The following is a 143,710-nucleotide window of genomic DNA, read 5'->3' as shown; positions in this document are numbered from 1 at the left end:
GCAAGAAGACAAGCTTTTAAACGCTTATGTCTCATGCCTTGTGGCTCAGACCATTCCCTACTCTGCCTGTAGGGTACCACAAAGTGTTATTTTTATAGATCCCACAATTATCTCATACATAATGCAATTATATCACATTATAACTTGAGTGTTAAGAGAATGGCTTTGTTGCATGTGGAGGAGAGGAGAGACTTTTCCTCTACCCTTTTAGGTTCTGTATCTGGGGCCTGAGAATTAAAATGACAATGACAGATGAATAAGAAAGACATGAACATTTTTATCTGATGTTACTATTTTTTTAAAGATTTTATTCATTTATTTGAGGGGGGCGCAAACACAGGGGGTGTAGAGGGAGAGGGAAAAGCAGGTTGTCTGCTGAGCAGGGAGCCTGATGCAGGATTTGATCCTAGGACCCTGCAGTCATGACCTGAGCCGAAGGCAGAAGCTTAACCAACTGAGCCACTCAGGCATCCCTAATGTTACTATTTGGCGTTACTAAATGGAGACTGAAAGAAACAGAAAAGCCTCAGGACTTAGTGTACTATTTTAACAAGGAGCAATAAATTGTAGAGACGTGATGAGACAAAGGAAAAGCGGTTTGGGGTAGAGGCAGAAATACATGGAGAAGCTAATGAAAGATAAAAGCTATCCGAGTAGGTTTGTTTGTACAGATTGATCTCAGTGTTGATTCCCCATCTCTGGTGATAAGAACCCTCTCCTCCTCCAGGAACAAGGAACGTATCTTTTCTGTAGGAGACCCGCAGCCCGATCTTAGGTGGAAAGGAGGAAGTCGGAGAGCTCTTCCTGCACCTTTTCATTCTCAACTGCCTTCAGCTCAAAAGAGTCAACATGCCAGAAAGGCGTATTCTGGGGCAACATGTTCTAATCCCTTTAAATTGTGAACATCAAAAATATGCCACAGTTTTTGTTATCATATTTCTTTTTTTAAAAAGATTTTATTTATTATGTGTTTTAGAGAGAGCATGAGGCAGGGAGGGGAAAGGAGCCGAGGGGAGGGGAAGGCTGGGGGACAGAATCTCACGCAGCCTCCCTGCTGAGCGGGGAGCCGGACGCAGGGCTCCATCTCATGACCCTGAGACCATGACCTGAGCTAAAACCAGGAGTCAGATATTTAACTGACTGAGACACTCAGATGCCCCTGTTATCATATTTCTGAATATACTGGAAGCCTCAGAAAATGAATGAGATCTGGTCCATCTCTGCCTCTGAGAAGTCTCTGAGAGTCCTGGAACCCCAGAAAGATTCTGAGGGCATGTACATTTCAGGGAGAGGGTCTGGCTCCTGTGGGATTCTCAGAGGTCCTGTCTAGTCCTGTCCCTGTGACTTCACCTGCCCAAGGTCATGGGCTGTCAGTGGTGGGTCTGGCTGTACAACCCAGATCCTGCTTCCTTACCCTCGGAGTCATCATGGGAATGGCCAAGGGGGCCAGGCTAGCTTCACATATGTCCACAACCTTGGTGGTTTAAAGCAACAGGAATGGATTATCTTATTTCCTGGGTGTTGGAAGTCCAGAACAGGTCTCATAAGACTACAGTCCAAGTGTCCCCAGGGATGCGCTCCCTCTGGAGTCTCCAGGAGAGAACGGCTTTGCTTGCCTTTTCTGGCCTCCGGAGCTCTGTTGCTTGGTTCATGGTCCCTTGGTCCATCTTCAAGCCAGCAAGGCACCCTCTTGCTTCCGGGTCAAACTGCCTTCTGCGTCATCAGACCCCTCCGCTCTTCTCCAGTAGGGACATTTGTGATTGCATAGAGGCCTATGGGGTTAACTCAGGATAACACCCTCTTCTCAAGATCTTTAAGTCAATTACCTCTGCAACGTTCCTTCTGCTCCATAAGGTCTTAGGGATTTGGGAGCCATTACTCAGCCAGCCACATTGACACCCACAGGCGTGTCTGCCACAGGCTGAATGCTCCCTTGAGGAGAGTTCGGAAAGGGTGACTGTAGCAGTGGGTGTCTCTTGTCTCCTAGAGAAGGCAGTGCACCCTCCTCGAGAACCAAGCCAATAGCTTCAAAATCTCTCCAGCAAGACTGGGTGAACCACACTTGCAGGTTTGAAAGCTCCAGGGGAAAGGTTGATTTTGCTCCAGCCGCCCCCTCTGCCATCAGCCCCGGCACAGGGAGGAACCTTCCAGTCCTCCCCTCTGTTAAGAGGCTGGGGAGGACCAGAGACTGGTAGGCTGTGGAGGTGGGCCTCTGGAGATGACAACAGCCAGTACTAAACTCAGTGAATCCAGCTGGGTGCGGGGTGGTCTTACCACCCCAATCCTTAGTTATCTGCTCTGTAAAATGGGAACAATCACATGCCAGCCACAGACAATTGCTGCTCAGAGGCCTAAGCCACATAGAAAACACCGGGCAGAGTGGCTGGTATGTGATGAACTTGTGGCAAGCCTTCCCCCGTCAATGAACTGGCAGCTCCATGACCCAGTGGTTGGAGACACAGTCCTTGTGTCCAGCTCTTACGCATGCTCCCGCCTCACATCCAACCCACTGGAAACCGCATGGGCTCTGCCCTGAACGAATGCCTTTCACAGATACTCTCCTTGTCCGAACAGCCATTGCCTCCCTGCTGGATTCTTGCCAGAGCCCTTTACCAGTCTTGCTGTGTCCCCTGCCCTCTTGTCACTCCTTGCGCATAGGACAGCAGACGGATTCCTTTTTAAGACTCAAATCTGGGGCGCCTGGGTGGCTCAGTGGGGTAAGCCTCTGCCTTCAGCTCAGGTCATGATCTCAAGGTCCTGGGATTGAGTCCCACGTAGGGCTCTCTGCTCAGCAGGGAGCCTGTTTCCTCCTCTCTCTCTCTGCCTGCCTCTCTGCCTATTTGTGATCTCTCTCTGTCAAATAAATAAATAAAATCTTAAAAAAAAAAAAAAAAGACTCAAATCTGATCATGCCCTTTCTTTGCTCAGAGCCTTCCAGTGGTCCCCTAGTTTCAAAATGAATTAAGTCAGCACTGTTACCATGGCCTACAGGACCCGTGGGATCCAGCCTCCAGAATGTTCTCTGACCTCCCCCACAATCCTCTCTCCATCTTCCTCTGTGCTGTAGCCACGCTGGCCTCCCGGCCACTTCTCCCACACACTCAGCGTGTTCTTGCCCCAGGGCGTTTGCACTGCCCCTTCGCTCTGCCTTAAGTGCCCTTCCTTCCGATGACCACGTACCCAGTAATCGGGCCTCCCTCATGTCTCCATGCCTTAGGTGTCACCTTTGCGGGAGGTCTTCCCTGGTCCAACTACATAGAAGAACAAAACCGTTATATTTGTATCAACACCTGATACTGATACATGATTTTTTTGTTTTTTTAAATGTCTGTCGTCCCAGGCTGTCTTCACGTCCCAGCTCTGTGAAGACAGGGACTGTATCTGTTTTGCCTCGGGCTGTGTTCCTAACATCTAGACCCAGAGTCCAGGCTCCCTAAATATTTGCTGGATCTGCAGAATTTACTGACGACTGGATGAGAAGGGTGCCAGGCAGCGTTCCGAGGACGGCTCGCCGAACCTCGGCTTTCGCTGGCCCTGTGCTTTCCACCACCCCCTTCCTGTCCACACACATTTAGCAGATGAGGAAACCGAGTCTCAGAAACCCCAAGCAGCTTTGCTCAGTACGTGAGCGGTTGAGCCAGGGCTGAACCCCAGGCAGTGAGGTCGCTGCGCTCAGTCCCTCACTCCCTTGCAGGGCACTGTCCACTCGGGCAGCCGCGGTGCTGGCCCCATGTGGCTCTTGAGCCCATGAAACAGGGCCCGTCCTAATTGAGATGTTCTGTGAGTGTAAAACTGATTTCAAAGGCTTGGTACCAAAAAGGGAATGTAAAATATACCATTAATAAGTTTTTATATTGGGGACATGTTGAAATGATAATATTTTGGATATATTGGATTAAATAAAGTACATTATTCAAATTAATTTCACCTGGCTCTTTTTGCTTTTTTTAATGTGGCTATGAGAAAAATTTAAAGTCGCACATATGGCTCCCATTTGGGGCTCACGTTGCGCCCCTATGGGACGGCACTGTTCTGCAATAGGGGCGGCACTGTTCTGCAGTGTCTCCCAGGCTTGAACTTGAACATCTTTCTCCTGGGAGTGAGCAGGTGAGAGGCTCCCGAGACTCTGCTCAGCTCTGGAGCACCTCGGCGAAAACCTGTTCTCCGAAGACCCTGTCTGGGGATTTGGAGGGCTAAATATTTACCGTTCCGAGGCTGCATTTTTAACCACTCCAATATGCCTGCGCACTTGGTCTAAACCTAATCACAGCAACGCACACGGTTTCCATCTCAACTGCCTTTAACCCTCGATCCTCTGATAAAGGAGATGTGACGACACCTCCTCGAAGCGCCGGGCGGGCCAAGTCGGCCTGTGTAACGGCCACACCGATCTGCAAGAGAACAGGGCTGAGCTGGGACCTCCCCTGGGGTTTTATTTTTGGAAGTAACAGGGGTGTTTTTTAATGGTTGAAACTGATTCATCTCTTCACCTGGTTGTGGAATGAGAAGTTAGGAATTCTAGAGTCCGAGCTCTTGTCATGCCTCCGCTTCCCCTGGAAGTGGGATTCCGTGCAGGACGTGGAGTCGCTGCTAACAAAAACTTGATTGGGTGCCAAAGGACAAGAAGACTCATTCTCTGTTGCCGGTTGTAATGGTGAAGGCAGAATGGGGGTGTGTGCGTGTTTGTGTGTGAGGGTTGTGTATGGTTGTGTGTCTATGTGGTTATGCGTGTGTGTGTGTGTGTGTGTGTGTGTGTGTGTATTTGTGTGTGTATGCTTTAAAGTTAACTAATGCTGGGGCGCCTGGGTGGCTCAGTTGGTTGATTGCCGGAGTCTTGGCTTCGGCCCAGGTCATCATCTCATGGGTCATGGGTTTGGGTCCCAGGATGGGCTCTGTGGTCCGTGGGAAGTCTGCTTGAGGATTCTCTCTTTCTGTCCCTCACTCTGGTGCGCGCGGGTGCGCGCGCGCGCGCACACACACACACACACACACACACACACACTCCCCCTCTCTCAAATAAATAAATAAATCTTAAAAAAAAAAAATTTAAATTTATTTAACGTCATTCACTTGGTCTGTGGCCATTGTTCTCTGTTTTAGCAATCCCTGAGAGAGACATCCTCACATGGGGGGACGCAGGATGACATTCTGCATCCCTGTTTGAAGTGACTGTAAATGGAGACCTAGGTCACCAGGGAGAAACTTCTGGAAAAATCAGGAGCGCTTCAAGATGGACTTAAAGGCCACTGATACTTGAAGTCATCTGTAATGTGGCAGCTTGAAAAATCTCAGATTGTGTAATGAGATGAGGACTCTGAATAATTCATAGGACTTAAACCAAATCTGAATTAGAAGGTTAAAAATTTTGTGTGGCTACCAAGCGAGAGAGAGAGAATTTCCTATTAGAACGCAAGAGTCCTGTTAATGGAGACATCATCTGAAGCTGTTTTTTAAAATTCTTTGGTGGGGTTGGGGGGGAGGGGTTCTTTAATGAAAAGTCTCCTATTTCTTATTCCTTTACTTTTCACTTCCTGCAATCATGGGGGCTGATTTTTAACAATTGGAATTTGTGGTCCACGACTTTTAGAGCGTACTTTACATTCTCCTGAGTGAATTGTCTTCCCGAAAGTTAATTATCTTTTACTCAGGGCCAAGAGTGTTTTGACACAGGACGATACCCCTGGAGTCATGATACAATTTCATATGAAAGCAAAGGTTTTCCGATCATAGATGCCTAGTTACTTTCAAAAAAGGAAATTCCTTTTTCTTCCAAATTCTGGTGCCTATTTGCAATGAAATGATGCCATTTTCTCTAAGTTCTGGCCTCTCCATAAATGGTTATTTTAACTGACACTCAAGTCAAAGGCTCGTTTGTAATGCCTTTCATTTCAGTTTTATGGCAAATTAAATTATGGTTGTGGTTAAACAAAATTACATTAAAACCCATATGTGCTGAAGAAGTTTTGGGAGAGAGTATCAAGTTTAGACTTTAAAAAGCCGGAGCTGCTCTGGTTGAAGTGGATCTTTCATAAACTCCGAGTCAAGAAGCAACAATAATGTCGTTCAGTGAGTCCAACAGTTTGGAGAGAAACGGACACTGAAAATAGACACCGAACTGAAAGACGCTAAGTCGAGCTTTTCTGTCAAACCACGTTTGGAAGTAAGGAATTCGTGTAAATTGCCATCTTTTGCATCAGAAGGAAGAAGGGCACACGGTTCCCCTGCTATATGGAGTTGTTGTGACATAAGAAAACAGAATCTTTTTAAACCTCCAGTTTAATTAATTCTTAAAAAAATAATTTAGCAGCAGCACGTTAAAAGGACGGAGGGGGGAAAAACCCCCGATTAGTTCCAAATAAGCGTCTCTTAATCACCCCTGTGAAGGCGTAATTTGCAAAACACTACGAGGAAGTAACATCTTTTTAATTTTAGGGGAAAAAGTGCATTGATAAAAATAAGTAGAACATTTTAATTAAAACTCATAAAGTGCGCACATCTGCTCGGGATTGTTTGGCGTGGCGGCGATTAGCGGGTCCCTGCACCTAGATAATGAGTCCCCGGTTGTCGTCGCGGGCATAATGGCCCGGCCCTTGTGAGAACGCTGGCGGCGCATTTTGTGGTGCGGGGCATATGCCCATTAGATCCCAATAAGTCCAGCCCCGAGCGGAGGGGTGCGCTGGGGGGGCCGGAGTTAAACACAGGAAACAAGCGTTGAGTGTGTGCCAATAAAAATGATCACAGATCAGGGCTGCTGATGTCATAACCCTGGGGGTCGGGGGTCAGGGCGCTGAATGCGCCTGAAAGGGGCCGCCTGTCTGCGGCCCGGCCGGCGGCGGGCGAGGGGGCGCGGCGCGCACAAAGGCCCGCAGCGCCTCATTAGAGACGCGTTTGATGGGCTCCCGGCCCCCACGGGGGCCCCGGGCGATGTCAATGGGATAATTACGATGATCTAATGGCCGGCTCTTTTGCATGCAGGCCCGCCTGAATGGGCGCCTGGAGGCTGCATTGAGCCGGGCTGTGTAAACTGTAGGGTGCCTCGCCGACTTGGAGCCGCGGAGACTGGCGGCGGGTCAACTTGGACCACTTTGCATTCACGCTCTCAATAGGCCGAGCGGGGGGCGCGCTTTTCCGCGGCCGCCTTTCAGCCGGGAGAGTGACAGATTGCAGGTCAGGGGCTGGCGGGACCCCGGCCCTCGCCGGGCAGATGGACCGCGCGGCCACTCGGGGGACCCCCGCCCTGCGCCCGCGCGCGTCCACGCCGAGCGGGCGGCCGCGCGCCGGGGCTGGAGTGGTGGCCGCGAGTCTCCCCGGGCGGCGGCGGGGGAGGGGGAGGGTGTCGGCCGGGGGTGGGGGTGGGGACGGGGAGGGGGCAGGGTGGTTTTTCATTTTCCCCTAAATCGGCTCTCTTAATTACGAGAGTAATCATCCAACAAGTCCCACAGCCCAGCGCTTGGCTCGGCTCCCACGCCTGTGCGTTCCCCATAAGCAGATGCGGCTCCTGCCAGGAGCCCCGGCGAAGCAGCCCCACCCCGACCCGAGTATTTTGTAGGAGGGGTGGGGAGAGGAGAGAAGAAGGGGGTATTTGCGATTTCAAAAGAACGCTCGCTCAATGGCTTGTGTTCAACCACATGACTGTGCGGGTATCCGACCACTTTCCACCTAGGAAGCTGCCAGTTTACAGGCCCCCCACCCCCCACCCGACGCCGCCCCGCTTCCCCTGGGCCTGGCTGTAACTGTGCTCCTGGTGAATTAGTTTGCATACGTGGGAATCCTGATCTTCGCAGCGTCTAGGATTTATACAGAACTTCATCTGGGTCTTTCCCGCACGTAATAGACACTCAGTAACTATTGCTAGAACGAATGAATGAAGAACGGAATTCACACAGACCCGCGTCCAGAAAAAGTTCCAAGTTCCTTTTGAGCCCTCCTCCTAGCCGGGACCCCGCCTCCTCCTGGCAAGCAATTCCAACAGCCTGGCATATTGCTTTTTCCTCCTTTCTCTTGCACTTAAAAAGAAAAATCACTCTTTCTAGAAAACTTAAATCGTACTGACAGGGTAGAAAAAAGTATTAATCCTTGCCTCCTCATTCCAAACCCGTGTGTCTGTTCCCTCTGTAGGACCATTTAAGTTACATCGCAGAGTATGTGTCCCCACTTTTATATCAGAGGGATCACAGGCCATGTGTTGTTTCACAACTGGATTAAACCTAACATCACTGCCATTATCGTAAATATTGATGTACATTCTCCTATAAATGGCTGTCTACCACTCCCAGCGTGAACTTGGCCTTAACTGCACACACGGTCCCCCGCTGATGAACATCTAGGCTGTTTCCACTCTTCCTCTTTGAAACAGTATTATCGTGAAGATATTTGTACATTCCACTTGGTACACTCTTCCAATTATCTCTTTAAGATAAATAATTATCTTTTCAAGGGTAAAAGATGTCAGTTCTCTTATATATTCTATATTTAGAATCTTGGGCAATCATCTGTCTTCATCATGTATTAAAATCCATTAATGAACCTCGCTCTTCCAATCCTTGTTCTTACAGCAAACATGTAAACTTTCTCATCCTTTCTAACCCAGAAACTGCCTTTTTCTTAGCAAAAATTTGGGGGGCCACTCTAGGGAAGGGGGTGTCCCTGATCCTACTTTATTTGCACTGTTCTTCACTCAGAAAAGCCCTTTTTAGGGGCACCTGGGTGACCCAGTAGGTTAAAGCCTCTGCCTTCAGCTTGGGTCTTGATCTCAGGGTCCTGGGATAGAGCCCCGCATCGGGCTCTCCGCTCAGAGGGAGCCTGCTTCCTCCTCTCCCTCTCTCTCTGCCTGCCTCTCTGCCTGCTTGTGATCTCTGTCTGTCAAACAAATAAATAAAATCTTTAAAAAAGAAAAGCCCTTTTTACATAGCCAACAATTAGAAATGATTTCATCTTTGATGACTTCCCCGAAGTCAGAATGCTTTCACAGTGGAGCTGAACACCAGATTACCTGGAGGTCCCAAAGCCAGACTTAGAAACAACACGAGGCACAGCAAATGACGTTGTGTAACTGATGAGATGGAATTGCCAAGCGTAATAAAATGCAGCCCCCCTGCTCTGGCCCTCGCTGCTCCCCACGTGATGTCCAAGTTGCATCTGGTCTACAGGATCAGGTCATCATCAGACTGGAGACGAAAATGGATTAAGTGGTATGAAGCTTTCTAAAATTCAATTCAGTTCTAGTAAAACACTCTATGTACATAGTAAACATTTTTTCCAAACACAACAGTGAAAGTCTTCTCTCCTGCCTCATCTCCTCTCCTCCCCCGCCGCCTATTTTCTAGATTTCTCTCCCTAGAGGCCAGGCTCCTACCACTTCCTGCATCTCATTCCAAAGATGTTCTTTGCATACACGCCTGCATATGTGCATCTCCCCCTTTGCACGGGAAATTAACACACCATATACTTTATTTCAGTTTGTTCTTTTCACTTACAGTATCTGTATTCCTTGTGTGAGCAAACTAGTTTAACCAATCCCCTGCTCAGGGACACGTAGGTTAGGCTCAGTCTTTTGTCACTATGGGCAGTAGGACAGTTTTCTTGTCACGGAGGGAAACTAGATCTGTAGCTAAATTCCTAGCAATGGAGATGCTGCACTAGAAAATATATGCCTTCAAAGACTTGAGAGCTTTTGTGAAATTGCCCTCCAAAAACAATCCTTCTAATTGGCACTCCCCAAAATCAGGTCTGAGAGGACCCGTTTCGCCATGCCTTTGCCCCCTTAGTGTCTTGTCACCTTGTTTGATTTCTGTCAGTTGGATGCATGACAATGTCTGAATGATATTTTTAATAGCTAAATAGCCTGCGCATATCAGAATCCATTCTCAAAGAGAGGAGGAAGTGATGGGCTGTCATCCCCCAGGGAGCCAGGGGTCAGAAATTCCAGGGAATGTTGGCTCCAAGGAATATCTCCCTCTTGAGGGGAAAGGAGAAGCTGTCTGTGGGTTGTGTTTACCTTGCACGAATGGGGGAGGGCCTGTGCCCTTGTTTTGGGTGTGGCCCATCCTCCCTGCTGGCTGTCACCCTGTCTCCACGGGTCTCTCTACCCTCTGGCCAAGGGTTCCCTGGGACCCCAGCAGCAGGAGCACCCCATGTCTGCATTGGGAGGACAAGCCTGGGACAGGACCGAAGCACCGGCAGTGGTGCTCCCGCGCAGGCGTATTTGCTCACAGGTGGATTCCGTGCTCCCTGACTTGACCGGGTGCTCCTCCAAAGCCTCCAGGAGATCCCGGTCCCCTCACACCCCCAGCATGCCCAACTGACTGGGCACTGGGAAAGGAACAAACCTGCATACCCTTTGATAAGCAGAGAGTTTGGGGGCAGGGCTCTTGTCTGCGGACCCAGGACTCTCCCACAGCAGCTTGTGAACCCACCCCCTCCCCCGGATAGATCCTGTACGATGCATCCATTTTCAGCGCGATCTCAGCGCTTGCACCTGCGCAAAGACCACAGGACCTTTTCATTCCCTACAGGCCTCCCAGCATTTTGGTTCCTTTTAAATGCGCGCCGCAGGACGGGGGCCCTTGGAGCCCGGGGCGCCTCGCCTTCCCAAGTTACACTCTTTCCAATTTTGTGTGCCCGGACCGAGCAGCAGCACTTTCCTTGAAAACACAGTTTTCCACTTAGTTTTCCTTCTCAGGAGCGACAGCTCCTCTCACCACCACCCCGCCCCCCCAAAACGATCCTCAGCCCTGGTTTCAGAGAGCGACAGAAATACGGAAGATGATTCGTGTTAGGAGTTTGGTCAAGGCTCTCAGGCAGGAAAAACATTTCTGAGTGTTGACTCTGCTCAGCGGCCTCCTCATCGCAATCCACTGTTTTCAAAAACTACCCCTCCTGCTGGTTTCCAAAAAACGTCCACGCCGTCAGTACCCTCGTGTTCTCTTCGTCCTTGACCGTAAGGAGCTAGAAATAAATAATCTGAAAGCAGCCTGGGGGAAAGGGGTTCCGGCGTTCAGGGCTGGGGGCTTGCTTTTTATTTTTTATGTTTATTATTATTATTATTATTATTATTATTATTATTATCTTTTTCCCTGTCTCCTAAAAGAAAGCTCTGTGTTAGCTCTGTGACGGAGCTCTTAGGTGTTTATGCCCGCAGCGGGCTGGGGTGGGTTTGAGCATCTCCCCGCAGCTACACATCAAAGAGTTAAATGCAAATAGCTCCTCTTTGCAGGAGCTTGGCTCCTGCCGTAAGTAGGTGGAGTTTGGAATCTGGGGTCCCACAGACCCCTTGCATTTTTGGTTGATTGTCTTTAATTACTTTTGAGGGCTGAGCAAGGTTGCTGGTGCCTCAGGGCACTCGTGACAGACAAGGAATGTTCCTTAATGCTATTTAGAAGGAGCACATCATAGAGCATCAAACGGAGCAAAAATGACAAGAATAGCAAGTGTATCATTATAGCCTCCATTTAAGTAAAAGATGCAGTAAACAGAAAGGGAAACGAACCACACAGGGGGCGGATTTATTTGTTTTGATTGCCTATTATTCGAAAAGGCATTTATATCCTGAGTTGAACAGTATTTGCTGAAGCCCTAATTTCGCTACCTGAAGGATGGCAGAACAAAGGGGAGGGTCGGGGCCCAGCAAGGAGGGGCTGCTCCACCCTGAGGAGACCCAGTAGAAGCCAGTTCAGGGTCTAAAAGATGAAAAAAAAAAGTTCTTGCTCATTATTTATTTTTTTTAGAATTTCTTTCTGGGGAGAAGAACAAATAGAAGATGTTCCGTGTTGACAGAATTAAGCTCATCGGATTTATCAAATCAAAATATAGGACAGCCGGCTCAGTTTGGCTTTCAGATAAACAACAAAAAATTTTTTTAATAAATAATTTTCTTGGTATAAGTGTTTTCTGTGCCTGTCTGGGACAGACTTATACTAAAAAAAAAAAAGTATTGCAGTTTATCTGAAATTCACTTAACTGGATGTCCTGTATTTAATTTGACAGCCCTGGATAAACCCTGGTTCCTTCTAATTCCACCACCCCTGCGTGTGGATCACAGGCGAGGGAGGTGCTCCTTCCGTAAACAGAGAAATGGGCGCGGCAGGGAGGGGTGAGCCAGTGTTAGTCCTCGGTGGGATGTACGTACCCCCAGCGGCAGCCGTTGGCATTAGTAGCTATGGAAGCACATGGAACTGAGTTATGGACCCATAGCAGCTGCCCCTGGCAGCAGAAGGGTGGGCACGGGGCCCAAAGCTCTGACTTCTAATGCTTGGTATGAAATAAAGCTTTAAGTAACTTGCACTTTGTCTCAGTCTCGTTCCTTTGATAATGGACCTAACAGTCATCCCCGGCTCAAATATCTGAAGTGGCTCCCTATCACACGTGAAATAAAATCCAGGCCTTTAACAGGACCTCCCCGACCCTCCATGACTCCCCAGCTACCTGAGCTGGCTGAGAGCTCTCTCACCAGCCTCTCGCCGCTCCGACCTCCGGCAGCACCAGGAGCCGAGGGAGGCACGAGAGGGCCCCGGGAGCAGGAGCTCCTGCCGGTCTGTGACAGACCCTCCAAAGGTATACTCTGTGCTTTATGAGCAGTTCTGACCTGGACAAAACCTCCATGCTCCTGAGGTTGAGGCTAGTGCAGAAAATTCAAAGAAACCCACAGAACTTTCCACTCATCGACATAGGGACATTCCTCTAGCAACAGGATTGAACACCTTCCGCACGCTTGCCACTGTGCTGAGATCCTAATTAGCCACCTCATAAGATCCCATTTTTAAAAGGTAGGATTTCCACGGCAGGCACTTTGTAGAGTCCAGTCATTGGATCAGAGCCTAATAAAAGATTTCTTGAGTTTTTGCTGAATAGGTACACTTTGCGCTCGGCAGATAATAAAAGCGCAGTTGAGATACCTCCATTGCCCCGTGGGGACACGGAGTCCCAGAGACGGGAAGGAGCGGTTTCACGGTTGACCAGCTAGGAAGTGACGGTGCTGAGGTTTGAATCCATGGTGAACAGCTTTCAAAGAAGGTCCTTCATCGTCCTTATGCTGCTCCCTCACAGACCAGAGCACACAGTCTGAACTTTGGATGGCCGGTGTGAAACCATCTGAAGCAGTGGTTTGACTGGAGAAGCTGAGATCAGCTGACCAAATTAGTCATGAGTGATTAGTTCTGCTCACCAGATATGGTTTAAAGGAGTAACAAAAATCGGGGAACCTGGGTGGCTCAGTCGGTTAAGTGTCTGCCTTTGGCTAGGGTCATGATCTTGGGGTCATGAGATCCAGCCCCACATTGGGCTCCCGGCTCAGCACTCAGCTTCTCCCTCTCCCTCTGTCTGCTTCCCCCGCCACTTGTGTTCTCAGTCTCTCAAATAAATAATAAAATAAAATAAAGTGACAAAAACCAACAACAACCTTTTGGCTATGAGTATTTTCCCCCGTTGACTATCTGGCAATAAGAGAGCTAGCCAGTGGTAAAACAAAAATGGTGCTTTCGACCACCATTGAATTGAATTGAAATGTCTGTTCACGGCCCTTCACTTTCGGATTGATTTCCTTGTATGTTAGTGCTGGAGTTGGGAAACTTCCAGAAAGGGCCAGAGAGAAAATATTTTCAGCTTTCCAGTGATACTGTCTGGGCTACAACTACATGACCTCGCCACTGTAGCAAGAGGATAGCCACAGAGCCTACGTGCACAGATAGATGTGGCCATATTCAATAACACTTGATACAAACTTGCCACTACTCCCATTCTGCGCAGCAATGTTCTATAACGTTGGTAGCAAACACTGAATTAGCAAATCCTGAACCATTGCTCCCAAGGGAAACACTGGGTGAGGTTCCTTGGGCCATGACATTATTGTCCCCGGATCAATAATCCATGACCTTGTTTTATATGTGTGTCTAGTAAAGACACCTTTTGGAATACATGTTGTTGATCCCCTAGCGTTGAACCCACAGCCACCAGAGGCTCGTGCTGGAACAAAGCTCACCTCACATGCATCACTTCCCCAATTCCCTTCTTACCATCTTACACTCAGCAACAGTAGATAGACCAAGATAGCTTGGGCGCCATTTTGGATAGCACGATCTCCCACAGACAGCACCAAATGGGGTGGGGGCGGGACATGGCACTAAGTGGACATAAGAAGGACATTTGTCTACAGAAGAGGCAGGGAAGCTTGGCTTGACTACTGTAGGGTGACTCAGATTGTTTGCTTCCTGGCAGATGTCTGAAAATGACTGCCCCAAGAATTGATTTGGGGTTATAAATAAGTTTTAGCAAGTAAGCAGACTTGCAAAATATGAATAATGGGGATTGACTATATAGAGACACTGAAATTGGAGTTTCAGATCATTCTCACATGTCACAGATATTCCTCTTCTTTCGATTTTTTTTTCCAGCCATTTGAAAGTGGGAAAACCATTTTAGATTGTACCCAAACAAGCAGTGGGCCTGATTTAGCCCCAGAGCTGTGGGTGGCCAGCCCCTCCCATGGGCTCGTTGTTGAGATTTTTCTGAAGAAGAGTGACTGGGGATGTTCTGGTCAGGATGGGTCTCTCCATCCCGGGACTCGCCTCACTTAGGTAAGAAAATACGTCCATCTGATATCCACTGTCTACCCCTAAAATAGCGAAGCAGTAATGTTCCTAAAACACCGTGAGAGTTTGGTTTGCTTTCTGCAGACCAACAGGCAAGCAATGAATTGTTTTCTGAGAGCGCCCAGCCCACTGAGTGACGCCTGGTCAGCTCCTCCATCACAGTGACGTCAGAAAGAGCGGAAAAAATCCGCACATTATTTGAAGCCCAGCTTTCCCCCCTTCCTAAAATTCCCTCCATCGTTAGAGCGTCTATAAATAGGAGCTACAAATAAAAAGAAGGAAAGAAAGAAAAAGAAATGCCGGCCTTGTTTCTCTCAGAGACATGTCCCTTCTGCACCCAGCACAATGCAGGTCATTATTCCAAATGCCCATGACGCAAACACAGACCAAGGCAGACATTTTAGAATTTGCTGAAATGCCTTTTTCTCCCAATCATGAGTTTATCCCTCGGCTCCTGCTGCAGAATTCTTAAGAAAAGCCCAGACAAGTCGGAGGAGGTTGCTTCTAAAAACGCTTCCCAAAATAGATATGGGACCAGAGTGAAGAATGAAACTGGCATTTTCCAATAATTTAAGAGTCAGTGCTTCTAATTAAGGATTGTTCATACCTTTTTCTGTCCTGAGGCCAAAAGCTAGCCTGAGCCCTTGGAAGGAGAATTTCGGTGTGGGACATCGTTTCTTTCATCCTGTTGATCTTGCCGGAGCTCCTACCAGCTCCGAGGGTCTTTGCCTGACTCTGAGGATGAAGGAGTGAACCCGACAAATGTTTTCTGGGTTTTTCATTCCCAGAATGTCAGGGAAGAGTCCCAGACCAATCGACATATCTAGAATTCTCTCAAAAGTGTTTTCTGAAAATCCCACTGCTTTTCCACTCAAAAGAATTCAGGGACAGTCAAAGGACATATGCCCCAATCAACAGGAAACGTCTGGAACTGTTCCGTTTTTTGGCACTGGATCTTTCAAAAATAAAAACCGAGACTTTGGTCAGTCAGTCAAATCAACAGGAGATTATATTAGTCTGGCAATTTTTCTCATTAGAGAAAGAGCCACTCTAAATTTTGTGTTTGTGAGCCGAGAAGTTCGTTCTCACTCTGCTCTTTCCGAAATCTCGTCACTTTCGTTGACGATGGTTTTGTATCTGCACTTCTCTGTGAAATTTGCCTGCGGCCAACAGCAAGAATCAGTCGGTCACCTCTCACCTAAAATCAGCTGATTTTAACAGCTTCATAGCAGATCTTTGAAAGGTGGAGGAGGTGGTTTTAAGCACGATAGGATCTGTTGTTGTCCAAAAACCAGCCAACCCCCTGCTTTCTAGCAGGTGACTGGGATCCATGGGCTGAGAGGCCAACCCAGTGGCCGGCCCCATCGGCAGATCTTCTCTTTAGAGAGTGTGCTGTGTACGGAGGGACTCAGAGAGCCGTGGATCATTTTGTAAAACCCAGGAGAGCCAGGTCTCTCTTACCAACATCTACTCCTCTGCCTCCACCACACAGTTCCTCCGAGAAAAGGTTTCTAAGTAATATGCTGCAGGACGGAGATGCCCTCATTCCCGCGGGTTTGGCTAGAGCAATGGGTAGGCATGGCAGCACCCCAATCAACTGTGGTCCGTTAGCAGATTCTAAAGACTTCCTACACAATCACTAATATTCACAGTGGAGGGAAAGCTTAAGACCAGCGTTGCTGGCACCCAGCACCTAGAATCTCACAGAAGCAGTTGGAATGCACATCCTATCACTTGGCACATTCATGGACAATACCTCAAGTGGGCGAGAACTGAAAGAAAAGGGTCATTCTCTGAGATTGTGCGAATAAAACTGGGTTTGCTTTAGGCAAAAGAGGCAGCCTTCTTGGAGGGAGTTTTTACAAGGTGGTTCCAAGGGTAAAGAGGCACGCGGTCTGGACCAGGGCGCTCTCCTCAGAACAGGGGTCCGCAGTTGACAGTTGGTATCCTAGTCTCCAGCCACTCACAAGCTGAGAACGGTATTTACATTTTTACACGACTGGGGGGAAAAATGAAAAGAAGGACAATACTTCATGACACAAGAAAATGATAGGAAATTCACAAGTTAGTGCCCATAAGTGAGGTTTTACTGGCACACAGCAGTGCTGATTTTTTGCATATTGCTGGCAGGGCAAACACTTGTGACAGGGACCATATGGTCCACAAAAATATTTACTCCCAGGCCTTTTGCTGAAAGTTTGCTCACCGCTGTTTTCAAGGGATGTGTTCTAAGGAAACTACAGGAAGGCAGGGCACGTCATAAGGGGACCAGTTTAATAATGCAGTTCGGGGCATCCTATAGAGCGATGAAGACGGTGATTCAGATAGAGGTCACACATAGGCATTTTATTCTCCTGGACATGCTCCCGATCATATTGCTGTGTTTTATCTTATTTATTTTAAGATTATTTATTTATTTGAGAGAAAGAGTGAAAGCACAAGCAAGGGGAGGGACAGAGGGAGAAGCAGACTCTACGCTGAGCAGAGAGCCCGATGTGAGGCTCGATCCCAGGACCCTGGGATCATGACCTGAACCAAAGGCAGACACTTAACCAACTGAGTCACCCAGGCATGCTGTTTTGTTTTATTTATTTATTTAATTATTTATTTATTAGATTTTATTTCTTTATTTGACAGACAGAGATCACAAGTAGGCAGAGAGACAGGCAGAGAGAGAGAGAGGAGGAAGCAGGCTCCCTGCGGAGCAGAGAGCCCGATGCGGGACTCGATCCCAGGACCCTGGGATCATGACCTGAGCCGAAGGCAGAGGCTTTAACCCACTGAGCCACTCAGGCACCCCCATGCTGTTCTATTTTAAAGGCAGAAAATTATATCCTAAAAACGGCCTGAAGAAAGTAAATATCCTTTTTTTTTTTTTTTTTAAATAAAATGATGCACCTGTGGGAAGGGGATTAGAGAAAGTACGAAACATTTTGATTTTCATTTCATTCATTTTTCTGTGTTTCCTGTTTTGTCTGAGTCACTTCATAAACGTGGCTTTTCTCCCCGTGCCCTCCTGCCATGCCCCCACGAGGAGCTGTCCTGAAAGATCTCGGGCCGATGTTAGCAGGCTTTCTCGCGGGGATCTCTGGCTCATGGACGAAGCCGTCTCCGCCTTGTCGTTCTACTCTCCACCGCCGCCGTGCCGTCCACCTAACCCCTGCCACACCGAAACTTGAGTGGAGAACGCACAGCTCTGAGCCTTGTCAAGGAATTCGCTAAACCCCCAGTTATTCTGCCAGTCAGGTAACCTGAGAGTGCCAGCCCCCGGTCTCTGACCCACACCAGGTTAATGCCGTTCAGGTTTCCTGTGAGAATGTTCCAGAACCAGGGGGCAATTTTCTCGTTTGCGGTAATACCCCGGAAGTTGCTTCCTCTACCTTGTCTTTGTTTTTTTTTTCTTTTTAAATCATGAATACACTTAATATTCCATTGTATTACAGTTCTGTCTGATGAATCATTCTCAGCATGGGAAAAAAAACCAAGGTGGGCACGGGAGAGAAGACAGATGACCACCGAGACCGTTTTTACTTTTCTGGACTGGCTAAAACGCCACCTGCTTTGCTTGGTGTCTCTGATGATGACAGTGTGTGTTCGCTGCGCCATTGAGGAACTCAGTACTGGTGTTGAGAATAACACTACGTGGTTGGAAGAAACTCCCGAGGTGTGTTAAGATGTTAAGATGTGCACTAGTTACCCACTTGCGAGGTGCACTGAAACCACAGACAGAGCAAGAAATAAAGGTGGAGGGTGTTACTGGTCGAGAGGAAGGGACAGAAGTCCTAAGGAAACCTCGAAGACTCAAGGACGCTGACCATGTCACCTTGAGACTGTCATCCCCAAAGCTCTGGTCCTGTGCGTCTTGGATCCAAGACTCAATTGGTGGCTGTCCAGTTACAGCTGTGCACAGATGTTCTGCTTCCGCCTCTGTCCATAGTCAAGGGTGTGTTGGCTCCAGGCCCCTCCTGGGTGCCGCGTCCCTTTGCTCACCGTCAGCACTGCTCCTTGCGAACACATGGTCGTCGGGGAAGGTGATGATGGAGGGGGAGGGAAAGGGAGGCGGTTGGAGTCAGGGACGCCTCATGACACCCGTGACCCTTCAGTGCAAGCAGCTCAGACTCTCAATACAAGTATTGGAAGGAAAGACCGGACGGGGTGACCACGAAGGTTTTCCCGGGGCTACTCCTGTCTTACAGATCTAGCCCTGTTGTCCCCATGAGGGCCGATCTGGGCTTTGAACAGGGCAGCACCAAGCTCTCTGTGGGCAATTCTGGCCCCACCACTAACTAGCTGTTGGGTGTGGGCAAACGAGTTAGCCTCTACCTCTCACGGGTGAAATGGTGGGACGACTTGTCCCTCACGGAGCTGCTTTGGGGGGTGGGGCTTGTCGTCCCATGCGGGGGTGATGCTGCGTGGGGTCAGTCTTGAGCCTCATAGGTGGACCGGCCATACTGTCCTGTGCCCCGAAATTATGATCAGATCAGAATACGAAGACCTACGAAGACCTATGCTTGTGAGAAGTGACACCATACGTGGTTATGTCATTTTTTTCTTTTTCTTTATTTTTAAGGTTTATTTATTTGAGAAAGAGCGAGGGGGAGGGGCAGAGGCAGAGAGAGAGTCTCAAGCAGACTCCCTGCTGAGCGTTGCACCTGACACGGGGCTCGATCCCCAAACCCTGCGATCATGACCTGAGCTGAAACCAAGAGTCAGACACTTAATGGACTGAGCCACCTGGGTGGCCTGGTGATGTCTTTTTCTATACGTGTAGAGGAGTGTCCATTCCTGCTGGTGAATGGATGAGAGAAAAAAACTTTGAGTTTTTAAACTTAGGATTTCTTGTACCCTGCATCGTAACTTTTGTGATCATATTTTCTTTTAAAGAGGCATTGTCTTAGGGGTGGCTGGCTCAGTCAGTTAAGCCTCTGACTCTTGGTTTTGGCTCAGGTCATGATCTCAGAGTCATGAGACTGAGGCCCACATTGGGCTCTGCATGGGACAGGGAGCCTGCTTGGGTTTCTCTCTCCTTCTCCCTCTGCCCCTAAACTCCACCCCTAAAAAAGAAAAAATAAATACAATAAAGAGACATTGTCTTAAAATGGAATATGTCCCAATTGAGGCACAGTCTACAAACTATCTGGACAATACTCCGCATTATTGTCAAGGCCATCACAGCTGCGGGAGTCTCAGGTGTCCTGGGTGGGACCCTGGAACAGAATGAGGACATCAGGGAGGAACTAAGGAAATAGGAATCAGGTGTGAACTGCAGTTAATAATTACGTATTTGTCGTGGCCCCTGATGGGGACCCGTGTGCCATGATTGGCTAATGCGATGTAAGATATTAGCAAGGGGGAAAGGGGGGTGGGACACCCAGGAGCTTTCCGCACCGTCTGCACCTTCTCTATAAATCCTAACCTCTTCTAAGATAAGAAAGTTTCTGTAAAAAATGGAAAATAAGATTTCTGTTGTCGCCTATTGGAAAGGTAAATCCATCAGCCCGGCAACGTTGTAGAGGAAATCCGGAGGACACACGAGGTCAGGAAATGACAGCAGAAGGCGCGTCTCCAGAATCTGAGGATGACATGTGTGTTTACAGGGATGCAGCGGGGAAGGCTGGCCTTGGTTTCCTAGTGCTGCTGGAGCGAATGACCACACACTCCGTGCTTTTATCACACGCAGCGCTGTAGGTTAGAAGTCCACACCGCCCCTCTAGGCTAAGACCAAGATGTCGGCCAGCAGCATCCCTGCAGCAGGCTCTCGGGAGAATCTTGTTCTCAGCTTTTGCAGCTTCCACTCGCCAAGGGGTTCCTCCGCTGGTGGTTGCCCCCATGATGCAGGATAAGCTCCCATCTCAGGATCCTTAATCCCCTTCCATTTTTTACTATGTCACCCTATAAGGTGACATAGTCACAGCTTCCAGGGACAAAGTTCTGGGTGCCTTTTGGGGGAGCCATTATGCTGCTGATCTCAGCTGGCAAACAAGGTCTTTCCTATACCCTGGGACTTCATGCAGAGATCAGTGTGGCATTGGGAAAATGCCTTCCCCGTCTGGACCTCCATTTACTCTTCTGTAAAACACGTGTCCCAGAAATCTGGGATTTCTTCCGTGGAGATGCTGGCTTGTAGCAGTATTTGAAGGGGCACCCCGCAGCCCCTGAGGTCAGGAAGGCGGGCTTGTTTTACCTGCCGGCCTTTGTGAATGATGCCTTATTCATAATCTCACCAGAGGGACCGAACTGCTGTTCCTTTCGTGTTTTTCATTTTTGTAGTTGCTTTTTTGTACGTGAGTCCTTTTGAACAGGAATTTGGTTACAGCAATGAAAACAAATGAAATATTTTAGAAATTTCCTGACAGTGCCTTCTAGTGCTCTCTTCTAGGGCTGGCGCTAGAATTGGCCTTTGGTTTAGAAAATCCAGAGGTCTGGGTCCAAACCCAGCTCCAGATGTCAGTGGCCAGGAGAGGTTGGGCTAGTCTCAGAACTTCTGTGAGGCTCAGTGTCCCACTCTGTAAAATGGGAACAGCAAGCAGTGTACCTACTTCATAGGGTTTTCGTGAAGAATCAACAAAAGGAGGCAGTAAAAGTGTCAGCATGATGCACAGTGAACCCACAGAATTTCTCCTGGATGTGTGTTCACTGCTCACATGCTTTTTTCTTTTTTTTCAGATTTTATTTATTTATTTATTTGAGAGAGAGAGAATGAGAGAGAAGGAGCATGAGAGGGGAGAGGTCAGAGGTCAGAGGGAGAAACAGACACCCCCCCCTGCTGATCAGGGACACCCCCCCACATGCAGGACTCGATCCCAGGACTCCAGGATCATGACCTGAGCCAAAGGCAGTCACTTAACCAACTGAGCCACCAAGGCGCCCCTCACGTGCTTTTTAAAAGAAAACTCTCCCCTGTTGCCCAGCTTCAATAGTTCTTACTGATAAATCAATATTTGCCTTAACATCTGGGACCCCCTTCCCTGCAAAGTAACACCAGAGCTTCTCACCTGGGCCATCATGCTCAGAACCGTGGTTTAAAAAACAAGACAAAAGTCAAAAACAACAACAATGTAACAAGACAAAACAAAGCAAAATCCCCCACGGAAAAGGATCTGTGAGATGCTGAGGGTTACGAGTAGTGCCACCAACAAGGAGCCCCGCAGATCGCAGCAGCAACATCCACGAGCAGGGGGCTGTGAGTCCTCAATAGCTGAAGGAGGTATTCATTTACACAGAAGGAGAGAGAAGCTCTTCTCTCCTGGTGTTGCTTCTGGTGTCTTAGAGTTCCCTTTCAGCACTGCTCTAGCCTAGCCACGGTTTTCGATGTGTTGTATTTTCATTTTGATTCAATTCAAACATTTTTTTTTTTAAAGTAAACTGTACACCCAACTGCCCAACATGTGGCTCGAGCTCACAACCCTGAGATGGAGAGTTGCATGTTCTACCAACTGAGCCACTAAATAGTGCTTTTCACGTGTTAGCTGTTGGCTGATGTTCTTCCTTTTATGGGACAGTTGGCTTTGCGCACTGGGCTTCCTCATCTCTAAGACAGATGCTTGTTTAAATAAAAGGCGGGGGGGGGCGGTGCACGGGGAGGAGTGGGAGGGAGGAGTTACAGGTTATGAGCAGGTAATTCACCAAGAAGAAAATGCAAAGAGTGAAAACACTATATAGAAAGATGCCCGTGCCCCTAGATGTCCCTGAAATGCTCCCTGAACACCCCCAACCCCAACATGTCAGTTTTGCCCCTCAGAATGGCAACATCGGAACATACTGGTAACATTTTGTGTCAGGGAGGGTACAAGGAAGCGGACAGGCTCATACGTTGTGGGTACAGCTACTGGACAAGCAGAACAGTGGGGAGGACCCTGCCGGACCACAGGCCCCTGCTCACTTTGGGGAGCCAGCCCACAGAAATACGAGCGTCCGGGAGTAAGCACAACCTGGCAAGTGAGTTCCCCGCAGCGTTGTCAGAGCGGAACCCAGGAAGAGCCTGGTCATCGAGCAACAGGTTAGATGAACGGTGGGATCTGAATCGTCTGGAATGCGACGTAGCTATTTAAAGGGATCGTCAGAGTGGCTCCTGGGGGGCTCAGTCGGTTAAGCAGCTGCCTCTTGATTTCAGCTCAGGTCTGGGTCTCAGGGGTGTGAGTTCAAGCTCTGCATTGAGCTGGGCATGGAGTCTACTCAAAAAAAGAAAGAAAGAAAGAAAAAAGAAAGGGACCATTAGATCTGTAGGTATTAGTAATAACAGGTGGTATTGAAGGACTGTACCAAACACAGCAAAGAAAGCTCCCTTTGTCCTGGTTACTCATGTTTGCTCGTGAAATGGATTTAGTTATTAGTCCAGTTTTACAGGTGAGAAAATGAAGGTGCTTTGAGGGTAAGCAGGCTGCCCGGGATCTTGAGCTCATGCATGGCAACTTGGATTTGAATCCATCGTCTGGCTCCAGAAACTAGCTCTAACGCAACCTCTTCACCCTGAAAAATACGGGGTACTGAACAAAGCAAGAGGTGAGAAAGGGGCTATTATAACCCCGTTAAGTGACAAACACAAAATGAGGAGGACTGACCCCTCTCCACGCCCGAAACTCTTTCCTCTCCTTCATTTTCATCACACCCACCCCGCTGTGTGCGTGCACACACACGTGCACACCCAATTTTTGACGGCTTATCCTTTCTTCCTCCTTCGTCCCTGGAATGCAAGCTTCAGGGGAGGAGCTCTGTGCTCATCCGTGTTTCTAGCACAGAAGGATGCTGGCGACTAGGAGACCCTGGAGAAGTGTACTAAAAGAATGAATCACCTTCACCCTAAACCTGAAAGCCTTCAGCCACGAACGGGGCTGTTGCGAGGGGGGTGAGAGCCCCACAGCCTGGTGTTGGTGACCGATGTGGTGGACGAGGTGGGCTGGAAATTCCTCTGGACCGCATGAGCCTAGAAAACCCTCCATCTGGGAAGATGACATGCCTGCAACCGACCCATCGCCTCTCTTAGTATCAACCCAGCACTTGCAATGAACTAGACAGCGATTTAATAGATCTGGAAGCTAAATTTCTTTCGGCGGCAGCGTGGAGAACTGTTGGCAGCTCCTAGCTGCCTAAATTAAAACAATAAGCTGTTTTTAAGAATAACATTTTTAAAACATGCATACACTTGAATTAACATCCAGCTCGGAACCCCACAGAATACAGAGAAGCTGGCTGTGTGCTCCGTAAACACTCCTCACTCCTCTGCTGTGGTGACAGCCACCACCGCCCTTTCCAAGGTGTTCTAGAAAGAGCAGTGTTTTGGGGGGCTTGAACTCAGGACCCGAGAGCAAAACTCACACGCTCCACTGACAGAGCCAGCCAGGCGCCCCAGGAAAGAGTGGCCTTACAAGGCAAGGGTCTGCCTCTAGCACCTTATCTTAATCTGGACTGACACGGCAAGTCACCCCCACAGCCCATGCAGTGAGGACTCACAGAACAATCACCAAAAACTGTTTTCTGTTAAATATACAAAATGTTGGACACAGCTGCAGTTAATTTACTTCTGATGAGTCTACCCTTCCCTTCTCTGAGGAAGTTGTTTAGCAGGAGGGGAAAATGCGGTCACAATATTGTTTTATGACTGTTTATCTTTAGAGCCCAAGCGATACTGATTGCAAATATTTATGCGCATTTTTAAAAATCGCAGCTAATGTTTGGAATGCATTTTTTTTTCTTCTAAAGAGTGAAATCAGATTTCAGGTGGATTTAGCAATTTTGGAGGATCTCAAAGTCATAACCAAGCTTCCTTGACTGGCCCACTGGTCCATTAATCACCTGAATATAGCAATTAGGCAAACATGATCAAAATGCAGAACATTACCATTCTGCTTGGCTTTGGAAAGCTTGTCTTGGTTTTAAATGTCCATTATTAATGACTAGTCTAGAAATCTAAGTCTCAGCTTTTATTACATTTGAAGAAAAGACCTCCGGATGAGAAAAATTTGCATTTCTCTTATAAATGCTGCTTTCCTCTTAGAGAAATGATTGGCTAAGTGTCAGAGGCAAAGCACTAGATGTAATTTCTCCAGTGACCAAGTAGCCACCAAGGTGGGATCTGCCACCCTGGACCAAAAGAGCTATAATGTGTCTTCTAATTGTTTCCTTCTCTCCAAAGGTAAGTGCTTGTGGATCTGTTATATAGTTAAATTCCTTGGCCTCTGAAGAAGACATTGGGAAGGGCAAGGGGTCTCATATCAGGGGGGTCTCTTTGGCTTTACGGTCAAAAAGATCTGGGATTAAATCTCAGTTTTGCTAGTTGTACTATGGCCATAAGTAAAGTGATTTAACTTCTCAAACTCTGTATACTCCTTTGTAAAATAGGAAAAATGATACTTAGTACTCTGTTGGTGGCAAAGTGGCTTAATGAAAGAAGAGGATATTTATTGACTCAAGGAAATGGGAAGCTCAAGGACAGCTTCAGGCTAGGCTGCATCGAGGGGCGTCTGTGCTGTCCTCAGGCAGGCATGCTTTCCTTCTCCCTCATTTTCCATCTCTGACAATTTGTTTCTCACTGGGCACTGGCCTCTGTTAGAGCAGAGACACTTTTCTTCCACCCTCTTAGTTTCTGTGATGGGAGCCCTTGAACTGAGCTGACAAAGGACAGATTCATAAGAGATAACGCATACTAATTTTATTTGATATTAATATTTTTACAAGGCATGGGGGGCTTCATAGCAAGAAATGAAAACCCCCTAAAGGGCAATTAGGTCTGAGAGCTTGCATACCATTTTAACAAAGAACGTTAAATTGTGGCCATGTGTCAAGACAAAGGAAAGAGGGGGGTGGTGTAGGGGGCAGGAAATTGTGGGAAAGTGACAAGGAAACAGGTAGGGGAAACTAATGGAAGACTGGGTTACTTAGTAGGTTTGTTTGTGTGGATTCATCTCTGGGTTGACTCCTCATCTCCAGTGACAAGGATGTTCTCCTCTTCCTGGAACAGGGAGGGCATCCTCGTGCACGTGTAAGGCTTGCTCTTGGATAGAAAGGACGTGGTCAGAGGGCCCTTCTTTATCTGCTGTTTTCCAGTTGCCTTCAGCTCAAAGTAATATCCATGTGCCAAAGAGACCCATTTTGGGGTGGCACGCTCTGATGCATTTCACCTCCTCCCCCTCCACTGTGGGCAGGCTTGTCCGTACATGAGGGATGTGTCTCTAAGGGGTCCTCGTTTTACTTCCTTCCAGTGCCATGATGCCCAAAGCAAAGATACCTTCTCCTTTTCCTTCAGGTCCAAAGGGAAGGGTCAAGGAAACGAGGAAACCATTGATGGGCTGGCTCACACAATGGGCTCTTCTTGGCCTGCATCCGAGTCATGGAGGGCCACCACTGGTCAGATATGAGTACTGGGACTTGGTATCAGCTTGTGTAGACTGACTGACAGCCCCACCAGCATCCCATATCTGCAGGAGGCTGAGGGAGAATCATTCTCAAAGAACCTGCCCTGCGGTATTGATTCAAACAATGTTGACCAAACTCTTGCTGTGTGCTGGGCACAGAGGGTACAGGGGTGAGCATCATGGACCAGGTCTCTGTCCTTGTTGAGCCTTCATGGGGGGCAGGACTGTGGTGGGAGAGGCGACAGGTGCCTAAGGTCATTTCAGATGGTGATGGTTGTAACCGTGCTGATGCGGCAGGACTGGGGGCAGCGTCGGGGGAACTGTGGCTGCTGCAGGTACCACAGATGGGATAGAAGCCAATATTGGACCCCATATCTACCCGCTGAAGAGAAAGGGAGAAAGAGTCCTCTGCAAAGCTTGGAAGAAAGAGTTCCTGCGGGAGACAGAATGACAAGTTCAGAAAACCTGGGGGGCTTTGATGGCTTCGGGCCATTAGGGGCACAGAAAGAGGGCTCGGGGGAATCAAGGGGGGAGAAGGGACTGGTAAAGGAGGAACGAGGCCACAACGTACCCTTTGGCCACGAGAAGGAATTTGGAGTCTGCGTCCAGTGCACTGAGAAGCAGATGTGGGGGTGGGATGTGATCTTACTGATCCGTTGAGTGGCCGATGGAGTGTGGTCTGTGGGACCGTGTGGTGGTGATTTCTTTCAGAGGGGTTACGTCTTCTCATGAGGAAGCAAACACTGAGGTTTGCCGTCTGCCGTCAGGACCACATTTCCCAAACCCCAGCTCTGCATTCTGGCCAATGAGATGTGAATAGCAGCATGGCGTGGCTTCTAAGAACCGTCCTTCAAGAGAGGTCATGCCCTTTACCCTCCTTCTTGCTCCCTGCTGCCGACGACTGGAGTTCAAGCAACACCTTGGGGCCAAGAGGTGTTGAGTCACGAGCGGAGGATGGCTGACCAGTTAGAAAGAAGAGATGTGGACTCCTGGTGACTACCCCCAAACTGCCCTGTTTGCCCAGATTGCTTTCCTCTGGAAAGGCACAACTTACCTTGTAAACGGTTCAGGTCTCTATCCTTTGGAGATTTCTATGACTTGTGGCCACACCCATTTGCCCCTAATTGAAGAGATGAGAGTGGAAGCAGAGAGACCAGTTTGGAGGTGAGCATTACCGCAGGCAGGAGGCGATCTGGTGGGAACTAGGCATAGAAGCAGGGGAAGTGGGGGGAGGGGGCGGATTGGAGAAATGTCCTTTTTTAGGAGAACATTTGAAGGGCTTGCTGCTAGATGGGATATGACAGCTGAGGGAAAATACTGAGACACATTGACTCACTCATCAGAGATGTGTTGAGCACGTACTGTGCGCCCACCACTGCTCTGTACCGGGGGTGGGGGGGTGGGGGGGCGGTGGACAAAGCAGACGTGCCCCTGCCTCATGGAAATTAGCACTGGGACATCTCCTACCAGGACTTGGGCCCTGGGGGCACTTCTGAAATTGCATGTGACACAAGGCCAGTCTCTTCACCTCAACAAATCTCAATTTCCCTTTTCGGAATGTGCTTTTGTAATGAGGGCATCTGGTTCCCAGGACAGCAAAAGAGGTGCTTAAAATGGCAAGCGGTGGGATTACCAGCCTATCAGCCAGGTGTGAAGAAAATAGAATTTCAGAGACTTTGCAAGTGGCGGGGACTCGCAGGACAGGGCATTTGAAATCTGGAAGGTTCCAGTCCAGGCTTGGGGCGGCCCGCAGTGGAGTCCGGGGTCAGGGTCCAGCCTGCCCCGGGCATGCCCTCTGGACTGGGGTCCAGCCAGGTCCCCTGCGGCCCTATTTCTGAGGCGAGCACCTGACTGGACGCATTTGATTGGTCCAGAGGCGGGGACCCCACCCAAGCTGAGCCAATCAGAATCTCTCTGTTGGGACTCAGAGGGAGAGAGAGGGTCCACTTGGAGGCTCCAAGCGGGCCATTCGTCAGCTATCAGCGGAGAGAAAGTGTCTTTACAGCCAAGCGACAGCTAACTGGTGGAGCCAGGGTCAAAGCCTGCATAACCTCTCATTCTGGGGCCGTGGGGTTGGCCCCCCGCATTCGCGTCCGCTGTCTGGGGTACCCGGTCCAGATTCTTCTTTCCCCAGAGGGAGAGGGTCCCACCTGCCCTGGATCACGTGCTTCAGCTTCCGGGGGTGGATTGCTAGGTCAGACGGGGGGAGAGGGGTGACCTTCCTTGCAGGACGCTGCCATCTAGATTCATCTGTGTTTGAATGGACTGCGGAGGCAGAGGTGGTCAAGGTGGTCGAAGTGACTTCGGGTTATACAGGTTGAGAAGAAACGCAGTGAATGAAACCAAATCTCTTCCCCGCAGCCCCCAGCTCCTCCGTCGGAGTCCGCCAGTCTCCTGGATTCCGCAGCCTGATGAATTCTCATCACTTTCTAAATCACAGAGTGTGGTTTGCGAAATGGTCTGCATAAATGGCAAAAACCTAACGGATGTGCACTTGACATCTAAGTAAATCGGGCTGTTGAGAAAGAAAAAGGACAATATTCTCTAGATTTAAACGTAAACCCCTAAAATCTAGAGAATGTTAATGAGAATGTCAATAAAAGTTACGGCTGACTGCTGGCCATGGACAGAGCTCTTCAGGCACACCATCTGATTTAATGTTCCTAAAGACCCTGGAGGCAGGGACCATTTATTGTCCCCATTTTACAGAAAAGAAGAGTGAGGCCTCCAGAGGCGTGGCTTGCAGAGTCCGGCGTTGAACTAGGTCTCGCTGACTCCACATCCAGGCTCTCAAGCCTCTCACTGTGCCTCTTCTTCCCCTTAAGGCATCACGTACGCTTTAAAAGATGTCCCCAAGTACCTGATCATTTCCTTTTTAAACGTTGCAAGTGACCAGACGGGTGGTGTTTCATCCCCCACACAATCAAGAAGGGAGCGATGGCCTCACGAACGTGGCCTTCCAGCCGGCAATCCCACCTTCAGAGCGCTCCCCTTCGGCTCAGAGTCGACTTCCCGCTCGGTTCTCCTGGAGGTGGGTTCGGTGCCGCGTGGGAGGGGGGCCGGGTGCGGAGAGAAGTCGGCATCTTTCCCTTCAACCAGCCTGCGCTCCCACAAAGGGCAGTTTTTATTTCCAAAAAATGACTTCAAATCAACCAAAAAGAAAAAAGACAGAAGAAAGAAGAAGGGGGAGGGGTGGGGAGGAAGTGGTGGGGAGGAGGGGGGGGCGGGGTGAGGGGGGAGCAAGAGCTGGTAAGTCCGCAATGAAAACACTCTCTCCACACTGAAAGGCATTCTGAGTCGTTTTGAAGAACATTCTTTGAAATAAAAGAATCGACTCGTCTGCTTAATGCAGCTTTTTGTTGATTTCTCTTGATGACACTGGTGGCAAATGGTCTTGTTCAAAAATTATAGCCTGTCTGAAACCGATACAGACCAGCCGTGGCGGTTGGACTGTCCACCGATAATTGGAAACAGCAGCTCCCCGAGTCTCGTTCTGCTGAGACCAAGAAAGCAAAGGCAAACCCGTTCGTGCGGGGCTTGTGACAGCCGGGCGGGTTGGGTCTGCTTTTCCGGCCAGCGACCGTGCTCAGGCATTCCATCCCTCTCTTCCTTAAAAGAGCAGGCGTTAGTGGCTATCGGATGCCCGGCCTCACTGTCCGCTGCCAAGGACACGCCGTTCGCTGACCTCTTCTCGGTTGTGCGGCGGGTCCGAGGGCCAGCACCGTGGGGAGAGAACGCACAGATGAGGGGACACCAGCTGGGTCCTGTCTCACCTGCAAGCTCCCTGGCTGTGGGCCGGGGGCCCACGTGCGTGTTTCCCGTTCTCAGGTTCCTCGGCTCCAAAGTGAGATTGTATCACTCCCATGTCAAGGTGTGGCAGGCTAGGGCATGACACCCGCATGGGGGACACGCTCAGTATTTGACAGTCACTGCTATCATTTCTCTGACTTGTGATTGATGTGTCTCCATAACTACAGAAGAAAGTAAACTATAGAAATCTTTTTGGTGATGATGTGTGGTCCTTTGTTCGCATCTAATTGGGGGATGTATTAGATCCAGGTTATTTAAAATAGGAGGTGGTGGGCAGAATACCGTCCCTCCCTCCAGAGATGCCCAGGTCCCGTTCCCCACAGCCTATGAGTACGTCACTTCACACGGCAAAGGGAGATTAAAGTTGCAGATGGGAAGAAGGTGGTGAATGAGCTGAGCTGAAAATAGAGAGATGCTCCTGGATTCCCTGGGTGGGCCTGGGGTTGACACAAGGGTCCTGAGAAGCAAGAGAGAGAGGCAGACAGCGTGTTACATCATTTGATTATGAAATAATGATCAGGAAGATGCAGGCTGTTGGCTTTGATGTTGGAGGAAGAAGCCACCATCCAAGGAAAGTAGGAGGCCTATAGGAGCTGAAAAGGCAACGAAATGGATTCTTTTCCAGAGTCTCTGGAAGGAACACAGCTCTGCCAACACCTAAATGATATACAGCCCAATGAGACATGCTTTGGACTTCCAGCTTCCAGAACTGTAACAGAATAAATCTGTATTGTTTTAAGCCACTAAACTTCTGGGGAATTGTCAGGGCAGCCACGGTCATCAAATACAGTGGTTTGGGGGTACTGGGCCAGTTGATTATTTTCCAGATTCCCTTCTCTTTCCATCTGTGAACTAGTATATTCGAAGGGAACTGAGCGTACCTACTTACAGCTCTTGAAACATGATGTGACAGCTAGCTGCTGCCCTTTTGACACCAACACTGAACCAAAATCCAAACCAAAAAATCCCCGCCATCCTTTTGTAAAGTGGGAACTTGGTTCCTTGGGAAAAGAAAATGAATTCAAACATAGAAAATCCGAGCTTCATTCAGAATTGTAAAAGCGTGCTAGGCCAGCACGCTGCCTCCCTGGCCTTCTGTGAGATCGTGTGCCGTACAGAAGGAAGGACACACAGTCGCTTGTTTTGTATGTCGCATGCAAGCCCAGGCCGTCACAGGTAGTCACCCCTCCCATCCACTGGCGCTCTTCAAAAGATCAGTTACGCACTGACATCTCCCCGCAGACGAGCGGGATGGTTTACAAGCGCGGCGCGAGTTTGCAACGTGGTGAGAATCTGGCCGTGAGCGCAATGCGGAAGTTCAGATTCAGACGGCTGAGACAGGAAGGCAGCTCTGGGAGCTCTCCGGGCCGGGAGGGCGTCTGTCATCGGCTTCCCGCGTCGCACAGCGGCCAGTGGCACAGGGAGCATCCCGGACCTGGGAGGTGCCCTTCGCGGCCCTGACGGTAGCTTTCCAGGAGCTACCCTTGGGCAGCCTCCCTCTGGGGCTGAAAGGGCCTTCCCAACAGTCAACCCCAGCATCTGTCAGGAGGGATGCGTCTCATCAACAACGGAGTCCACGTGATGGCGTAGAAACAGGCTGTGCTGGCTTATGACACGCGAGACATAAATTAAATCACAACAGAGTGCTTGGCTGACAGCGTGTGATGACAGGTGTTGTGAATAAGTTGGCACGGGGGCCACTGCCCTACATCGTGATTGTCAGTCACGGCCACCGCCCCGCTCCCACCCATGGGGACCGTGCGTCTAGAAGGAGGAGAGCCCGATTCACCTTGTCCGGGCTAGGAATCAGCTCCCACAGGTCTCGTGCTCACAGATGACGTCGCAGCCCCGTGGGGTCATCTCCTGTCCCACCTGTGGCTGGGCTGGAGTGCCTCTCAGGTGTGAAGCCAGCGCCCGTGTGCCCACAGGTAGGGACCCTCGCTGCGCCCCTAGCAGGGGCCCCTTCATTGCACGTGCGTTGAAGGCGACACGAAAGCAGGGACATCCAAAAACTGAGCAAAAATCCTGGAGGGAATACAATATAAGTGACATTTTTAAAACAAAATGTACCCCGGTGGCCATCCTGGGAACTATCAGAGCTTGGTGGGAATTCTTTGTATTCGTGTCACAGCTTATTAGGTAAGCAAGGGAATCGCATAGAGCGGACGCACCCTCATCCTTAGGGCTTCCTGGAACGTGTTCTGGGGCTGAGAACCCCCCACCCCACCCCTGTAACGCCTCCATCTTGATGCCGGGACGCTCTCTCCCTGGCAGACGCTGGGCACTACAGTCCTTCTTGCAAGCTTCGGGGCTGGCTTTCGCTCGGTTGCTTCCTGATCCCAGGCTTCGGGGCCACCTGAAGAGCTCCCTCTTCTTCGAGGCCTGGGAGAACATCCCAGTTAAAATCAGCCTGCCTCACGGCCTGCCCCAGCTCTGTCCTGCGTGTTTCCTCCAGAACACTTGTCACAATCCGAAATGATCTCCGTCGAGTCTGCACGTTCGCGGTGTCCCACGGCAGGAACGTACACGCCTGGAGGGCAGGGAGCCCATCCGGCTTGCTCCCCACGACAGTCCCTGAAGCCCCTGCTGGCACCTGGTGCTCTGTGGGGGCACTGAAGGAGTGAAACGAACGGATGCCGAAATCAAGCATGCCCGTGTGCCCTCGGCATCTTCGGTTCCCATCCCTGGCGGACGCCCCGTGCTCGGAGTCTTCACAGCGCAATGACACAGGAACAGCTGTGACAGCTGTCACAGTGTGTTACTGTCACCGGGGATTGGGCTTCACCCCGGGCCGCACAGAACACGGGTAGTGCAGGCCTCGACGTGTCTTGTGGCAGGGTGGGGCCCTGTCCCGCTGCCAGGAGTGCTCGGGAGTTTGCTAGACAGCCGGTCAAGACGGCTGTCGGAGGCCACCTCTGTCACCGGCGCTCCTGCTTTTTCCCCCAGCCGACTCTTGACTTGGGAGAGCTGGAACAGAGTGAGGGGGACGAGCGCGGGCAGTTTCTGGGGCAAGGGCAGTTGGCCACTGTGGCTCGACAAATACTCGGTCTTGTCCGCGACGACCGCAGGACCTGGCAGGCCCCGCCCCCACCCCAGGTAGCTGGCAGACCAGGCTTCCGACCCACGCTGCTGTCCAGGGGCTGGGGTTGCTCAAACGCTGTATCTTTTCCTTCGCAGCCCTTTGAATTAGTTCTTCTTCTTGCCCCCATTTTACAGATGAAGAATTGAGCCTTGGAGAGATCAAGAGGCTGGAGGAGGGTCACATAGGGTAGAAGCAGCAGGGACAGGAGGGAAAGGTATAAATCCAGCTCTGGAAATCTGTAAAGCCCAGGATCAAAACTACTTCCCTGGATCCTGCCGCTCTGTTCACTGAGACCTGGAAAGTTCTGAAGAAGGGGGAATTAACCAGCCCCCTTTCAGGTATCCGTAGATGGCTTTGCAAAAGGCATCTGGGGACGGAGAATTTTCTCATCTCAAGCTGGAGCTCCGTATTTTAGTTACCGGTTCAGTGTGGAGGAGGAAGGAGCAGTGATTTGTGGGGGGGGGGGCACCCCCAGACTCGGGGCTGCTGGGGAAAAGCCTAGTGTTAGTAAGCAGGTAGGCGACCATCAGGCAGGTGGTGTGCACTGCGCCTGAACCCGCAGCCACGCTGTCCTGTCTCCAGATGGCCCTCCCCCAGATCAGGAAGCAGAAAGGTCTGGTTCTGAAATACTTCCTTGGCTCTTGTTGTGGAAAGCCTGTTGGTAGGAGTCATTTTACCTCTTGCTCCTACCTAGGTGGGAGGAGGGTCTTTCAGGGGAGGGATGTGGTCTGCAGCCCTTCCTGGTGGGACTGTCCCCAGGTTAAAGGAGATAGTGTATGCGCAGCGCCATCCAACAACGTAATTCGAGCCACAGATGTCATTTCACATTTTCTAGTAAAAAGTAAAAAGAAAATTTTTTAGTAACAAGTAAAAAAAAAAAGGTAAAAATAAAAAAGAATTAGTAGTAAAAAGTAAAAGAAATTTTTTTTCCTGTGATAAAGCGGTCATGACATTAAATTTACAATCTTTACTATTTGAGTGTTTAGTCACTTAAGTGTGTAAGTAGCATTAAGTATATTGACGTTGTTACAGAGATAATATAAAATTCTATAGATGTTTTTCTTTTTTCTAACTAAGTCTAAAATCTGCTGTGTCTTTTTGCACTTAGAGCACATCTCCATTCAGGCACTAAATTTTCAATAAAAATACCTAATCACAATTTAGATTTTAAAAATTTACTGTTGAGAAAGCAGATTCACACAACTAAGTAGTTCTAAGCATACTTAAAACCTTCCAATAAATTGGTAGTTTTTAGATTTAAGTTAATCAAAATTAAGTCAAATCAGAAATTCCGTTCTGCCGTCACACAAGCCCCATGTCAAGGACTCCTTGGCCACGGGGGACTGGTGGCTACTGGGTTGGACAGTGAGCAGCAAGAATTTCTAGAAAGTGCTTGGTAAGCAGTAGCATCAGTGTCCTTTGGAATAGCACAAAAGGAGGAACTGGGAAGCTTTTCCCCCTTGACGACCGCACTCATCCGCCGATCTGGATGGCTCCCTTCCGACGCGTCCCGCGGAAAGCCCAGGGCTGCCCCGTCCCTTTCCAGACAGGACAAACCCTCTCAGCTTGAGTTTCTCCCCACTTTGGCACTTACGGAGAGAGCTCTCTGCACGGCGCTGCCAGCCCAAGTTAATTAGGAGGTGGGACTGGAAGGGGAAAAAGACTTCAGACTAAAAATTACGAATCACCCCACTTACTTTATCACTGGAAGATCATTTCAACAACTTCCTCCAGGAAATTGCAAAGGGAAGTCATTATCCAAAAAAGAGGGGGAGACCCAAGTCCACGTGAAGCCCAGATGCGGCCCCCCGCGCAGGGCAGGCTGGGGGTTGGGGTGGGCAGGGCTGGGTGTTTACTGGGTCATTTAACCGGGGTCCTATTTGCTGAAGTTTCCTTTTCCACGATTATTTGTTGACCTTAATTGTTGCCATGCCCATGAGATGCGGCCCTGAACTTCCTCTTTGCAGCCCGGCTCTGGGGTCAGGGCGGGCTCCCTCTAATTGCCTGTGTCCTGCCTTTCCCCTCGGGTCTCCAGGGCAGGCCCATTCCCACATATGCTTCCAGAACCATCTTAATAGAGGGGCAGCAGCGCCCAGCTGACGACATATGTTTAGCTCCTCGCCGGGGTCGGCCAAGCGTGCAATATCACGTTACATGAATGGGAAGGTCAGTCCCAAACAAGCTGCTTTTTACAAGCGCTGGCTTAAGGATTTGCTGCTAAATAGGGCTTACATGTAGGGGGGGAGTGGGTAATGGGCTTCTTGTGGAGCCCTGTTCTCTGTCTGCGTTTTGCATTGATTAGAAAGTTTTCCGTCTCCCAGGACAACGCTGCTCCGTTAAAAAACGCCTTTTCAGCCACGGGGGTTCCTGGACCTAGGTCAGCATCTGCGCTCGGAGCGGGGAAAATGCGGGTTTGGGTCTCCTGACGTCCAGGCCTGGAGTGTGCTTGGGGTGGGGGGAGGCACAGTCCTCTGCTCGCTTCGCAAATACATTTATGCTCCATTAACCCCGTGCAGGCCCGAGGGGCAGATGGGCAAGGCAGAACCAGAGAAAGAGGGGGCTTGTGGCTTCTCTCACCTGGCCCTGCTCCAGGAGAGAAGATGGACAGGCCCATGAAAGGCCGCCACTCAGCCGCTCGGGTCCTACAGCTCCCCTGGCCCACAAAATACACCTGGGCAAATTCCCCTCCTGGAGTCATCACAGGAGACACCCAAGGCCCACCCTGAACTTGAGCGACCAGTCAAGGGCCTGGAGAATATTCTGGAAAAAAAAAAATCAAAATGGCATTCAGCGTTCCTTTTCAATAATGGTGAAGACAAAGGCATTTACTGAATACCTTCTCCATCCTGTCCACCGGGCATTACACAGAGGACTGGTTTAATCCTATCAACCGTCTAGAGAGCCCGCACCCTGACTAGGCCTGGCCCACCACAGAGCCAAGAAACAGGGCAGAACAGCAGACGTACCTCTTATTCCTCTCTCCTTCCCTCGCTCCCTGCCTCTGTACCTTCCTTCCCTTTTTTTCTTCTTTCCTTTCTTTTTCATTATAAAAGTGGCTTTTTAAAAAAGCTAATGATACAAAAGAGAATAAGACATTAAAGTATCCCACACTTATAAGACATTAAAGTATCCCACACTTATTCCTTATTTCTCTCTTCACACTGCTCACCATTTGGTGTCATGTGGACACACACAGGTTTTAGTAATAAATCATTCATTCAACAAATGATTACTGAGAATTCAGGACATGTCAGGGATTGCACGTTACTGACATTTGGGGCCAAACATTTATCTGTACTGTGGGGTGTCCTGTACATCGTGGGGTGTTTAACAGGATTCCTGACCTCTGCCCACAAGATTCCAGTAGCATCCACCCTCTAGATGCAATAACTAAAAAAGTCTGCTGAGATGGTCCCAGGTCCCCCGGGAGCTATAACCACCCTGCTAAGAGACACTGGACAGGATGGGTGTGGCCGTGTGGGATTCTCGGGTTGTTCCTTCCCTTACAGTGCCACAGGGCATCCTGACACGTGTTCCACACTCTGCTTCCCTCTCGTGCATTGGATTCGAGTATGGAGGTGTCAGGACTTCCTTACCAAGCCTCCCATTAAGAGATATCTGGGGCTGTTTCCAATTTTTACCCCATCACAGTCAATGCCAGCGTGACCCTCCTGGTTCATACCTATGTTTGTATCCACACATCCAAGTTTTGCTACAGAACAGATGCTTTCAAGCAAAATTGCTGGATCAAAGGTGGAGGCATTGGAATATTTGCTACAAAATACCGACGTCCACACCACTGCAGTGGTTGGCCCCCACACCGTGTGTCCTGCTTGTTGACCGGGATGGAAGCCGTCAGGAAGAGCATTCTGATGAGAGTATGTCGAACACGTTAGGAGAAAGAGGTTGTGTCGTGTTTCATTCAGAGAACGCCCTTGGATCTTTTGTTTACACTCTGCTATTGACATTCATTTTAAACTAAGTAAATGTAAGTAAATGTAACTACTCAGAGTGGCAATTTCGAATTTTCCAGCATGGATGTGTAGAAGTTTAGTGTTTGCACTTTCGAAAAATTAGGTATTTAATATACTAAAAGGCATTTGTATTAGTGAGTCCGTTACAAGCTGGGGCTGCCTGACTGGTGCAAACCCAGGGATCCTCTGCCATCTCCAAGTAGACACGAGTTCTGAGCCCCAGAGACACATGGACGCATCCTGAGACCTGCACTCCCCAGGGGCTGCGGGGTCCTGAAGAGGACAGCTCCCCTAGGCTACCCCCACTCACCTGCTGAGAGTCTGGGGCTCCACCCATGCCGAGGTACACCTGTCAGGGTCAGGTGCACTTGAACAAGGACCTTGACGTTCCCACCCCATTTGGAGTATTTTTTAAGAGGCTTACTTCCCACGCTTCTCCAGCCTTCAGGTTCCTCTTCCAGTTACAAAGCTCTGCTCAGTTTGATCCCACCCCCCTTAATTAACGTAATTTGAGACGATAAGTTATTTTTCCTCTTTGAATAAAAATAGGCAAGAGAATATTGCCTTTATAGAATTGCAGGATAATGTTGCTGCTGCCTACTTGATAAAAATGGGAAGTCCCAATCTTTAGAAGCAGTTAATTCAATAATACACTCTGATGGTCTATTTTAAAATAAATGCTACAAAAATTACATAGAGCATGGTACAAAATTCCAAAGGTGCAGAAAAGTTACACTGATATTTCCCCCATCTCTGGTCTTCAGTCACCCAGCGGCCCTCCCCAGAAGCAATCACTGTTACTGTGGTGTTAGCCCATATGAAATTGTTCACGGTTAACTACTTGTTTTGCCAACAAAAACTGATAGTTTCTTATGATTCAATATGTACTTCCAGGTTTCTTATTTAGGCACTATGACTGCATAAACATGCACAAAAGGAGAATATTCTTATTTTCTTTTCTCATATGAATGAATGAATTTTCTTTTCTCAAATGATGAGCGCTGCTTCCATCTTGCTTATTTCACTTAATGTATCTTGAAGATTCTCCAACTCGGTATACAAAAATGAGCCTATTCTCCTTTTAACAGCGATGGAGTATTCTGTTGGGTGGATGTTTTGTTATCCACGTAACTAGCTCCGGTCAATGCACAATTCAATTGTTTCCAGTCTCTTGCTACTGGCAACAGTGCTGCCCTCTCTCTCCTGGTCAACACATTCTGTCTCACAAGTTGGGGTATGTTTGTAGGATGATTATTTGAGGTGGGAATGCTGGTTCAGAGGATGTGTGTCTTTTTAAGGAAGAAATCCATTGCCTAATTGTCCTCCAGAAAAGTTGCATCAGTTCCTCCCTCGAGCAGCTTGAAAGGGTCCAGCTTGACACTGGCCTGATTTTTAAGGTCCACAGAGCAGTGCATGTTCACTGTGGCTCAGGCAGGAGTTGCAATGCCAGGAGCAGCCTGGGAAATGTGGGCTCTTTGGATGAAGAGCCAGGTCCAGTTCTGTCTCCTCCAAAAGACAGAGGAGGACAGAAAGAAGTCTGAGAAGTCTGTCAGAGAAGTCTTTGGCTTCTCTGCAGAGCCACCTCCCAGGCTGGAGTGTCATGGGTGGGGAGGGGAGGAGGGGGAGCTCCATTGGTCGATGAAGAGCTTCCTTCTCTCGCAGCTGTCTCCTGGTCCCGACCTAAAGGAGAATAGCCCAGAAGGTGTTCAACCTCAGGTCCCACTTCACAAGCATTGGTAGAAGGCACTGTTGACACAATATGTATCTTCAGTTGTGACAAAAGGGAGCGTCACAGATTGAGGTCACGGGGAGGCACCCAGGAAAGAGCGCCTGGTTTACCAATATGAGGGGTAACCAGCTGACCATCACTAGGCTAGGAATGGACAGGCCAATGGCTGATCTTGGAAATCTCTGACTCTCCCTGCAGAGGAGGGACTGGTGCCCTCCCCTTGAGTGTGGGTCACACTCACAGGTGAAATGATGGGCATGTGACTTCCAGGCCTAACTGACACAAGACAGTGTGGTTTCCACCGGCTCTCTCCTCTTGGATTGCCAGCTCTGCAAGAAGCCAGCTGCCATGCTGTGAGGACACGCACCAGCCCGTAAAGGAGCCCACATGGGGAAGACCTGAGACCTCACATCTAGAACAGGTGCCAACTTGTCAGCCACGGGCATGGGCTAGCTTGCGACTGGACCCCACAGCTTACCAATGCGAGTAACCGGGATGCTCAGCTCTCTGGAGAGCTTTTTTTTATCTGCTCTTTGCCTTGGCTTCGTATCTCATCCCTGTGAGGAGGTAGAGCTCCTTTTCCAGCCATGGGGAGTGGGATGGAGAGATTTTAAATCTTTCTTGAGGCTAACACGGAGGCAAGGGGCCCACCACAAGTCAGCAGCGTTTGGTATGCTGTATCGTTAACATTTACCACTCCCCCAGCCCTGCGGGCCATGGGGGCATTCTGTAACCTCATTAACCCTCAGTTCTCTGAGGTGCAAAATGGGTTGATAACCAAAGGCATAGTGTGGGACAAGGTAAGCTTGTGAAGTCCCTTCGCTGAGCAGCGAGCTTCTCTAAGTCTTAATTCACTTGTCTACCATGCCCGCATGGACCCATCCACTCAGCAGACTTGTGCTAAACACCTGCCAAGTCTCAGGTCCCCTGCAAGGTGCTGGGGATACAAATGAGAACAAATAAACATTCTTATTACCAAAGGAATCCCAGCCCAGTGGGAGACAGACGGGGAGACCCAGAGGTACCGTATGACAGAATGTGGTTGTGACATGGTTGCATGTACATGGTGGGGAGAGAGGCTTCCTCCAGGGGCAGGGAGGGCAGAGACAAGCAGAAGTAACTCTTGAGTGGGCCACATGACACCTGCTGCTCAGGGTTCATCAAATCATACAGAGTGTGTAAGGGTTGAAATTGGAATCAGAGAAGCTCAGGGTGTTAGAAAAGATGTCCTGACAACCTAGCTGGACATATGCACTAAGTAAGGCCTGACACCATTCACTTATTGAACTTGCCGAGATCCTTCCTTGCCCCAGGACTTTTGCACATGTTGTTCCCCCTCTGTAGAGATCACTCCCTTCCTAACCTCTCCTCCTATATCAGGGAGTGGTAAGCTTCTTGTCACTCTCTAGGTCTCTGTTTAAACGCACCCCTCCCCCGCCCAGAGAATGTACATCTTTGCTCCAAGACTGGTCTGTATCATTCAGCACTGTTTGTTACCTCCATGTACTTTTCACAATTGTAATTGTGCTATTTATCCTATTATTTTCCTTTTCCCCCACATCTTCCCCCATTAGAATGTAAGCCCCACCCACAAGAGTAGGGAGAGTGTCCTAGGTACCATCGTAACCCCAACCTCAAGGGCCAAGGGAATCTTGTACTGAAACAAAATGTTGGATGAAATAATGGATGAATGTATTAGTTACTATATATTCTTTATGTCATTTAATCTTCACACCAGACCTTCAAGGAATTGTTGCCCTTATGATTGTGCCTCCTTTCTCACCACCCCACACCGTACCCACACGCCCACACACAGCTCTTCCTTCCTGGGGAGCCAGGTCTACCCTTTTGTGCTCAGGACAGAGGGTGTCTCTCCAGCCCAGCCCAGCCCAGCCCAGGATGTGAATGATGATGGTTCTAAATCAGTTATGGTAATTCCATCCCTCTTCTCAATGGCTAACACAGGCATTTGCATATGATGCAGCCGTGACCATTAAGATTTCAGAGGAAGCCTCCTAGGGCAGCGCTGCCCCAGCTGGAATGCGCCCGGGAATTACCTGGCATCCCGTGAAGATGTGTAAAAGTCTGACTCAGCCCATCTGGGGTTGGACACAAGATCCTGCACATCTGACGAGCCAAGGAGATGCTGGTGCTGCCGGCAGGTGGACAACACCTTGAGTTACGAGGTCCTAAAGAGTTTCTGGGAAAAGTTTCCCTCCCCTATAGAAAGATACCTGGGAAGAAAGGCTGACTTTTCTGGTGGTGTGTGAACCCGTGTTGTTTGGAGCCGAGCTGCAAAGGTGACTGACCGCAGCTGGGCCACCTGAGACGGAGCCGACATGTGGACAGGGGCAGGGGGACGCGAAAAGTCCTGGGCACTGGATGATACACTGAGGTCTCTTTGATTATGAAGAAGAGAAAGCTAGAGTCTTCTAGCACAGCACTGTCCAACCTCAGAGTTGCTTGTATAAGACAATAAATGCTGATTTTTTTTAAAAAGATTTTATTTATTTATGAGAGAGAACGAGAAAGAGAGAGAGAGAGGAGGAGGAGCAGAGGGGAAGGACAAGTAGACTCTACGCTGAGCGCCAAGTCTAACTCCGGGCTTGAGTCTACGACCCCGAATTCATGACCGAGCCAAAACTGAGAGTCAGACCCTTAACTGACTGAGCCACGCAGGTGCCCTAATGCTGGGGTTCTTTTTTGTTTTTGTTTTTGTTTTTTAAAGATTTTATTTATTTATTTGTCAGAGAGAGAGAGGGAGAGAGAGTGAGCACAGGCAGACAGAATGGCAGGCAGAGGCAGAGGGAGAAGCAGGCTCCCCGCCGAGCAAGGAGCCCAATGTGGGACTCGATCCCAGGACACTGGGATCATGACCTGAGCCGAAGGCAACTGCTTAACCAACTGAGCCACCCAGGCATCCCTGTTTTTTTTTTTTTTTTTTTTAAGCCAGATTGAATCTGGGACTTTGTTACTTGCAGCCCGAAGCCTCAGGACTGATACTACCCATAGACAGGTTGGTGTAGAGCAGAAAAGATCAGCCTTCAATCCAGACCAATCTGGGGACTTACCACTGTCCCTTTAGTGGCCTTGCCACCCCTCAGCCTACCCAAGCCTCGGGTTCTTTGTTTATACAGTAGGTTACTTTGATTATGAAGAAGAGAAAGCTAGAGTCTTCTAGCACAGCACTGTCCAATAATATAATGCAAACCACACATGTACCTTTAACTTTCCTGATAGCCATGTTCAAAACATAAAAGGGAACAGGTGACATTGACTTGAACGTTACTTATTTCTCTAGAAACATTACCATTTCAATAAAAATTACACATATGTATATATTTGGCCCAAGGGTTTTGAAATCTGGTGTGTATTTTGCGCTATGGTTCATTCAATTCAGACCGACCTCATTTCAGGAGCTCAAGAGCCACACGTGGGCTGGGGTTGCTGCTGCACTGGCTTCGTTGGGGCACAAGGCTGGGCTCGTCATAACTGTTATTTATCCATAAATATGGATTACTCATGCTGTTCCTCACATGGGCCATGGAGAAGACACTCAGAATTTCCAAGCACAGTTGCTCCGAAGCTGGAAACCACCTGGTGATGAAGACCTGTGGCTGCGAGTCCCCTTCCTGAAGTCCTGAGTGTCACTCCCTACAAGGTCCCACAGGATAAACCAGCAACAAGGAAGAATAAATGATAACACGGCTCGTCTCGGCAGCACCAGCCGGGACTCAGGCCGGGACTCATTCAAAGGTTTGATCACATGACAGCTATAAGTCATATGTAAGGCTTTTCAGTGTCATGTCTCCTTCCCAAGCATCTCCATGACTCCCTACTTTCTGTTGGGTTCACGCTGAACTGACACTTCTCGGCTCTCCCAGAGCCCGAAGCCACTGCAGCTCACCTGGCCCAGGCTTCCCCTTGCCCTGTTTTAGCAACTGCAGGCCAGGTCCGAGGGTGGTTGGGGGAGGGGGTGTTGTCAAGATGGAGGAGGAAGAAGTAGGTGATGGGGTTGAGAGCGAGGGTTTGGGACCACGTGGGCAGCATCAGGCTGGCTGTGATCCCAGGCATCCATGGCACACATGTCATGGGCCCTCATGCCCCCCAGAGTGCGTCTGTACCTGCTGTCACTCAGTCTTTGCGACCGACTGTCCGTCGTGAGGTGTGGATGTTCATTGTTGGAGCTTGCCCTGTGTCCTGTCCCATGTCTGGGTAGGGTGCCCTGCCCCTGCCTTTGGGGGCACTTGATCAGTGTGGTCCTGGTGGGCACCGCCAATGACATAAGCCACTCTTCACCCCGTGGCACAGGTTGGTGTATGACTGGGGCCAGGCCAACCTGAATGCCTGATTTCCCTGGCTGCAGGGATTGGATCCAGGAGCTAGGCATGTCTTTTTTTTTTTTTTTTTAAGATTTTATTTATTTGACAGAGACACAGAGAGGGAACACAAGCAGGGGAGTAGGAGAGGGAGAGGGAGAAGCTGGCTTCCCACTAGGCAGGGAGCTGGATGCGGGGCTTGATCCCAGGACCCTGGGGTCATGACAGATGACAGATGAAAGGCGGATGCTTAACCGACTGAACCACCCAGGTGCCCCAGAAGCACGTCTTATGAGTCTGGCCAGTCAGAGACTTAGCTGGGATCTGGTTCCACTATGAAGACATATGAATGAGGCGGACCTTCATCAAATCTTGAGGCACGTGGAAGGATTTTCTCTGTACAAGAAGAGCATGAGACCAACTTGCAAGAGAGGACACAGAAGACAGGGAGAGGGGTAAGAAGAGAAGGAGTGAGGGCTCCTTCAAACCCCTAGATACAGCTGAGCCTGAAGCTAGCTCCACCATTTCTCTTCTGTCTTGTCATAAACCTGCTTATCATCTTCTACTACTCAGCTAGTGGAGGCTGGAGTTCTGTCACATGCAACCAAAGGAGCGCCAACTAATGTAAGTATAGAACACACTCTCCATTGCTTGAGGGACCAGACTGAGGCAAAACAAGTGTCAATGATGACTCCAGGGCCCCTAAAACACAGAGCTAGGATTTGAGTCCACACACTGGGCTTCTTGTCCCACACTCTTTCCACTATGTTCCCCCACTGCACTTAGTCAGCATGGGAGTCTTCTGGCTACTGTAACAAACATTCACCAGCGCAGTGTCTTGAAACAACAGAAAAGTATTCTTTCGCTCAACCACAAGTCCAAAGTCAGAAAGCACGATTAAAACACTGAGCTAAGAGCAGGGTGTCTGCAGGGCCTCACACTCTCGGGGTGCTCTGGGAAGAATCTTGTATCTTGACTTCTCCAGCTTCTGGTGACTGCCGGCATTCCTTGGCTTGTGGCCACACTGCCCCAAACTCTGCCTCTATCTTCACACAGCCCTCTCCTCTCCCTTACGTGTTTGTATAATCCCCCACCCCACCCTGTCTCTCTCTCTTGCAAGGACACTGTGATGGCATTTAGGGGCCACCTGGATACTTCTGGATTATCCCCCTCAAATCCTTAACCTAAAGACACCTGCGGAAATCCTTTTTCCAAATCAGATAGCATTTACAGGTTCCGGAGATTAGGCACTGATATCTTTGATGGCTATTACTTAGCCCAAGACAGTGTCTAAATTCCCCAGGATTTAGTGCTCAAACGTGATGAATCAGTCCTGAAAGAACTTGGCCGGTATCCCACTGCCCAGTCTCCCTAACCAGATGGCTAGTGCCTTCGGGGTCAGGGCCAGCCCCGAGAGCCCAGCAAGTCAGCCAGTGGAGGCCAGGTGCTCATGCATCAGGCCGGGTTCAGTCCCTGCCTGGGCTGAGAGCTGAAGGTCAGCAGGAGGAGGGGTTGCTGTGATCAAAAGATTGTGCCGCTCCTCTTTTTTTTTTTTTTTTTAAGGATTTTATTTATTTATTTGAGAAAGAGACAGAGAGAGAACATGAGAGGGGAGGAGGTCAGAGGGAGAAGCAGACTCCCCGTGGAGCTGGAGCCTGATGTGGGACTCGATCCTGCGAATCCGGGATCATGACCTGAGCTGAAGGCAGTGTCTTAACCAACTGAGCCACCCAGGTGCCCTGTGCCGCTCTTTTTTGAGGGACCCCTTTCTCATTTACTAAGGTGATGTCTGCTGTATGCTTTGCTTTAACTTGCATCTTTGGGTTTTAGGAAACACCAGGCTAGCCCACAATAAATATATATAATATGTATACCACAAAATATAATACATATACCAGGGTATATATATTATATTGGGCAGTGCCACCAAATAGGACCCCTGCTGTCCAAGTGCCTGGGTTCGCATTCTGATTCTGCTGCCATCTCCTAGCTGCGAATCTTGAACAAGTTACTTAACTGCTGGGAGTCTCCTTCTGTTATGATGGGGAAGCTAACAATACCTAAGGGCTAGATGACTGTGGGGGTTGCAGGAGAAAGAGAATGAGAATCTTGGCACCTCGCACAGAGCACTCGGTAAATGTTGGGTTATCATGGCTGCCGCCATGTGGAATCCGCTTCCGCCTCTCTCTTTTGCTCTAAAATTACTATCTCGGGTTATAAAGGTTAAGCATTGTGATTTCTACCAAATAAAATCCGAAAGTTATAAAACGACTTCCTTGGGCCCCTTGGGCTACACACCCTCTCAGTTGGCTGGGGACCCTGACCAACCCTAGAACCTTCTTTCAGCGTCTTCCTTTGACCCTATCTGCAGACTTTCTGGCCTTCTAACCTCTCAGGGGAGAATTGGGTTTGCAGGTCCTGCCTTTTTAGCACAGGGCGCCGGCGGGAGCAGCCCTGGGCATGGCAGGGCTGTAGGGTCGTGGTTGAGGCAGGGCTGGAGGCGTGGCTAGGGGCGTGGTCAATGCGTGGTTGGAAGCGCTGTCCGAAGCGGGCTCGGGGCGTGGCTGGAAGTGAGGCGGGGTTAGGAGCGCGGTTGACTGGTTGGGGTTGCGATTGGAGGCGTGGCTAGGGGCGGGGTTGGAGCTGGAAAGTCCCAGGTGCAAAGGTGAGTCTTGCCCCAGGACAGCACCTGAGCAGAAATGTGGGCAACTGGGGCATCTCTTCCGTCTCTGTGACTATCGTTCACGCCGCTGGTTCTTACCCGTCCTCCCTTCCTTTATGAAACCTCATGATATTTGCCCTCATGACCCGCATGACCTTCCCTTTTGGAGGATCCTTTTCATTGTCTACCTCCGGATACTGGCTTTAGGAATCATTCCCTAAGCCTGGAGCTCAGCTGTGTTTCTGGCTCCTTTTCTCCTTTGGAAACAACTACAACAACAGCGAAGACGGTAATAATCATAATAGCAGCTGAGACTTTCGGAGCTGCCGTATTTGCTAGGCACTGTGCCAAGTGTGTTTCATATCACGCACATGCACACACGCGTGCTGGATGGTAAGTGCTTTTAAAAGCTCTGTATTATCCTTGATGAAACTGAGAGACTGGGTGGTTAAATAACCTAATGTTAGTTTCCCTCCCTTGCCCAATAAATTCCTAATAAAAAGGAATGAGTTATCCCGCAGTACTACTGTAAAAATAAAAATGCCGATTTTTTTTTTTCTGATTACAGAGAGCAAATTCTGTTCACTAGATTAGAAAATTAAGAATTAGGTAATCACTAAATAAGAAAAATAAAGAAAATCATGGTAACAGAAAATAAAAAATCACTCACAGTATTTTAGTTACTGCTATTTCCAGTCTGTCTTTCTGTATCTATGCATTTTCCAAGTAATTAAATTCAAGCCATGATTTTTTCTAGGTAGGTCTCCTGAGGTAAGGGAAATAAAAACAAAAAGAAACTACTGGGACTGTATCAAAATAAAAAGCTTTTGCATAGTGGAGGAAACAATCAACAAAAGTAAAAGACAGCCTATTGGGTGGGAGAAGATATTTGCAAATGACATTTCCGATAAAGGTTTAGTATCCAAAATATATGAAGAACTGATACAACTCAACACCCAAAAAACAAATGTCCAATTAAAAGTGGGCAAAAGACATGAACAGACATTTCTCCAAAGAAGACAGGCAGATGGCCAGCAGACACAGGAAGAGTGCTCAGCATCACTCATCAGCAGGGAAATGCAAATCAAACCCACAATGAGACACGAGTCAGAATGGGTCACACCTGTCAGAATGGCTAAAACCAACAAACAAGAAACAAGAAGTGTTGGCAAGTGTGTGGAGAAAAGGGACCTCTCTTATACTGTTTGTGGGATTGCAAACTGGTGCAACCATCATGGAGAATTCTGTGACGTTTCCTGAAAAAATTAAAACAAAAAGAATTACCATATGATGCAGTAACCACACTGCTGGGTATTTACTCAAAGAATGCAAAAACACTGATTCAAAGGGATACATGTACCCTTACGCTTATAGCAGCATTATCCATAGTAGCCAAAGTGTGGAAGCAGCCCACGTGTCCACTGATTGATAAATAGATAAAGAAGTGATCTATGTATAATAATTATATGTATAACATATGTATATAATGGAATTACCAGCCACAAAAAAAGAATGAAATCTTGCCATTTACAATGAAGTGGATAGAACTAGAGGGTATCATGCTAAGTGAAATAAGTCAGTCAGAGAAAGACGAACACCATGTGATTTCACTCACATGTAGAATTAAGAAACAAATCAAACGAGCAAAGGCGGGGACAAACAGAGACAAACCAAGAAATAGATTCCTAAATATAGAGAACAAACTGATGTTTACCAGAGGGGAGGCGGTGGGGGATGGGAAATGGGGGATGGGAAATGGGCGATGGGCGTTACAGAGTACTCTTATCATGATGAAAAAAATAAACTAAATTAAGCAATGGTTCTTTAATGGCTTTCAGGCCTCTGGGCTTCTCTGTTTGGACATTTATGTTGTAACCAGGTTTTCCTATTACAATATTACAATATTTGAAAAATATTTTTAAACATGTGTCTTTGCTCACATTTCCAATTATTTCTTTAGGATGGAGGATATGCATCTTTGAATCTTTGGATGACATTGCCCAGGGCCCCAGGACAGCTGTAGCAATGACCGTCCCTCCAGCCAAGTTTGAGAGCTTTGCTTGCCCACTTTTTCACTAACTCCAGGGAGTCTTGTTTTTGTTTTTAAAACCTGGCCGGTATTTATATTCTTTCTTTCTCTCTTCCTTTCTTTCTTTCTTCCTTTCTTCTCTTTCTTTCTCCCTTCCTTTTTTCCTTTCTTTCTCTCTCTCTCCCTCTCTCTTTCTCTTTCTTTCCTTCAAGATTTTGTTTATTTGAGAGAGAGAGAGAGAGAGAGAGAGCAGGGGTGAAGGGCAGAGGGACAGGGAGACGCAGACTCCTCGCTGAGCAGGGAACTCAACCTGGAGCTCCATCCCAGGACTCTGAGACCGTGACCCGAGCCGAAGGCAGATGCTTAACCAACTGAATCACCCAGGCACCCCAACCTGACTGGGGTTTTCATCTGTATTTTTAAATTACTAATGATGTGAACTTATTTTATTTTTCTTTCTACAATGTGTTGACCATTTGGGCTTCCTGTCCTGTTCTTTCCGGCACAGATTGTGACCATCTTCTCCTGGTTTGTCTTTCTCTTTTCCTGCCTCATTTCCCCTTCACTTGACCTTTTAACTATTTAAAAAGTTAATGCTGGTTACAAGCCCTTTCTGATTTAAAGATCAGACGAACGGATGTTATGGCATTGACTCCGTAAGTGACTCGGTTTCCAGGTCAACACACCCAGCTATGCTGCTCTTGCTTCTCTCTCACCCTCCACGCGGGGGTTGTGGGAGGCGCCGGCAGGAGGCGAGGTCTTCCTAAAGCAGACAGAGCTACACCTGTCTACATAAAATCATCTAACATCTCTGAAACTCAGTGCTGACTTTCCATCTCACAATGTCATGAAGATCAAATGATGTAACCACATGAAAAATCACCTTTTCTGCCCACTACTTTAGAGGATAGAAATATGTAGACAGAAGGCGTTCAAGTTTATGAATGTCTATCAAAAGCTTTTTGCAGCCCATCCCCAATTGTTCTCAGTTACGTCGTATCATTCAAAACAAGCAGAGCTGCTCTAGATCCGGAAGGCAGATCATAGAGGGCTTAAATAAAGTCATAAACCGTTACCTCGCACTTGCTCAGTCCCTGACACGGTGCAAGTCTTACCCCAGGAAATTGGAGTGACCCTGCCAACCAGACAGTTCCATTCATTCAATTTTAGTATATGTGCTGCCGAAGCGAGCACAGCTCCATTCATTCAAGAGATGAATACTTATTGTGTGCCTACTGTGTGCTGGGCTCTGATGCAGGCCCCCGGGGAACAATCCAGCAAGAAGACAGATACTCTGTGTTCTCAGAAGGCGTATATTCCAGTGGTTACATTCCTAGGAGACGCTATTCTGATTTTATAGACAGAATTCTCAGAGGGATTCAGTCTCCTGCCACATCACCCAGCTGAGATTCGAACCAGGATCTCCCAGCCCCTCTGTGCTCTTTGGCTCCCAGGGCTCTGGATTCTTTGCTGAATCAAATCAACCTGGGATGCATGTCCTCATCTCAGCTCGAACAGCTCCTGGCGCATTTCCCTGAGAGCCCAAGCGTCCAACGGGGCAGTTTGTCAGACTGGGCCAGTGGGGGTCTCTCATGGGGACCAGCAAGGCCAGAACTGGGCCGAAGGGCTCAGCTCTTTGCTACGGATCTTGCGCTGTTCTCAAGGAACTAGGAGGACTGCATCTGCCCCAGAGATGACCACTCCCTGTTTTTGGTTTTTAAGATTTTATTTATTTATCTGACAGACAGAGATCACAAGTAGGCAGAGAAGCAGGCAGAGAGAGGAGGAATCAGGCTGCCTGCTGAGCAGAAAGCCTGATGCGGGGCTTCATCCCAGGACCCTGGGATCATGACCTGAGCCGAAGGCAGAGGCTTTAACCCACGGAGCCACCCAGGCGCCCCTCCCCCTGGGGTTTTTGATGGAGGAATAGAGTCTGCTGACTCCTCACTCCTGGGAACCCTGTCTTTCTATTTCCCACTGCTTTCGTGGGCTCAAAAAGGCAGAGAGCAGCAGTTCTTGTTCTAACAGAAATGAAACCCTCTCACTGCTGGTAAAGAAATAAAGTCATGAGACAAATCTCTCTTTCCTCATTGCTGAAGGAAAATCGAGGGACATGGCTGACACCAGTGTTAGTGGACACGTGACCCGCAGGGCTCCACCATCCTCTTAGGTGCCGGGGTGGAGGGGGGCAGATGAGAAAGCTGAGCAGACTGAGAAACTGACAACAAATGCGTACTTTCACTTTTTTCCCCCCAAGATTTTATTTATTTGTTAGAGAGAGAGAGTGAGTGAGTGCACAAGCAGGGGGAGCGGCAGAGGGAGAGGGAGAAGCAGGCTCTCCCCTGAGCCGAGAGCCCAACACGGGATTATGACCTGAGCCCAAGGCAATGCTTAACCACCCAGTCGCCCCACAAGTGGACACTTTTAAAGGAAGAACCCTTCTCTGCAGGCTTGGCCTCGGGCTTGCCCCAAACCGGGATTTCTCCTCTTGGAACCTCACCCACACCTGACCTCCTGCTGCCATGCAGACAGTGTCTCCCCAGAGCCAGCTCAGGCCTCCCTTCCTCCCCGCTGGGGACAAAACAGAGACTCCTGGTATTAATGGTGGTAAATCAGAGAGACCTGGGCTTTCTTTTCAGAGCTCCACCACAAGCTCTGCCTTCTGGACAATTCTTTCAAACCTTGTGGAAATCAGCCCTGAGTTTGCGGAGTTTGCTCTGCGTCCTGGCGTTTTAGAAGTCTGAGGAGCCAGCGGTGATATCTGGTCCCTTATAAGAAAATGTACAGAAACAGAGCCCCCAACAAATACCCTCAAAGATAAACTCTTCCGATATTAAATGTTCGTGGATACACCAGCATCACCGAGCCTCCCCTGTCCTCCGACCTTGACCATCAACGATTTATAAGGCACAGCTGGGATTCTAATGGCCCGACGTGGCAAGAGCAGCAGTGTGGGGCCCAAGACGCATATCCCGTAGCTCCCTTTGTGTCAGGCTCTGCGCTGGGTGATTCAGACGGCCAACGACCCCACACGGGGCAGCAGGCGCGTGGCCCCCATGGTGTCCGTGAGCAAACGGACCCAGTAAGCAGTGGGGGGGGGGATCCTAGTGCAGGTCCGTCCATTCCATGCCCCACGTCTGCTTGTGAAGTAAAGGCTGAGGTTTCCTGCCTTCAGTGGACACGAGCACATGAGACCCTCCCCTGGATGGCTCCTTCTAGGCACCGTCATTCTGCCCTAGGCCTGGGGCTCGGGGTCCTACCTGCTGTGGACAGGGCCTGACCTCGGCCCATCCTGGGTCTGGGTTGAATCCAGGAAAGTGTGTGTCTCTCTCTCTTTTTCCAAGATTTTATTTATTTATTTGAGAGAGAGAGAGAGAGAGGGAGAGCACAGAGGAAGAGTGAAAGGGAGATGCAGATTCCTGGCTGAGCAGGGAGCCCAATGAGGGGCTCGATCCCAGGACCTTGGGACCATGATCTGAGTTAAAGGCAGACACTTAACTGACTTGAGCCACCCAGGCGCCCCCAGGGAGCGTGTCTTTACAAGGCAGAAAACAATAGTCCTGACTTTCCAGCAAACGGCAGACCCTCATCTCACAACTTTCTAGTGCCCCTTCCCTGCTCTGTCGCGGCCTGGACAGCTCGTTGCTGGAAGGCAGGTCTGGTGGGCACTCCCAGACAGACTTCCACGGGGCCTTCAGAGCCTGGGAGCTCACACCCATACGCAGAGGGATGATGTAGAGACAGATAACACTCCGCATGTGACCCTTCCCAGGTGTGTGACCTCTCTCGGTTTGCTCCTAACGACTGGGATGCAAACAAGCTCTCCAGCCTCTCCCAAGATTCTGCCCCCCTTGAACAAAGGTGAAGAGGGGACGCCAAGGCCACAAGAAATCAGGACGTAGACCTCCGGAGGCCCCAGGTGAGTCTTGAAACCTGAAATCCCAAAGATGGGGCACAGGGAAACTTGGCCCTGAAGTCCCAGATCTGCCCTCGCCTCTCTCCAAGGATCAAAACCTGGTGGTTTCCAGATCAGATCTCGGGCTTCTGTGGAGTCTCTGGGGGATGGGCGTCACTCTGGAAGCTTCCTCCCAGCCTCCCGGAGGGCTCTGCTTCCATTCCCCATAGATTTCAGCAGGGCCAGCTCTAGGATTTCTAATTAGGATCGGCCTACAGACATCCTTCCAGGGGAGGCCTGGGGCCTGTCTAGAAGCCGCACTTATTTGTAACATAAGCTCAGTGTTTCTGTTTTTATTTGTAGGATAAGCTCAGTAGATTATGTTCTTTGGGGCCCCTGGAGGAGACGCGGGCAGATCAAGTCGCCGAGCCACCCCCCCCCCATAGCCGGTTCATGGGGTTCTGAGTATGACTACACCCAGAAAAAAGTGTTCTATGCCAAGAAATGAAACTTGAAGCCCACTGGGCTAAACCCTCTGGCCTTGGCACTAACGACAGCCCCGTAGAGCCTCCCAGGAGGTCAGATTCCAGATTTGTTTTTCCCTCCTTACCCCCACTTTCCAGATGCAAACAGAGGCTCAGAGCCCCGCACTTTTGGAGCTGCCGTTCAAAGCTCTCCAGAACCATTTCCACCAAACAGCTGGGCTTCTCTATGCATTAGGGATAGGGTCATAGGTAGAATCTCTTTACGGTTTTTTAAAGTTCAAGACTGCTCAGCCATCTGAAGGTTTTCCATCGTGCAATCGTTATCATTTGCCTTGGAGGATTTTTTTTTTTTTTTTAAGTGGAGCCACCTGGCTGTCCGGCTCTTATCTGCAGATGTTTGTTGAATGAATTGAGGGCATAAATGTCGTTATGTCCCCCAGCCCCCTCCCCTCCAATTAAGAGCGGACCAGGACAGACATCCAGTGAGGATCACGAAATCATCGGCCTGGGGCCGTGCGGACAGCTAGCCGGGAGCAGCTCCCACCCCAGTCCTCAACCCAACTCTGTCTTTAAAGCCCTTTGCTTGGCAGGAAAACGCTGCCCCCTCCAGGCTTGAATGGACAGGCGCAGCAGAGCCCAGGCTTCAGACCAACCCGAACTTCATTAAATCTCAACAATAGGTTCAAAGAAAACCAAAGAATGAATTAGGGCCAACGGAGCTGGGTAGGACAATGCCGCTGGGTGGAAATAAAGATTCTGTGATACCCTCTTCACTGAATGAGACTCATACAGTCCCTTTGGGGCAGCAATAGCATCAGCCACGAGTTACACAACTCAGGATGTTCCCGGGTACAGACTGTCCTGTACAGAGGAGACAGTAAAAGCATTTGGGTTCCTAGGAGGCAGTCCCTTCCTGACAATTAGTGTGATCTCCGGGAGCGACCCGGTTCCCTGAATGGGCGAGAGTCAGTAAGCCCCCACCCCAGTGATGGGGTCCTTGGGCCAGAGGGCGAAGCAGAGCATGCTTTGGTTTGGGTTCTGTGCTCCTTTGCCCCATTTCGAAACCGTCCTCACCTGTGTCTTTCTCCATGCAAATGAGCCAACAGGAAAAGCAGGCCCCTAGAGATTTCACAATAGCACCGAAGCTGTCCTGTTCTGGGGACAAGGTCTCCGTGTTTGGGGGCAGAGAATGTGCGCATGGCACTGGCTTCTGGAAGACTCTCCATACTCACCTTCTTCCCACCCCACATTCCCAAGGATGAGGCTTTTGCTTGCTGCCTTGCTTCCTGGGCATCCTTTGAATGGTGGATTATGGGGAGTTAACCCATAAAAAGTGTCTTGAGACTTCCATGTGACTCATGGCACTAGTTTTCTAAAGCCAGAAAGTGTTTGCAAGAAAAATTCCTCCAAGTCCCACCCCCAGGGGGACCAGATGAGAGCTGGTGAGCCTTCTGGGGGCCCCACCGGTCAGGCAGGGGAAGAACATGCCCAACCAGGTATCTTTGCCTTCTGGGGTCTTTTTTTCTCCCCCATAAACCATAATTTTTTTTTTTTTTTTTAGTTGCAATATGATTGACATGCTCTTCCAATTGCTTTTTTTAAAAAAAAGATTTTATTTATCTGAGAGAGAGAATGCGAGGAGGGGGAGGGGCAGAGAGAGGAGGGAGAGAGTCCCAAGCAGACTCTTGGAGCCCGACGTAAGGCTCAGACTCACCACCCTGAGATCATGACCTGAGCTGAAGGCAAACGCTTCACCGACGGAGCCACCCAGGCACCCCTAATTTTGTTCTAGTTCTACTTGTGGCTCCAGAAATTGGCCTCCTGGCCTAGGAGTGGAGAGCCTTCCTCGTGCTTATCTTCCCCACACTCCTTAGCGCGTATCTGTCCTGCCAGACCGTGAGTCCCACGGTCTGGGGATCTGTCTGCTTTATCAGCATCTCCCAAGTGCCCAGCACAGTGCCTGGCACACAGTAGGGGAGGGTGGCCTCAAGTCAGGAGAAATGGCTCCTCCAGTTTGGTCCCTTCCCCTAACTAGGTTTCCAGCCCCTTGGGGAAAAAAAGGGAAACGAAGAGGGTTTTCTCAGCTACGGACTGGCTAGACAATGTCCCTTTCCCACCCCGGGGGAGTCTTATGGTCTGCTGGGAAAAACAGAACGTAAAGAAATATTGGTACAGATGCTTGATTTCAATTGGCAACATGTTCCTGAAGGGGAACATGTAGGGATCCTGTGGAAACTAGAGCTACAGCTTGAGTAGGAGACAACTAGACTTCCAGGAAAGGGAAGGAACAGCAGGGGCAAAGGCCCTGAGGCAGGCATTTACTTTTCTGACCAAATGGATGGAGGCATCTGGCCCCACATGTTCCTCCTGCCCCTGCCTTGAGTGCAGAAGCCACATAAAGAGGGCCCCCGCTTTCTCAGAGCCACGAGGGAAGGCCAAGGGAACCCGTGGCCCCAACACTGCTGAGCCACCAATCTGGTCCCTGCAGCCACCTTCCAGATTCTTGTCATGCGAGAAACAAGAATTTTTGTGTTATTTGCAGCCCCAGGCATTTTCTATCTTCAAGGAGGAGAAGGCTGGCAGCTTTCCTAACTAGCCCCGCTTGTGCATGCAGTCGGGGCACAGTGGGTTCCCCCCTCAATGAAAACTCCCCATTCCCACCACCCACCACTGAGCCAGAGCCCCGGCCTTCCCCCCCCCCCCCAATCTGAGGACCCTTTACTTCCAGCAGAGTTGGTATAATCCTCAGAGAAGCCCTCCCCCAGGGGAGCCTCTAGCTCACTCCCTTGGGGAACCTGCCAAGTCTCTGGAATGACTGAGGGACAGAAGAGGCCCCGGTGATCCTGTGGGACCTGCGCACACAATCCGAGCGCACCCTGTCCCGCTCGCGGCTCCTCCCTCCCCGAGCTGCGCTGTGGCAACCCGCCTTCACGGGGTCGCCCCGGTTCTGCTGTCTCTGCCTGCCTCCGGGGAGAAGGGCCACACAGCCTTCTGCAGCCGGGGCCTCTCAGCACGGCTGTTATCTGGTTTCCTCACCAATTACACAGCGATCTTCCTTCCCGAACAGAGAAACTTCTATAATGTGGGCCGTAAAACCTCTCTTTGAATTTCCCCTGGAGACTGCCATGATTATCATAATGAAACAGACTGTTCGCATGAAGGCTTTTATCCCCGCAGCTCAAAGCTCACAATAAACACATCATAATTATGGATCTCAACAGCCCCCTTTTGCTCTTTTCCTCATAGGGAAACTGAGGCAAAAGGAGGTCAAGTGTTTTGGCCTGAGGCTATGGCTTCTCTCAGCCGCTGGAGCAGCCCACGGGCCTGCCGTGACTTTCACTGTACCCATAATCACAGCCCTGCTGGGAAGCCTTGAGAAGTTTGCAAGGGCAACTCCGATGCCAAACTTTCACCACCTTCTACAACCAACTTTTTGAAAACGATGGTCTTGATGCTAGCTGTGAGTATCCTGTCCTTGAGTGACCGTGGGGATACCGGGCTCTTCTCTATGAGATTATATTTAAAAAAAAAAAAATTAGGGGGCACCTGGGTGGCTCAGTGGGTTAAAGCCTCTGCCTTTATTTAGCTCAGGTCATGATCCCAGGGTCCTGGGATCGAGGCCTACATCGGGCTCTCCGCTGGCTAGGGAGACTCCTCCCCTCTCTCTCTGTCTGCCTCTCTGCCTACTTGTGATCTCTGTCTGTCAAATAAATAAATAAAAATCTTAAAAAAAAAAATTGGGACTCAGAACTCACAGGATGTTCTGCCGTTGTTCACAGCACGTGTGTCTCCATCACTAGAGTGTGAGCTGTCTAAGGCAGGATCAGGTCTGCCATACGCAGTCTGTGCCAGGCCCAGTGTCCCACGGTAAGGCCTACCTGCAAGGTTCCGTGCCCTGAGCAGGGGACTGTCCCCCAAATCGGGCACCGTGCTACCTCCCTTCTCCCACTCACTGGTGACTTCTTGCTCGGGGGAGCGGCAATGACAGAGGGCATCGTGGTTGACCCGAGAGCTCACATTCAGGGGGGCCCCAGCTCCTGGCTGCCGGCCACCGAGGTTGGAGTGGGCAGGGAATTGTTGGCTCTTTTTTGGCTTGGGGCTAAGCTCTAGGTGAATCGGACCCCCTCCCATGGGCACTCAAAGAGCAGCAGAGCAGAACCTGGAGCCCAGGATTTGGTCACTGTGGCTCTCTCTTCTGGTCCCCATCACCCTGAGAGAAATGAGCAGGCATCTGGAGGAGCCCTCCGTGATGGCCACACTTGGTGTCCTTGATACCCTTCCCCCTCCGGTCTGTGCTGGGAAGTGGAGGATTTCACAGAGAGTCTTTGCCTACACACTTCCAGAGATAAAACAAGTCCTTGGTAAGACTTGGGGGTCATTGATTATTCTGTCCCAAGAGGTCCTTGTTCTTGCTGCTTTAGATAACGACCATAACAATAATGGAAAAGACAAAAATGATAACGGTGAGCATTTGTTGAGCACTTCTTGTATACCAGGCCGGGTGCTACAGGCTTCTTAGGGCCTCGGTGCTTACGAAACGAGTGCTATTCATAGCCCCATTTTGCAGAAGATGAAAGCAGAGCTTATGGAGGTCAAGGGACTGGCCCAAGGTCACACAGCTGAACGTGGCAAATCTGGATCAGGACCTGGGTGTCTCTGACTCCTGGGTCAGGACTAGCAGTGGTGACTGGGGACATTTGTTGCGTCCGCAGCAGCCAGGGGGTAGGGATTTCTTTGCACGATTTTATTTTACTTTCCAAACAGACCACGGAGCCAGGGCCCTCCTTGGGCTGTAACTGGTTGGCTCACTTCCTTCCCAGGCCCCACATGTCCTATCAAACTTGCTTCATATGAACACACGGGACAGATACCCCTGGGTTAACAAGCTGTGCACTTAGAAACTGTTGAAGTGGCTAATTTTATATCCTCTGTCTTTCTCTACAACGAGAAGTAGCCACAACACCTACTTTAACTATCATGTCTATATTAGCTGTGGTTGGTTCATTGATGGGCTATTAGGTTTTGTGGCTAGGAAGTAAGCTGTGATTTGTTTTGAGTTTGTGGTGCTCTGCCCCATTAATGTGTATTTCTTAGATTTCAAAACTTTGTTTTTGGTTCCTAGGAGGGCTTTTTGACAGGCTGGCCATTGTAAGATGTTGGTTCTATTATTATTATTACAGAGAAGAAGACAGCCAGGGAGCGACAGAGTGGGGACGGGAGCCGTGTTTGTCTGACTCCAGGGCCCAGGTCCTGGCCACAGCCCTGCATTGGTTGCAGCCTGGGGAGGCCCTTGGACGCCCGTCAATGCCATTACCTGCATCCAGGCCAGAGGTAGGCCTGGCATGAGGACAGGGACAATGTTTCCAAACACTGAATCTAGTCCGACTTGCAAATTCAGGTGAAGGGCCCAGGCCCAGGAAGGCCATGTGATTTCAGATGTGAAAGGCCCAAAGGCCAAAGGGGGAAAAGGAGGTCTGCAGGGCCCAGGAGCAGTGGGGGGCCGTGGAGAGCTCTGGCTGGTCTGGCCGCCACACTGCAGAAGGGAAGGACCCAGGGGTTAACCATTCCCCATAATTACCCACGCCCCAGCTTCTCCCCAGAGAGAGGAAATCCGTCTCTGCCCCGGGGTGAAGCTCGTCTGACCAGACATCGTCCCCCAGGGACTGACAGCCCTGGGCTGGGCCATCCGAGGGGAAGACCATCCTCCCCGGTCTGGCGTGAGACTCGTGGCTTTGTACCAACTGCCCAGGGAGCTTGGCAGAAAGACCCAGCAGATGGGCCTTGCCCCAGCACGGCCCACATTCGCAGGTATCCTGCTCAGGACCCTTACTGGGGCCAGCTGTGAGGGGTGTGTGCGTGTGTGTGTGTGTGTGTGTGTGTGGTGTGTGTGCAAAATGTGCAGGAATGCAACCGTGTTCTCACCCTCTTTGTTGATTAGACTCTTCCTGGACCTGGATGCTAATCCCGGCATTAAAAGCCACAATTGCCACGATATTCTTTCTTTCTACATAATATTTAGAATTGTGAATGTCATGCATCTCATCATTTAAAAATACCGAAATTACAGATGAGCAGAACAGAGGGAACCACTATCCCCTCTTTGCTGCGTGGTTGTCTTGAAGTTTTCCCCGTACCTCGGTAATAATCACACAAAATCGTGGCCCTTCCAATTTATGGGACATTTCCTGCGGCCAGATTCGGGACTAAGTAGTTTGCACCCCGTGTCTCATTCAGTCCCACCAACAATCCTAGAGAGTGAGTTACGTTTTTTTAATGTCCATTTTGCAGATGACAAAGCTGACGTTCAGAGCCTGGGGGCTCCCTCCTCAAGTTCACCTGCAAAAGGGGAAGCCAGGGGCCCCCCGATTCCTGCAGGGACTCATTACAACATAAGCAAAAATCAAGTCCTCCTTTTTACCAAACACGGGACAGGGTGCAGCTTCATTTCACAGCGGGAGCTCACCATGTCCCCAGCACACGTGAAGACACGGAAGGCCCCCTCGGCCCCCTTCCCTGAGGGGATCGTGCAGTTTGGAAACCTTTCGTCAGTTGGACAGCGCGCTCAAGAACAGCTTTCTGAGCCTGTTGACTGTGGCTGCTTCTGTTTGAATGTCCCACGCTCTGCTCCCCGCCCCCAACCCCCTACTGTCAGCCCTCTGGGCCGGTTCCAAGCATCGAGGCTTCATTTTCATGTTCCTTCATGGGCTGAGTAGCGGCCCCCTCTCTGCAGCTGCCTTACTCTAGGATTTTTTCCTTCACCTCCGTGGACTGATGCAGTGTACCGTGGCCTGGGGGACATGGGTATTTATGAATGTAAAACGCCCCACTCCCCATGTCCTGCAGACCGGAGCAGTTTCCTCATCAGAGCTCAGGAAGGAAGGCTGGGGGTGGGGGGAACAGGTTCAACCCCCGGGAAGCTGCATGCGGAGCTCTAGGAATGCCCCTTCATGTCTCTGAGTAATGGAGGCGTGGAGACATCTTTGCCCAGAGAACACTCTGAGAGAAGCATCTCTACCTGTTGCTGGAAAAAGATCGGAAGCCAGTGGTCACAGCCCCGTCTTTTCCTTGGGAGGCCCATGGCAGGTGGAGCATTGGACTAACCGAGACAACCTCCAGAGTTCAGCTCCCAGAGAAACAAGGATACATCTTTTTAGGGGCGCCTGGGAGGCTCAGTCAGTGGAGCGTCTGACTCTTGATTTCGGCTCCGATCATGATTTCAGGGTCATGAGATCGAACTCCAAGTGAGGTTCCATGATCAGTGTAGAGCCTGCTTGGGATTTTCTCTCTGCCTTTCTTTCCTCTTGCATGCTCTCTCTTTCTCTCTCTCTCCAAAAGAAAATAATGTAAAACGTAACCCTTTGAAAATGTCTAAAACATTCTTAGTTCTCAGAACTGAAGGGAAAAGGGCAAAAAAACAGTCAGGCTCTGGGCGGGCTACAGTTTGCCAAGCCTGTTTGGAGGAAAAATAATAGCTCACGTTTGTTTAGTATTTGCTGTGTTCCAGCATTGATCTGTTCAACTCCTTGTCCGGAGAAGAGAGCACATGCAAAGGGCCTGAGGCAGGAAATTCTTGGAAGTTGGAGGAACAGGTGGTGGGAGATACAGTTTCCAAAGCCACACATATAAGATGTGAACTCGGGAAGTGTGCGTGAGACATGGTTAAATTAGACTCATGACAAAGAACAATATTTGACCCAGTGGGATTAAGGACATTCACATTCACGCATTCAAATCATGTATCGAACCTCTTTACTACTCCAGTGCTCTCTTCTGCCTCCTGAGATTTGGGCCAATGAAGGCGGGGGCTTGGCGGCTGTGTGGAGAAGGGAGAATTCAGCCCGCGGCTGGGTGTCCTCAGGCCAGGCTGGGAGAAGAGGGTGTGTGGGTGTGCCAGACCACAGGACTAAAACCATAATCTAGGCGTGGCCTCTTTCAAGCAACTGACAAGGGTCCAGGAGACACACATGGCAGGGAGTAGAAGAGAACCTCAAACCAGAGCCCTGAGTTAGCTGAACCTACCAGACTCAGCCAAAAAAAAATGTTAGGAGCTTAAAACAGAGGATACATAGGAAAAGCTCTTGCATTGTAAGAATTCATAAACACAGGAGCTGAGGTTTATTGAGAACTTACCGTGTGTTAAGTGGTTTTCATTGTTAGAAGAAATTGGGAAATGGACAAAAAGGGATTATTGACTGTACTTTCTTTAATGGCCTGTGTCTTCCATTGTTCTTATCGATAGTGATGCAAATGATTTTGTCCATAGAAATGCAGATGAGTTTTGTCAGGAACACAACTGATTATTGTCCTTGGACTATTGGCCAGTTTTGCACCCATCTGTAACTTTATTCCAGCATTTCTCTTAGCCTATATGTTTATGTGTGTGTGTTTGTATTGTCCCTTGAACCATTTGTAGCATCCTACTGGTTCTCTCGTTAATAAAGAAGTTAAAAGCAATCTTTGATGTGTCTCTATTTTAGATCTGTATGAGTTGTGACCTTACCTTTAAAAAATATATTCTTTTTTCCCTATTAAAGATTTTATTTATTCATTTGACAGAGCTCGAGAGAGAGTGCAAGCAAGGGGAGCGGCAGGCAGAGGGAAAGGGAGAAGCAGGCTCCCTGTTGTGCAGGGAGCCTGATGCGATGCCGGGCTCCATCCCAAGACCCCAGGATCATGACCTGAGCCAGAGGCAGACACTTAGTGGACTGAGCCACCCAGATGCCCCTAAAAAGATGAATTCTTTAACAACAACATACATAATCTTATTTACAATCCTGTGAGATGGCTTCCATTGCCATCATCCTCATTTTATAGAAGAAGGAAACTGAGGTCCAGGGAGCCATGAAATCGCCCAACGCCATCCATGAGGAATTGTTTGAGTCGAGCTTTGCACCTAGAGAATGGGTCCCAGGGCTGGGGTGCTTTGTCACTGTCGTGTGTGGTTGATTGGACACAACAGAGCGTGACAGTCCCATTCCAACTGTGCATTGGATTTCAAGCTGGTGCCCATGACGCTGGCCCTTTAGGATTCTCCAGATCTCAATGCCGTATAGCTGCCTGATGGGGCCAGCTGCATTGGGAACCCCAAGGGCAGGCACGGGAACTTCTTTTGTCCCTGTCAGACACCCAGCACAGGGCTGTGGGCAGTGCAGGGGGCCGGCAGAGTCTCACTGGTGGGTGTAAAGCCAATTCAGAGAAGGCCTTGGAACATCCAGCCGAGGGTCTGGACTTGCTCCTCAATGTCACTGAGGTCTGCGTCTTTGATCTGCTTATTTTTGCAGAATCAATGTAAACGAATAGTCATGACTGTTCCTGAGAGAGCATGGAATTCTTTAGGGAGCCGTCAAAAACAGCTACAATCTGAATACTTTACTGCCTGATGAGTGGGCTGACTTTTAAAATACTCAGGAAGCACCTTAAGTCAGAGTGAAATCAAGTTATGCTTTTGAACCATGGAACGGCCAACATTTTCTGAAGTGAATATAAACTGACCCGTATTTGACAGTCACTGTTCCTGGGGGACACTCAAATGACAGCTGACAGAGTCAGAACCCTCCTCCTGAGGTCGTTTGCTTTATGAGTGAGCTGAGGGCTTGCCCCGGAGTGTGGCCAACTAACATTTGTGGAGTTTTTACTATGTATCAAGCACTTTTCTAACTGTTTTGCACGTATGCTCTCACTTAATCTTTAAAGGACTCTGTGGTAGGAGTTCATAATTAGCCTCATTTTACAGACGAGGTGGCTGAGGTCCAGGTTGGTCGTCACTTGCCAAAGGCCACAAAATAAAACGAAGACTTTTATGGGCAGGAAATCGGCTAAGTGTACTACTTACCTGTGAAAGTAGTTTTTTCTGAAAAAGGAAGGATTATTCGGGGAATGGAACCAAGAACCCAGAGGACAGACCCAGGAGCTGTAGAGAATCATTGCCGGCACCGACCAAGCAGCTTACATGACCATGTGCCCAGCTGAGTTTCAAAATAGATCAGTAATAGATAAGCCACATGCCTAGTAACCACCTGCAGCACAGAGAGAAAGAGATGGACCGATTAGAGAAGACGTTTGTTCGAGCATGTAGGGGGTGAGTTCCAGGTGTGTTCATTTTTTAAAATGGAGGGACCTAGGATGGAGCATTCTTCATTCTTTTGCCTCCTTGTAATATTCTTGAGAGACAGACAAGCCAGACTCAGCTTTCTGCCGTGACTCAGGCACTCAGAAGGTTGCAGGGGATCTTGGCCTCTGAATCTTAAGGTATTACAGAGGTGTGGGTTTTCATCAGCAGCTTAGCATAGAACAAGATTTTCGCTCTGCTACTGTGAGCTTTGGGGCTTCCAAAGAGGTGACTCTGGGGTTTCTTTTGGGGGGAACGGGAAACGGTCGGGATTGCTTCCTCCAACCGAACCAAAAACAGCTGTTTTTTGTTTAAATAATTGCTCCGCACACACGTATGTGTCATTTGCAGGACATAAAAGTGGGAAGAAGAGGATAGAAATGACCAGGGTCCAACCCCCGAGGACTCCTGCCAACATTAAAGTACTTGCAGAGGCTGGTGTGCTGGGCATTCTGGTGGGCTTGCTCGAACTCCATTCCATCCCCGCTCTAGCATGGCTTCTTGAACGTTGGAGGCCATAATGCCGAAAGCTGTACTTTCCCGACTCCTTTGCAGGTAGAGCCCTGGATGTGAATTATATCCTGCCACGGGATGTGGGATGTGGAAGGTGGAAGCGGGCTCGTGCCATCGCGCTGTGGCTCCGGGATGTGGAAGGTGGAATTTGCGGCACCTGCTTTCCCCGCCCGTGCCCCAGCTTCCCTGGTGTGGAGAAGCGGGTGCAATCAAGGTGTACCCTTGAACTTTATGGACCTACTGGCAGTCTCTGAAATTGTAGCTCCATGGAGGGTCAGTTCTGCATGCTGCTGGAGTCTTGAGCCCATAGCCCCAAACTCCCAGCAGTTCTCTGTATTAAACCGTTCTCTGTATTAAACTGCAGAATGATTTCTGTTTTCTGCTCTGAAACTAGATTGAGACTGTTAGATTATTTGATGTTATAGAAATAAACAAACCAAAGGTTAAGTCTTCCCTCCTTTCCCCAATTTCAGTTCCCTTCATGAACAGCACAGGCAAGAACAAGCTTCTTGGTGAGTTTCTTTATATAGATAGATGAGATACATGATGTAACATATGTAACATTACCCAGAAGGGATCTTTAAATGGTCATTGTTTTGCCCACTGATACCTTTCCATTGAAAAAATTTTTGGAATCACAATAAGATACCCCTACACGCTGATAGGAATGGTTCAAATAAAATAGGAAAAACTTAACAGTACCAAGTGTCGAAAAAGACAAGCAGGGACAGGAACCATCTCGTGTTGCTGGTTTCGAAATCTAAACTGGTTGAACCACTTTGGAAAACTGTCGAGAAGTTTGCATTGAAGTCACACATAGACCTGCTCACTGCCCCAGCCATGGGTCCATAAAAAGACTTGTTACAAAAGTGGTCACGGCAGCTTTGTTCCTAAAGAGTAGAAATGATGCAAAGTCGCATGTCTGCATAGATAACAAGTATTCTATCCCAGAGTGGAATACTGTTTGGCCATAAAAAGGAACAAACTGCAGAAACACTAGCAACATGGGTGAATTTCAGAAACATGATGCCACGCCAAGGAGACAGACGCAGGAGGTTCAAGTGTGGCAGAGCTACTCTGCGGTCTCCGAAGTCAAGACATAGGCAGGCTACCTCTCGTGGTGGTGACTGACCAGCAAGGAGCTCAAGGAGCCCTCCTAGGTGATGGAGAAGCTCAGAGACAAAGTTATGTTCAACAGTCTTGTGCATATCTTGGAATTCTTTTGCAGATGTATCCATAGGGTCAATTCCTAGAACTTAAATTGCTGGGTCAGAGGGAACTTGACCATTTCACAGATGTTGCCCAACTGTCCTCCAAAAATACCAGAGTGACATACCCACCCACCCACCACATCAGCGAGGAGAACGCCAGTCTTCCCTACGCCCTCGTTGGCGCTGGACATCATCAACTGTTTGCCCATCTGCCACTTCGAAAATGTTTCATCTTTGTTTTGACTTTTTAAAAATTAGAACTGCTCTATCTTGACCCATCTCCCATATTGGGTTTCTGCATCTGATTTCATTCGAGGAAAGGGTCTGTGGCTCAGTGGATGAAAATGTCAGACTGGACCCAGGAAGGACTATGTCACTGGAAACACAGTGGCCAAAACTAAGAGCAGAGTTTCTCCCCAGTGGGGTTTTTCAGCCAATACTGAGGTTGGGAAACCAACCTGAGTTGTCCTGAGTTAGACGCTCAACTCAGAGCCCTAGGGGCAGCCTCAGGCTCTGGACAGGATGTTCTGACTTTGCACGGCTCAGTTTCCTCACCTGTGCAGTGGAGGTGTTAACACAGTAGCTCCTGTGCAGTGGAGGTGTTAATACAGTAGCTCCTGTGCAGTGGAGGTGTTAACACAGTAGCTCCTGTTGGGAGCACAGAGCTGATGCTCATACAGAACTCAGCCCGGACCGGGTGTACCCGAGTCTTACACAAGTTCCAGCCATTGCTGTGGTCGTGATGACTCATCACAGAGACTTCCCCTGTGGGCCTTAGTTTCTATCTTTATATGGTGAGGCTAAGCGAGATCCTTTCCAGCTGTCCTGCCCCATGGCCTCTGCCCCAGGGGCCCATGGGAACACCCTGCTTCCCTGCCCCCTGGCACCATGTCCCAGGCTCCTGAAGTCACCCACCTGCCAACCTATCACTCGGGCTGCACCATCTCTGGCCATCGTTCCTGGCCTCCAGGTGACTCACACGTGGTCACCTGGCCCAAAGCCTGGAGTTTATTTCAAAGTCTCAGGACCCCTGGAGAAAAGAATTTCTCTGGCTTTGGCTTGCTGCCCTTCCCTCTAAGAGGAGTGAGACACATGCTTTCTGGTTCCCTCCACCCCGAGAGTCCGTACCCAAAGCACTGATCCCTGTTTCCTCCTTGTCTCTCTGCTTGTCCCCCCTATCAACTTGGGGAGCCTCAGGTAGACTCCAACGGACACTAAACGCCAATTCAGGCTCCGTCGGGATGTCGCCCACCCGCCACAAAAGGGCATCCTTCACGGTATCCCTGCTAAGGCCCCATCTGCCTTGGCTCACTTCATGGAACTTGATGAACATTTTCCTCCTTCTGGATCTGGGTCTGGTCCCCGTGAGCAAGGGAGGCCCCCACCTTGCTCAAATTGAGAAATCCCTTCCCTCAGCATTGTAATGGACTTGGACGAAAGGATCAGATCATTTGAAAGCCAAATACCCTCTGAGAACATTTCGACATCATCTATTAATATTTCTTCCTCTCCCGCCCCCAACTTCTGCCCACCTCTCCTAGTTAATCACCTATGCCTGGCAGCCACCTGTGGGATTCTCAGCTCCCTACGGGACAGCCTTGCCCCGTCGAAGTCTAGGGTCCCCAGTGGAGATGTGTCATTTCGTGTCTCTGAAAGCAGCACCTTCCTTCAGCCCCTGGCGGGTTTGCTAGAACTGAGCCCTGCTTTTTTTTTTTTTTCCATTAAATAATCGGTTATAGCCTCACATCAAAGTGAGACCAAAGAGGAGGGGGCAGGGAGAGAGAGATGGGTGCTTGTTTATTCGTTGTGGGTTCGGACAGCTCTTTTCATGTTCACTTCAAGGACTAGGGGAAGGACAACGTGTCACATCGGATGGGGTCATTATTAAATGAGGTTCGAGGCATCGAGAGGTGCACTCATAAAACGAAAAGTTATTTCCACCGGTTGCCGTGAACGTTGACTCATTTCAGAGGCTTGGAAGTTCAATGCTGGGGTCCTGCTGATTTTGCCTTCAAGCAAAAGTTTGCAAAGATCCCTCTGCTTTCAGGAGATGGGGAGATAGATAATCACACAGACAGAAGTAGACACAGAATAATCACAGGTAGGATTGATTCAAGCTATACTACGTGCTGGGTATCTGCTAAGCATCCGACACGAACAATCTCTAGGAAACCTCACACCCATCTTTGGAAGAATTTAACTTCCACCAGCCCTGATTTGCAGTGAGAAACAGGAGAGCTAGAAAGGTTTTATGAACACACAAAAATTCAAGGCCGCACGGTACACCGAGGCCGAGCTACCAGGAATGCTGGCATTTGGGGCTGAGGTTCTTTCTCTGCGGGACCCTTCTGTGCATGGAGGATGGGGTGCTCAGCAGCAACCCTGGTCTCAACTCCCCGGAGGCCAGGAATGCCCACCAAATGTCACAACCAAAAACGTCTTTGGGCATTGCCCGACATGCCCCGGAGTGGGGAGGTGGCATCGCGTCAGGTCAAGAACAGCTGTGCTGAACCCTTTGGTGTCTCTGTTGAGATGTGCCCCTTGGGATCCTCTCCTGACTGTAGAGGTTGCTGGAGAAGCAGCTCTTCTTACGGTCACTGAGCTGCAGGGATGTGTTCCCTCCTCCTCCAGATGAGGGAGGACTCCCCGTTCCAAGCCATCTGGCACTTCACCTGCATTTACCAAGAAGCTGGTGCGTGTGCCAAAGTAGCTTTGGGAAGTTACGGAAATGAACAACATGTGGCCTTCTCTCACCAACCAGAAGAGAGGTCATGGTCTAGTAAACCACAGCTAAATCTGGCCTATGGAATATTTTTCTTATCTTGCAAAGATTTATTCAAAAAATTGGATTGGTGGCCAATTTTTAAAGATTTGAAGATTTCACTTGAAAAAAAAATCCAAGTGTATGGCTTATTTGGAAAAGAATCGGAAGACCCTTCCACGGTCAAGGGTGGGAAAGCCTTGACCGTAAGCATCGGTGACCCTGCACATTGCCCTGGGTCCCTGCTGCCTCCCATCAGCTCCCTGCTTTAGCGTCTCTGGTCCCAGAGTGTGACCCGAGGCACCCGGAAATCTGGACCAATACCAGCCGATGTTAGCACCAAATTCCACGCAGGGACTCCTTCCTACAGACGCCTCAGACCTTAGTGCAGGGGGATTCCCCGAGGAGGGAGAGACGCCGGGGATGGAGCTGAGCAGTGAAAGCAGGTAGGCTTTGGCAGGAGTGGGACCCAGAGAGCCATGAACATAAACTTCATCAAGTCAAGGCGACCGATGAGGTTCTAGAGTGGGTTAAAGGAAGGAGGTAAACATGGCCTCCTACGGGGCCACCTAAGGTTTTGGCTCAGGAATCACATATTTATGTTTCCGATCTCCCTCACCCCCTAACGGGAGTGTTCAAACTCCTACAGGAGGCAGAATAGTCAGTTTAATGAACCTTGGTTCCATCACCCCTTCTTCAACAATAGCCAACCCATGGCCCACTGTGTTTCTTCCATCCGCTTCTGTCTGGTGCCTCTCACCAGGGCAACGTGACTGACAGTCGGAGCGGTGATTTATTAAAGCCCAAGTTAGTTCAAGTCACTCCGCTGCCAAAAACACTGGAGTGACTTCCCTTTGCCTTAGAACAAAGCCCAGCCTTCTCATCCTGGCCTCCAGGCCCTGCAGGATCTGACCCCACAGACTTGCCCACCAGCCTCAGGACCTTTGCTCACAGGCAGCTGAGTACGCATCTGCTCTCCTTCTCAGAGCGTTAACTCTGCAGAGCAGGACCTGTTTCTGGAGCACTTCTACCCTCCTCCATAGTGCCCCGCATGCAGCGTGGTTGGGACACAGGTCTCCATGGGATACATGATTCTGTACATCTTCAAAGCAAGGAGCTGGCCATCCCATGTTCTAGATTATCATTTTAAGGATGTTTGCGTAGAGATCAGCCTGGGAAAATAGTGCCCCCAACCAAAGCGGATCAGAGCAGGCATGCCTACTGGCCATTATCAAGGATTTCCTAAAATCAAGGTTCTTCTTCTGCAAGCAACGCTATGCACACGGGAGACATCTGTCCTTTGCATTTTCACTGTGGTAATTGGAGGTCCAGCCCCTATCCCACACCAAATGCTCATACTCCGGTTCCTGCTTTGCTGTGAGTAACAAAGTCCTTTGCCTCTGACCCAGGAGTCTTGCATCTCGTGCCAGCCGCCATGACATGGTGTCAGACCATGCGTTAGCTTGCAAGTAGGGTAGAATCCCAGATCCTCTCGAGATCTTGACAGATGTGTGCTCAATGCGTGCTTGTGCTTGCCGAACAGAACCATGCATGCCCTGCAGGTGGCCACGAAGAAACTTCAGCTCCCCCACGCAGTCACAGATGTTGCTGGGCGGGCTGTTCTTCGTCCCATCTGGGTCATCCAAAAAAAAAAAAAAAAGACTCTGTTTGCTCATCTGCAAAGGGGGATAACCACGGCACCTTTCTCAAATGCTCGTTTGGCAGGAATCCAAACAAGGGGCTCTGTTTCTGCGATAGAGGTGTGTGTGTTTGTGTGTGTGTGTGTGTGTGTGTGTGTGTGTGTATCTAAAGGTAGACCAGATGTCCAAGTCAGCTCAAAGGGCATCCTCCACTCTTTCTGGGCTGTGTTGGAGACACGTGGGTAGCCCTGCATTCTGGGTCTCTTTTTCCTGGTTGGCAGGACCCCACCCCAACTCCCCCACGACCCCCCGAGCTAAAAGATCTCAATGTGGAGCCTGGCTCTGTGTTCTTCTGTGGTCTCCTATGCTCTGCGTGCCCTAGTTTCTTCATCTGAAGAGTGGAGAGAAAGAGCCATGCCTGTTTCCAAGTGTTGCCGGGCCTTGGGGGAGCTGCTAGGGCTCAGCCGTCTTGTTCATCTGAGTTCCTCTTTCAGTAGTCGGTCTGTAACTGTGTCCATTTTTATTAATATCCATCATCTATCAGGCCCACGTGGGTGGATAATCCAGGAGCTGGAAGAGAGGAAGGAGACCTTAGAAGCTCACTTATCCTGGGAACGTTCCAGCAACAGAAGGTGGGCTCAGGACAAATTCCTGGGGAAGGTCCAGTGCAGGCACGCTCGCAAAGGAGGACGATTCCTACCCTTCAGAGGAAAAGTCCTCCGCAGTAAGCCCATCAGTGAGAACGGCCTCCCTGGGGAATCCCAGGGGAATCATCTGCCGGCCCAGCTCATTTGTACAACAGCCGCGTTAGTTTCTAGAAATGTCACTCATTATTCCAGTCCGGGGGGTTACTGCTTCCCGCTGGGAACCAGCCCAGAAGAAATGGGCAGTAAAGTGTTTCATAAAATTAGTTTGGAAACGAAGGGGCTGGCTTCACATCAAGGCATGTCGGCAAGGCGCTGGGCCCGAGAGGCCACATTTACTATCCAGTGATGTAAGTGCGGCCATAAAAAGGATATTTATGAGCGAGTCTTATGGAGAAGTATCGCCAGCTGCTTCAGTGGTGTAATGATATAGGTGCAAAATGAAACAGCACAGTTAGAGTTAATAATAAATCATATATAATCACAGGTCGCAGCTCTCCCAGCTGGAGGACGCATGAGCCTGGAAATCTTCAGTAAGAGAAGGTGGGGAAGCTGCGCATCTGAGACCCCGCCCCTTTCCCTCCACTCTGGATTTCCGAGCTGGACCCCCCACCCCCCATCCCGGGGCCGAAAGAAAAGACCTCCAGGTTGCAAGTCTAACGCGTCCTGGGGTAAAAGATGAGTAGAAGGTTGTCTTTTTTATTATTATTGCTTTTATTTTGCAATTCATCTTGCTTGGGAAAGGATTCGAATATTCTAGATAAAGACAAGCAAGTCTTTGACCACCCCTCCCTCCTCTAGGTCCTCCCGGATCCCGCCGACCTCCCTACGCAGGCGCTGTGTATACAAGTCCGTGTTTGGAGCCCACGGGATTTGCTGCTGGAATGGTCAGGGGCCTGGAGGGACGAGCGGTCAAGTAGGGTACCTCGGGCAGTAGAGCGAGGGAGAGGAGAACAGGCACGGCAGGAAGTGGCCTGTATGCACAGTCTTCAGGAGGTAAACCCGCTGGGAGGGGGTGGTGGGAGCCGATCCAGCTCCGGAGGGCTGCCTGGCAGCGGGGGCAGGGAGACTCCCCTTATTACCAAGAGAGCGGCGCTGCAGTAATCGGTCATCGGTAATCAATAATCAGAAACCACAATCGCAGCCTCCTGAGAGAGTGAAGCAAGCTGGGGACAAAGATGGGTGTCCCCCAGCAGCTGTCCTTGCCCTCTGACTCCCTCCACCGCCTCCTGGGTCAGCAGCTGCTGGCCCAGGCTCTCCGGAGCACCTGGATGGAGCAGGAGACAGGGCACGTGCCAGCCTGGCCTTTGCAGAGCGAGGCTGGGGGCTGGCTCAGGACTGGATGGCTCCAGGAGCCAGAGGGAGAGGGACTTCGGGGCTCATTCACGACTCTGCATGTAGTCACCGCAGAAGCGTTTTTGAGCGTTTATTAAAACCAGGCGCTGGGTGTGTAGTAGGGATGTGGGAGAGCCAGGAACACGCTGGAAAGAAAGCAGCCCCAAACTTCAGAAACACCAAAGGATTGTTTCAAAAACACAGCACCTGGTGCTGTCTCCACACGTCATGGGAAACGCAGGGCACAGTCCCATGTTCTCTGCTGTTGGGGTTAAAGGAGGCTTGGCACTTTCCTCAAAAGAAAAGCAAAGCAAATTCAGAGCACCTCAATTGCGCCACCTGGTGGCGAGATATGTCAGTACTGCAGCCAAGCAAGCGTCTCCCACACCCCGACTGCTCCAGGATGCTGACTGTGTACCGGGCCTCCAGGGTGGGGTTCCAGGAAGCTCCTAGCACTTGTCTGGCCCCCGGGGTCTGGGTGAAGCCAGAGGAAGATGCTCAGAGCCATCAAGAACCATTGGCCTGAGGCGCCTGGGTGGCTCAGTCAGTTAAGCGTCTGCCTTCGGCTGGAGTCATGATCCTGGGGTTGTGGGATCGAGTCCCACATCAGGCTCACTGTTCTGCGGGGAGTCTGCTTCTCCCTCTGCCCATCCCTCTGCTTGTGCATTCTCTCTCTCTCTCTCTTTCTAGCTTGCTCTCTCCCAAATAAAGAAAATCTTCAAAAAAAAAAAAAAAAAAGAGAGAGAGAAAGAACCATTGGCCTTTCCAGCTTTAGGAGTCCAGGTACCACGGATGGGGAAGCCCAGGGCACTTGCAACAGCTGGGCAGGACTGTGGCCGTTCCAGGGCGGGCTCAGGGAGGACAACCCTGTCCCAAGCTCTGGACTTAGGAAACATTCTAGTTTCTCAAATCTCAGTGTGATGTCTGCGGCAGGAAGTGTCCCTTCTCTTCAGAGGCATCAGAAGAGGGTGCTGAGGTTCAGTGAGAAGGGTTCAGTGATGTGGCCGAGGAATACGGAGTGAGGACAATCGCCACCGCCCCATGCCCAGTAACTCCCACGCCGATACAGGGCCGAAGAGACCTGGGATTCTATCCCCAGGAAGCAGTTTTACCTCTCTGAGCCTCTTTTCTTCACATTATAAAAAGAATAAAAGCATCTTGTCACACAGTTGCTGCAAAGAGTAAGCAAGGAAATGCGTTCAAAGCGTTTCGCATCGTGTCTGGTAAAACCGTTTGGGATGTAAAATGTCGTTGTGATGATCATTCATGCCCTTATTTATGGAGAATTTACTGTGTTCCAGGCTTCGTAGCAAATAAGTATTAACAGTAACACAACATCTGATGAAAACACTCTCTGGGCCCGTGCTGTGCTGAGAGCTTGGCATTCACGGTTTCCTTCTGCACAACCTTATAAAGCAGCCCAACGTCTCAATGTTGGTGTTCCCCCCAAATTCCCACGTTGAAATCTCAACCCCAGGGGCATGGTATTAGAAGGTGGAGCCTTCAGGGTGCTTAAGTCATAAGGACGGAGCCTCCATGAATGAGGGTAGTGGTCTTTGAAAAGAAACCCACGGATCTCCTTCCTCTCGTGTGCTCACAGAACTTCCACAAGGAGAAAACACGGTGAGAAGGGCTGTGAACCAGGACGAGGACACTCACCCAACCGTGCGGCTACCTGACCTTGGACGCCTCGCCTCTGGACCTGTGAGATCGATACGTGCTGTTTCTAGGCCACCTGGTGTGGCATTTGGTGATAGCAGTCCAAATGGACTAAAAGGGGTAGGTTAAAATTATCTCTGCTTTTTGATGAGGCCAAGAGAGGGTAAGAGACCTGCCCAAGATCACACAGCTAATGAGGTTCAAAGACGAGATTGGAACACAAATCCATCTACTCCCAACGGCTTGGAAGAGTGAAAATGGGTGTTCAAGGTACCGCCACAGCAGGGAACCGAGATCCAAAGGTCAAAATCCTTGTGTTCTTTAGTGTAAGAAGAGCTCTTCCGTTGACAAAGAAATATGAAGTTCATAAGGCTGCCCTGTAGGGGGGGGCTGGACTGGAGTGGCCCTGACCTTTGGGTGAGTGGCTGTGTATAGGGAGTCTGCCAGGGAAGGTGACCCTGATGGGGCTGTGACTCAGGAGAGCCAGAGGAAGTTCGAGCAGCGGCAGGAGGCCAGAGGGAGCAAGGAGAAAGTGGGCAGCTCAGAGAGATTCAGGGCGGTTGTAGCTTGGACTTGAAGCAAGGAAGTGAGAGACGGCCGAAGGTCAAGGGTAGAATGAGGCCAAAGAAAGGGTCAGGCTCTGTAAGGGTCATGAGGGGCCTTATCAGTGAAGCCAGAGAGGTGACCTGAAAATTAAATTCATGTTTTAGGAAACTCAAGAGTTTGGGGGCTCCTGCGTGGCTCAGTTGGTTAAGCATCTGTCTTTGGCTCAAGTCATGATCTCAAAGTCCTGGGATCGAGGTCAGGCTCCGGGGATTGAGCCCCATTCCCTGCCCAGCGGGGAGTCGGCTTCTCCCTCTCGCTCTGCCCCTCCCCACTGTTCCTGCTTGCACCATCTCTCAAATAAGTAAAGAAATAAAATCTTTCAAAAAAAAAAAAAGAAAAAAAAGGTATTTTTTTTTAAGATTTTATTTTTATTTTATTTGACAGAGATCACAAGTAGGCAGAGAGGCAGGCAGAGAGAGAGGAGGAAGCAGGCTCCCTGCTGAGCAGAGAGCCCGATGCGGGGCTCCATCTCAGGACCCTGGGATCATGACCCAAGCCGAAGGCAGAGGCTTAACCCACTGAGCCACCCAGACACCCCAGGAAACAGTTTTTTAAGTGTGGAGGATAAAGTTCTCCAGCCTGTCTTTCAAATGCTTTTAATGAAAATATGTATTCACTGTAAAAAATATAAATGGCACAGAAATATATAACATAAACATGACCACCCCTTTCTCCAATTCCACTCTCCAAAAGTTATAACTATGAAATAGCTTGGTATGTATTGTTTCAGATTTCATAGATAGATAGATAGATAGATAGATAGAAGATTGATAAATAGAATTAGATGGATGGATGATGGATGGATGGGTGGATAGAGAGATAGATAAAGAGATCGAGAGGTTTAAAATTATTTCCCAATGACTTATTAGAATTGCCCAAAATGCAGATGCCCTCCCCCTAATGGAATCCAACATGGTCTAGACCAGCAGTTCTCAACCGCAGGGCTTCTGTGCCCCAGGAATCTTGGCGATATCTGGAGGTATGTTTGGCTCTCACGGTGTGTTGGGGGGGCTGCTCCTGGCTTCCAGAGGGTCAAGGCTCCTGTAGCAACATCCTGCAATGCACAGGACGGCAGCCCCCACAGCTCCGAGTATCAGTAGCGCTGAGGCTGAGAAACCCTGCCTTCAAAGAAACCCCCATCATCAGATTTGCTAGTTGCAAGGGACAGAAAAAGAATGTATTTTTGCAATATGGGGTTGCTCATGGAAGTATCAAGAGGCGGGGGGCCACGTTCACATGACCAGGGACAAGGCCTTTGTCAGGCCGCAGAAATGTCACGCCGCATCAGGATCAGGTGTGGTGATAATGTCACCCTCGGCTGTGCCCAACTGTTTCCTGAATTCCACCTCTGGAACCGTCGCCATGGCCACTGTTGCACCACCCAGAACCTCCAGCTGGTTCCAGGGGAAGCAGAGACTGGCAGGCATCTTGCTTGCGTCTGGCATAGACCATAGTAGCCATTAGGATTTTCATAATGGTTTCTATTGTTTTCCCCCAAGGGTCCTATTTAGACATTTTTTTTTTTTTCTAATTGCTGCCCCTTAGGAAATTTCAGTACCGAGACAAGTATATATTTATGTGCTGTATGCTTGCCTATGCTTTATACATCAACACACGAAGACTTCCTCACCCAACCTCCTCCTCCCCTGAAGAATGTGCGGTGTCTGTCCCGGCACTAGCCCAGTATCAGACTTGCCTGCGGAAGCTTTCCCAAATTACAGATTCCCTGGCTTTGACCCCCTGATTCAGAACCACCAGGACTGCAGCCTGGCAATCTGCATTTTGACCAGATGATCAGGGAGGTTTTAGAAAAGGTGGTGTGTTGGGAGCGATTCCCAAATGGGGTCGCACATTGGAATCACCCGGGAGCTTTAAAATCACATCCGTGTTTCACTTCGCCCTGCAGGGTCCTCAGCTAACCGGCTAGGGGTGTGAGAGACGCTAACGCTCAGAGGGGGGTTGGCTCTGGCAGACTGGAGGAGTCGGTGCTGGATGGAGTGGGTCGGGATGCTGGCTTTGCTGCTCATCTGCTGTGTGTCCTCGGGGAGATGGCTCGCTGTCTCTGAGCTTCAGCCTCTCGGGCCATAAGATGGACTGTGATGCCCACCCAGAAGGTCAGGCTCATGTCTGTGAGATGATGGACATGAAGGGACTGCCATATATTTTGATTGGGAGGCTGAACCTTCCAGACCTGTGTTTCTTAGACTCTCACACGCACGTGGATCCCCGGGGAGCTGGTCAAAATGTGGATTCTGACTCCGTGGGTCTGGGTGGCACCCGAGATTCTCCATTTATAACAAGTTCCAAGGAGATGCCAACATGGCCCGTCTGAAGTCTCTACATTGGAGAGCAAGAGTCGACCTAGGTCTGGCTTCTCACCCTCAGAGCAGAAGCTTCCTGGGTCACTGTGCTGGGGGGCCGACCTGGGCGTCACAGAGTGTGAGGGGCGTCCCTGTGGTCTCTCCCCACTGGATGCCAGCGGCACCCTCCTCCCCCAGTGTGACAACCAAAAAATGTCTCCAGATGTTGCCTGATGCCCCTTGGGGGACACATGGGTCCCAGTGGAGACGCCCTGGTCTCACCCTGTGGGGTGGTGAAGACGTCACCCATACAGACTGATGTCAGCCCAGACAGCCTGATGCGGGAACATGGTCATGGCCACTTGTGTTCTCCACGAAGACAGGCACAGAGGGAGTGAATGCGTTCAGGATACCTGGGAGGGGCGAGGGTCCTCATGCAGAGTGAGGCTGGTCCCCACTGCGCGGGGGAGTGTGGGTGACGTTCAGTCTTGGTGACACGCAGGGGAGAGCAGGACAGGCCACCCCCTGCAGAAGCCGGGGCAGGGGTGTTAGGTTTGCTCCATGGGAGGGAGGTGGGGGTAAGGGGCACCCCAGTTCCCATGTGACATGGTTGGGGAGTTTTCAGGGATTTTTGCTAACACTGCCTTGGAAGGGAAGTGACCCAAGCCGGTAACACTGAGCAAATGCACCTCTAAACCAGGGGCTCAGCAATCGCCGATCTCAAGCTGGGGAGGGGGCCTCTACACACCCCTCCTGCGGTCAAGAGCAGGTCTGGGCCAGACGCAAGCACGGGGTCGTGCGCACAGTCACCCTGCCCGACTGAACCGCGCCGGCGCGACTCCCCGGGCGCTCAGAAATGCTGCGCAATCCAGAGTGCTGTCCCCTGGGACCCGAATCCACGACCACCTGACTCCAGAGGCCAGACCGTTTCCTCAGATCTTCTCCACAATTCTCAAAGCCGTCTTACTTTCATTACAAAAGATCACTAACACGGCTGCCCGTCCACTGCCCGCTCACTCTGGGCCTGTCCTCACGTTACACAGTTTATAGAATCCTCTCCGTGAATCCTCGCCAAGCAGAACAGAAAACACACTGCTGTTCTGGAGATGAGAGCACAGAGAGCTTATGTGACACGCCCAAGGTCACACAGCTCCTAAGTAGTGAAGCTGGGATTTCTAAGCGTGGACAGATAATCAAGCTCACGTTTCTCGTTCTTCTGTGTTGGCGAGACCTTGGACCATTCCCATTTTGAAAGATGGAAATACTGGTTTTCCCCTTTTCTTCTTTCTTGCTCCTTTCTATGCCTGCAGAGAGCCTGGGGGCCCTGAGAGTTAGGGGGGACAAGGGCTTGGGGCTGAGCTGGATGAACTTCGAGATTCCAGAGCACAGGGTAGGACAACTGGGGGTGGGGGCAAGGGAGGGGGTCAGTTCTTTTGCATCTCTAAACCTGATACTGAGGCCGGAAGTATCAAACTCTGGTTTGTCTCTGCTCCCCAACGGGAGGGGCTTGCTTCTCCAACCTGAGCCTCAGTTTCCCATGGAGAAGACGAAAATGCTGGTTTTGGCCGTCCAGGATGTTTTGAGTCAGTAACAGTGGCTTCCTTCATTCCCAGCACTGATGCTCTGAGATTTCCTCTGTAAGTAAAGTCACGAGGAATGCCAGCTCCCCTCAAAGATCATGCAGCCCCTGGCCTCTATATCCCCTGAGGTCCACGGAGACCCCTTTCTCCTCTTCCACTCCTTTGGGCCCTGACAGCCAGGTGGACATGAATATGGCTGATTCTAGGATGGGGCATGGGGTGGGGAAGACACTCTGGTTTTCTCCCCTGGCCAGGGATCGTTGTCACAGCTCCGGGAGAGAAGCATGTCACCACAGCATATCCGCTCCCCCATGCCCTGCCCCCATGCCCAGCTCTCTTCACACCGAGGCGGGTGGCAGAGGGGCCTCGAGCCCTCCCTTTCGCACACACCTCTGCTTGGCCTCCGGCACATGCTGAGCCGAGGATGCGCTGCTGAGCTCCGCGGGTATGTCACACTGTCACCTGGGCAGGGGTCTCCGAGGCAGAGAGATGAAAATGACACCCGGCGCTCACAGCGGGCTCGGGGCGGGCTGCCGGCGGGGGGCAGGGAAAGATGTGTGTCGGCGCCAATGAACAAGACTGCTCTTGAACCGTTCGACGGGCTTGAACCGTCCTTTACAGAGGAAACGGCAGCGCAAACACCTTTAAAATCACCCTGCGGACTTCGGGGGCTGCTTCTGCTTCCCGGCCCGTCAGGGTTCGCCGCCTGGACAGAGTCTGTGTCTGCATCCGCTCTGATAAGAAGGACTGTTCGGAGGAGAGGGCAGAGAGGTCAAGGTCTTGTGAGCTAAGTGGCTCAGGAGATCCGTGGTTAGAGGGGACAGGCCGGAAGCCGATTGTGAAGAATGCCCCGTGCCCACCACCCTGCCAGGAGTGATGCTCTCAGAGTAAAAGCCACAGTCCTAGCCCGGGCCCCTGGGACCCCACGAGTCCCCTCACTCCCCGCACTCTAGAGCTCCACCAGGCCTCCCTCTCCCGTTCCTCCAGCAGGCCCAGTGAGCTCCTGCCCCCGGGCCTTTGCACTTGTTTCCTCGGCCTGGAATTCTCTGCCCCACGGAATAAACATGGCTCGCTCCCCTTGTTCCTTATGATGTCACCTCTGTAAAGGGGTCTTCCCTGACTACCCTGCAGGCAACAGGAAGCCCACCCCTGCCCTTGCAACCTCTCCTCTCCAGGACCATCAGCCTCGACGGACGTGTCATTGCTTTATTGGGTTCTCAGCTCACCATTCGGGAATTCTGAGAGCTGGCAGGTTGCCGTGTGCTTTGCCCTGTGGGGCCTGGTGTGTCCCCAACTGCAGGACGTACACGGAGAGGACACGTAATAAATACTTGCCAGAGGAGCACATTTTGGTGAGGCAGTTAGCGTGCCTTGCTGCGATTGCCGCTAGCCGGGGTTCAAGAGCCTTCAGAACCGGGAGCCGGCAGGAAGGCTGGGGCGCCGCGCGACCCTGGGAGGATGGGACTGTCCTTTTGTGTGCTGAGCGCTGCCGCTGATGATGCGGGGTCCCTGCTCAGAGCCACCCCCACCCCGTGGCTCAGGCATGGCCGCTTCTCCCCCAGGCCCGGGGCTGGCCCCAGGCTCAGGGCAGCATCCGTCCCACCACGGATCTCTCTTCCACGCGGTGGCACTCGGGATATCTGTCCCTTGGCTCACACGGATTCTTCCTCAGCCTCCACGACGCCCCGTGAGGTAGGCTCTGTTACCCCTGGTCTTAGAGATGAGGAACCTGGAGAGGGGTCTGGAGCCCCATCCGCTCCTCCTGGGATGACAAAGCTGCTGCCTCAGGGAATGAAGCCATCAGGACCGTCACCAGCCAGACCAGGCCGTGGTGTCTTCTCCTCAGGAGCACGTCCCCCCCCCCCATCGTGATAATTCGGGTCAGCAATCGCTTCAGGGCATTTTTTGATGAGCATGGCCTGCTGGGTGGTGCTTCCGGGACCCTTGGGAAAGCTGTCCTCAATGAGCTTCCGGATCAGTACAAGGGTTGAGACAGAAGGTTCTAGAATCCCTGGACTAGATCTAGAGGGACAAACGGAAGGACAGCTGGGTGAGGAGCAAAGCCGTCCTGTGCGGGCAGGTAGGGTTGTGTCAGCCGAGCTGGAGGGCGGCCGGGTGTCCGCAGCGAGAGGCACAGGGCAGAGTTGGGCAGGGAACAGCCTGAACACTTACTTGTTGCAATGAAAAACGATGTGAGGAGCAGGGGATGGTTGCTTGGGGCCAAAGCTTCCAGGGCTCTAAGGGACGGAGGGAGGTGAGAGCAGAGGCGGTCCAGGGCCCACACGGGCACATACCTGAGGGTCTGACTGCGTTCACCAGGCCGGCATCTTGGTCAGGGCTCACCTGGGAAGGCAGAACCAGGAAGAAGGTCCAACAAAAGAAACGGAACCAGCATAAGGGATATAATAAGGGACTCATTGCAAGGAGCTGGCGTAGGCACCTGTGAGACTGTCTAGGCAGGTCTGGAGTCTGTGGGGCAGGCTGTTGGAAAGAGCTGGAAACCTCAGGCATGGACTGAGGCTGGTGTTGGCAGGCAGAATTTCTTCTTCAGCAGGGTTCCCCAGCTCCCACCCTTAAAGCGTTTCGCCTGATTGGACCAGGCCCACCCAAAGCATCTCGGACAGTCTCCCTTACGGACAGTCACCTAATTACGGATGTAAATCACATCCACCAGACTCCTTAGCCAAAGCACCCCTGAGGCTGGAGCCTTGGCAGGTGAACCAGGCCGTGTGGTGAGTGCGGTCCGTTGCCGGCTTTCCCCGTCCGCATCTCCCTCCCTGGTTCTGTCCCAGACCCACAGCCTCTTGCTGTCCCTCCAGGGAGGTAGGCACACTCCCACCCCAGGGCCTTTGCACTTCTGTGCCCCTTCATGTCTCGGGGAGGCCGTCCCCCCCAGGCTTGTCTAAAGCAGCCCCATCCCTCTCTGCCCGCTGTGTTGTTGTCAAGAAGCTACTCCCCAACATGATAGTATATGTTTCTTTGTCTATTACTGACTCCTCGAATGTAGGATCAGAGCAAGGATTTATTTTGCAACTGAAAGTGGTGTCTTCAGACTTGAGATCTTGGCACCCGTGAGGAGTTTAACCCACATTTCTTAACCGAACGGATGAAGAGAAATTAAGACAGGGTTCACGTTCACCTCCATTCGGCCTCGCCAAGTTCGGCCTTTCATATTTTCCCCGGGGACCACAATTGGACCATTCGGACATCGTTCCCTCCTTTAAAAAACAAAACACATCTATGGCTTCAGGAAGGGAAGTTTCTATGATCTTCAGTGGTGGGAGGGGAGGGAGGCTGTGAGCCCCACAGCGGAGATTCCCGAGATTGGCCCACGTCAAGTCCGGTCTGTACTGTGTCCCGACTCGTGGTGGCTTTGCAGTCACCACATCCCACAAGAGACGGGAAATTTGTTCCTCCCCACCTTCCTGACTGCTGGACTTAAGAAACTGATCACTCTTTCCCCTAGAGCCGGATCTCTCCCCTCCTGCCTCCGTCCTGCCCCCTGGACAAGGAGCCCTGTTCCTCAGGCTCTGCGGGAACTCTATGCCTTTCATGGTCTGGAAAAGTGGGATTTCCAAAGAGCCCTGCAGCCTCAGTCTACCGGGCCTGCAGACACGGGCCACGGACCCACGTGGTATCCACCTGAAGACAGAAGAGAGTTCTTCCTGGATTCCCAACCGAAAGCTTCCCTCTGGCTTCTGGACTTCCAGTAGGGAGTTAACCCCTCTTCTCCCGAGCTTGCAAAATTTGCGGGATGAGCTTCCGGCCCCGAGAAGATGAAGCCCTTTCCACTCTGGGGATGGTTTTGCTTGAGGTTTTCACTGACTCGAATAAAGGCATCTGGCTTTCCTCGACCACACCCCCGCCGCCTGGGTCTCCTTCCAGAAAGGTCTAGGCCCACCTTTGTCTCTCAAACGCTCTTCTTTGCAGAAACTCTGAAAATGCTACCTGATTGAAAGAACAGGGGTCGCAAACTTCAACTTCGCAGGTGGCCAGAGAGGAAAACCTGCAAACAGCTGGCCTCTGGGGTAATGTTTTCAAATAGGATTTCAGAGCCACAGAGCGACTGACTTAGAGATTTACCAATTCCTCCTCACACAGAGAAGAAGGAAAAAAGGAAACGTTTTGAGGCTTGGAGTCAACTCGGGACACTTTAAATTCATCTTTCCAATGGTGGGCTTTAGAGTCCCAAAGTTTCCAGGGACCGGCGCAGAAGGGGAAGGGCTCCCACCCTCTCGGACGAAATACACCCGCTCAGCTACCCGGTTTCTCCCAGAGATGTCACAGCACAAAGAGCACGTTCTGACTTTTTTTTTTTTTTCCTTCCCCTCTTAGACCTTAAAGTGACATCATCGTGACTAACAGCAAAAGGTATTCTCGGATCCCAGTTTTGTTTTATGAACTGTTATATATTAAATGCTGCCCCTTCGGTGAGAGCTGTCAAAACAGTTTCATGTAATCTTCCCCGGGAGAAAGATCTCTGTGATGCCACATAACTCAAATTATACAAATAACTGTCAGGAACCATTACCATCAGCGGGGGATGGCGGGGGAGGGGAGGGAGGCGCACCGGGCAAATCCTCACTGAACAAGAAGGGAAAATGCCAGACGTGGTATCCGCTCACCGTGAGGAGCAAGGATCCCTCTTTGTCTGAAGTCGACCACGGGCCATGCATCAGCTTGCCCCAGCTGGAGAGAAACCAGGGCGTCCCGGCCGGGGTGGGGGTGCTCTGGAAGACCTACCCCCTGGCTTTGAATTCAGGACCATGACAGACCGTGTCTGTGCCCTTGGAGAACCAATGGAACCGCTCTGGGCGTCACCCCTGCGGTCCCAGAGCCCAGGCGGAGGAGTTGACGGACTTGGGTGCTGGTGGGTACGGGGTGGGGGCGCTGGTGATGCCGGACACCAAGCCCCCGCGCCCCACCCTTGCACCCCGATCCTTGAGGCACAGCCGGGGATCGGCGCCGGGTGCTGAGGAGACCCTGCGTGGCCTTCTCCCTTCCCCAGTCCGTGTGGTCTGGGCAAACTTGGGCTTCTAGATACACCGCGGATAAGGGCTTGGGAAGGGCTCCACGGGAATCCTCGACGCAACTGCGTTTCTAGTGTGTTGTGTTCTCTGGGAGTGGGAACGGGCCCAGAGCCCCCGAGATGACCTTCCCCAGTCCCCGGGTGACTAGCCGGCTGGGAGGCCCAGTGGGACTGGGGGGCCTGGCCTCCCTGACACCAGCCCCTACGAAGGATGGGGGGAAACTGTCCCTCCCCCACACCCCTGCTGGGGCGCAAAGCAGAAACAGCTGCGGGAGTGGGAGCTTTTGTCGTTCAAAAGCCCCCATGAAGCCGAATATTCCTCCTCTCTGGTAGGCGAGAAATTCTGTGCCCCGCTCAGCAGGTGTAACACAAAGATCTCAGCCCCAAACCTTTTCTTCTGCAGGAGCAGAGGCTCAGCCTGATCTTGGAGGCTCTGCAAGGCCCCCCCCGCTCACCTCTGGTAACACATCTCTAGAGACACACAGGCTGGCACAGAAGCAGGAACCACCTTTCCAGACTGGAATTTGGTGGGACTTCTCTCTTTGGAATAATTCAAAGCCTGCTAGGTGGGACCTTGGCTCCTTGACCAAGGGGTAAGAGGTAGGGTGCAGGACAGGACCCTGAGACACTGACCCCAGCCAGCCAGGTTTCCTCTTTCTCAGACCCTGGCTTCACCCTTAGCCCCAGCCTTATAGTGGGTGACACCCCCACATACTTTTACTCACTTCTGTTCCACGGCTCCTTCCAGTCCCTCTGCTTGGAATGTCACCTTCCTTTCTCTGTTTAATTTCCGCACATCTTTTGGTGTCATGCCTTCCCTGATACCCCCAGGCTGGGCCAGGCCTACACCCCAACGCCCCCTGACCGGTAGCTCTGTCACCCCGTCTCTCCCACAAGACTGGTGTGTCTCAACGACAGGTGCACAGTAGAACCCCCAGGGGCACTTTGGAGCTGAACCCCTGCCTGGACCCCACTGTCTTTCAGTGCAGTCAGAACCTCTGAGGGCAAGGCCTGGGCACCTGTGCTTTCCAAATGCTCCCCAAGGGCCCGAGAAGCACAGGGAAAGCTGGGACCTCACACAAGACCCCGAGCCTTCCCAGGGCAGAGGCTCCCAGCCACTGACCCACGCCCTCCCTGCCTCTTGCCCTCTGCGTGCTGGTGGCTGGTGCACAGCAGGAACTCAGGCACAAGTACCCGAAGGGATTTTAGTCCACAGGCAGAGGTCTGTGAGAAAGCTCCCTGCTTTCGTCTTCTTGAGCTAAACTTTATTTTTTTAAACTCTGAGTGTCCTTTCTCAAGGCTATTAGAGAAAGCACACCGTCTTTCCTGGAATCCCCATCATCGAGGATGTGCCCTGGTTTGAGGCTATGGGGGGCGGGGGGAATGGACACATCGTCCTCTGGGATTCAGGGACCCGGTTGCCATGGAGATGTCAGCATCCCTGTCTGCAGGGCAACCTTGAGCTCTGGGCCTCTCCTGCTTCCACGGCTGGGAGCTGAGAATTTCTGCAAGGGTGCTGACCGCCCCACCTGCCGGCCATGCACGAGGGCCGGTCCTCTGGGATCCAGAGCGGGGTGAGTGTGGCCTTGGCCAGGGAGGACTCTCCTCCCCGCTTTTCAAACACAGGTTGTCTCTGACCACAAAGCCTCTTTTCCCTTTCAGCTCCTCTGCGATCTCTCTCAATCCTCCTTTGCCTTTAGAAAACACAAGCCAGAAGGACTTATAAGCCCCTTCCTCCCTCTTCCCTCCCTCACGCCCCTGGGACAAACGAGCCCGGAGGAGCCAGGGGCAAGAGAACCAGGAGAGGGAAAGGTGAATGTCTAAAAATAGTATCCGGAGGCCGTAAAAGTAATAGCTAACATTATCTCATTTCATCGTCAGACCTCTTCTGACATAGCTCCTGGGATCATGCCCATTTTCCAGATGAGCAAAACGAGGCTAGAAGGGAGGTGGGGGTCACCGGCCTGGGATCCCACAGCTCGGAAATGAAGATCCCCGGTTTCCACCCAGGTCTAAGTCCCACTTCTCCACTCCCCGAGACAGTGACCCGTCCCGTCCCGTTGGTGTTCCTGTTCTCAACAAGACCTGGTTTTTTTCCTCCAATTTTGATTCTATCCTTTTTTTATTTTTCCTTTTTTTCCATTTTATGTATCTCTAAATGCATTTAGAGTCACTTGAGGATATCCCTGGCTTCACGAGAACATCTGGAACCGGAGAGTAAAGCGTTCAGAGCCATGTTTATGGCTGAAGTGTCCTTGTGCCCTTTACAGTAGAGAAGGGACTTACTCCTGTACGACTCCCTCTTGGGCGCGTCACGTGGAAAATCTGGACTTACAGATAAGAGCCCTGTGTGGTTCTCTGCCACTTCGGAGAGAGCGAAACCTAACCCATGGAGCCCTCGTCTGCCCCTCCCCACCCCCCGTGCCAGGCACACTGGCTCATCTGAGAAGCCCACGCTTGGTTTCACTCCCACACTACTGCGAGAAGCATCTTGATTTTCGTTAAGGGCAGAATTTTCTTCTTCTTCTTCTTCTTCTTCTTCTTTTTTTTTTTTTTTTACAGAAGTGGGTGTTCTTCAGGGAGTCTGTCCTTTCCCCACATTTTCCTTTGTTCTTGTTTTCTGGACTGACGTCCTTTGGTCACAGAAACAATTTTTCTTCTCTTCCCAAATCATTCTCATCAACAACGTTAGCCTCTTCTTTTTCGGGCTTTTGACATTTGAGAAAACACGTAGGTCCGTGAGTACCTGCTGCTGAAAAGAACGCTCTGGAACACCATTCTGATCTGGTGTGACCTTTGCCGGCGAGGTCATCTCAGAGGTCACCGAGCACTGGTGGTGGGGGGTCAGCCAGAGCCCAAACAAAACGAATCTGTGTCAAAAGCAATTTTCCGAAAGTGCCTGTCTGGACAGGCAAGCCCTCGGCCCCGGGGGTTCGGCCCCCAATGGGTTCAAGATGCTTCTCTCCAGGGCTGTGGGAGCGACCCCTCCAGATGACTTCAGGGAAGTCCCGCCCTCACCTGTCTTTCCAGCAAGTCATTGCAGAGTTTGGCTGGTGGCCGCCTGGTGGGTGTTTACAGAGCTGAGTTTTGCTCCCAGTTAATTTACTCGTGAAATTAATTGCTGCTTCACGGGTCCAGAAGTTTATGCCAAAGCTGCACCTGATGCCTTTCACGGGGGCGTTTCCTTCTGCTCTTATTGGCAACGCCCACATCCTGTCCCTCGCCCCCACTCAAACGCTCTGTCCCCCCACGCCTCATGTCTTCGAATCCTTTAAACCGATAGGGTGCCCTGTCTTATCAACACCAACTTCCTTTTTCGGAATAGGTAATTTTCATGTTATTTGATGTTCAGATGGGCTAAAGAGGAAAAAAAGTCTATTCTGCCCCACTCTTCTGCCAACCAGCTCCCCCCCCACCAGAGGCAATCACTCTTAATAGTTTTCTTGCAAAGACAATGTTATGTACGTCAGCACATACGGGTGTGTACGTATATTCTCCTTTTTCATACAAAAGGCAGCGTATTTACCCCCTGTCTGCAGGACGCAGCGTGGTGTCCTTTGAGGGGAGCCCATCCACACCGGGCAGCTACTTTCTACAAGGCTGGCACATCTGGTAACCGTGCCGGCCAGTGTTTACCAGAGCTTTCTGAGGTGGGCACTAGGCTAAGCCTTCTCTGTTGATTTTCTCTTTTCATTCTCGCTGTAACTAACGGGCTAATGCTACCGTCTTAGCTTTGCAGATAGATCGCAGGTTCAGAGGGATTTGGGGCTTGTTTAAGGGACATGACACACAGCTAAGAAGTGGCCAACACGGGTTTTGAACCCAGGTCTCTCTGACGCCAGAGGGCCCAGTGATATGAGATGGTTGTCCTAAGCAGACCAGATTCTTAAGTTCCCATAAACCAGAATGGACTCTAGGGGTACAAGTCACGGGATATGCAACGCTCCGTTGCACTGTGAGCCAAGCACTGAGATAAGTGCTCAGGGTGCAAAGAACCAGCTTCTCTAGAAACAGACACACTGCTGCCAGCCTCTCTCTGGCTGAAACTCGAGCTCTCTTCCCAGCCATCTCTCAAGGAAGAGACGCGGATCTGGGGACACGAGAGCTGAGTCAGCACAAAGCATCCCCCCTCCCCGCCATGTTCTCACCCCAGTAAAGATCCCCCATGGTGTGGGGTGCACAGATATGAATGCTGGGGAAATACATGAAGGACGCTGACCCTGTGGAGCCCTCAATCCTGGGGATGACCTTATGCATCTCTCCCATCTCAACTCCACGGCCCTTCCTCCAGGACCCCTTCTCTCCTGACCTCCAGGGGGAGCTCTTCCCCCTGCCCCTCCACCTTCCCCACCCCCACCCCAGGCTCCCATGGAACCATGTAATTTTTTTCTAATTTAGCAGTCTTCTCTTAGAATTATAACTCCCTGGTCTACATGACTGTTTTCCCCTAAATCAGTGGTCTGGAAAAAAATTTTTTTTTTTTTTTTTTTTTGGGTAAAGAGCCAGATGATAAATATTGCAGGTTTTGTAAGCTTTCCATCTGGTTTCTGTCACAATTGCTCAACTCTGTTCAACTCCTCACTGTAGCGCGAAAAGAGCCACAGACAAAACATAAACAATCAAGCGTGCTTCTGTTCCAATAAAACTTTATTTGTGGACACTGAAATTTGAATTTCATACCATTTCGGCTGTCCCCAAATACTGTCCTTCTTCTGACCCCCCCTCCTTCCCAGGTCATTTAAAACTGTGAAGCCCTTTCTTAGCTTGTGGATTGTCCAAAAAAGCAGGCCATGGGCCCACTGTGGTGGTGGGCCGTCACCAGGGAGGACCCTAACCCTAGATGTCACTGTAACTTTACAGCGGTGAATTCCCAGTGAGAAGAGCCTTGCACAGAGTGTAGGATTTGACAACTCCTCGTTGAAGGAAGAAATTACACCAAGGGGGGGGAGGGTAATGGTTAGAGACTAACTTGTCAGAAAAATATTAAATTTGCAAATGGGTTTTATTTGCTCTAAAGTGTCGTTGCTTTTTCTCCCCTGCTGAATGTTATGAAATGCTAATTAGCTCCCATCACAACCACGGTTCACAGATCTGTTTGATGTCCTTTGTCGGGTGTGTGTGCACAGCACTCCACGCTGCAGACTGAAATAACTCGGCTCAGCCACGGACAGTGGCTCTGCCTCATGCCGAGACCGTCAGACTAGGGAGGGTGGTCCGCAGGACGGACCAAACTGGCAAGAAGAAATCAAATCAACCTCAGAAGGTCGCTTCCCAGTTCATGTTGCTGGGTGATGAGTGAGATTTCCCAGATGACTGGAAAGTAATTCACCCCCAGGAAGTTAAGGAACTGGGTACCCAACATGCCAGGGTCCCCCCAGAGCTCACGGGGGCTGCACGAGGCACAACACCCTCGTATTTTTCTGACCACAGACTTCATTGTCCCTCCTGTGCATCCACATAGAGTGCTGTTGAAAAACCCCCTGCCGCCCAGTAGAGCCCCTCTCCCCAGAGTTTCCCAACTACTGCCCAAGCTACTGGTATTGGAAGCAGGATGCTTCTCCTCGGGGGCTGTCCCGGGCACTGGGGGAGTTAGCAGCAATCCTGACCTCTACCTCTAGATGCCAGTGGCCAACCTCCCTGATGTCCCCAAGGTTGCAAAATAAAGAAATGCTTCCAGGCATCTCCAAACGTCCTCTTGGGGGCAAAATCACCACCCCACCCCCGCCCTGGTGCAGAACCAGCACTGAGGATCAGGGATTCTGAATGCAAGTCTTCAAACCATGATGAGCTTGGGCTGGGAGCTTCACTAGCCCTTGGCAAAACAAGAGAGAAAAACAGAAAAGATACCCGAGTGAGACTTTTTTTTAATAGTGTGAGCTGTGAAGAAATCCTTTTCTGAGATTTTCCTTTCTATTTGTTCTTGCAAAAATATCTTTTATGAAGTGATACTAGCAGACGGCAGCCTTTTTTTTTTTTTTTCATAAATGCTTATATCTGGCAAAAGAGGGAGCTGGCAATCCTAGTCAATCCACGAAGCTTACTTTTTTTTTTTTTTAAGAAGTTTTACTGCAGTGAAATTCCAGATTTTAGGAATGGCTGTGTCAGACTGTAAGACTGAAATTGGGTTTTGCAGTCTCTCTCCTTAAAGAGCTCCCAACTCTAGCAATTCTTAGCGATTTGGTTCAGTTTTTGGCTTATCATTTTTTCAACTATAAGACAAAGATAGTAAATGTGCGCATGGAATAGGACCTTGGGGAAGAAGAAATGAGGAGTCGCGTTTAAACCAAAGTCTTCGCTTCTATCCTGAAGATCTTTCCGCTTAAAGCCTGTGACTCATCCGGATTCCAGTAAGCCAGGGATGCATGTTAGAGATTATTATTGTTATTATTGAAACCTTCGCATTCTGTAGGATACATAACAGAGTGGTTGTACCGGCCTTACCCAGATGCTCCATTTCTGGCACATTCGACAGCCTGATGCATCGTCCCATGGGAAATAAAACAGGGAGGGTCCCTGCGTGTCCTCATTTCTGCACTCGGGGACGGCAGTTAACAGTGGGAATTTCTCTAACAGTCCTTTCTTCCTGCAGACTTGCTCACTTAGAGCCCGGCCCCCAGAGAGAGAAGGAGCTGGAAGGCGTAATTACTGATTCACAACGAAGTTCCAAAGAGCCAACATGTTCGCGCTGGTAGCGCCCTTTAAAGACATGTGTCATTCAAACGTCGACACCGCTAATTACAGGGTGGGGAACATGAAAGTCGGAGGGAACGGTGGGGTGGTCAGCCAGCCTCCTGCCCCTTTCCTTCTAAGTGCTCTTTGTGAAATATTTATCTCTCGGCGACGGACAATTCTGCCAGCGCCCACTCCCCGCCAGCTTTCAAGTCGGTGGCCGTGTGCCCCTGGCAGGGCCTCCCGGCTCGGCTAGTCCCCCTGCTCCTCTCCCTTCCCTAGCGCCCGGCTGGGTGACGGGTGGGGGCCACGGCGGGAGGCCGCCCAAGGCGTTCGCTCTTGACCTCCCGGGAGCCCGGGTGCCAACGGCATGTGATGTTCGGGGGAGGGGGCTTATCCACATTCACTTTTGGTGGAGGCGAACGTCCTGATTCTCAGAAAAGGAAAACAAACAGGAGAGGAAAACTAAAACACGCGAGAGGCTCTCCCCCCCCAGAACTGCGGCTGGGAGGAGGCAGCAGGAGCACACGGATTAGATTTCCCTCATGGAAAACCTCAAAAACAATCTAGGAAACAACAAACCAACTTCAACTGTGCCTGTGCTCCGTGTTGAGCAGCTGAGAAATTGTGGCACTTCCAGATGGCCCCATCATCCCTCCGACCCGTCAGCAAACAGGTACCGAGCCCTCCTGTGTGCCAAGCCCGGGGCCCGACACCCGGCGGATAGAACCACGGGACGCCAGCCCAGTGCTCCGCCGTGGAGCAGCCGATGGCCAAGGGGGGACACAGGTGGCCACATCCTCTGAGCTCTCCTGGCGAGCAGGGCTCTGGAGGAAATGAAGCAGAGATTTATGGAGTGCTGGGGGGTGAGGGGGACCCCTTGATTTTAGAGTTTGCCCAAGGCTCTTTGAGCTGGTGACATTTGACCTTTCTGACTTTGGGTCCATGCAGTGTGATCTAAAACACAGGGCGGGTGGGGGCGACGGCATTCAGAGGAAGGAAGGAAAGAACAAGCTTGCAGAAGTTCGTGCACGATGCTCTGGGGGCTTTTTAAGTGTTTCCTCCCCGCTTATAATAAAAGCATTGCAGGGACATTGTTTCAAAATTTTAAAAACTAGTATCTTCTCGCTTCGGGACCTTTACCAGCAGCCACCTGGCCCAGTCGGCTTTGATGTCCCAACCTTCTCGGGTGGGATGGCGCAGGGAGATGGGGGAGGGATTCTGGCGAAGCAGGCCTACTGGCGGGACAGAAGACCATCCTGGGGGGCACTTGCACCCCCCACAGCCCCGACAGGAGCATCCCAGCCTCTGTCCACCCATGCCCATCGCTCTTTCCCACGAGTCCGCCAGTTCTTATAAGAGTCACGTGGTTTGCAGCTGTTCTCAGAGATGATCACATGAACGGTGATCATGGAGGAAGCAATGGATGGGAGACACCTCCGAGAGGTCAAGGACTGCCAGTGTCACCCGGCTGGCAGGTGGCAGAGCCGGGACTTGAACCCAGGCCTTCTGTCTCCAAGTTTCAGATTCTCTTCTGCCCCCACTGCTCCCTCTTCTTCGAAGTAGATGTCCAAGCTCATGGTCAAGACGCACACAGCCTTTCCTGGATCTGCTCTGGAAAATCGGCCTGGGTGAGCAGGTCTTTCTGGGGAGCAGTCCCCGCCGGGGGTGTCGGCCCCAGAGCTGAGGACAGCTGTGAGGCCAAGTGAACACACAGGGCAGGTGAGGGAGGTGGCGTGGGAAGGAAGCCCGCCAAGGGAGATCTAGGAGGGGGCAAGCAGGACACCTCTCCTCGGCCTTGTGTTAGCAGAGCCAACTGCTCTTGGGGCCCGGGGACTCTGTCTCCCCAGATCTCACTGGGATTCTGGGAAAGGCCGTGGACCCTGATGCCGCTGGGCTGCCCAGGTGCTGGCCGCATCCAGTCTGTTCATCGTCTGCACGGGGCTGTGGAACCTCAACCCGAGGCTAATACAGCTGTAATTCAAGCAACTAAGATGAGGATTTTCTGATAAACCTTCTTTACCATTTCCACCAGTTTGAGGGCCAGCTGCTCACCTCCCGTCCTGTCCCACGTCCTCCAGCCCTGTCGCGGGTGGGCAGCTACCCCATGTCTTGTCTGCTCCTAACATTGCCTCTCGGCTCACAGCCCCACACCTCTGGACATCTGTGAAGGGATTTTCCTGGTTCCCAATTCTCTAGCCTGGAAAACCGTCTGACACGTGGTGGACGGACTGGCTGATGTTTTTTCCTTCCTGTCTGCATCAGCGGTTGGGACACTTTCCGTAGAGGATCAGACAGTAAATACTGTAAGAGTCAGACCATACAGCCTCAGTTTCAACCATTCAGCTCACTCGGCCTTTGCAGCACGAAAGAGGTCGTGGGCGATATGTCAATGGATGAACGGGGTTCACTCCGAGTTTGGGGGCTGCCGGCAGTGGGAGCGGACTCTGGCTGATGGAAGAAGAGACCTCAGGGAGCCACAAGACTGTAGAGAATGAATGAACAAACAAACCAATGAGCGAGTGAATGAATGGTTGGGTGACTTGGGACCGGCTGTGTGGGGACCTCCATGGCGGTCCTCCTGAACGCCTCCACTCAGAGGCTCTTTGGCACTCATCTTCCCCTGCTATTTACAGCATGTGGTTGTGGCCTCGGGGCCACGCATGGGGTGCCCAATAAGGACAGCAGGGTTCACTGCCTTTAGAGAACTTTTCATCTGCTGCCTTCAGGGTCATTGCGAATGCCTGTACAGTCTCCCAGCAAGGCACAGACGTGGTCACACCTCGTCCCCCATCCCGAGCAGAAGCCCAGCCTCCTGCCCAGCTGGCCATTGATGTTTCTCTTCCCCACCCTGTCTCGGGGTGCCTAATCTGGGAACAGTTGAGTCCGTGCATTGGAATCCAGGATCCCTGCATGGCGGGGGGCACTCACGACTTTCCCTTCCAATGATACCATCCCCCCGGAGAACCGAGAACAGGGACTGTGACCCCCACAGATTCCCAAGGCATTCTCGAAAAAATTTTCATGAGAACCTTCAATAGTGGCTTTGGAGTAGCAACACTTTCTCTATAGCTATCTCAAGAACCTCAGGACCACGTGACCTCTTCCCCACAACTTTGAAAGCATGCTGACTTAAAAAAAAAAAAAATCTTCCCAGCGTGCGTGGGCCATGGGGCTGAGCCCAGGTGCCGTTAACCATACTGCTTTTGGAAAGATAGCTTGCTTCACCTTCCCCAACTTCTAGGTCACCAGTGACTTGGCCATTTCAGGAGGATGCAAGATGGTGATGGTCTTCACTTTACCGACAAGGAAGGAAACGTAGACACTTGAAGAGGGCGAGCCTTCCCCGAGATCAGAGACCTCTGCGAATCCTACTTCAATTCCAATCTCCACACATCAACTTTGCCCACGGAGGAAGACCCCTTCTCCTCTTCTCTCAACGGCCAATGCCCTTTGAACCAAGTGGAAATCAAAACTCCAGCAGATTTGAGCTTGTCCAAGGCAGAAGCAGTCGGGAAATGGTTTCCATGGGTACAGAATTTGACATTATCAACTGCAAATATTCAACACCCCAGGATGACAAAACTCCAGCAACTTCAAAGCTGTTAAGGATAGCTTTAGGGCAAATTTTAATTAAAATTAGATAGCATATATGAAAGGCATCTAATTTGTACGCTATAAAAGAGTTTGGGAAGCGCAGCTCCGGAGCGGCAGGACGGGGTTGTAACAATTATGCTGTAACTTTTCACAGCACGATCACAACATGTTAATTTGTTAATGAGTCAGTCAGAGCAGAAGAGAGAGCTCCTGACGGGGAGGAAAACATACAGATTGCATTTGCATGTCTATTTTTAAATAAATTAAATGTTTCAAGTCAAACTAAAACTTCACATGAAAGTTTTGGATTTCTACTGATTTTTTTTTTTTTAACTCAGTTTGCCTGGTGAGATGAGAGTATTAGAATCCTTGGGATTTCTTGGAGAGCACTAAGTGATTTCTTTATTTGAAGGTGGCTGAATTACATACGTGCTAAATACAGCCATTTAGAGGCGATGAAATGGGGCCTTTTTTTTCTTTCCCTTTGTGAAGCGCTAGCCCTTTCCAATAAACTTGGACTCAGGAAGGAGGGAAAGTAACAACAGAGATCTTGAGAAGTTTCATCGTCGGCGACTCTATTTCTCAATGGAATAAAATAAAACCTCTACCGGCCAGCCAACCCAACGCACTGAGTAGACTAGCACATAAGAGACTTACCACCTTCACTCACAGGAAATTTATAATAGAGCTTGAGAGACAAGCAATAGCTAGTTATGTTTTTTATTTATTTATTTTACAGAGAAAGAAGGAGAGAGCATGACAGGAGGGGCAGAGGGAGGGGCTCTTTCAAGCAAATTCCCCACGGAGTGGGGAGGCCGACACTGGGGGACTTGATCCCACGACCCATGAGATCCCAACGTGAGCCAAAACCAAGAGTCAGACACTAAACGGATTGAGCCACCCAAGTGCCTCCATATTTAGTTCTTTAAAATAATCTCAAACCTTGGATTCAGCAACGGATTTTTAGATATGACACCAGAAGCATGACAATAGAAAAATAGGAAAAATTACAGTTATTAAAATCAAAAACTTCTGCACATCAGGGGATAATATCAAGGAACTCTCTCCAACAGGGGAGGAAATATTTGCAAATCATGTATCTGATAAATGTTTTATACCCAGAGTATGGAAAGACCTCCCACAACTCAACAACGAAAAAGACAAGTAACCCAATTAAAAAAAAAAAATGCGTGGAGGATGTAATAAACATTTCTCCAAAGAAGATGTACAAATGGCCAATAAGCACCTGAGAATTGTCTCAATATCATTAGTCATAAGGGAAATGCAAATCAAAACCATCACGAGATACCATGTCAGACCCATGAGGATGACTATGATAGAAATTTTTTTAGCAAGAAAAACAGCAAGTGTCGATGAGGATGTGAATAAGTTGGACTTTTGGTGCCTTGCTGGTAGGAAGGCAGGTGGTGAAGCCACCATGGGTGATGTCTCATCAAAAAGTCAAACATGGAGTCACCATATGACCCCACAGTTCCACTTCTAGGTCCTTATGGGCCCCCCAAAATGAAAACAAGGGCTCAAACACTTGTTCATCAGTGTTCATTGCAACATTCTTCACAGGAGCCAAAAGGTGGAGATGACCTAGTCTCCATCAACAAATGAATGGATGAGCAAAATACAGTCTATACTTGCAGTGGAATATTACTCAGCCGTTAAAAGGCGTGGAGTTCCGATGCGTTGCAACTGGATTCTGAAACCATTATGTAGAGTGAAATAAACCAGACACAAAGAACAAATATCGTACGATTGAACTGACAGGAAGCCTCTAGAGCAGGCAAATTCATAGAAAGGAAAAATGGATTCTGGTTACCAGGGGCTGGGGGAGGGGAGAATGGGGGGTTATTGCTTAACAGGCATAGAGTTTCTGTTTGGGGTGAAGAAAACACTTTGGACATAGTCATGATGGTTGCACAACATCACAACTTTAACTGACACCAGTGAATTAAACAGCAAAGTTTATGTTGTGTGTATTTTACCACATACAGGAATTTTTTTTTTATATGAACTTTGAGAGTCGTGCTAAAGAATACAGTCATATTGCATGTTCAAAAGCCCCAAGAAATGTCTCTGGAGGAAGCCTCTCGGGTTACTTGACTTTGTTCTCTCTGGGGAGCTCACTGTCTTGGTCCCACTACCTCCATCCCACGGTGAGTCATGGAAGAAAATCTCTGGCTTTGGCTTTGGCGGAGCTATCCCTGACCCTTTGAGCTGCAGATGACCTAGAAAGAATGAAAAGAAAAAGATCTCTTGGACTCAGTTCTCTTGAAATGCTAGCTGAGCTGGGCTGGGGGATCTGGTCTGGCTTTGCCTGACACCCCCTCGGCCAATTCCAGGCTTCTACGGCCACAGGTCCTGTGGCGGAAGGGAGAGCCCCGGACGCTACTTTCTATTTTAGTTTTTGCCATAGGGGTTTTATTGCAGCATTGTTTATTTTAAAAACAAACAAAAGCCCAAATGTCAGATGACAAAGGTTGCATAAATGAATCATGGAGCAACCATGCCATGAGATAGTCTGCAGCCACAAAAAAAAAAAAAAGATGTCACAGAATCAATATGAACTCGCAGTGCACACTGATACCCGGTCACCATGCCAAGCCCTGTAGAGGCATAACCTTACCCCCAACCACACTCTGCTGAAGGTCATGAACAGATAGCCCTGTTTGCAGATGGGTAGACTGAGGTATAGAGATATCACGTAACTCTTCCAAGGTCATGCAGCCAGGCTGGCAGTCCCGGGCACGAATCCCTATCTGTCTGCTCTGTCTGCTTCCAAATCTGGCCCTTCTCCTCCTCCTCCTCCTTCTCTTTCTTCTTTTTAAAAAGATTTTATTTATTGGGGCATCTGGGTGGCTCAGTCTGTTAAGCAGCCAACTCTTGACTTCAGCTTAGGTCATGAGCTCAGGGACGTGGGATCGAGCCCCGTGCCAGGCTCCAGGCTCAGCAGGGAGTCTGCTTCTCCCTCCCTTCTTCCCCTGTCCCCGCTCTCTCAAATAAACAAATAAAATAGATTTTTACCTAGATGCTGTATTATAATATCTATACATAGATTTATTTGTTTATTTGAGAGAGTGAGTGAGAGCAAACAGGAGCAGGGGGCACGACAAAGGGAGAGGGAGAAGCAGACTCCCCACGAGCAGGGAGCCCGATGCAGGACTGGATCCCAGAACCCTGGGATCATGACCTGAGCTGAAGGCGGATGTTTGAGCCACTGACTGAGCCAGCCGGGTGCCCCCCCAAACCTGGCGCTTCTAATACCTGCTCTAGGTTCTTTGGCAACGCAGCCGCCGAGCTGGAAAGATACTTACAATATACTTACCGGACAAGTTGAAAACATTGGATATTTCTGGAAGAAATTTAGTAGTAGATTGATAGGCACAGAATAAAACACGTGAGGATATAAACCGAGAGTTGAATATTAGTTGTGCCTGGGAGGTACGATCGGGGTGACTTGTACTTCTCCCTTCATGCTTATTTATATCATCTAATTGTTCTATTTCTGTGTTGTCCGATACAGTAGCAACTAGCCAGATGTGGTTATTTGAATGTTAATTAATTAAAATTAAATACGTTTAGGAACGAGTTCTTCGGTTGCATTAGTCACATTTCAAGGGCTCAGCTGACACACGTGGCGCGCCACTCTGATGTTGGCTGCGCCCACATAGACCACTGCCGGCATCCCAGGACATTCCAACAGCGCTGATTTGGAGTGATAATGGATTTCTTAGATAATTAAAAATGCTTTTCAATACAGCTTTCTTATTTTTTTTCTTTTTTTTGGTACAGCTTTCAAGCGACATAAGAGAAGGCTGTTCAGAGCTGGGTTTGCCTCGTGCAGGCCACCAGGTGAGGCTGGACGGGAGATTGGAGAGATTCGTGCGCAGGTGCAGAAAGGAAGGTGGGAGGAAGCTCTAGCCGGGGTGTGGGATGGGCTGGCTCCCTTCACGGTCCTGGATGGCTACAGGCCTTCTCCACATCTCTTCGCAACACTGTAGCCTCCAGGGGCCGAGTGACGCTGGTGCTCCCGCATGTCTATTTTTAAGAGCAGCAGAATGTCTCCCAGGAGCCCTCGGGCTGCCTCCCATCAGGCTTCACTGGCCAGAATTGCGTCAGATGCCTGCGCCCCAAGCAAACACTGCTAAGCGGAATAGGATTGCCACAACTGCCTTAGATTCACTCCACAGCTGGGGTGGAGTTATCTCTGCTGACGGGCAGATGAGGCAGGGGAGTGTGAACGGTCACAGAAGAGCCAATAGTGTCTGCTGCTGGTTGCAAGTTACAGAAAAACTGCAGAAGCTTGATTGTAGACTAAACAATGGTCGGTACTTCCTGTGTGTCTGTTTTGAGGAGCAATTAGAATCAGTTTACAAAATGGCTGCAGAAGCTCCGGGTGTCACATCCTCACCACCATCCAGGGGAAGAGAGAAATCGTAGCTTCAGCAAACATCTATGCATGCATTACTGACTCTAATTTGACTCACTGGGAGCTTGCAAGTTACCCTCGAAATAATGAGCTAAGAAAGCGGGAGGGCTATCCCAAAGGCAACTGGAGAGTCTTTATTAGAAGCCAAGAGGAATACATGGGGGCAGCTAGTGATAGATTTCCACTGCAAGCTGACAACCCACTGGCAGGACCAGGCAAGGCAAAGTCTTGGAGACCACGTTGTTCCCTTTCCTGGGAGTGGGGTCCGCCCTGGATGTGGACAGGCCCAGCCAATTCCAGGGGCCAGTGACAGTGCAGAAAGAGAATAGAGGAAGGAAAGGAAATTTGTTTTTTAAATCATGCCAAGGTAGACTCTTCAGAAGTGGCCTGAGCAAGGAAAGAAGAAAAGAATGTCTTTTAGAGCTGCCTTTCAGTGAAGGACCCATTTCTCTGAGTGTTTGTTTGTCTAACCTTTTCTTTAACCAGGAAACTACAATGGGATTACCACTTTTCTGCAAAGAAACTCTTTGGGTGACCTTCTCCGGGAACGAATTTGAGTGGCACCATATACACGCTGCATTATTGTTTGCCTTAATGGATTATGCATGCTGAAAAAAGATGTCTCCAGACCCTTCTGTGTCTGCTTCTTCTGTACCCTGCTATCCCTCTATATCCTGTAATGCCTGTCTCACTGCCAGCCTCTGTTTCTCTGTGCTTTTCAGTTTAGCTACATTTCATACAACCTTCTATCCGTTCACGTGTCCATCCGTCCGTCCATCCATCTGTCCATCCGTCCATCCGTCCATCCATCCATCTATCTAAATGTTCTGTTGTTTGTTTATTATACATTTATGGATTTTCATCTAATCTGGAGGCCTTGGGTGGGGCGGTGGCTGACTTGTTCCGCGCTCTGCGTCATCCCCGAGCAGACGCTGATTCTTCTCCGTGAGAGATGAGAGCAGACTATGAATCATTTACTCAACCAATATTTACTGAGCACATGCTGGTGGTTGCCTGTCCAACCCAACTCCCACTTTTTTGTTTTAATATCTTGTAGCTTGTCCAGGAAGCACCCCTTGGGAAGGTGATCACATTCCCAACTCAGGACTCAGTCCTCATTGTTCGACGCCAACCACAACGGCATTCCCTTTGCCTGCCATTGCTTTAGCCATGGGTCTCAGCACGTTCTGGCCAATGAACAGCTTGGAGGCTACTGGGGGAGGTTCCCTTGCTCTTCAAGGAGGAACCAGAAGAGAGGTCCTCACTTCTCTCTCTAGAAGTTACTGGATCTAGCAGTGATGCCCAGGGATACAGCCTGCTGGGGGACCAGGAAAGGCACCAGTCTAAAGACAGACTTAGACCCCTGAGGAGAGCAGAGCAGAACGACAGTTTTCGGCATCTTTAGGCCACCGCATCCCCTCTCTCTGCAGCTGCCCTTCCTTGGACTTCTCATTTCATGAAATAAGAGTCTTTGATTTTCTTGGAGCTTCAGGGAGATTGTGTGTCTGTTAGTTGCAGCTGGAAATATCCTGTGGGTGGCAAATTCCAAGTTTCTTTTCTAGAGAGTATAAACTGTGACTTTTTAATGTCTTTTTTTTTTTTTTTTTTTTAGCTTCAGACAAAGTCTAGGGGCGCCTGGGTGGCTCATTCGATGAAGGGTCTGCCTTGGGCTCAGGTCATGATCCCGGGATCCTGGGATCGGATCCCGCATGGGGTCCCTGCTCAGTGGGGAGCCTGTTTCTTCCTCTGCCCACTGCTCTCCCTGCTTGTGCTTGCGCGCTCTCTCTCTCTCTCTCTCTGGCAAATAAATATATAAAGTATTTTAAAAATTCCAGATTCCAGTCTCCACCTCTTACTCCATTTCAATTTTTATGCCAGAGACGAAAGAATTCAAAGTCTATGTACTTCATTTTCTCCTTCTCTCGCCTTCTAGAGCTTCTCAGAGCTGTCTAAGCACAAACATTTCATGGTGGAGAGGGATGTGATTCTGGTAGAAACAGAAGCTCGGGGTCAGTGGGTCTCTCTAAGAAAGGATGCGTAACTCCTCAGGTCAAAAAAGACCCAGAAAGGGGGTTGGGCTGAGACAGGCTTGGCCACGCTTCTAACACACGCTCCCTCCACCCACGCTCCGGCAGACAAAGTCCCAGGTCTCTGCTGTGTCCAGGAGCGGGGAGGACGGTACCACAGAGGAAAGCGGGACATTTGTCAAACACTCTGTCACAGAGAGGCTGTGACCGGGGTGGGGGAAGAGACAGTGAAAGAAAGTCTTGGAAAGTTGTGCCACGTGATATGCTGAGAAACACTCTCTGAATCCTTAAGAAAGTTCTAGTAAGGCCAAACATGGCTTTTCAAAGCTTCGGGAGTTCAGTTTGCATTTCCACGGAATGCGGCTCCTTGGGGACACCAGCTCAGAGGTGAAGCCAGAACTCCCCCCTCCACTTGGGACAGGAATGAGGTACACCTTGCAATCGACATGCGCAGTTCATATGGAATTTCCCTCTGTCCCAGCTCGAAAGCTGTTGTCACATTGACGTCTGCCTTACGATGGACGGCATCTTAGAACCAACGAAATACATTCAGGGCTCTCTTCAGATATGCTCAGTCAAATTGATGGGACGTGTTTTGTCTTCATGTAAAACATTCCTTTTTAGGGAAGCAGCTACGTCGAGGCAGGCTCCTCTCCAGCGGCCTCCCCAGAGAGAAGGGAGAAGTCGAAAGCAGGGAGTCCGCTGAGCTCTCACGCCACGCCAGGCTCAGGACCGGGACCGCGGGGCACGCGTCTCACTGGGGTGTCACAGAGCACTCAGGCAACTCATGAGTGAACCAACATACAGATGAGGGGTGTGGGGGCTCAGGGAGGGGTGGGGCCTGGCCAAGGTCCTGTGGTCGGGGCAGGAGCACGGCGGGGCTCCGGATAGTGACAGATGTCCCCTGGGGAAGAGGAGGGGCAAACTCCCCCTGGCTGAGCACCACGGGTCTACACGAAGCACAGAAGACAACGGGAGAGTCCATTCTGGGGTTCTGAGCCCGTCACCCCAAAATGCTTCCTCCCCCTGCTCTGGGTGCAGACTTTTCTGAACGCGGTGGTGCCCCCGGTCAGCCAGCTCGGTGGCATGCCCTTGCTTCCCCCGAGCATCCAGCACGGGGCTTGAGAGAGCAGAGTACCCAAATAAACTTGGAAAAAAAAAAAAAAAAGAATAGAAACCAAGCTTCCCTAACCAGAAGGCCCCAAGTGATAAACACACCAGCAGAGGGAAGAACTGTGACAGATTGTAGTCGAGGCCATAATTATAATAATCTGCGGGTTTCCTGGAGCGGCCGTCACAAAGTCCTGCGAGGCTGTAACAACAGACATTTGTTGTGTCCCAGTTCTAGAGGCCAGAAGTCCAAGATCAAGGTGCTGGCAGGACCGCGCTCCCTCTCAGAGGCTCTAGGAAGGCTCTTGGGAAGGATTCCAGGCCTCCCTCCCACCTTGCTGTGGCAACGTCACTCCTGCCTCCGCGTGGCATTCTCCCTGTGGCCAGACTCCCTGTTCTCACACGGACACCCGTCATATTGGATCAGGCTCCCACCCCACCGGAGCTTGACCTCGGCTTCACGTAACGAATGACACGCAACAGCCCTGTCTCCAAATAAGGTCACATTTGGGGTCCTGGGGGTTAGGACTTAAACAGGTGAATTGGGGGAGAGATCTCAATACAACCCAGGACAGCCGACCGCTGCTGGAGGCTCTGTGGGCGCTCGGAACTCGGAACTGACCCTCATTTCATCCGTGGGACCCCCCGCGTTTGTAATTATGCTTTCCCTTTACCGAGGGCTTATTGAGCTGAGTAAACCGAGGCTCAACAAGGAAGAGCTGTTTGTTCAGGGGATGTACGTCACCCAAGGGCGAGGTGTCTGAGCCTCCTCATGCCTCAGTTTCCCCATGTGTAAAAGGGAGATGACAATACTAGCTACCACATTTGTAGGTCTGTTTAGGGTGTTGAATGAACTAAGACTTGTCATACCCTGAGGTCTTTATCTGGTCCGTGGTAGTTACTCATCACATAATAAATAGACCCGTGTCCCCAAGCAAGGGGTCACCTGAAGAAGGCCGTGGCTGTGCGAATGGCCAGGCAGCCCTCTGGCAGCTCCCAGACCCAATGGGAATGGTCGGTGCATTTGACTCGACCCCTCGTGGCGTCCTGACATTTAAAAATCGGAAAGTTTCACACAAGAATGTAGATTTCCGGTTTTGTTTGAAAAACTGGGAGATCTGGCCTGTTCCCAGCCCCCCCACCCCCCAACCACCCCTGTCTCCAGGCGCCTGGGCCCTGCTGGGTGCTAACGGGTCAGGGGGTTTATGCAGCAACTTCCTGTCTCTTAGAAAACAGTCATGACTTCTGGATCGCCAGCCCCTCCAGGGTCTCTAGCCTGGAAAACAGTCTCAGGCTTCAGAAGGGCCACACTTCCCGGCCCGGGGGGGCTGGGTGGTCCCGGGGAGCCCCGCTCACCCATCGGCCCCAGGTAAACCCCACGCCCCGGGGGCCCCAGGGGGCACTTCCAGCCAGCTGTCTTTTTTCCTTTTTGAGTTTTCCCAGGCTCTCTCTGCTCTCGGTTTACATTTGCTTGATGTTATCTCCTCACAACAGCGAAGTGTACAAAAGCATTTGGAGAATTGAAACCAAATGTGCAGGGAGAGGGGTCACCAGTGAGAGTCCTGCTCCCCTCGCAAAGGCACGAGGTTGCCACCAAGGGCAGCCCCAGTGGGCGGGTGGGCGCTGGCAGCACGGGGTGCGGCCCTGGGTACCAACGGCGGAGCAGGGAGCTGGGATCCAGGCATTTTAGAGGTAACGCAACAATCTCCGCGGGTTTGAAAGGGGGAAAAATGAGACCCAGAGAGAAGGTGAGACTTGCCCCATGTCCCTCCGAGCGGCAGACAAAAGAGCCCCAGTGGGATCTGATCGACTTCCTCTAGACCTTCTCCTGTTTGACATGAGACTGGGGTTTCTTTCAGATGCTCTTTATTTTAATCCATGCTTACTGGGACAGCAGGCATACCCATGTTACAACTCCGGCTCTGCTCCCAAAGATCCTGAAGAGATTATTTTCACCCTCCTGAGCACTGGTTTCTCTGGCTGTGAAATGGGACCCATAAAACCACCCCAAGAAGGTCTTCATGCTTTCAGAATGGACGCCTTTGGCTGCAAGGAACAGAGCGGAGTCCCAGGTATGGAGCAGAATGCTTCCCATCGGAGTGCCTGCCACCGTCCAGCAAGTACTTATTGAGCACCTACTAGACTGTCCTAGACCCTGAGCACCCAGGCACTGTCCTACATCCTACTGTCTTGCAATCAAGGAACATGTATTGTGTGCCTCGTGGGCAAAGTACTAGGTGGCCACGGTGAAAACCAGGAGGACAGATGGGGTGGGGCCAGCCGGGCAGGGCAGGTGAGCCCTTGGACTAAGCAAAAAGAAATGTCTTGCCCTGGGGTGACTTTGATCCCCAACCGCCTTCCCTCAGGGATATTTGCAATATCCAGAGACATTTTTGGTGGCCAAATTTTGGGGGGGAGCATTACGGTTGGCATCTTGAAGCCGGGGAAGTGCTAAATATCTTACAGTGCCCAGGACCACCCTTGCTACAGAGAATTATCCTGCCCTAATGTCCCTAGTATTGGACGTGAGAAGTCTGTTCTGGGGAATGGCGCTAGGGGTACGGGCAAGGGGACAGGTTGAGAGGTAGCTGATATTGAAGTGAATGGGACCCGGGCTCCCCTGCACTGTGTCCTGTTCACTTGGCTGGCTTGCTTCTTCTCTGCCCCCATGTTCCTTTCTTGGTGGAGTACCAGCCGCAGGAGCCGTGGGAACCAAACCCCAAGACCCTCCCCTCCGTCCTCTTGCTGAAATGATTTCGGGGCTGGAGGGGAACAGACAGCTGCAAACGCTTTTAAGAGTCAAACTCGGGGATGCCTGGGTGGCTCAGTTGGTTAAGTGTCAACCTTCAGCTCAGGTCATAATCTCAGGGTCCTGGCATGGAGCCCGCATTGGGCTCCCTGCTCAGCGAGGAGCCTGCTTCTCCCTCTCCCTCTGCCTGCTGCTCCCCCTGCTTGGGCTCTCTCTCTCTCTGTCAAATAAATAAACAAAATCTTAAAAAAAAAAAAAAAAGAGTCACACTCAGGTCCTGTTTTTCAGGTTAAAAAAAAATGGGGAGTCAGGCAGTTGAGAACTTACTGAATAAACTGATTTTTCTGCTCCATGAAAGGGAGCTTGTGTCTCTCTGGAGATGAATGTGTGCGCCTTTGCTAAGGGAAAGGGGAAAAAATGTCCTGAAACTATATTCCTGGAAACTTTCTTACTAATTCCACAAAAGACATGAACCCAAGCAACCACTAAATACCCAAAATCAGAACTAAGAAAACTTAGTAAGTGGCTTTTAGGAAAATAAAAATAACTCAGAAAAACCCCAAACAGGAAACACACCCATTCGGTGGAGCATTTTAGTAGATGGGATCTTGGTCTGGATGGAACCAGAAAGCAAGACCCGGCCCTCCCCTGTGGTTACTCGTGATATCCACATCCAGACACACGGCGGCATTCGTCACTCCACGTCGACTTGGTACCATAGAGTCCTGGGGACCAGGCAGAAAACTGCTGACACAGGGCAGAAGTGACTCGTCCCTATCCTCATGGAACATTTATTCATCTGTCATTTGGCAGACGTGGCCCACTTATTCCCTCACCTACAACTTTCTGGAATTCTCTTGCTTGCTTATCTGCTTGCTTGAGTCATTTATGTTTTCTGTTTGTAAAAGGCAGATCCCAAGATGGCCCTCAATGGTCCCCATGTCCCGGTACTCAGACCCTGTGTGAGTGCCTCCCTGTGAGTGTGAGCTGGTTTAGTGACACACGTCCAGCCCACATCGAAGGGGATGGGATGTCACCTCCATGATTAAGTTACAAAACTGTGACTTCCATCACTCTCTTACTATGACCCTCTCACCGTGCCCAATTTGAGGAAACCAGCCTCCATGATGGGAAGGCCAGCAGGGCAAAGAGCTGAGACCAGTTTCCATCCAACCCCCAGAAAGAGTCTGATGAGCTCAGCCCAACAACCCACACAGGACTGAATCCTGCCAACAACCACCGAGTGAGCTTGGAAGTGGATCCTTCCCCAGTAGAGCATTCGGATGAGATTTCGTCCCTGGCCGACACCCTGATTCATGCCTTCTAAGGCAACCACTCCTTCCTTTGCGTCTGTCCCCTCTGCTTGGAAGGCACCCACCGCCTGACTCAACCTTCACTTCCTTAGTGGACCCCTCCTCAAGTCCCCCACTGGGCTCAAATCCCCATCTTAGAGGACTCCTAGCAGGCGCCTCTTGCCGATGGCACACCCTCAATGCGTTTATAGTGTCGTCGTACATGTGGTCCGTCAGGATTTATTCCCCACCAGGTGGTACCTTCCGTGAGGGGTGAGACAGGGTCAGTGTATCCCCGACAATTAGCCAGATACACAGAATTTTTTTTTAGCCAATAGAACAAGTGAATCAAACCGTATACAAGATATAAGAATTATAATAAAACATTTAAAAGTCTTCGTAGTCCCTGAGCTGGTGGGGTGGTGCTCCAGTGGGAGCTAGGGCAGAAAGACTTGCTGTACCCTTGAGTAAGGGACAGGGACAGGGACGTATTAGCCGCAGCTCAAGACAGAAGCCTGCTGAGTGCTCTCCGTGTGCTTGTAACCCACAGTCACCAAGGGTTACCTCTATGGTACCCACCCAAAGCTCCCTGCAAGTCAGGACTCTGCCCCCTTGAGAGTCTGAAAACAGCACCCGGCCTCAGCCTTGGAAAAGATGGGGAGACCTGCCTTATTGACCCCCCATGGGACAAGGTGGAAGCAGTTTCAGGAGGTCCAGAAACCAGGCTCTGGAGTTGTGTTTCTCAGTGTTGACACTCCTTCTGTGGAGTCTGGGTCATTCTCGGCGGGGGCAGGGGGGGCATCCTGTGCACTATGGGATGCATCCTAGTCTCTATCCACTGGACGTCAGCAGCATCTGCCACGCCTTAGTTAAAAATGCCTCCAGACATTTCCAAATGTCCAAATTTTTTCTGCGGGACAAATTATCCCCTATTGGGAACCAGTGCTCTGGCTGTCACTCCTTCATTCCTTCCTGAGCTCCCTCGTGTGCCATCCTCTGAGGAAGCCTCGGGGACTAGACGAGGTGAGCCCTTCCCTCCGGCTCTCGCAGTGCGGTGGGGGAGGCACTAGGAGAGCGGAGAGACCCGGATGAATCTGGGGTCGGTGGTGCTGGGACATGGGACGGCACGTGCCACTCCAGAGAAGGGGCTCACCGTCCTCCCGAGTGCCCGGCACACAGCAGGGGCCCAGTGAGCACACACGGCATGAGTGACCACCCGAAGTAACTATTAGCTGCCAAGGGCGGTGACTGTGAGTAGAGCGGGCAGAGACGTGCCTTCGGGGAGGCGGCATTATGGCCGGCGACCCAACACTAGAAGGAGCACCGCGAGGACATGGTGAGGGCCGGTGGGGTGCTGGGAGCGGTCCGGGCTGGAGAAGCAGCAAGTGTTTCGTCCCAGGGCTGGGAAGGGTTTGTTCGAGGAGCTTCCTTGAAATGTTCCTGCTCCTCGTTCTCTTGGTTATTTGCAACCTGCTGCCGGAGCTCCGCTCAGACCTTGCTTCTTCTGAGCCCCCCAGCCTGGGGGTGACTTGGGCATGACGCCCATGGCGCTCTGTCCTTCCTGATGGCCCTGAGCACAGTCCGAGCTGTTGGTGAGGGAGATGGGGCTGGAGGAGAAGGGGCCGGTCCGGTCTGTTCCTCTTCACCACCGGGCCCTCGCTTCCGAACTGGGTCTCTCGTGCTCAACATGCCTGAAGAAGGAGGGGGGGAGAGAGAAAGGGGGAGGGGGTATGGAGGGGGAGGACTGAGGGAGGGAGGATTAGAAAGCAAGAAGGTCAAACCAGAGCGTCTGAGAACCAGGAAATCCCACAGAAGATGAGTGCGGGCGCGGAATAAGGCTCGGAGCCTTCCTAACGCAACAGCCTGGGCCCCCTTCACCGACTCGCGCCCAAGTCCCGGCCCCACTTCACTGGCCGATACTAAGAGCTGATATTATTTTCTAGAAGAAGGCAGGAAGTTGATGTCATCCTGAATAGGAAAGATTCAGAGAATAAGCTTTCAGTTGCAACGGCAACATTAAGTGTCAGAGCTCTGTCTGTAGACTCCGGGAGTGTGTGTGTGTGTGTGTGTGTGTGTGCACGCGCCCATAAGTTTGGGGGGCGGGGGCCTTGCCCTGGAGTTCAGACAAACGTTGAGACATTGAGGGGGAAACATGAGCTAAGTCTCCTGGATCTCGAAGCCTGGCTGTCCAAGGGTGAACTTGAACATGTTTCCCAAACCCCAATATACTAAATCTAAGGAGATTGGTTTGAGGGCAAATAGGTGGCTTTCAAGCAACAATTTTACCAAAAACAACCTTCAAGAAGGACTCAGAATAGAAGTTAATACTTCCAGCCTGGGAAGGCAGCAGTCAGGCAGGGAAGAAACACGCAGATGAGATTCTAAGTCCCTGATTCCACCTTGTATTACCAATTTGGCTTTCAGCAAGCGACCTGGCTCCCCCAAACCTCTGTTTCTACATGTGTAGAACGGGGAGTCATTATAGTACCTCCTCTCCTAGAGTCAGAGGGAGGGGGTGGGGCAAAGTGCAGGGCGAGGTAACAGCGTGTGCAAAGGCCCTGTGGGGGCTAGAGAAGAGCTCTTGTGAGGAAGTGCAGGGAGGCCAGAGCAGCGTGAGATTCGCTGGGGGGATGGGCAACAGCTGGACAGAGAGGGGCGTGGGGGGCCTGACGGTGGGGGGTGTCGCATGTTACCTATATCCTAAGAACACAGATCGCAAAGTATGGAACCAGGACTGGCATCTTGAGACGTCTTCGAAATGCAGATTCTCGGGCCCCACCCCAGACCTACCGAACAGGCAACTGGCAGTGGGACCCTGCAGGGCCCCTGTTGGAGGCACACTCAGAGTTTGCAAACCATCGCTAAGAGCGAAAGGAAATGGCTGGTATTTGAAGCCAGGCTCCGAGAGGGTCAAGATTCCACCTGGGAAGTCTCTCTTCCAGAGGACTGAGGTTTGCTAGGTGTTACTTTCACTCAAAAAACAAGACTAGTAAGGTTGCCGATAGAATACAGGACAGGATGCCAGTTCAGTCCGATTTCAGATAAAACAACAAACACGTTTCTAATGTGAGCACGTATTGTATTTTATCTGGCAATCCTGCCACAGCCACCGAGTTTGGATCTCCTGGAGCCCAGCCAGGCCGACTGGGGAATGACTAGTTTCCTTGGAATGTTCTGGAAGGTGGGAGTCTTCTTTGAGATGTGCCCATTGATACGATTACTCAGTGTACCATCACTTCCAGGGGAATGGTCTGAGCTTCTACAAAGTGACTCATACTGAACTGATTAGTTTCAGAGAAAAAAAAAAAATCACTGACTGGTTGTTTATTGCTGGGTTGCACTTCAGACGGCTCCTGTGTTGCAATACTTGATTTATGGCTCTTTTTGCTGGGCCAACCCCAAGCCAGGAGAGGAGGCGTGTTCCATCCCCTTCTGCTGGGCCCTCCTCACCTGCCGGGGCACTTGGGAGGCTGTTGGCACAGCCCTTGTTGCACAGAGGTGGGGGGACTTCACGGTGGCCTTGGGTGTCTCAGCAGACCCACGCCAGGGCACTGGGCATGTGCACTCCTTCTTTGTGATCTTTCTTTTCCACTCATCGGCCAACCTAAATACACTGTGTCCCCTGGTCTCCTCACATCAGAGTTTTTACCTGGTTTCCAGGAAAACGTCTCCCTGGGGGCTCTCCTTCAAGCCCGTGCTCCCCTCTGGCTTGGTTCAGGAGAACCAGACCGACATCTGAATGGTGACTCCGCCAACTACTTCCTAGAACCCGACACTGGTTCCTTTATTCCTCTGAGCCTCAGTTTTCCATTCTATAATATGGGGATAAGAAGAAGAGGCCCTTCATCAGAATTTTGTTGTGAGACATGGCTAAGGAGATACCAGTCTTGGGCTCTGTGGTTCAGGAGTCCATCAGGGGCCTGGAGATGGCCTTCTATAGTGGTGAGTCACAGCCAAGCACCCAGAGGAAGACCAGGGAGGGGAAATAGGCTTTGGGGAAAATGTTAGTAGAATGCTGGGACACCTTGAAAAGTTATTGCAGTTTGTTCTGGTTTCAAACTAGGAGGGGGAGGTAAGAGAAGGGAAGCCTCTTTAGCAAGAAATGGATAAAGTCTTATTTCTGTGCTTTTGAAGATCTCAGAAGGTTAACTGTTTCTTCTCGTTGCCATTTCATTTTGTGTGCTTTGTGTTTTAATATCTTTCAGGAGCTTGGGGTCATGAACATGGCCGCGGCTCCAAAGCCAATCCGTGGGTGCTCGCCATTTTCCCCTGTTAATTTCTTCCCTCTCTGAAGTCGTGCTGCTTTAATGTTACTTCATGTCATGTAAATTCTCTTCTTTCCCAGAAAATACAATGAATCATACATCCACCCTTCGTAAGGGCAGTCGTTTCGTGTTGGAAATTAAGGGCAATAAGGAGAAAGGAAAAACCAGATCCTGACCCCTTGAAGGGATACGCCCCCTTTAAAAATAGCACTGTTCTTCCTGATTATTATCTGAAGTTAAATGTTATTAAGGTAGAAAATGTGGAAAATAAAGATATAAAAAAGAAAATAAAAATTGCACTCACTCCCCGCAGATAGCTGTTCTTCACAAATCAGGATCTTTCCTCATCTTCTCGAACACACACACCTACACATCTGAGATGTAATTATATGAGCTCCTTCCATTAGTTACAATTTAGAACACAGTTTCTAATCATTTCATTTCAGACCATGAGCGTGTTCCCATGTCAGTGTGTTCCCCTGGAAAAGCATTACCTCTGCAGTTGCACAATTTAACCATCTCCTGTTGGTGGGCACGTAGGTTGTGTCTAGCCTTTCCCCGTGGCGTCCTGGTCACTGTGCTGGCCTGATCATCGGTGCCCACATTCTGACTGTGGCCTAAGGACAGATTTTTTAGACGTCTGAGTCTTCAGAGAATGCAACTATTTTAAAGTTAAAATGAATTAAATATGAATCTTCTAATATTATGTCGATGCAAGTCGAGCTGGTGGGAATTCCCTGGGTGGAGTGGGGTAGGGAGCGAAGGAGGAGAGGTTAGCAGTCCCTCTCTTAAATCTGTAGTTTGTGGTACTGTAGGCAGGGCTGGAAACCCTACGGCTTTCCCTGAAACATCTGTGTCTGTTTTGCAGACGCCAACACAAACAACGGTGCGACGGAGAGCACAGAGCTCCCTGACGATGCCCAACATGAAAACAAGACAGCTTGCAGAGAGATTTTTCTGGGGACATCAGACTCCTTTCCCAGAAAGACAGTTTGCTCGCCATTGCAAAACATCCTCCTGGATTGTTTTTGTGACACTCAGTCTACCCAGGTCTCTACCCCTTCCCATAGGAGCCATAAACTCGACCCCAGTCCAGTGGCAGCGGTCCCGGGATCTCACTCAGTTGCAGTTTGGAATGGGTTGAGTGGCTGATTTTTATCTCGCATGAATAATGCCGGGTTCCCTGGGATGAAAGGGAATTGCAGGGATGAGACTCCAGACCGGGAGTGAGGTGTGGTTGTGCCCCAGCACGCAGAGCCCTGCCCGCCCTGCCCGAGACCCCCAGCTCAGAGCACCTGCGCCTTTCCAAAGACGCCTTACTCAGCAGACGCTCTTCCCAAGCGAGATTCCACCTTCATTCCCGTCCTTGAGAAAACCCCAGGTGCTGCTGTGTGACCTTGGGTAAGTCACCTAACCTCTCTGATCATTCACACTACCTGCCTTAGAGGGTTGGTGTGAGGATCAAGTGGGCTAATGTGTATAAAGCCTCTGTAACAGGCCTGCCGGGGAGTCCTGATTTTTGCTGTGAGACTGTGAGCTCGATGCCGCAGGCACTTGGGTGTTCACTCCCGTGTCCCCAGTGCCTCCATAAATGGGCGCTGACTGCATGCACACCGCTCACAGAACCCACACTCTGAGCAGAGTGCCCGGAACGCCCTGAACGTTCCACTCATTGGCTTTGAATCCGGGAATGCTTGCTGCTTCAACATGGGCACAGATAACCGGATCTCTGTTAAAGAACAAAGACAGGCTGACGGTCGTGATATGTTGGAAGAAAGCTCGAGCAAATCTGTTTAATCCACCTTGGCAAAGACCCTTGCTTCCGTCTTTGAGCAAGTACCACGTACCAAGAACCTAACCTCTGTTCTCTAGAACAGCTCTTTCTCTTGTTGACAACAAGCACCTACAGAAATCAATAATATTTAGATGGTACACCAAGGCCAACGAGACAACCTTGACGGCATCACAGAGCTCGGTGGGGGGAAAAAATGTGTTACATTAAATTAAACTCTTTAATTATGATGAGGAGGATAAAATACAAAGGATTATGGAGTATACTACTGAGTTTTGTTCAGAATTTCCAAATAAAACTGTGTCACCTTAAAAAAGAAAAACAAAGCCTTGAACTTGCTTCAGTAAGTGCACCTAGCTGATGTCAGCTTTTAAGCTTGGCATGAAAACACATGATCCCCAAGCAAGAATTTCGCGGACAGCCTCAAGTTCTTCAGTGCCGCTCTCTGTATAAGAAACTTCGAATAGATAAGGAAGGAAACGTTTGAAACCCCTTTGAAAACAACATTCAAAAGCAGAAGGAAAAACAAGGGGGTGAAATCTCATTTGATGAATCCAAAGGGGTTTTTTAAAATGACACATGTAACTTTGCAGCCTCTCCAGATCAAAGGAGAGACTTCCCCACTGTGCTGGATTTTCCCCTACCATGCATTTCAAAGTCACGTTCAGTCTCCAGTTTTCAGACCGCTGTGTCCTGCCACCAGCTTGCTGGTGCGACAGGACAGCTCCGCTGCAAATAAGCCCAAGTTGGGACCCCAGACTGCCAAGCCCTTGTCCCCCTGGAGCCCCCACCTCCCGGGCTGCACCTGGCATGGCTCGCCATGCGGTTCTCCACTTACTTGACAAGTAAGTAAAAATACAGTGTGTCAGGTGAGCTGTTCTGTGTTAGAAGCAAAGCATGACCAACAGGTCAGGAGAGCTGAGCTTCTGCGGCTCCTTTAAATAAGGTTGCCCAGGGCCAGTCTCACTCAGAAAGGGACGTTTGAGTCATGACCGAAAGGACCTGAGGGTACAGCCAGGCAGGTAGCAGGACTAGGGCAGGCCAGGCAGAGGGAAGAGCCCATGCAAAGGTGCAGAGGTGAGGGTGGGCTCATGTAGCAGCAGGACAGTGAGGGGGAGTGGGGAGGGCAGGGGCTGGGAGAGGCAAGGTCAGACTCTCTTCATTATGGTGCTTCTCAGCCAGGGGGAGGTTTTACCTCTTAGGGGACATTTGAAAATGTCTGGAGACATCTTTGGTCGTCACATCTGGGGGAGGGTTGCTACGGGAGGGAAGGGAGTCCAGGGACATGAACTACCCCTCAAAGCCCAGGACAGCCCCACGGGCAGAGAATGACCTGGCCCCAAAGGTCAATGATGCAGAAACAAAGACTGTCTGCTCCAGGGCTTTATAAGTCATTACAGTGACCTTGGCTGTCGCCCTGAGCAGGAAGGACTCCACTGCAGAAGTTCCCTGGTGGCAGATCTGACAGGTCTCGGCAGCGCCCCCTGGCTGCTGTGGTGGGGAGGGACGGCAGAGGGGCGGTGGAGGGCTCAGGTGAGAAGCTGGTGGCCTGGGAGAGGGGACAGTGTGTCCGAGTCCTTTCCTACCTGTGAGCTCACCCTCTCACCCAGTAACTCCACCCCCGAGGACCCACACGAAACAAACACTCAGGCTCTAATATATATATATATATATATATATTTTTTTTTTTTTAAAGGGGTGGGGGAGGTTCAGGAGAGACTCAGATAAAATTCTGGAATTATAATTTAAAGGAAAAAAAGAACCACCCGTGGGGAGCTCTATCCACTTCCAACAAGAGGGGCGCAGCTGGGTGGAGCTGAGGTGTGAAGCCCGCAAAGGGACAGCCCGTTGCCTGCTGTGTCCCCCGTGCCTGGAAAGGGGTTCTGTCTCTGCGCGTCCGTCCCCTGGCTGTTCAGAGAAGGACCCCCCGCCTCTGTGGGGTCCCTGCAGCCTTACGCGGGGGGAGCACGGGGGCGGGTCTGTGCACAGAGGCTGGAGGGACACACAGATGGGGAAGACAGGGTTGCTTGAAGGATTTTCTTTGTTTTGCTATTCCTGCCCGTGGTGAGAACATCCCTTACGCGCTCACAGGGGGAGAAAGGAGGGGCGGAGGCCGGCCTCCGGGGAAGAGTGAGGGGCTCACCAAGCCCAATCCAGGTGGGCGGGGGTGTGGGCAGGGGCCCCTGAAGGCCTGGCCCCTGGAGTTTCAGGGTCTCCTCCCCTCCTCTCCCCCCCTGCCCCTCCCCCCACCTCTTTCCAAACCGTAGTGGTGTAATTACAGTCAGCAATTTCGTTGTGGGGCTCCCGGGGAACAAGTGGGTACAAGCGCTGCGATCTGGCCTGCCTCCGGACGGGCAGGCGGTGTTTCCAATAAACCTCGGCGTTTTTAATGAGTCCTTTACAACTGCTAAATGATTAAGCGAGAGATTGACAGGAGTAACTGGTAGCCCCAAATCCTGGCAGCAAATGAGAAGAGCGGGGTCCCACCCTGCGGTCCCCTCGGGCGCTCCTGTAAATTACGGCAGCAAACTCCAAGGGAGAGCGGGCGGGGCACAGCCATTTGTGCTGTTTAATTAATAAACTAATAAGCACCATGCATTTCATAGTTCCCTGGGAGACCTAGTTTCCCTTTTCTTCAGGTCTGACGAGTATCTGCGTGGAGAACCACCTCGCTCTGGGGCTGGAGCGGAACCCCGGGGGACCAGGACAACACCCCCCCCACCCCGAGTTGGAGTGGGGGGACCAGGCTTGCCCTGCGAGGGGCGCCAGGCAAAGCAAGTAAAATATAGGACATCCAGGTAAATCTGAACTTCAGATAAATAACAAATTTATATATATATATATATATATATATATATATAAAGGTGTCCCAAATATTGCATAGAGAAACACACGGAGAAATTATACATTGTTTATCTGGAATCAATCCGGAATTCTACCTGGCCATCCTGTTTCCCATAAAAGACCTACCTGGGGAAAAAAAAAAATCCCCTTCCCGGAGCAATCCAAAAAATAAGATCACTCCTTTCTCATCGTGACCTTCCAGGGTGTGGAGCATCTATGGGAACCTGGGGTGGGCACGTTATCCCCCAGTTACTAAGAATTGCAGTCCTGACTCTGCTCAGTTGTGTGCACTTGGGCAACGGCTTTAGCCTTTGTGAACCTCAGTTTCTTCCTCTGTAAAATGGGCATGATAGCAGGACCTGTTTCCTAAGGGTGCTCTGTAAATGTCATGATGTATGTCCTCTGAAGCACTCAGCACAGGGTCTGGCCCTTGGCACGCCCCCAACCCTCTCCCCCACCCCGGGAATGAGTATCATTTTTTCTGTGAAATTTCATTCCTTATGCAATCCGTATCCAAATCCTGATGGCCTTTACATCCAAGGGACATGATCAGAATGACTGTGTTGGAAGAAAATATGGCCCGAGGGAAATGGCTTAATCCTAAAAGTTTGGGGCCATTGGCCCTCAGATTCAGAGAGGGCTGACTCGGAAGGTCCTAGAGTTCAGAAAGGATCGTCCCATCACAAGCTCCTTCCGAGTGGTTCCCGGCAGCTCAGGGCCTATGTTATTCTGCCTGGAGAGAGCTTCTATTCAGGAGCTGCACACAGGTGATGGGTCACCTGACTTACTCCACGGTGGGCCACCTCTCAAGACACGGGGGACTGATTCCACTTGGCAATGATTCCACTCTCCTGACTTTTGAATTCCCCACGGTGCTGAGCGTCAGGACAAGTGGGAAGTAAAATCAAAACTCTGGCCTCCAGAAGCTGATTCAGTAGAAGGAAAGATAAGCATGAGCACGAGCGACAGGAAATCAGGGGCAGGGAGGGAACTACTATGACTTTTTTTTTTTTTTTTGATTCATGGAGCAACTATTTGTTGCCAACTGTCATTTGCATAGGATGACATTTAATGCAGCTCCGGGAGGCTGTCTGTGGAGGGGACCGAGGCTCGAGAGGAGACAGGAGTTCCCCAGACACCACAACTTATAAGGAGGGCGCTGGGCCTCGAACCCGGATTTGACGAAACTTGATGCATCAAAGCAAAATTCGGGTCTAGAAGAAAAGGAAGTCTGGAGATGGAGGGCAGGAATTTCTCCTGCTTCAAACCCTCAGGGGAAGCTCGAATCATCTACGGAAAAGAAGCTAAGCTGAATGATTCAGTAGGGCTTCCACGAGACACGGCGGCTATTTAAGTCTAAAGTAGCTGAAATTCAGATACAATTTAAAATTCCATTCCTCGGTGACGCTGGCCACATTTCAAGAGCTCAACAATGACATGTAGCTAGTGATTACCATACGAGATCAGCAAATGCAGAAGTTTCCATTATCATGGAAAGTTGTCGGATAGCGGGCAGTGCTGCTCAAAGAGACTAAGAAGAAATTTCTTGAATCAGAAGCTGAATTTTCCAAAAATATATCTCTGGCTCCAAATGAAAAATTCAACCCTCAGGCAATGTTTGGGTTACTTAAGTCTAAGGTCAAAAACCTAAGTTCTGGGTTTGTGTGAAGAAGGTTTTAGAATCCTATGAAAAACTCCAGGATGGGTTATGTTTGTATGCTAATAAAAAAAGCATAAGAACCTCAGAGCTCCCATTCCAAAAATTCTATAACTCTCAGAAAGTAATCTAGAGCTCTTAACATAGAGAATATTTTATTCTAGCCATTTTTTAAAACCTCTTTGTGGATCCTCTGATGAAATGATCACGTTATTTCCATGCAGAAGGGAAAGGAAGATAAAACCATACACTGTTTAGAATTATATTTGGCTGCCTCTAACAGAGAACTCAAATAAGTGACTTAAATAAGGTGGGTCTGTTTCCTTTTCATTTAAAGGGTGTCTAGAGGACATCAGGCCAGGACTGCCAAGTGACACCCAGTCAGTGGGAGCCCGGCCTCATTCTGGTTTTCTGCTTTTCATGCTTAGTGTGAGACTTCCTTAGGTCTCCTTATGGCCTAATATGGCTGCTGGAGTGCCAGTCATCATGACCGATACCAGGCAGGAGAAAGGAGCAAGAGGACTGCACTGAGAAAAGGGGTACACTTCTTAGCAGAGTCAGCCTGCTTTTAAGAAGCCTAGCAAGCAGTCCCATGGGGCGACTTTGCCTTACATTTCTCAGCTATTTGTACCTACAGGGAGCCCAAAGATGTAGACATTTCACTGAGCAGGGTTCTCGTGGGAAGGAAAGAGAAAGGAAAGCAGGACAGACAAGACTGGGAGGCACCTAGGAGTCCCAGGCACATGTAATATGGGGCATAGCCATTTTGCCCCCAGACACCGAGGAGCATCGGAGAAATCTGGGCTGCTCCCTGGTGGGGGAGGGCCTGCCAAGCCAGGTTTAACGACAGGGAGGGGACGGTGGCGAACGGGAGGATCCGTGCCCTGTCTCCAGGAGGCATCTGCCCCTTAGCTCTAGCTGATTGATGGAACCAGGCCTATTGGTTCCAGTTTCTGGTTTTCCTTTAAGGTGCCTCAAGAACTCTAGACTGTAGAGTGTCACCCCTAATTTTTACATGTTGAATTTGTAACTATGTAAAATTTTTTTAAACTATGTGAGTGACAGATAAAATTGGCATGTTTTGACCCGGAAGAGGCTGTGAAGTTTCTCTTCTCTGATTACAGACGAGAAAATAAAATAACTCCATCACACGGAATGATCTGGTGAAATTGTTGTATCCGTGATCAAGGGGGAGGGAAGGAATGAACTACACATGATCAAAGGCACCTGGGTTGAGGGATGTTTCTGACTTCGGGGGCCTGAGGTGGTATCTGAGTAGGTCCCAGGCCTACGTAGGGAGAACTAGGGGCCCAAGCCCCAGAATGTGGTGAGTGTGGCGCGTTAGCCCTCTCTGGATGTTGCAAGCACCAGGGTTTCAAAGTCTCCCAGCTTCCCAGATGTGCTGGGCCTAAGCCATGCTGGGGGGGGGGGGGGGGTGGTGGTCGTGCGGTATCCCTCTGTGCAAGCCTCAGGGGAAGGCAAAACCCCTTCAAGTCCAAGCCTGCCTTCCCACAGGCCGTGCCTCTTCCCAGATGCTGGGTGGATTCCTTTGGGGATGAGCCAGGGTGCAAACACGGGGTCCAGATCTCAGGGCCTGAATGACACGTAGAAGTTGAATTCGGGGAAGGGGCTTCTGGGGCTCTCTCTGGTTCTCTGGCTGTTCCCCGCCGAGGCCAACGCGCCAGGCGCCAGGCCAGCGTCTCAACTTGTCATGTCTTCACCAGCTAAATGCCAGTTGCAGACAGAACCATTTGGTGGTGAGCAAACGGGGCTAAGTTGGGGACAAACATGTTTCTTGGTTCCAGCTTCCGGCCCGTGTGAAAGCAGCCGTGAGCCCCGCACAGAGGGTCACTGTCCTCCCCGTCTGCATTCCAGCCGGGGGCTTAGCCTGACTGTGGCATCGCGTGAGCTCCCGAGAAGGAGTTAGAGGCTGCCCCCCACCCAGCTGCCCTGTTTTGCCCAAGACTAAGGGGTTCCCAGGATATGGGACTTTCCAATTTGAACTGGGAGGAATCGTCGCCCTGTCCCTCCCATCACTGTCCTCTGCGAGCTTTAAGTCCCTCGCCAGGGATGGGAAGGGAAACCTCTGACTCCTGGAAGAATGAAACGTGCCGGCGTCACCCAGGGTGGCCGAAACATCCTATCTCTCAGAATCATCCCAACGTACAGAAAACCACAAGCCATAAAGGGGCAGGGGCCTTGCTCCCAAGTGAAAATGAGGTCACTAACATCGAACACAGAGCTGAGCCGGGGATGCGTGTCCTCAGGCTTGCGGGAGCCCAGAGGAGCAGGGCCCCGTGTGCGGTCGACACAGGGCCCTCTGGGAAGGCGGGATGCAGAACGTGGATGAGGTTGTCCTTCAATTTAGACTGTCCTGTGTTGCTCGAATGTTCTCTGAGTTTTCAGACTTGGTACCTGCAAGACTTTAACACTGAACTGTAATTTCTTAAGACTTAAAATGCTCCAGAATGCACGCGAAGCAGGCTTTCCCAAGGATGGGTACTGAACGGCCAGGTTAGGTCTTACAGCAGAGGAAGCCAGTTGCCGCACGGAATGTGTGGTCTGACTACAACAGCAAACAGATGTACACGTTGTGGGTATCTATTTCAGTGTCCAAGAAAGGCCTGGGAGGGGCGCCTGGGTGGCTCAGTCGGTTCAGCGTCTGCCTTTGGCTCCCGTCATGATCCCATGATCGAGCCTGGGCTCCCAGCTCAGCCGGGCAGTCAGCTTCTCCCTCCCGTGCCCCGCCCCCCCCCCCAGCTCGTGTTCTCTCTCGGTCTTTCTCTCAAATAAAAAAATACATAAAATTCTTGAAAAAGAAAAAAAAAGTCTAGGAGGAGTGACACCAAGATTTGAACCCAGGAGCAGGGCAGAGAGGGAGAAACAGGTTCCTGGCTGAACAGGGAGCCTGACAAAGAGCTCGATCCCAGGACCCTGAGCTCATGACCTGGGCCAAAGGCAGACGCTTCACCACCTGAGTCACCCAGGTGCCCCTGGTGGGCCTCCTTTTCAAGCAGAACCCTAGTATTCACAGATCTCTAAGAGCAATAGCTTTCCTTCCTATAGGTGATCTCCCTGGTGTGAAATAGGACACATTTGATACACCTTTTCGAGAACAAATCTCTTGTGTAATTAATTAAGCCTATAATTACACACCAATCTTTAAAAATGTAATTTGTACTTTCCCTACAACACTCATTTCGAGCCTGACTTCTGATGTAGGCTCAATTATACCGGAACCAACTTTCACTACGTGGAGACTCAGGACAAGCCAGGCTTCATCTGTGACCGATTGAGATATATCGCCATTTCCATCTTTATTACTTCGCAGCAGCTGGTATTTACGGAGCCGTGGTTCATCCCAGGCCCTGGACGTGGGGCTCCGAAGGGTGAATTTTATTTCAAACTCATCGCTACCTTCTTGGGGCTGGAGAGATACGTCGACTCCGCTCTGGTTTTGTTCCACTTCTTAGTCATCATTCATGTTGCCTCCTGAGATTAAGAGTGTTCTAAGACAGACCGCATTCTGCTTTGGGGCCACTGTGAGACATCTCTCAGGATCCCCTGTGCATGAATAAATAAAGGAGAATTTTTAAAAAGAGCAGTGGGATGGGGCACCTGGGTGGCTCAGTGGCTAAGCCTCTGCCTTCAGCTCAGGTCAGGATCTCGGGGTCCTGGGATCAAGCCCCACATCAGGCTCCCTCTCGGCAAGGAGCCTGCTTCCCCCTCTCTCTGCCTGCTGCTCTGCCTACTTGTGATCTCTCTCTCTCCGTCAAATAGATTAAAAAAAAAAAAAATCTTAAAAAGAGCCATGGGAGACAGACCGCTTTCCGAACACGAAGGGTCTGACATCCCGTCGGCTGTCCGCTTGGTGGCCAAAGGATGCCAGGCTTATCCTTGGCGCTCTAGGCATGCCTGTGGTTTGGGATTCTGTCCCGGCCGTTTGAAGGATAAGGGTAATGCTGGGGGAACCAAACCTTCCGTAAGAAGATTAAAAAGGGAAATGTTCTTAGGAGGGGGGAAGGGGGAAGAGGGTGAGCAGGGGTGTGACGCCCTTAGTTCTGCCTCCTCCATGGGGCTTGGAGACCAAGCTGCTCCCTTACTGACCCAGGAGAGCCTGGGACACAGAGACGTGAGCCCTGTTCCACGGCCTGTTGGGGCGCACGGGCCCGTTCCGGGGTGTGGGAGGGTTGGGAGCCCTTCCTGTCCGTTTGGCCCAGCCTGCGGAGGTGAGGATCCAAGGTCCCCCGTATCCTCTTGGTCTCAAAGTGAGCAGACTGGGGAGTCCCTTGTCCTTTGATTCTGAGTAAAGGGGTTTAGGGAGAGACTTTCTACAAACCCGGGGAAGGGGTCCCTCCTGTAAACACCTTCCCAGAGCGGCACCTCTACCAAACTTTCCAACCTCCACATTGCCTTCTTCTGCACTTCCATCCTGGAGACAGTTTTCTTATTAAATTGCTTGTAATCTTTCAGCAGCATTACTCATTCTGACCAGCGGGGCGAACCGCCCCCCAAATACCTTTTGAGTCATTTGGGGCTTCTATCGCCTTGCATAAACTTTAAATTATTCCTTTTGTTGCGAAGATTATTATTGGGAAAGACCTTTGCCAGCCGCCTGTACATGTCGTCACATTTTCCCAGGAGACGGAGCCACGTGAGCTCGGAAAGGCCAGGCTCTCGCAGGTTCAGGGACAAGGTGCAGTCGTCACCGAGGACTCTCAGTGGCCCAGACACCTGGCCACAAAATTCCCAGGGTGGGTCTGCGGAAGACCCAGGCGGGTCAGGAGAGCAAGGGCAAACTCTATGGAGAGCCGGGATGGTTGCCCAAGTGCCCCACGGATCACGTGGCAAGGCCCCAGGCGCCCCTGATCTCTCAGCCCTAGCTGGAAGGTTCCTTTGTGCACTGCTGAAGACTGCCCTGAAAACTGAGAGGAGGTCAGTTGCTCCAGGCCAAACACACACACACACACACACACACCCACAAAACCCACTCAGTCTCCTTCTAAAAATATAGACCACCATTTTTTGGATGGCAACTTTATCCAGCAGTTTTCAACCCATTCGAAATGGACCTGGGGGAGGAGAGGGGGGAGTGGGAAAGTTCTGGTGCTGGGCGTTCTACCCTGAACCAACAGAAGCTGAATTCCTGGGCATTTTAACCGAATTGTTTTGGAGAGCTCTCCCGGTGAAGCTTCCATGGAGCCAGAGCGGTGAACCACTGAGTTAAAGCAAGAAGATGACTCAGACCTCAAGTGCAGAAAGGGATAGAGTCTTCAGGTAAGGTTCTAGAATCCCGAATTTCCCCCATAGTAGAGATGTCCCAGGCAACTGAGAGGAAAAGTCATCTCCCAAGTTCGCGTGGGACCTAGCCAAGGGGATGAGGCATTCACGTAGCCCCCTCTGCTGGCCATGAAAATCAGTCGCTTCCCCGCAAAGGAGCCTCCTCTTTGATCCTTAGTCCTGATGGGGGTTCCTCAGATGCTGGACTCCCTGCGGCAGGGAAATTTACAAAGCCAACCCCCAAAACACAGAGGGACGAGGCTTCTCCCACTCTTTGATTTTGCAATCACAGCTACCAACACCATTGTTTCAGGAAAGAGAAGACATTTTCCCAGCAACAAATATAAAAGAAAAGCAATTGCAGAACAGATAATATTTAGCCTTTGGAAAAACCTTACTGCATTTTCTGTATATTTCTTACTTTGCTGCGGGCCAGTGCACGTATCCTCGATCAGAACTCACGTTTGGGGAGCGCTGGCCGGAAATAAGAGCTTTCAATGAAGAAATTACTCTTGGGTCATTGTTACAAAGTAACATTGTCATCAGAGTCAGTTTCATCAGCCTGTGACCAATGGGGACACCCAGGGCCTTGCTCTCAGAAGGACCCTGCCCTTGGTTTAATGCTCTCCTGTGATCCTCTGGAAATTGATGACTTTTGAACCAGGGCCTCTGCATTTTCATTTTGCTTTGGGTGCCGCAAATTGCCTAGCCCGTCTTGACTTTCACTGCTACGTCTGGGTGACACGCAGCTCTCAGCTCCTCAGTATGTACTGACTGAGCCTCCAGTGCCCGGCACCGAGGTTCCAGCGGTGAGCTGCACGGAGAGTGCTTGCCCTCAGAAAGCTCTTTCTGGACCAGGCGCACTGCCACCGTTTACAACGGGAAATCAGTGAATGAGATCTGAGCAGATTATGATTCTCTAAAGGATATTTCCGGAATATGTACAGAGGGGTGAAGTGATGACACATTCCAGAGAGGAGACGCTGGGGAAGCTTCCGGAAGGAGGTGATACTGGAGCTGGGACTGAAAGAAGGGAACAAAGTACAGTGCAAAGGTATTCGGAGGGAGGGAGCATGGGCTGGAGACCAGCAACCCCGGAGGCTAAGGAGGGGAACCCAGGAGCTGAATTGGAAGACGGTAGGGAGGGAAAAGGACTCCAGGTGACTCCCAGTTTTCCAGTTTGAATAGCAATGACAGTTGCATCATTTATGCTGATATCTGGTGAGGACAGGGGAAGGGGTGTCCAGAGATGGGGGAGAAAACACTACAAGTATTATTTCAGCCAAATAGACTGGCTCCTCCCCTGCCAGGCATGGTCTTCTTCACTGCTGAGGGCAGCAGGAAGACACCACTCCGGCAGACACTATCATCACCTATTAGGGTTGCGAGAGAACATACAAGATGTTCAGTTAATTTGGGTTTCCTCTAAACAACAAATAATTTTTTTACTCTAAGTCTTTCCGAATATTGTATGGTACATACTTATTCTAAAAGTTATTTGTTATCTATCTAAATTCAAATTTAACTGTTCATTTTTTTTTTTTTTACCTTTTCTGTTATTTGTTTGTTTGTTTATGCTAAATCTGGGGAATGCTATCACCGACCCAACTGCCTTTATCCTGATTGGTTCAGTTGTCTAAAACACCACAGGTTTCTCAAAAGGCTCAATCCCAAGGGTGAAACCTGATTGGCCCAAGCCGGTCATGTAATTCCATTTCTTGCCAGTGACTGGTTGAGGAAATTGCATGTGACACAGTTCTGGCCTATGAGACATGAGAGGGAGTCTGGAGGTTGGGGAGCTTTGAGAGAAGTTTTTCTCCACTCTTGAACAGGCTCATGACAAAGAGCTCTCCTTCCTTGAGTGCTGAGGGTGAGGCTGTGATGGGTGGCGCTCCAGCAGCCACCTTGTAACCATAAGGGAACATGCCTGGGATTAAAGACAAGGTGACAGGGCAGAAAGATATGTCCTCAGTGATGCCACCAAGCCTCCAAATCTGCCAGTGCTGGACCCCCTCCTTTTCGGGCTTCTGGTTAGTGAAGTAACACATTTTGTACTGGAGACAGTGGAGATGGCTCTTCTGTGACTTCCACATGGCCAAGCACATCCCAGCTGCAGCACTGGCCAGCCACCAGCTTGTAGGAGCCCCAAGGCTGAATTTTGTGGAGGGAGATACAGAACGCTGTCATGTCACATTGAGTATGGTGGAGAATACACAATTAAGAATAAGTACTTAAACTACAGATTCCCGGCATCTCTGCCTCACACTCTGCCCACACAGACCTTTGTCGATTTCTTCCAGATTATCTTTTCCAGGATGTTTGTTAAGGAAAGGTTTTTGAAGACAGAGCTCGTGTCTTCCTCTGGGGTGGGCAGATTCGTTTGCTGTCCACTTAACACGGTAATATCTCCCTGTCAGGCAGAGGCAGGCGGGTTTGTTCATAACTTGTGCTAACAGACTGGGGTTTCCTCCACCGTGACACAAACTGCTGTGTCTCCAGCATCTGCCCAGGGCCCCTCCACTTGGCTCCCCCGGGCTCGGGATGCAGGCGGAACCATGCAGACATGTAGACACGAAGCTCGTGCTGCCTGCTCTGCCGAGCAATAACGTCCTTCCTCAGGGATGCAGGAGTCTCGTGTCTTCTGCCAGCATCCATGGAGCTGTGGCGGGCTCTCCCGTCAACTTTAAGCTGGGAAAATCTCAGATCCCCCCCAGCTCTTGAAATACCCTCCCGATCCCCAAAGTGTTTCCGGACCCTTGAACTTCTGAATCGTCACTGGTGTTACTTTACCTGCTGCAGATGGACCAACCTGGCAGCAGCTCCGTCCGCGATTAAAAAGCCGGTTCTGGGGAGCTGTGTGCCGAGAGGCCATATTGCACGGTGAGTGACCGAGGGTGCGTCCATCTCCTCAGTCTGCCACACGGGAGCTCCATGGCCGTGCTCAAGTCGCTTCCCACGTCAGAGCGTCCGTTTCTTCGTCTGCAGGTTGGCTGTCAAGGCTCCAGGAAACCCCCTCGGGGAGATTAAGGAGAGCGGCTGCCACAGCGAGGAACCAGGGAGGTTCCATGAACTCCACCGGGAGGAAATCCAGTGAACCCCAAGATGCCCTGGGAGGTGGGGGGATGCGGGGAAGCTGCTCTGTGCTCTTCCTGTTCTCTGTGGCGCATCCGTCCTTCTGTCCCCGCCGCTCATCTGCTTCCTTCCACCCACTCCTCTGTATCCACCGGGCCCCATCATGACCACCCAAAATGGCGGCCTGGGCTCTGACAGGGCAGCCCAGCGCCCTCTGGGCAGCCCAGGCCTTCGGGTGTCCAACTCCCAAGGAACGGAAGCTGATTGACTGAGTTTGGGTCCAGTGTCGTCCTGGGTCCCGTCCTTGTATCTTGAGGACACGGACTGGGCTGCCTGTCAGGTAGAGAACATTCTTTCGGCAGGGAGTTTGGGCCGGCAGGAAGTGACCGTTCTCTCTGGAGTAACCAAATTCATAGCGTTTGTACAGAGGTTCGTAAAGAGGCTCACAAAAAGTCCATCCCACCGGGCCTGTACACATGCGGTGCTCAAAAGAGGGTCATGACTTATGGGGGGGACGGGGTGTTCTCTGCCAGCCCAGGGCATGGGCCTGAGAAGGTCCGGCCATGGGTTGTGAGGTGTCTTTCTCCCTAAACGCCTGGTTGGCGCGGTGGGTGCTGAACGCGGGTGGGATGAGGCCCCGGGACTCCCCCTTGCTGCCAGCCCCGCTTCTGAGGCCCTTCAGGCTGGGCCGTGGGCTCCTCTCCATCTGTGCAGGGTGACCCGCTGGCGCCTCTGGGATATCTTGCCATGTTTAGTAACCGCAGGTGTTTCGGGTTTCATGTTTGTGTCCAGGCTTTTGTGCACTTGGGGTCCGCGTTGGTTCCTCATTTAGCTTTATTTGGAGGAAACATTTACACATATGAACTCTCCGTCCGGTTCCATTTTTAAAGGTTTTCTTTCAAATCAGGAATGGACATTGAATTTTATGCAATTCCTTTTTGACATCTATCACAATGATGATATCGTTTTCTTCTCTCTCTGACTAATATGAATGATGTTAATGAATTTCTTCCTATGGAAGCCTTCTTGCATTTCTGGAAGGAATGCCACTGTCATTCTGCTGTACGTTTTTGGGATTGAAAGGCCCTTTTCCATTCTTCCCTAACTCACTGAAGTTTTCTCGGCAATGAAAATATTAATATGAGGGCGCCTGGGTGGCTCAGTGGGTTAAAGCCTCTGCCTTCGGCTCAGGTCATGATCTCAGGGTCCTGGGATCGAGCCTCACGTCGGGCTCTCTGCTCAGTGGGGAGCCTGCTTCCTCCTCTCTCTCTCTGCCTGCCTCTCTGCCTACTTGTGATCTCTGTCTGTCAAATAAATAAATAAAATTAAAAAAAAAAAAAGAAAGAAAAGGTTAATATGAAAGATCTGTCATTGTTCTTTATCTTTTGTTAAATAATTTTTTTTAATTTTTTTCAAGAGTAGGACTATGCCATAACACGGATCTATGATGACATTTTTCAGTTCAATTGCTGATCCTTTTCCAGGCAGAATATAGCCCTCCGACCCTCCTCGTTTCTCTGGCTATTCTTTTGGGGGGAACTTCCTTTTTCCTATGGCTGTTTCAGTGTAGAATTTCCCCAGGATTTTGTCCTCAAGACCCCCCCCACCCCGGTCTCCTGCAGACGCAGCCTCCCCTCTTCCTCGAAGTGCCATCTCCTTCTCCCGCCTCCCGGAATGGATGTGCCCCTGCCGCTCCGGCCCAGGGAAGCCCATGACCCCAGTCCACAGCCTCAGACCGGAGGGCAGGAGCACAATGTCTACGTCAGGCCAAGGGTCCCAGCAAACCGGTCTGTAGGAGGTACACCCCAAAGGTGATTCCTTGTGTTCCCTTTGGAGCAGATGCAATCAGTGCACAGAGGAAAACCACATTTTGTTTAGTCTTTTTCTGGCCCAGATGCCTGGTATTTAATAAAGCCTGGAGCCAGCCCTGAGGGGGACTGGCTTTCATGGGCTTCCGGCAGTGCCTCGAGCTCCCAGCCCCAGGCGGGGGGCTTGACCCGTTGGCGGCCGGTTGGCGTTTTCTTCCGAGCCCCACCTGCCCTGATGCCGCCAACCCTTCTACCAGACGAAGAGAAATTTGGCCTCTCGGGGTCGCTCTCCTTCCCAGGGATGCTGTGAGGAAGCTTCTCCAGTTTAAAGGGTTTCCCCCGCGCCAGGAAAGATCCCAGAGGAACTCAGGGTGACCCCTGACCTCTGGTTAAGAATGACACGGTGCAGCCAAGTCACACTCGGGGTCCTGTTACCTGAGTGAGGGCGTGATTTCTGCCCCCGCAGCAATGGAGGCGACGGGTCTCTTGAAGACGGACAGGAGGGGTTTTCGGGACCATCCCCCAGTGCCCGAGTCATAGCAGCGTCAAGCTGGCCAGGCCTGGGGTGCAGAAAGGGAATAGACACACCGGCCATCCCCGCCAGTGGTTAGAGTAGCCAACAGGGCTTTTTTCTCTGAGGTAGTCCCCACTCCCCCCAGCAAGCAAGCTCTCGGGCGCTGCGGGCACAAGGTACCAGTGGAGGGAATTCTGGGCAGTGGGGTGGGTGTTGACGGACAGGAATGTTCCCGGGGGTGACAAGACAGGCGCGTTAGCAACGCTCACTGAATTCTGGGTTTCTAACGGCTTGTGCAAGCCCACGGTGGGCCCTTGACGGGTGTGGTTTCACAAAAAGCCTTTTTCTTTTTTTAAATTAAAATAGTATACACTTAGAAAACATTTCCAAAAAATGCAGAGAAGAAAATAAAGATAATCCCAAGTCCTGTCACTGAGACCCCACACTGCTCTACGTTGGGGTGGCAGCATCTCTCGGTGGCAACCGAGGATGTACCCAGTGTGAGCTGAACGAGACCCGATGAGACCGCACTTGGCCTGGTTTAACACTGCCCGGGGCGCCCTTCCATGCAAATCTACGATGACCTACGGCAACATTTTAAGAACTCAGCATTGCATCAGGAGACTCCTTGCCCGACCGCCCAGCCGTCTCTGGATACTGAAATAGACAAACGAGCAGGGGAAGACCCCTAACTTCTCGGCTCTCCGGCTCGCGACATCTCTACAGACTCTGGACCAGCCCCTGCAGCATCTCGGACCTCCGCCCCTAAATCAGACACTGCGTTTTCTCCAGGATTCCCCAGTAACTCGTGCCATCATTACAGATGGAGAAACACGTGGTCGGCAGGGCTTCTACCGTAGGACTGGATTAGGCTAAATTGAGTCACGGCTTTCCCTGGGAACAAGGAGCCACTTTCTTCTCCGAGGGGAAATCTGAGACCATACTGGGTGAGCCTGGCCATCCCAGTGCCAGTGCCCCTGGGGATGAGTGATGGAGAGATGGCACTCCCTCCTCCCTCTGTCTCCCTGGAGCCTCCCGGGCTGCCTCCCCCAACCGTGATGCCCTCACTGCTGCCTTGATCACTTCTTGGGAACATGAGGAGACTGAGTGAGCATCGTTGGGGGATAGTGGGGCGGTCACACCACAGCCCCCAGACCTGCCGGCAACCGTCGGGGTTTTCTCTTCCCTACTAATCGCAGAGACGAAGCCACATGCAAGTTCTACCATATTACTCTTGCTCAGCCTTTCATGATGGGGTCCTGGAGCTGGAGGGGCTCACAGAAGGAGAAACTGTGGGTCCCAGCTTCAGTGTGGATGTTCCTAACTCCTTGTTTGAGGCCAACATCTCTCTGTCAAAGGGCAGTGGGGTCCTGGGGACAGTCATCTGGTGGGGACGCCAAGATCCAGTGATAGTGCTCAGGTCTGCAACTGAGTAATAGTGTTAATGGAGTTACATACATTAAATAAAATGTTTCCTCCTTCTCCTAATAGCAATTGAATTGCATGCTCCCCAGATGCCTGACCTACGCGAGGCACTGACCATATTTATGGAAGCATAAGGCTTTCGTTCAGATCCTCTCTCAATCCCCAGATCCAAATACAGTGGTCGTGAGAACTCACCTTCACGCCTTACTCTCTATGCACTTCCTCCTCCCTGCCCCCCCCACTCCATGGCTCAAAGCACTGGGGATTTGCAGCTTTGCATAAACACCCAGCAAAGGAGAGTGGATACAGTAGATATCGCATTGTGCTGTGCCACACACTGGGTGTTCTGGAATGGAAAGGAACACTCCCCACACCCAGCCATACAGCTAGAGTGGAAATACATGACGATCTAGGGGAACCTCCTTCCTGGCCCTTCCCGTGTTCTGGGGCGGCTAGCACTCACTGTTGTTCCTTGGCTGGTAGACCCATCACTCCAATGTCTGTCTCCATGGCCACATGGCTCCTTCCTTCCATGTTTCTGTGTTTCTTCTAATAAGTCGTGGCATCCAGTATCTCTCCTAATCCAGTGGGATGTTGTCTTAACCAATTCCATCTGCAGAGCCCCTATTTCCAAATAAGTTCACATCCGTAGGTGCCAGAGGGAGGGCTTGCACCTGTCATCTTTTGGGGGTACACAGTTCAATCTATAACGTGTGCCCAAGACAGCACAATTATTAAGGGGCAGAATCGGGGTCCAAGCCCAGATCTGCCAGATTCTGGGGCCCCTATGCTGAACCACAACCCTTTCTGTCCCTAATCTCAACCAAGAGAGTCACGTGCCCTGTGGAGCAGGTTCTGGGGCGCTGGGTCCCCTCCTGGCCTCAGGGACTTCAGGGGAGCCACAGAAGGGCAAAGCAACACACACTGTATTCAGTCCTCAAATGCAGACACCCCCAGGATGTCCGACCAGGCACTGTCTGAAGGGGGAGCTGGGGAGCAAGGTCAGGGCAGATGTCTCACCCGTGGACACTAGCTTGAGGCCAGAAGATGCATGAGGTTGTACGGGCCTGGGAGAGGCATTCCAGGCTGGGGAGAGGGTATAAGCAAAGGCCTGGAGGGGGATCCTGGTGGTCTGGGGTGTCTGGGTGGGGCAGGTCCAGGGGGCAGCAGGTGGCCTTCTGTGAATGCACCCAAGTCCTCAGTACCCTTGTCTTCAGAACTGTCCGCGGTGAACCTGGGTGGCTCGAAGCCAGTGCAGTGTGGGTGGGTGCCCGGGGTCCTGGGCATGCTACTGTTGCTGCGAGAGTCACCCACTGTGTGGGGGTGACCACTCTCTACGGAGCGATCACTCTGCCAACTTCAGAAAACAGGACTTGGGCAGCATCTTTGCTTCAAGAAAAGGGAACCTATAAACAATGGCCCAGAAAGAAAGCTGGACCTGTGATCTTACTTGGAAATAAGGTTTTCTCAGACACCATCAGGGTAAAATGAGGTCACACTGGATTCGGGTGGGCCCAAATCCAATACGACCGACCTTAAATGACACTGACATGCAGGGAGAAAGCTGCGTGATAATGAAGGCAGAGAGCTGAGTGATGCCACCAGTTAAAGATTGCGGGAACCATCAGAAGCCCAGAGAGCTGCATCGAACACACTCCTCCATGGACCCCGCAGAAGGAACCCACCCTGCCAATACCTTGACTTTGGACTTCCAGCCACTAGATCACAAGAATGTCAATATCTCTAGTCTTTAAGCCACACCATTTGTGGGACTTTGTGACAGCAGCCTCAGAATGGGACCTAAATTCAAGTGTGAAGGAGGAGAATGAAGCTGGCCGTGGTGATGGGGGGTTGACAGGGAGTGACCGGCAGGACCATGGTTTTGGATAAATTATAGTTTTGGATAAATAAGCAGGGTTCACTGAGGGAAGCTGAGTGGGCCATTGGGTGTCCAGGAGAAGAGCATCACAGGTGCAAAGGCCCTGAGGCAGAAGCTTGGGGGCGGGGTTGGGGGGAGGTTGCCCAGGCAGCCTTCTATTGGTTTCCTGTGGTGTCTGAAACTGGCTTAGGTTGGGTTTTATCACTCAAGACCAAGAGACCTGGCAAACACAGTGTGGGTCCACGTTCATCTGCGCTGCCTCTGCCATGAGCCAGACACCTGGGAAAGTTCTAGGTTGGCGCCCCGGAGTTTCTCTTCCAGTTGCATTCAGACCTCGTGCCCCATGGCCTCTCCAGTCTGGACTTGGAGCCCGCATAGTACCTCTCAGTCCTCAAGACAACCCTGTGAGATGAAGGATCTGTGTGAGCAGAACTACCCTGTCCCATGCTTGCAGGTGCCAGATTGTTTTTACCTGGATTCTTCCTGTCTCCCAACTTCTGGAAACTTCAAAAAGATGGAAAACCTTTCTCCCATCTTATCTTAGGCTCTTCGACTCCTGAAGCAGTGCTCCCTCTTTTGCCAATGCCCACGCTCTGCCAAATCCAGTGCCAGATACCAGGATTGGGCGGGGCTGCTACTTACTGATGCACCAGTCGCTGGCTGGGTCCGGGATGCATCCTGAGAAGCAGGTGTTCCTCCCAGACCCACCGCATAATCAGCAGCGGGGAGGCCACGCCCCCCACCACTCCCCAGGGATTACCTTGGAGGTGCTTGTCGGACCGGGTTCTTGTGGGTTCCCACGACCCAGGCACCACTTGAACCCCTGGGACCGAAATTGGAACGCGGGTTGCCGGTAGTCCCAAGCCCGAGATTGGGTGTCCTGCCATCCTGGCGCCCGTCTGCGCTTTGTGGTCCCGGGACTTGATTTACTTTGCGGGAACATGGGGATGCTTAGCCCTCTCTCTGTGAGTGGCTGCCCGGAGGTCACAGGGACAGGTCGTCCCTGTGAACAGGGCCCCGGTGTCCCCTCTGCTGTTCACTTTAAGTAAAGCTTGGATGTGCTTCCTCGAACATCGAGGTGATGCAAGGAATTCTGTCATCCTTCCGCATAGACTCACCAATGCTGGCGTTTTGTTCTTCCTGTCTGTCTCCATCTCTGTACATACACACACACACACACACACACACACACACACACACACTCTTCATGATGAACTACTGCGGAACAAATTGCAGAGATCACACCTCCTTGTCCGAAGACTTCCATGCAGGTGTCCCGAGAGCAAAGACATTCTGTTCCACACAGTACAACGGCTGGAATCTGGAAACAACGTGGACACCAGACTGTAACCTACAGACTTCTTCGGGGTCCCACTTCCTTGTCTCAGAAAGAGTCTACGATCCTCCTTCCCCAGGAGCCCGTCCGGGCACAGGCAATGCCTTCGGTGTCACATTTTTCTGGCCTCCTCCCATCGGACCAGTTCTGCAGCCTTCCTTTGCCCTTGCTGACACGGCCATGTTTGAAGAGGGCAGGCCGGGGACACAACGGGGGAGCCGCATTGGACTCACGCGTGTCTCACTCGTAGCCCTCTCGCCGTACCTCCCGCACGGCGCTCTTTGCAGGAACTGTAATCCCACCCCGTGGGGGGTTGGCTGGTAGCTCCCCTAAAGATACGGCCACACTCCAAGGGCTGGAGCCTTGCGAAAGTGGCCTTATTTGGAAAAAGGGACTTTGCAGATGTAATTAAGGATTTGAGATGAGGTCACCCTGGATTATCGAGGTGGAGATGAAATCCAATGTCAAGTGTCCTTAGAAGAGACACACCAGGGAGAGAAACAGAGGAGGAGGCCGCTTGAAGCGGAGTGACGTGGCTACAAGACAAGGGATGCCTGCAGCCACCAGAACCCGAAGGAGACTAAGGAACTTCTTCCCCAGACCTTGGGAGGGAGCTCGGCCCTGTGGACCCCTTGATTTCAGACCTCCGGACTTGAGAACTGTGAGAGAGTAGATTTGTTATTTTAAGCCACCCAGTCTGTAGTCATCCGGTATGCCCGCCCCGGCACCCAAATACAACTCCCCTTTCCACTCAAAACACCGGTCTATGGTTACCTGTTACCTTTCACAGAGTTGCTGGTTAAAGGTTGATTGACAGCAAACACAGCCCAGCTGCCCCAGTCTGTGGGCCCGCGGTCTTTCAGAGCAGGGTCTTGATGGGGTACGGGAGGGGTCCTCCCCTGTCCAGGGAGTGGCCCAGGGGAAGGGACGTGCAGGGGAACAGGTATATTGTGCAGTGAGAACGCTGGCCTTGAGACGTGTCCCTCCCCATCCTGGTCCCCTCCGATCCCCATTTGGCTGGCCCCTGAGTGAGGAGAGACCAGCTCCCCCGCCCCTGGGAAAACGTCTTGGGTGTTAGGTAGGCTTAGGTCCTGCAGGCCTCGGCACCCAGTGGCGGCGGTGGGGGGGCAGTGGGGGGAAGCCATCCCAATTTGGGTAGCTGCCACCCACCTGGGAGCTGGTGTTAACCCGAGGCAGAGGCTGGGTCCTGCAGACTTTTCTGTTGTGTCAGGAGGAAGCTGGCTTAGGATGGAGCTGGGGGGGCCCGTAGGCGACGGGGAGCTGGTGAGGCCCACAGTGGGATCAAGTTGTCCAGCCCCCGTGCCCAGATGGGGGTACGGGGGGGACACACCATCAGCAGGGCAAAGCCTGGATTCACTTTGCCTCTATTTACCACCTGTTTACCCCTGTTATATGTCTGCTGCAGGACAGCTGAGGGGGCCATGCCATGCTCTGCCCCACTGCTGCCCTTTCTGTAAAAACCCACATGCTTGCTCTGCTGTCTTTGCAAGCTCTCAGCCACCCACTGACCTGCCCTACAGGTGACTTGAGAGGGCGCCTCTCTCTCTCTGTAATCAGAAGCACACCTGCTCTGGGGTTGAGATGCAAATGTGCCCTTCCATAATTGGCCTTATAAGGCAAAAATTGCATAAGCAAAAATCCCCACTGGGAAGCCATTCACTTCCATACACGTCAGTACCTGTGGTTTTGTGTGGATCAGGCCAACTCTCGGGCTGCAGCCGATTTTCCTTCAGCGTGAAACAGACCGGTGTTTCTTCTACTTGGCACCATACAAAATAGACCCAGGAAAGCCAAGAAAACCATGTGGGGAAGCAGGCAAAGAATAAACTTTAAACAACTTATTGGTTAGGAGACTTTAAGCTATAAAGACACAGATTGTGGCAGAGATGCTCTACATAATACAAATCCTTATGGTTTCACGTCATATGTCTGGAGGAGGGGTGGCAGTACCAGACTATTCATTCAGGGACTTCCTGGCATTGCCAGCAGGATTCCTCTACCCTCCGTAGGTCAGTTTTGGTCCTTGGGTTCATCTCCTTGAGACGCAAAAGGGCTGCACCAGCTCCAGCCATCACCTCACCGGCCTCACCCAGATGCAGAGAAGAAAGGTTTCATCTCGAGTCTCTTTTTAAGACTAAAGAAACTCCTTCCCAGAATCCCTTCAGTGGATGTCCCCACAGGGTTTATGAGCCAGAACTATAACCCAAATCCCTTTCTAGCTACTGTTGGCAAGGGGAATTGAGTGTCCTGATTGGCAAAGAGGAGGGGCTGGCAAACTGCAGCCTGGGCATCCAATTTGTCCATCACCTGCTTATGTGTAAAAAGCCATACGGTTCGCCTACATGTTGCCGATGGCTGCTTTCATGCTACACCATCAGCGATCTCATGCCCCAAATATCCACTGGAGGGTTTTCTTTTTTCTTTTAAATTTTCTGCCCCTGGTTTAGACTAACAAAGTGCTGCTGGAAGGCAAGGAACCATCCCCAAGCGCAGAGGTTTGTCCTGTGAGAGAGCGGGTGGAGAGGAGGGCGGGGTGACTTGGGTAGGAACCCAGCGGTGTCTGGTGCGATCCCCACTTTGCCCCAGAAGGGTTGTGCATCTTTGGGGAGCCCCTCGTCATTTCAGGCAAGTTCCCCACCCGTAAAAGAGAAAAGGTCTTGCCACAGCGGGTAGGATGCAATGAGGGCACCTGGCACCAAAGAGACCCAAGAGTGTTTTGTGCCCTCGAGAATTTTCTAATGGGTTCTATGTTGTTAGGCTCACCCCGAAAGAGAGGCTGCCAAAGGGATTTGCGGTTTACTAATTGGAATCAAAACATTACTTCTGCTCTTACAAAAGTCAAATTATCCAAACAGGATTTGGTTTTAGGAGCTTTCTTGAAGTCAGAAAGAGCTGACAACAAAAACTCCAAAGGAAAAGTTGTGCAACAGGGCGACGGTGGTGGCGGGGATGTCTGTTCTTGGGGCTTTCAGAGGCCAGGGCTGTCTCACTGTCCGGGCTTACTGTTGTGGGCTGGAAGTTGAGGCAGGGGCTGGACGAGACGTAAGGCAGAGAGTACCAAGACATAAAGCTGAGGGTATGCACGGCGACAAGTACTGAAGGCGGGGGGCTCAACCCCGCATGCCCAAGAATCTTTTTTTAAATATCACAGCCACCCCATGCTTGGAGAGAAAATGACTGCTAGACACAATGTTTTCATTAATTAATTTATTTTCCTTTATTTAAAAAAAACAATCAAGAACACATGTATTGGCAACCCTGGCCTTCTGCTGGGACCAGAGACCCCAGGGACATAAGATGGAGAGAACAGAGGCTGTGGGTTTAGACAGTCCCAGAGCACGTTCCAGCTCTCCCCTCTTGGCTGCACACACCTGGGGCAGGAGACTTGGCCTCTGAGACGCTCACTTTCCTCATCTGTAAAATGGAGATCACGGCAGTGCTGTCTTCCCAAGATCTTGCGAAGATTTGATGAGACCCGATAAGATGTAAACGTAGTGCTGGAACTCATAGACAGTATACACTTGACAAATATTAGCTATGATATTAGCTAACGTCCATAGCTCCAACACTGCAAGGTGGGTATTAATTCCATTTCTCAGAAGAGGAAACCCGAGACTCAGAGAGGTTAAGTAGCTTATCCAAGGGCACACAGCCAGGAAGTGGAAGAGCCAGGGTTGGCCCATAGGTCTGCGTGGCTCTAGAAGGCCAGCAAGTAGACCCCAGGCTACAAGACCCCTGCACGGGACGAGGCCGGGAGACTGAGTTGTGGTCCTTCCTGCCCAAAGCGAACACGAGGGGTTGTTTGCATTTCATTGCGTCATCCTGGCAAATGGCCTCCTACTCTTCACGGCACTCGCAGTAGCTCATAGAGGCACAGGACCGAGCCCACCCCAAGGTGGGAACCCAAAGGAACACCTCAACAGAGAGGGAGAACCAGGGAGAGGAGGCCCCCAACAGCGGCGGGGAGCCTGGCAGAGCTCCTCACGGCCAGCAGAGGGCAGCAAACGCATTTGTATGGGAGGACCACCAGCCGGGCGTGGAGGAAGCCCCGGATGGAGGCACGGGGGGTTCTGACCTGCCAAGGGGGCCAGGTGTCCTTTGTCTGTGCCCTGACATAGTGACAGCAGTAGGGGCCCCCATGGCCTTGACCAGGGGCCAGGGCTGAGGGCCATGCGTGATCACCAGTTCTCCCTTTCTCTAGCAGGCACTATTAGGACTACCGCCCCGCCCAGAAGCCATCTAGCCACCTGGCAGGCAGGTGGCAGGGTGCCCATCCTACCCACACTGGGACTGCAGCAAATTTGCACTTCCAGGAAATTCCTGAGCACAATGACGCTGCACCAAGCTCCCAGGAGCGAAAACCCGAAAGGTGGGCCTTGTTCTTTCTCCTTTTAGACACACAGACACTGAGGTTTGAAGAGGGGTCGGAATGTACCCAGGTTGGTGGGCAGAATCGTGGTTCCCAGGGAGGTCCACGCCCCGATCCCTGGACCCTGTGGTCCTGTCCCCTTGCACCTCAGAAGGGCCGTGCTGATGTGACTCGGTCCAGGTTCGTGGGAGGTTAAGGTACTTGGGTGGCCCAGGGTCACCACGAGGGTTTTTGTAAGAGTCAGAGAAGGGGACGTGGCCACAGCAGCAGAGGTCAGAGTGACACAGTGTGAGAAAGATTCTGGAGGCCGTTGTAGGCTTTGACCATTAGGAAGGGGCCCAAAGCCAAGGAACGAAGCCGCTTCTAGAACCCAGAAGAGGCAAGAAAACAGATTTTCCCCTAGAGACTCCAGAAGGAACACAGCTTGGCCCACCCCGTGATTCAGGCCAATGAGACTCTCTGCAGACTTCGGACCTCCAGGAGGATGAACTGTGCCGTGTAAGCCTCTGGCTTGTGGCGATTTCTTAGAGTCGCGAGAGTGACACTCCCGGGCCCCATCCCCATGCCTCCCGACCGGCCTCCACAGAGTTACTCATTTACTCATCCAGCCATTCATTCATTCTTTCAGCGCATTTGCTAAGCACCTACTATGTGCGACGCAATACGATAGTGAACAAGACAGTCTGGTGGGAGAGGCAGACACTTGGGGTGGGCTGGGATGAGCCAGGGGCCAGGGAACCCAGAGAGCCCGGAGGCAGAAGGGAAATCTTAGAGGGCTTCCTGGAGGAGGGCAAGTCTTAAGGACTAGGAGGAGCTAGAAAGCCAGTCAGAGGACAGGGGAGATTTTGCTCTCATCCGGTCGGTTAAGAACCACGTAAGCACCTACTGTGCTCCCATGGGCTGGGAGCTGAGGATACAGGGCCGCCCTTTGGGATTCGGGCAGAGCAGGGGTGGCGGGGCAGGCAGGCGGGCAGGGCGTGAGCATGCGCAGTGAGCTGTGGCCAGTGCCTCGAAGGTGGGACCCCAGGGGTGCATGGGGCGGGGGGCGGGGGGTTATCGGCGGTGCCCGGAGGCGCAGCTGTGGCGAGAGCATAGGCTGGGGGTAAAAACCTGGGTTTAGACTCTGCTTGGACCCTCGCCACTATCCCTGTGGAAGTCACTTAACTTCTCTGAGTCTCCGATTTCTTGTCTGTGAAACGGGAGCGATGATAGTTATCTGGGGCGGGTGTCAGGGTCGCCGGCACCTAGTAGGTGCTCAGTAAATCACAGCGGGCTGAAGGAGCGACGGGGCGGGGCGGGAGGGCGCACGGTAGAGTGAGGCTTGCGCGGTCACCCTGGCTCTGTGGCGGCAGCGCTAGCGCGTGCAGTGGATTCTGACACGAGCATGAACGTCTACAACCGCCTGCAAAGACTGAGCGTGGACTTCCGACAGGATCCCTGTCAGCTCGCGACAGCAGGTCTCCGCCGGCATCGCGGGGCGCACGCCCACGCCCGACCACCAGAGGGCGTCCGCGCTCGCCGCGGCGCTCCCCGGGGCGCTCCCCGGGGCGCTCCCAAGCGCGCTCACCTCACACTCGCCCGCGCGCTCACACATGCCTCTGCTCGCACACTCACACATTCTCCCCTACACACTCAATTCATGCTCACACGCACACACGTCCCTACTCACACATTCACACTCTCCCCACACACTCAGTTCATACACTGACACCAACACACATTCACCTTCGCACACATGGTCCTACTTGCACACTCACACCTTCACCCCACACACTCACATTCATACTCACACACTCACACAAACACATTCACCCCCACACACGTTCATATACCCTCACACACCACACCCTCACACGTGTTCCTATTTGCACACTCACACTCACCCTCACATAAGCCACACACTCGCATTCATACTCACACACTCACCCTCACACACATCCACGCACACCCATGTTCGTACTCACACCCACACCCGTACGGACTCACACACATGTTCCCGCACATCCACTCACACTCACACAGTCACACAGACACCCCTTTCCTCGCGTGGACGGGCCTGTCCTGCTCCCCCGACAGGAGCCCCCTGTGGCCCGGCCGTGGGCTTCTGGCCCAGGCTTGATGGGCGACTCAGTGACTCAGACCTGCCGGGAGGGCCCGGGCGGGGGGACTCGAGGCCATCACTGGCCCGGAGGCTGTCACTCCCTGAATCCTCACAGCAACCCTGGCCGTTGGGACCGTTCCCATCCTCCCTTCACAGGAGGGAAACTGAGGTAGCGGGAAGGTGGGGGACTAGCCTAGAGGAGGAAGTGGCGGAGCTGGGCTTCGAACCCGGGCAGCCTAACTGCAGAGTCGTTCTCTGCTCGGCTGACCCCAGAGACACGGGCAGCAACAGCGACCGCACGAACCCCCTTCCCCGGGGAGCCGAGGTCCCGGGGTGGCTGCCTGCCCGAGCACTTGACACTGACCGTGCCCTCAGAGCCGGCTGCGGCCCGATTAGCTGCCTCTTGCACTCACAGCTCTACAGGTTCCCCGTCTTGTCTTGCAGTTCCTGAGTCAGAAGTCCAACTGCGCTGCCGCATTTTCCCTCTTTCTCCTGTTTTCTCTCGGATTCTTGGCCTCACTCTCTGGGGCTCTGTTTCTGTCGCTCCTTCTGTCTGTCTTGCTCTCTCTCCACATCTGTTTCCCACTGTGTGTCGCCGTGTCGGTGTGTCTCTGTCTCTCTGACGGTCACCCCATCTCTCCGCTGTGCCTCGTTTCTATCCCTCTGGGTGTTTCTCCCTGTCCGTGTGTCCATCTGTATTTCTTCAAGCGTGCTGCGGTGTCTGGGCCTCTCTCCATCACCGCATCTGTCTATCCCGGTGCCGCATTCCCACACGCGCCTCTGTGTCCCTCATCCCGTGGGGACCGGGCAGCGCGGCACCCACACGGCGTCCAGTGGCCATGCTTTGCAGTTCCTCGTGGAAATTCGGTATCCGTAGGCCTCTGAGCTTTCCCTGCGCTGTGGACCAAGTCCAGGGCCTTGGGGGAGGGCAGGTAGGGGGCCCCCTGTGTAGCCTGAAGGACACCGCTGGGCTCGCCTGAGCTGAGGCCCTGCTGACGAGCAGTCTCCAGGGCCTCCCCAGCCCCTTCCCTGCTCCCTCTCAGGTTCCCAGGGGGCCACCGCCACCCTCCCTGGAAGCCCCAACTCTTCCCTTCCGACAATGGAGAGGAGGGGGCAAGGGGAGGCCTGGAATCAAGGGATTGTAAAATCGTGCCCTGGAATGTGCTGGAAGCAGAAAAGCCCCCCATAAAAGTCTTCCAATCCCTCAGATTCAATTTCACAAGCTGGTCGTCTAGGTAATTGTGGAGAGCAGTCCCTATACTCCCCAGCCCTGTCCTGGCGGGTGGTCAGGAGGGGGACAACAAGGCCCAGAGGGCATGTTTCCTCTGCTTGCAGATGCTGGGCGCTAGCGACAATGTGCTGTCCACAGTGACTGTTGGGGAGAGGGTGGCCCTCTTGCCAGGTCCTCATTAGTGATGTGGGAGCCAGGAGGGCAGAAATCACAGATCCTAAGAGTCCTCCTGAAGCTTGGTCAGCACCCTGGTCTAGGCTGCACTCCCTCATTTCCCTCTACAAAAGTTCTTCCCTCTCCAGGTTCCCTCACCAGAATAAAAGTCCCTACCACTCAGATCAAGTGGCAGCTCCTGACAGTTGAGGGCAGGATGGGCTGAGGTGGGAGGGCTTGGGGTTGGGAGTGGGGGTCAGTGCTATACTTGGGCAGAACAGGCTGTGAATCTTGGCTAAACAAATTCGTTCATTCAAAAACTATTTCTTGAGTGCTGACTGGGAGCTGATGTGCAAGCCTGGGCTGGTGACTTGGCTTCTCTGACTCTTGTTTTTCTCGTCTGTGAAGTGGGGATATTACCGGCCTCGTGGTTTGCTGCATGGATTAATTGGTCATGGGAATCAAAATCAGCTCAAGGTCAGGGCTCTCAGGTCTGCCATTTACCAAATGGGGGGTCATGGTGGTCAATTTGGTGTGTCAACTTGGTGAGACATAACCCCAGTTATTCAACTGATCATTCATCGAGGTGCTTTCAGTGTGGAGATGTTGTTGAAGTAATTACAGTCCAAAAATCAGGTAACTTCCAAGAAGGGAGAGTGTCCTAGAGGATCTGGGTGGGCCTGGTCTAATCAGTTGAAAGGCTTTAAGAACAGGACTGAAGATTTCAGGAAGAAAAAAGTTCTGCCAGCCTCAGCAGGTGTCTGAGAATCCTAGCCCCTCCTCATGACCTGCCCCACAGATTCTGACCTGCTTAGCTGGCCCCCAGAGTCTCCTACACCAGCTTCATATAATAAAGCCCTTATTATCCATCTCCTACTGGTTCTCCTTTCTGCTTGGACCCTGACGGATACAGGGAGTCTGGGAGTGTTATTCTGCCCATTTCTTCAGCCGTAAAATGGGATCTCATACAATTGTAACAAAGATTAGAATGTAATCTAATCTAGTTCTTTTCTAGAACACACTAAGCGGCTTCCTTCCTCTGGGCCTTTGTGTTGTGTTCATTTCACCTGGAATGCCCTTCCCCTGCTTTCTGCATGACAGGCTTCTACCTTTAGAACTCATTTCAGAGTCACCTCCTCCCAAAAGACTTCCCTGACCACCTTGGCCAGAACGGTACCTTGTGTTATTTTGCTCAGTTGCGTCACCCTAATTTTTTTTTTTTTTTTTTTTTTTTTTTGCTACACTGGGCACAAATTATTTCACTGATGAATAGATTCATTTCCTCAGATCTCTTTAGCTAGTTGGTTAGTTTACTGTTAGTCTCTTCCACTAACCCAGCGATCCTCAGCTTTTAAAAAATTAATACTCTCCCTGGAGGCTTTTTAGACACTTTTTCTAGTCATCGCCTCCTCCTCCCCTGCCCCCATAGCATCTTTAGACGTTACCGACTCCCACTCAGAGCCTGGTACATGGGCCCTCAAGGTAAGTGTGTTTTCTCTCCAAATTATCTTTCTCCACCCCTCACCTCCTGCACTGCCGCCTTCTCTAATGAAGGGTTGGCTGCCCGGAGCCTTTCCAAAGCCACAGAGTGGGCAAGAGCACGGACATAGGCGTGTGAGTCGCCCACAGCCCACAGCACCTGTCTTGAGGCTGCGGGCAGGAACATCTCAGGGTAGAAAATGGGCCCCCTGCCCTTTCCATGGGCAAGTTGGAGGCACCCATTTCCCCTCAAGACCAATGTTATGGAAAGGACAAAGCTGGTCTCTTTCTTTTTCTTCCCTGGACTCAAAACTTGATAACTGCTAGACCAAGATCACAGCCACGCCCCTTTGTGTCACTTTGATGTGATGGACGTAAGGTTGCCAGACAAGATACAGGATACACAAGTAAACTTCAATTTCAGATAAGAGACAAATAAAAGTTTTTAGTGTAAGTGTGTCCCACATATTGCATGGGATATACTTATACAAAACAGTTAGTCTCTGTTCATCTGAAAATCAACTGTAACTGGGAGTCCTATGTTTTTATTTGCTAAGTCCAGCAACCCTAAGTGGGCAGGACTGCCCCCATAACAAAGTATTAAGAATTTCAAGATGGTGACAGGAAGTTTGAACCCAAGCGTGGAGACCTTTTCCTGACTGTCCAAGTCGCACGCATGCCCCCGAAGAAGAGGCTACCTTGAGCCGTGACCATCCCCTTCCTGCCACATGGAGGTAGTGTTTCGGCTACTCCCACTCTCTGCCAAGCAGGGCAGGGGGTATGGCCTTGACGGGTGACAGAATTCAGGTGACCTCTTAGAGCCGAGGAGCAAGAAAGGCGAGCTCTAGCCCATTTATCACCTGCTCTGACTCCCCTCTGGTCTGATAAGTGCGATTCAGTGTTTAATTGTATCTGTGCTTTCTTTTTGAGCTGCTCCAAATCCCTCAGGAAAGAGGCTTCAAATGACAACAATTTCCTAAGGAACCATGGGCATGGGGCTGGGAGGGGGCGTGGAGCTTCACCTGTTTTCATAACGATTTCGTTCTTTTTCTTTCTTCTTTTTCTTTTTTTAAACTACTTACTTGTGAGAGAGAGAGAAAGAGAAAGTGAGAGGCAGAGCACGGGGTGGGGAGGGGCAGAAGGAGAGGGAGAAACAGACTCCTGGCTGAGCAGGAAGCCTGATGCAGGACTCGATCGCAGGACTATGAGATCATGACCTGAGCCAAAGGCAGGCACTGAACTGGCTGAGCCACCCAGATGCCCCTGATTTAGTCCTTTTTAAAACAAATCTGGGACAAAGGTGGCAGCCAGCATGCTGTTTCTGACCAAGGCAGCTACCAGGAACACAGATATTCATAATATTAGTATCGAAAGTGTTCTAAAAAGGACAGGTGTGAGCCACACACGTGCTTTCCCAAGTCCTGCTCTGTGGCCCAGGTGGCTGACCAGACCCAGGCTGGGCCTTGATGATGGACAGCTTTCCTTTCACACCCCACTGGATGGCCACCTCCCTAGAGGAGCGGGCAGCGGAGCTTCCCCTGATCAGTTTCTAAATATCACCATGGGTTTCCCAGGGCTAGAAGTGAAACACTGAATAAAGATCAAGGATCCGGACTCTACGAAGAACTCCTACGAATCAGCAACAAAAAGACCAACAACCCAAACTTAAACTGAGCAAAGGATATCCAAGAAGATGCACAGATGGCCAAGACACAACACGGAAGGATACTCCATCCCGTTTGTCATTAGGGACGTGTGAATCAAAACCACACATTTGCGCTCACTAGGATGGCTCTAACGTTTTAAGGACGGAAAATTGCAAGGAATGGCCAGGACGGAGAGGGATGGGAGCCCTCGCCCATTGCTGGTGGGAATGTGAGACGGTGCCGCCATCGTGGAAAACAGTCTGGTGGTTCTGCAAAAAGTTAAGCGTGGAGTTACCAGGTGAGCGAGCAATTCTCCCTTGGGGTCTATGCTCCGAACAACTGAAAACAGGGACTCAAACAAAGACACGCGCCTGCGAGTTCAGAGCAAGGCTGTTCACAGCAGCCAGAAACAACCAAGCGTCCCACTGCCAATGCGTGGATAGATAAATCGTAAATAAACGCAGTTGAATACTTCTCAGTCATAAGAAGCAATGAAGCCCGGAGACACACTGCCATTTGGAGGGACCTCAAAAGCGTGATGCTCCGCGTAAGAAGCCAGAGAAAAAAGGCCACACGTTGTATGATCCCCTCTATATGAGATCTCCAGACTCCAGAAGAGGGATAAATCCACAGGAACATAAAGCAGACTGGGGTTTGCTAGGGGCTGGTGGGAGAGGAGAAGGGGGGGCGTCTGCTAAGTGGGTACAAGGTGTCCTTTTGGGGGTGATGACAATGTTTTAGAACGAGACAGAGGTGGCGATTGCATAACACCACGAATACACTGAACACCGCTGAATTGTTTAAGATGGTTCATTTTCTATGTGAATTTCCCCTCAGTTAACAAAAATAAATATTAACTGTTGCTTGGTGAAAATCAAGACAATGGATTTTTTAAGTCTTCATCAGGAATTCTCCACCCGTGCCCTCCCTGCCCCACTCTACCCGCCCCGAACGGCCATACCCCAGTTTTTGGTGAGCTCTGCGTAAACGTCTGGCAGCACTTGTCGACTAGAGATCAGAGATAGGGAGTATCTGGGTTTTACAGCTTTTAAAATGGTGCCGCTACTACACCCCAAAGCAGAGGGTACTTGCGTAATCTGTCTAGAGTTCCCAGCTTTCTTTTCATCTTCTTATCATGTAAAACAAAGTCTATTCAGAGAATATGAGAACAAAATACGTTTTCCTATTCGCAAATTCTTTTCTGGCTCTTTCTTTGGGTCCCCTGGGCGGTTCACGGGTTCTACTTAACAGGGCATTTTGGGGGACCGAGTGATTTGTTCCTCCAGTTCTCTATTTGAGTCGACATCCTGTATTTTGAACAGTCGTTTTGACTCTGAAGCTTAGATTCTGAGAGATGATAAAATTACAACCAAACGGAGATGACTGTCCCCTGCCAGACCCCTGTGATCGCAATATAGAAACTTGAAAACCAAAGTGAGCCATTGCAAGGACTTTGGTGATTGAAGGTTTGCTGCTGGATTTTCAAGCCGAGATTAAGAACTGCACGCTGAGGTGACAGAGAACGGGGCTCCGGATGTCAGTAACTAGACTTTACAGGTTGGCTGGAATCTGAGCAGCTGTGGCTCACAGAGGCCAGGCCAGGATGCGGACCCGGATCCCCGGTGGCCCCAGATGACTCTTTGTCCACACCATTGTCCCACCTCTAGCTGCCACTAACATGGAACTAATCGCTTGGCCTTGGGGGGCTCAATTTTCTCTTCTATGATATGGGCATTTCATTCTCAAAAACCCCTTTACTCTTGTTTTCTTCCTTCCTGGATCACATGTCTTGAAGGTGGGTTTATCAGTCTATATAATAACCCACTTCCCTTCTTCGGTGATCAAAAATTTCTTGGCAAGTCAGAGGGTTCTGGATTACCGGGATTAGCACACAAGGCTGAGTGTCCCTTCTTCTCCTACAGCTGATCCAACTTCTGATCCTCTCCCCCTTTTGCTCTATGAGCTGACAAAGCTAAAATTTCACTTTCCCAGGCTCCTCTGCTGCCTCATGCCTCAGTCTTGGCCAATGAAATATAAAAGGAAGTCTTCTGGAGTCCTGGGGAAACTTCTGATTTCTTGCTAAAAGGAAAAGGTGTCACTGGCCTTCTTTTTTCCTGCCTTGCCTACCGATGTGATGGTTGGTGCTGCAGCAGCCATCTTGTGTCCTTGAGGAAAAGGCCAAGAGAAACACAGAAGCATCAGCATCTGACATCACAGTACTACTGAACTACCCCCCTCCAGTTCCTTGTCTTATGAGCAAAAAAAGATCCTCTAAACTGGGGCTTTTGACCCTTGGAAGAACGTGCTAGCCCAGCTGATTTATAAACTGTTCCTTAGCGTTCCCGCAGATGCAGTGACCGGTGTATAAGTTGGGATTCTTCTGATTTTGAGCCATAAGCCAACTCATGGCTTAAGCACAGGAAGGGACTTCTCTCTTCCATGTCACTGGGATGTTCAGGGAGTTGGCATCTGCCTTCAGATATGGTTGGAAATGAAGGCTTAGATGGGGGTTTCTCCACATTGGCATTATTGTCATTTGGGGGCTGGGTAAGTCTTTGACGTGAGGGCTGTCCTCCACCTTGCTGGGTACTTAGCAGCATCTTCTCACTAGATGCCAGTCCCACCCGCACCGCCCACTTCAGATGTGACAAACAAAAATGTCCACGGACATTGCTCCACATCGTCTGGAGGGCAAGACATCCCTGTTGGAACCCCCGATCAAGATCAAGTCTGCCAGGCTCTGTCCAGCTTTCTGTCTCTCAGGGTCCTTCTTTGTGTTCACCCTACCGTCTATTCCCGGAAGCGAGCTTCCTCCAGGAACTCAAAGAAGGATCACTGGACTTACGCTGCTCTGCTGAAAAGAGAGCTGCTCCTTCCCCACACGCTCCTAGCAATCCCAGGGAAGGATTCTGATTGGCTCTTCTAGGGTCACGTGGCTTCCCCTGAACCAATGTCTGTGTGAGGAGAAGTGGGAACTGGGACGTCCGCCGTTATCTGACCTGTTGTTGGGGGTGGGGCAGGCTCACTAGGGCCGAGGAGAATGGCAGAAGTGTAGTATCTCAGAGGAAAATGGGGCACCATCACAAGAAAAACAGGGAAACAGACACTGGCCCATAAAAGGGTTGATATCTGACTCTCCTAACTCTAAAACAGGCAAAGAAGGCTATAAAACCAAGGAGACTGACATTTCTTAATGGAGGTATAATTCACATACTGTAATATGTGCCATTTCAAAGTGTACAATTAGTGGTTTTTAACCTGTTGGCCAGGCTGTGCCACCGTCACCATTATCTGATTCCAGAACATTTTTATCACCCCTCAAACAGTCCTTGTACCCACTAGTAGTCACTCCCCATTCTTCCCTAGTCCCTGGTGCAACTTAACATTTTTTTTTAAAGATTTTATTTATTTATTTGACAGACAGAGATCGCAAGCAGGCAGAGAGGCAGGCAGAGAGAGAGGAGGAAGCAGGCTCCCCGCGGAGCAGAGAGCCGGATGCGGGTCTCGATCCCAGGACCCTGGGATCAGGACCTAAGCTGAAGGCAGAGGCTTTAACCCACTGAGGCACCCAGGCGTCCTGCAACTTAACATTTTAAGTAGTGGTAGATGTCACTGTACATAGTATATAATTTCCATTGTGCTTCTG

The sequence above is a fragment of the Mustela erminea genome, chromosome 7 (assembly GCF_009829155.1).
Source record: "Mustela erminea isolate mMusErm1 chromosome 7, mMusErm1.Pri, whole genome shotgun sequence".
In the NCBI taxonomy this organism is placed as follows: domain Eukaryota; kingdom Metazoa; phylum Chordata; class Mammalia; order Carnivora; family Mustelidae; genus Mustela; species Mustela erminea.
The sequence above is the reverse complement of the archived record's forward strand: the minus strand, read 5'-3'. Positions refer to the sequence as shown.